Source organism: Balaenoptera acutorostrata, chromosome 1 (genome assembly GCF_949987535.1).
Source record: "Balaenoptera acutorostrata chromosome 1, mBalAcu1.1, whole genome shotgun sequence".
Taxonomy (NCBI): Eukaryota; Metazoa; Chordata; class Mammalia; order Artiodactyla; family Balaenopteridae; genus Balaenoptera; species Balaenoptera acutorostrata.
In genome coordinates this window covers 166235635-166374323 of record NC_080064.1, presented here as the reverse complement: position 1 = coordinate 166374323, position 138689 = coordinate 166235635, and the positions used below count along the sequence as shown (strand labels likewise).

General features: G+C 51.4%; 5 protein-coding genes, 2 long non-coding RNA genes and 2 pseudogenes across 16 annotated transcripts; 6 read left to right on the top strand and 3 right to left on the bottom strand.

The window, feature by feature from the left end:
• Positions 1–2020: 2020 nt before the first annotated feature.
• LOC103005481 (deleted in azoospermia-like) lies at positions 2021–3972 on the top strand (annotated as a pseudogene).
• An 8752-nt stretch (positions 3973–12724) lies between these two features.
• On the top strand, positions 12725–15259 carry LOC103005758 (left-right determination factor 2). Of its 2 annotated transcripts, XM_057529177.1 has the most exons (5): positions 12725–12974; positions 13851–13879; positions 13982–14097; positions 14322–14564; positions 14896–15259. In XM_057529177.1, the coding sequence occupies exons 1-5, from the start codon at positions 12725–12727 to the stop codon at positions 15257–15259; spliced, it is 1002 nt and encodes a 333-aa protein (XP_057385160.1). The 2 variants fall into 2 exon arrangements, with proteins under 2 accessions (XP_057385160.1, XP_057385155.1); XM_057529172.1 differs by having other exon boundaries at positions 13851–14097.
• Positions 15260–21573: 6314 nt separating this feature from the next.
• Positions 21574–25616, top strand: PYCR2 (pyrroline-5-carboxylate reductase 2). Of its 2 annotated transcripts, none has more exons than XM_007167201.2 (7): positions 21574–21812; positions 22098–22168; positions 23182–23361; positions 23456–23677; positions 23887–23979; positions 24165–24328; positions 24882–25616. In XM_007167201.2, the coding sequence occupies exons 1-7, from the start codon at positions 21746–21748 to the stop codon at positions 25045–25047; spliced, it is 963 nt and encodes a 320-aa protein (XP_007167263.2). In that variant the 5' UTR covers positions 21574–21745; the 3' UTR covers positions 25048–25616. The 2 variants fall into 2 exon arrangements, with proteins under 2 accessions (XP_007167263.2, XP_057401996.1); XM_057546013.1 differs by having other exon boundaries at positions 21750–21812; positions 23249–23361.
• A 26298-nt stretch (positions 25617–51914) lies between these two features.
• LOC103002954 (uncharacterized) lies at positions 51915–56477 on the bottom strand. 2 transcript variants are annotated; one of them, XR_449757.2, is made up of 4 exons: positions 56381–56477; positions 55662–55934; positions 52789–52911; positions 51915–52120 (listed from the first exon to the last, which is right to left on the bottom strand). It is a non-coding gene; the product is annotated as an uncharacterized LOC103002954 (long non-coding RNA). The 2 variants fall into 2 exon arrangements; XR_449756.2 differs by having other exon boundaries at positions 55662–55917.
• LOC103002500 (left-right determination factor 2-like) lies at positions 54853–57804 on the top strand. Of its 2 annotated transcripts, XM_007167209.2 has the most exons (5): positions 54853–55102; positions 56398–56426; positions 56529–56644; positions 56867–57109; positions 57441–57804. In XM_007167209.2, the coding sequence occupies exons 1-5, from the start codon at positions 54853–54855 to the stop codon at positions 57802–57804; spliced, it is 1002 nt and encodes a 333-aa protein (XP_007167271.1). The 2 variants fall into 2 exon arrangements, with proteins under 2 accessions (XP_007167271.1, XP_007167270.1); XM_007167208.3 differs by having other exon boundaries at positions 56398–56644.
• On the bottom strand, positions 57030–61880 carry LOC103002328 (uncharacterized). 2 transcript variants are annotated; one of them, XR_449755.2, is made up of 3 exons: positions 61791–61880; positions 61433–61700; positions 57030–57116 (listed from the first exon to the last, which is right to left on the bottom strand). It is a non-coding gene; the product is annotated as an uncharacterized LOC103002328 (long non-coding RNA). The 2 variants fall into 2 exon arrangements; XR_003622021.1 differs by having other exon boundaries at positions 57033–57116; positions 61622–61700.
• On the top strand, positions 60700–92271 carry TMEM63A (transmembrane protein 63A). 4 transcript variants are annotated; one of them, XM_028162772.2, is made up of 24 exons: positions 60700–60836; positions 63988–64163; positions 65717–65916; positions 68696–68775; positions 70708–70771; positions 71724–71761; positions 75019–75161; positions 75904–75955; positions 76371–76479; positions 77262–77332; positions 79475–79555; positions 79799–79922; positions 80015–80148; positions 81448–81585; positions 83005–83158; positions 85083–85189; positions 85332–85418; positions 85884–85946; positions 86894–87056; positions 87946–88051; positions 88638–88805; positions 89531–89646; positions 89997–90059; positions 91313–92271. In XM_028162772.2, the coding sequence occupies exons 3-24, from the start codon at positions 65731–65733 to the stop codon at positions 91478–91480; spliced, it is 2415 nt and encodes an 804-aa protein (XP_028018573.2). In that variant the 5' UTR covers positions 60700–60836; positions 63988–64163; positions 65717–65730; the 3' UTR covers positions 91481–92271. The 4 variants fall into 4 exon arrangements, with proteins under 4 accessions (XP_028018573.2, XP_007167268.2, XP_028018576.2 ...); XM_007167206.2 differs by having other exon boundaries at positions 65561–65916; XM_028162775.2 differs by lacking the exon at positions 63988–64163 and having other exon boundaries at positions 60726–60836.
• Positions 92272–92794: 523 nt separating this feature from the next.
• Positions 92795–135205, bottom strand: EPHX1 (epoxide hydrolase 1). Of its 2 annotated transcripts, XM_057545992.1 has the most exons (9): positions 135098–135205; positions 113210–113397; positions 110700–110880; positions 102324–102551; positions 101612–101741; positions 100896–101101; positions 97939–98047; positions 93889–94005; positions 92795–93295 (listed from the first exon to the last, which is right to left on the bottom strand). In XM_057545992.1, the coding sequence occupies exons 2-9, from the start codon at positions 113390–113392 to the stop codon at positions 93094–93096; spliced, it is 1356 nt and encodes a 451-aa protein (XP_057401975.1). In that variant the 5' UTR covers positions 113393–113397; positions 135098–135205; the 3' UTR covers positions 92795–93093. The 2 variants fall into 2 exon arrangements, with proteins under 2 accessions (XP_057401975.1, XP_057401978.1); XM_057545995.1 differs by lacking the exons at positions 100896–101101; positions 101612–101741.
• LOC103003517 (40S ribosomal protein S19-like) lies at positions 126227–126664 on the top strand (annotated as a pseudogene).
• Positions 135206–138689: the final 3484 nt, after the last annotated feature.

Here is a 138689-nt window from a genome sequence, read left to right as displayed (position 1 = left end):
CCAGAGCGCAGGCTCAGTAATTGTGGCTCACGGGCTTAGTTGCTCCGCGGCATGTGGGATCTTCCCAGACCAGGGCTCGAACCCGTGTCCCCTGCATCGGCAGGCAGATTCTCAACCACTGCACCACCAGGGAAGCCCCTATAATTAGTATTCTCAGAATGATTTTTAATTGAATATATAGTTGATTTCCAATATTGTGGTAGTTTCAGGTGTACATCAAAGTGATTCAGTTATACATATATATATATTTTTCCAGTTCTTTTCCATTATAGGTGATTACAAGGTATTGAATAGAGTTCCCTGTGCTATACAGTAGGTCCTTGTTGTTTATCTATTTTGTATATACTGGTGCGTATCTGTTAATCCCATCCTCCTAATTTATCCCTCCCCCAGTCCTTAGGTTGCTTTTCGTTTTGTTTATGATTTCCTTTACTGTTCTAAGATAACATTTTTAGAGAATTTCCTGAAGGTCCAGTGGTTAGGACTCTGTGCTTTCACTGCTGAGGGCGCCGGTTCAATCCCTGGTCAGGGAACTAAAATCCTGCAAGCCATGCGGTATAACTAGAAAATAAATAAAATAAAATAAAATAAAATATTTATTTAAAATAAGAAACAGCAACAGAAAGCCTAGGCTACTAAAGTCATGAATATTTCAGAATGTGAAGCCACGGGCACTGACAATAAATATAAATAAACAAACAAATAAATGAATGAAATGAAATGAGAAATGTAGAGGTTCAGCCAGGTCTGGATATAGAGAACAAAGACCACAGAGTGGGGATGGACAGGGTTGGAGGATGAAATTTTATTAAAAGAAAAAAGAAGAGGAAGAGATTTCCTAAAGTTAACTTCAGATGAGAAGGGCTCACAGATCTTGGAGTAAAGAAGGCATTCCTTTTTTTTTTTTTTAATTGAAGTATAGTTGATTTAAAGTGTTGTGTTAGTTTCAGGTGTACAGCAAAGTGATTCAGTTATACATATATATATATATTCTTTTAATTAATTAATTAGTTTATTAATTAATTAATTAATTTATTTATGGCTGTATTGGGTCTCCGTTTCTGTGCGTGGGCTTTCTCTAGTTGCAGCAAGTGGGGGCCACCCTTCATCGCGGTGCGCGGGCCTCTCACTATCGCGGCCTCTCTTGTTGCGGAGCACAGGCTCCAGACGCGCAGGTTCAGTAATTGTGGCTCACGGGCCTAGTTGCTCCGCGGCATGTGGGATCTTCCCAGACCAGGGCTCGAACCCGCGTCCCCTGCATTGGCAGGCAGACTCTCAACCACTGTGCCAGCAGGGAAGCCCCCATATATATATTCTTTTCATATTCTTTTCTATTACAGTTTATCACAGGATATTGAATATAGTTCCCTGTGCTATACAGTAGGACCTTGTTGTTTATCCATTCTATATATAATATTTTGCATCTGCTAATCTTAAACTCCCAGTCTGACCCTCTCCCACACCCCCTCACCCTTGGCAACCACAAGTCTGTTCTCTATGTCTGTGAGTCTGTTTCTGTTTCATAGATAAGTTCATTTGTGTCATATTTTAGATTCCACACATAAGTGATATCATATGGTATTTGTCCTTCTCTTTCTGACTTACTTTGCTTAGAATGAGTGGCCCAGGGTTTATTTTGGACCCATAGCTTTTTTTTTTTTGGCTCTACGATAAAGAATATTTACATAATAATGGTAATATAAATGTCACTTACTTGTTTTCAGCAAAGGACTAAACAGAATGTTAAGGTTACTAATCTTGCCATTGCAAATGCCAAGGTGTAGCTAGTACAGAGTTGGGAGACCAGGGTGGGTGAGGAGGTGCAAGACATGGTCGCTTCATAGTCTAGTTTTATGTGATGCAAAAATAAGACACTGTCTCCAACTCAGGGAGCAAGAAATAGAGGTTTTCGTATATTGTTTAAATTTGCAAAAGTGATGAAAATAACTAAAATTACCAATGCATTTATTAAAAATTTGAGAGGAGGATGGAATCCAGAATGAGGGGGGAAAAGAGCTAAATGCTTGTTTTTCGTAGCAGGGAGTCAACAGATACCTCTAAGGTAAGAAATCAAGCATACTGTTTATGGTTTGGGAGGTAAACTGTCAGAAGTGATGTTTGAAGAGTGGGGAAGGATGGAGTGGGAGACTATTACTTTTCATTATAAATCTTTCTTTGCTATTTGATTTAGTACCATGGATACGTCTTTGAACACACACACACACACACACACACACACACGGCTCTTCAGAAAACTCATCAGCTCCCACCAGGAAATTCTCAGAGCTCCAAGAGCAAGCAGCAGGCCAAATGCTCAAAGGACAGCTTAGAGCTGCATTGCAGAGGAAGCAAAAAGTGTTTCCAGGAGGTGTCGGGGCTGCTTGGTGGCTGGAGTGTCACATTCCCTAATGAACATGCAGGAAGCGGGTAAAACACGCCAGTAGCTTCTCACCAGAGTGGATGGCAAAAGCTCGTTTCCTTTCCATGACAGTTGCAGTGCTGAGCTATTAACAAAATGCTGAAGTATCTGGGAAAAGGATCTGGCTCAGCAGGACAGAGCTAATCCTAGGGATTCCCAAATGACTCCACAGTCGTTATTATGTATTTTGTTTACTCAGGCCACCTTTCCAATTACCCGTCAGAAGGTGCAAATGCTTCCTCCCTGCTTTATCAAGTATGAGAGGTAGAGAATCAGGTAGAGAATAGGATAATGATATCAGTACCATAATAATGATTATGATAGCAAATATCAATTAATGATGTCAAATATCAATACCACCGCCCTCCATTAACACTCTCCCCTGGACTGGTTAGAACTCTGGCTCCACTAGGATGAACTTAGTACTGACAGCCTAGAAAATATGATCTGATCCAGGCCTTAAAGAATTTTCCATCTAGAACAGGTGATCCTAAGGAAAAGGCCAAGGGAGTCCGCCTGTGCCCCTCGGCCTCGCCACCCGTCTCTGACTGTCCTCGCTCGTCCGCCTCTGCCCAGTCAAGCCGGGCGGCGGGCCCGAGCAGGCCTAACAGCAGCCCCTGCCCCTCCTCAAGCCCCTCTGCGGGAACCCTGGCTGCCGCCATCCTGAGGCTGCAAATCCTGAGACTCCAAACTCAACCACCTCCAGAGAGGCCGGCACCCAGCCTTCATCAACTACGACCAGCCAAGGCTATGTTTTACCAGAAGGCAAAATCATGCCAAATACCTTTTTTTTTTTGGTGGTGGAATTGATGTTAGGATGGATGAAACCGAAATTACAAGTTTCTTTGCTAGATATGGTTCAGTAAGAGAAGTGAAGATAATCACGGACTGAACTGGTGTGTCCAAAGGCTATGGATTTGTTTCATTTTATAATGACATGGATGTGCAGAAGATAGTAGAATCACAGATAAATTTCCATGGTAAAAAGCTGAAACTGGGTCCTGCAATCAGGAAACAAAATTTAAGTGCTTATCACGTACAGCCACGTCCTTTGGTTTTTAATCCTCCTCCTCCACCAGAGTTTCCGTGTAATCCAAACACTGGAGTAATTCCAACACTGAAACTTACATGCAGCCTCCAACCACGATGAATCAGTGTGTTCAGGCTTATCCTCCTTATCCAGATTCACCAGTTCAGGTTATGACCGGATATCAGCTATGGGTTTATAATTATCAGATGCCACTTCAGTGGCCTACTGGGGAACAAAGGAGTTAACGTTATTCCTCTGGATTATACAGCTGTTAACTACCACTGTAATGAAGTTGATCCAGGAGCTGAAGTTTTGCCAAGTGAATGCTCAATTCATGAAGTTACTCCATCCTCTGGAAATGGCCCACAAAAGAAATCGGTGGGCTGAAGCATACAGACGGTGGAATCGTGTCTATTTAATCCAGAGAACAGACTGAGAAACTCCCTTGTTACTCAAGGTGACTACTTCAAGGATAAGAGTTCATCACTTTAGAAGAAGTTGGGCAGTGTTTAAGTCTGTTTGATCTTCTCTGCTGACTTTCTAGTCTCATAGGAAGTTGCAGGTTTTGAATAGTAAGAAGAGACGGAAAGTTTTTCAACTATTATAGAAATTTAATTCTGAATTTTGATAAATCACACTCAGACTTTTCTATACAAGTTATATTAGATTGCCTAGTTTTATTTTACATTGAAACTGTTTTTCATTAGACATTTACTTAGAAACTGATTCTGTGTTCAATATATAGTTAAAAGTAAAAAAATAATTGAGAATGAAAGGAATAACTTTAAGATTTATCTGTAAGGATTGTTTTTAATTGACATTTTAAGAGTTTAAAAGCAAATGCTGATTTTCAAAAAAAATTGTTTTAGAAAACCTATTTCGAAAGGTCAGAATTTTGATTGTTTAAATACAAGCACTTCACTTCTCCAACAAGTACCTGTGAACAGTACAATATCTACGATGTTGTGCTTTTATGATTTGTCCAGAAATTTACCACAAAAGCAGAGTTTTTAAAACTGCATTTTTTTTCACACTAGTGGCTTGCTTTTTTTTTTTTTTAATTATTTATTTATTTATTTATTTATTTTTGGCTGTGTTGGGTCTTCGTTTCTGTGCGAGGGCTTTCTTTAGTTGTGGCAAGTGGGGGCCACTCTTCATCGCGGTGCGCGGGCCTCTCATTATCGCGGCCTCTCTTGTTGCGGAGCACAGGCTCCATACGCGCAGGCTCAGTAGTTGTGGCTCACGGGCCCAGTTGCTCCGTGGCATGTGGGATCTTCCCGGACCAGGGCTCAAACCCGTGTCCCCTGCATCGGCAGGCGGATTCTCAACCACTGCGCCACCAGGGAAGCCCCTAAAACTGCATTTTTAATCAGTGGAACTCAGTATATAGTTAGCTTTATTGAAGTTTTCCTTATCTAAACTCAGTAAAACAGATTCCAAACAAACAGTCCAATCAGTGGGTTTACATTTATTAGTTCAAAATATTTTATCTTATCTAGAATCCACACATAGAGATATCCGATTGGGATGGTAATTAGGATAATTAAATTCTGGGCCTAATTCTTTTTAAACACTCCAAAACAAACTAAACTTTATTAAGTACATAAGCTTCTCGATAAGTTACCATTCTCCTTTTTTTCTTTTACTTTTTTTTCCCTTGAAATGCTAAACTCAATGGCTGTATCTTAAATTGTGCAAAATATTGGTATTAAAGAAGGCTGAAACTTTGTTTTTTTTTAAACTTATTTATTTTTGGCTGTGTTGGGTCTTCGTTGCTGTGCACGGGCTTTCTCTAGTTGAGGTGAGCAGAGGCTACTCTTCGTTGCGGTGCGCAGGCTTCGCATTGTGATGGCTTCTTCTTGTTGCGGAGCACGGGCTCTAGGCACACGGACTTCAGTAGCTGTGGCTCGCAGCCTCAGTAGTTGTGGCGCACTGGCTTAGCTGCTCCGCGGCATGTGGGATCTTCCCGGACCAGGGCTCGAACCCGTTTCTCCTGCATTGGCAGGCGGATTCTTAACCACTACATCACCAGGCAAGCCCTGAAACTTTTTTTCATGTTGCTTAAAAGTTACTCAGAGTACCTGAAAGGAATTGTTTTTATAAAAAAATTAAAATATTAGTTATTTGTTAAAGAACAGATAGATTTTTATTTTTGTTTTTTAGCCTATTATATTTCCTTTTTTAAAGTAAAATATGTCCAGGAGAGTCAAGGAAGTTTTGGCGTTTCTAAACCAAAAAAGTTGTTTAGCAATAAGCATATCCCAAAAATATACTAGATTTAGAGTTAACAGTCCATTTTTAGATCAGCTAGGTTCCTCGTTAGACAGTGTAAACCGTGACAAACAACTAGAGATCCAGAGCCCCTTTGCTGTATCCACAGTCTTGCTTTTCCAGTCTGTAGCACCATTCTTCCAGGAGGTTTGCTCCTAGAACAGGTGATGTGAAGAAGAGAAGTATCAGTATAAACAATTTGAGGGCTAAGCCTTGGAAAGGTAGCAATGGGATAATACCTTTCTAAGGGAAACACTTGTATCAGCATCATTTGACCTGCCATGGACATGAGTTTAAAGTGGCTTCCTGGGTTTTCTTTCATTGGCCAGCCCCTTCACTAAAACATGGAAACTCCATTTTTCCCTGACCTAATGAATCTTCCATGGGCCATATCATCAGTGCCCATTGTCTTACAATTCCTAATAATCTTCATTCTGAATCTGAAGGGAAGAGTCTTTTAACTTAAGGATCCCCAAGAGTGCTTTCTTATGCCTCAGAATTTGAAAGTGCCCTGAAATTTGTTCTTTTTCAAATTCCCTGTACTTTTTTGTGTGTGTGCTATAACATTCTTACATGTATTATTCTATGATGAAATCTCCAGTTTACTATAAATGATACCTAAATTCTAAAGAGCCAATTCTAATTATCCCAATATGACCTTAAGAAAAGTAAGGGAATAAATTTTTATTTGTGTGCTGTTTTGTTGGACTGAAGTATTTAAAAAGGTAGAAAGAAGAGACAAAATTCTGAACCTTTCAAAATGGAAAATTAAACTTAAAAGTGTGTTCCTATTACCTATGTTGATACTGTCTTTGCATAAATGAATAAATAGAAATAAAGAAAAATAATTTTTTTTCAAAAGCGTTTTGACCTACTTATTCATGTCATATTATCTAAAAAGATGGTGGGCATTTGGGTGGGGAGTATGTGACAAGATTTAGATGCTTGAAGTTCAGAAGTGTAAGTATTGTTCAGTTTCTTAATCTGGCCAAGTTAGTTTATAAAAGCAAATCTTGACACACTGAAAAAAAATAAAGAAAAGGCCAAGGGAATCATGTGAGATCAGGAGAACCAGGACCCAGCTCTGGCCCTGATGACTCCTGGCTGTGTCTCCAAGGGCACGGAGGCAGTGGAGGATGTGTTGTCAGGTGAAAACAGAACATGTTACCACACGGATGTTATCGCACACCTGGGCTTGTGCAGGTCCAGACGTTCTGGAAGCTCATACAAGATTTAGTATTGCTTTGGGGAAGCAGAGCAGAGGTTAGAAGTGAGCACAGGAGACGCTTCTCATTGTCTGTCCATCTGCCAAGTTTGTCAACTTTAAAGTTGTATGTGTTGGTTATTAGTCTCCTGAGTCAATAGTGGCCTCAATCTGGACTAAGATCTCATGTGTCTAATTTCCATCCAGATACTCTTCTCTTTTTCCCCTGCTGCCCACCCCTTGCCTCTCTCTTTTTTCAGCAAGTGCAGTTCGAGCACAAACTATCTGCCGGGCACCATGTTAGGCATGATTACACCTAGAGGGTGTCCGTCCCTTGCTGAGCAGGTGCTCTATCGGGAGAGCTGCACCCCAGCATCTCTTTCCAGAATGTCACAGGGAGTGTCATCCCCCTGTTTTCACGAGGGACCAAGGGCATCCAGAGAACATAGCGATGAACTGGGCAGGGAGAGATGGGGGTGCTCAGAACATTAGGAAGGGTTTTCATAAAGGAAGTGAAATTTATGCTGAGATTTGCCAGATGAGAACATTTCAAAGATAAAAGAGAGATGAAGAATGAGCCACTAGATGACCCTCCAGGGGGTGTTCTGTGAGAGGCCTGAATGCTGAGTGGAGGGCGGCTGTGAGGGGCAGGACGTGGGGGTGGGAAAGCGGGCTGGGCCTCGGGGGAGGAACCTCTGTCTGTGCTCCGTGTGGCCATGAGAGTGACAAGTTAGGCGTCACCTGGGCAGAGAGGCACGGTTCAGAATCAGCACCCTGGGCTCCTGGGTCCTACGTCACGGTCCTTGAATGTGAAAATATTCAGAAGTACTGAAGCTGTGGGGAAAGACACAAAAGGGCTTTTTACCAGAGGGAGAAAAAAAAAACCTTTCTGTTTGCCTGCTCTTACTCTCACATGTTCAGTGAAAGCCCACAAAAGACCTCAGGGAAAAAACTCTTTTCTCTTTTTTTTCTGGTCACTTTATTTCCTCTCATCACAGGCAATCAGGAAGCTGAGGAACCCTCTGGAAAGGGCTGGGTTACGGTTCTCCTTAATGGTAGGATGGGATGCTTTTCTCCCACAGGACTGCTATCGCACTGCCACCCAACCCTGCTCTCCTCCACCCTCGTGTGCACGCGCAGAAGCTCTAACATTCAGATTTCTGGCCCCGGGCCCCCATCCAAGACCTTTAAGGAGGTCTGGGCTGGGGTCCAGGAATCCGTAGTTACACCAGCTCCGCAGATGATTTGCCCCCAAGAGCCTCCTGTGGAAAAACACCCAGACCTGGCGGAAGGTGGGAGGTGCCCGAACAGGGGTTGTAGAGAAGCTGTCTGGGGCTGAGGGGAGGGGAGGCATGGGGGGGCCCACCCCTGCCACTCAGGGGCTGCGGGCTTTGTGGATCCATGATGGCCAAGCTGTGCTGGATGGCTGGGCCGGGTGACTCCAGGTCAGGGAAAGCGGCTGCAGGAGCTGTGGACTGGTCTGGGGAAGACAGAGCAAGGCTGCCAGTCTGGGTTATCTAAAGGCCACCGGGGGCAGGGAGGAGACTGGTCGTAAATGTCCCCAGTCCTAACGCATGTGCATGCCAACAACATGCCAACCAAACAGACAGGAGGCGGAGTAATTGCATGCTTGTACAGAATTCACACGATTACACTTAGAGCATTCACAACATACTATCTCTGGGGAAAAAAAGTCTTCACAAACTTTTCAAACCCCTAACAACACACGTTCGTAAACAGTATGCACTCCTTCTACCTTAGAAAGGTCTGATTCAGACAGTTTTGTAAGTAGTCTCCCCTCCCAGAAGGTCAGTGGAGGCTATTTTACAATTTTTCCACTTTTCAAGCCCAACCTGACCCCACAGACTGCCTGACCAGACTCTCCCCCAAGATCCACAGTCGGAGGGGAGGCCTGGTTCCCAACTCTGCATGACAAAGGGCAGCTGCCCTTCCTCCCTGCAACTAATAGGTCCCTTGAAAAAAGTCTCCCAATCCACATTCACCACTAGCTAATTGCTCAATTATTTTATTTCCCCAACAAAACTCTTCAGTCCGCCTGGAATCCACATTCAGGACTAGGAGCCTGTGTCCAGAAAGCCTCAGGAGTCTGGGGGACTTGCCCTCTGTCTGTCTGCCTCCCCTGCATCCCCTGCCCAGCCCAGACTCGACCCTGGATTGACTGAGTCCTCAGCTTGCCTGGGGCTTATTGATGCTCCCAGCCAGCTTCAGGGGGTCCTGCAGTTCCATGTGCTGGAAACAGTTTGAAGGTGTGGAAAGATATGGGGCTGGTAATCGGAAGACCTGACTTTATGCAGGCATCCATCATAACCTGTGTGAGCTTGGAGATGCTGTCACCTCTCTGGGCCTCAGTTTTCTTAGCTCTAAAAACCAGAGGGCAGGAGAATGGATGGGATGGTCCACTTCAGCCTTAAGCCCTCTGATTCTACAAAGTAGCCAGGAAAAGGCCGGGGATGGGGCACCTTGCTGGACAAATCCTCTGAGGGTGACAAATGCTCCCAGGCTCTCGCGCCTTAAGGGAGATTGGGAAGGATTTTCAGTTTCCAAACCATGGACCATCTGCCCAGGCACCAGTGGCCCTAGGAGCTCCCTGACCACCGGACCCCAGAAGCCCATCCACGAAGACAGGACTGGTCCCGGTCAGTTCCAGTTCCCATGAAGGACTCAGCTCTAGAGTCGGCTCCGTGCTGGGAGGCCAGCCCAGGAGCCCAGTGAGACACCTGGGAAAGGCAGAGAATCCGGCAGAGGAGGGTGCTTCCACTTTACTTTCTTATCTGAAAAACTAAGTTTCAGTTTAACTGGTCAGTTACCCCAGGTGCAGAAGCGGCTTCTGGGCAGAGAGGCATGGTTCAGAATCAGCACCCTGGGCTCCTGTGTCCTATGTAACGGTCCTTGAATGTGAAAATATTCAGAAGTACTAAAGCTGGGGCTGGGGGACTTGCCCTCTGTCTGTCTGCCTCCCCTGCATCCCCTGCCCAGCCCAGACGCGACCCTGGATTGACTGAGAGGTCCTCAGCCCTGAGGCATCTCCTCGGCGCAGTGGCTTGTCAGGGAGCTGCAGCACAGGGGCCCCGCAAGGCCTCATCGTGAGCTTCCAGCCCCGGGGAACTCCGGGGGGTCTAGATGTTGGGAGCCTGGAGAGGGGGCCTCGGCTTGCAAGGGCAGCCTGGGTGTCATATCCTTGGCACCACCCTGGCCAGTGATAAGCCACATCTCTTCCTCTCACCCGGCAGCGAGCGTGGTGGGCTACTGCATATTTATGGAACAACTTCCAGGGACTGAGGGCCACAAGTCCTGGGTCTCCTGTAAATGTGACACTTCTGCACCTTTTGGCCTGACTTAAGGCCCAAATGTTTGCATCAAGTAAGTCCTTTCCTTGCTAATCACTTGCAAAGAAAGGCAACAGCTCTCCTTTTGAAGAAGGCTACACTTTTCACAGGGAGAGCAGGAGGGCCCCCTCAGGCCGGACCCAGAGGTGGCGCCTTATATTTCAGGGGGTGTCGGGACAACGTGATATATGAACTCCAAGATGGGATTTGAATTCTGCCTTGTGAATTACACAAATGCTGAGGAAACAGAGGTGCAAGAGAAGGAAAGGGGAGCAGAGAAGCAGTAAAGGTCATGATTGTGTTGCCCCCTGAGAGGCTCCCAGCTCTTCCCCATCCATTACCCCTCCCACCCTGTTCAACTGTCAGGATTTCTGTATTTCCTCTTACCTTGTCCTGTGAGCGCGTTTGACAGAATCCTTGTTTCCTTCCCTTCAAATAACCCGAGCTCTGCCACTTACTAGCTGTATGACCTTGGGCAAGTCAGGTACCCAGTTTTATACCTCAGTTTCTTCATCTATAAAATGGGAACAATAATGGCAAATTGTGAGGATAAAGAGTTAATGTATATAAAGCACTCAGAACAGTGTGCAGCCCATAAACAATATTAGCCATTATGATTATTATCAGCATTATTATTTCTCCCCTTCCTCGAATTCAAAGCCCCCCCCACCTTACTACTAAAACCCAAGCAAATGCACACGCGCAGGTATATGCATACATCTATCTATCTATCTATCTATCTATATATGTACGGACATAGGCGTATGGTGGCAATTTGTGCTCTCATCCGGGGGAATTCCGCCCTCGAGCATCAGAAGGTTCTCTCTTCCTCTGCCTGGGACATGTGAGGAGCACAGAGGCAGGGGGATGGCATGAGAGACCTGTCAGTGACACAGCATACCCACAGAGGAGGCCAGACTGCCCCCTGCTGGGAAAGGGCTCAGGGTTGCTCCCTGTGCGCTGGGCCCCTCGGCCCCCAACCACCGTCCTTGTCCTCTTCCACCGTCATTGCTCACCTCCCACGTGACAGGACAGGGGGAGGTAAGGCTGTCTCGTTTTGGGAAAGGCTTCCTCCTGCGCGTACTCAAATCCCCTGTGCCAGGAGGGGCATCGGGGACTTGCTGAGCGAGCGCAGGCAGGTTCCTTCGCCGCGCGTGTTCCGACTTCGCATCTGGAAGATCTGCGGATGCTGGCACCTGCCTCCTAGGGCTGTTGTGAATACACGTTCAGGGCCCAGAACACTGCCTGGCACAGAGCGACACTCAGGAAATGACTGCTCTTCTTGTCATCGTAATTTTTAGAAAGGTGCCCCCGAGACTGCAAGAGCAGGCAGATGGTAACCAGAGCAAACCCTCTAGGGTGCTCACGACACCGGGTGCTGCACCCAGCGTCTTATGCGTGTAATCCGTTCAATCTTCACACTATCCTGTGAAGTAGACCTGTCATCGCCCCCTCCTTCAGAGGAGAAATTGAGACACTGAGAAGTTAGGGGACTTGTTAGCAGGTCAAATAGCCAGCGAGCAGCAGGCCCCTTACTTGAGCCCAGCCAGCCTCAAATGTGTGTTCGAGGAGGCACTGGGGGCTCCCACCCACGTGACTCTGGGCAGCTCTGTTGTTCTGAATCCGGGCATGACCTGGGCTCAGACTGCGCTGGTGCTGTGAGCCCGCGGCAGGCTCACTGTGCAGAGGGCTCTCCGGAAGGATGCTGCACTCGGGGGCTCCCTCACTGCAGTCCTGTGGTTGCAAAGACATTTGCAGAAATCGCTTCTCCTGGGACTGGCAGAGAGCCGAGCTGCCAGCTTTCCTGTCTTGATAGCGTCTAGCTTCCTTCTGTCACAGGGAGGACAGGGTCACCTGAGGGACTGTGGAGATGAGCGGGAGGGGGCTTGCAGGGACTGGAGAATGAAGGGAAGCGACTCAAGGGGCTTCTGTGAAAGTGCCCCGAATGGGTCCTGGACCGGAACAGGCAGGAATGCAGAACACATTCCCTCCTTCCTCTCAGTGAGCAAACCTAGACCCAGACTGGCCTGCAGGAAAGAGATTTAAACAGCCGGCTAATGGGACACTTGTTTTCACAGAAGCGGGTCACTTTTTCATAGACTAGGACTGGGGTGGGGTCAGGGAAATTCAATAGGCACTAAAATTATTATTGAGCTGCCAGACAGCAGCGGTCAGAGGCCCCAGGCCCGTGTGGCATCCAGACAGCCCTTTGTGCCCTTTCTAGACAGCCCCCTCCTCGGGGCTCAGGGACCTGTCTGGCCGCTGAACTCCCAGGAGGTCCGAGGGGTGTGACCTCCCTCCCTCCCGGGCTCCCTCCCTCCCACCCCCCAGGCCCAGCCCAGGCCTGGCTATAAAGCTGGCCCAGCCTGGCCCTCAGCACACCCAGCTGGGACCCTCCCGGAGCCTCCTCCGGGGACCCGTCCTCTCTGCCCCTCCCTCTCCCGAGCAGCACCATGCGGCCCCTCTGGCTCTGCTGGGCGCTCTGGGCGCTGCCCCTGGCCGGCCCCGGGGCGGCCCTGACCGAGGAGCGGGTCCTGGGCCGCCTGCTGCGGCAGCTGCGCCTCAGCGAGGCTCCCGTCCTGGACGAGGCCGATGTGGAGAGGCTGGTCATCCCTGCCCACGTGAGGGCCCAGTACGTGGCCCTGCTGCAGCGCAGTCACGGGGCCCGCTCCCGGGGGAAGAGGTTCAGCCAGAACTTCCGAGGTGAGGCCCTCCCTCCCTGCTGCAGCCTGGTCCTCGCGGGGGGGGGGGGGTGGAGGGCCTGCTCTGGGGAGGCGGTCTGGGGGCGCAGGGTCCACAGGGTCATGGGGAGGGACCACGGACTGTGAGGAAGGCTGGGCCCGGGCCCCTGGTCTCTGTCTGCACTGAGGGCCCCACCCCTCGGGGCCAGGAGGAGCTGGACCAAAGCTAAGGCATCAGAGAAGATGAGGATGGAGAAGAGAAAGCAGAGCCAATGGGAGCGTGTGGGTGTGGCCGAGAGCCCTGGCGCAAGTCTCAGGGAGCGGCGTAGAGTCAGGGCTTCCGGGGTACCATTTTCACATTGCCACTAGTAGCCTGACCTTGAGCAAATGGTTTTAGAATCATCTTTTTGCTTCTCTGTTTGTTCCTCCGGAGCACTGGTGTGACTGTAGCTGACCCATCTCCCAACGCTGTGAATATTAAAGTGCGTTATTGTGGATGAAAAGGTGTAGGGACAACACTGTAGCGTAACGCTGAGCTATTCAGCTGTCAGGGATGCAGCCATCCTGAATCCTATTCAGCCTGTTATCTCCCTGGGCCTGGACTCACCTCCTCAGTGCCCAGAGCTAGACCCAAGGCCAGGTGTCCCCAGGTGAGGATTCTGATCTTCAGCATCTCAGCTGAGGTAGCCCTGTCGGCACTGCCAGCCTTCCCGCTGGGCGGAGATTGTTACAGACAATGCCCAGACCTATAGGGGGATTTTCAGGTAACTGGGCTTGGCCCAGGGTGACAGAACAGAGGCTGGTCTCTCCCCGCCTGGCCACCGCCTCAGTGGCCCTGCTACCCTCAGAGCTCCCCTGGTGCCCGGAGGGGCCCCGCTGACCCCGCTCGTGTCCCCAGAGGTGGCCGGCAGGTTCCTGGTGTCCGAGGTCTCCTCGCACCTGCTGGTGTTCCACATGGAGCAGCGGCTGCCGCCCCACAGCGAGCTGGTGCAGGCCGTGCTGCGCCTCTTCCAGGAGCCGGTCCCCAAGGCCGCGCTCCGCAGCCACGAGCGGCTCTTCCCGCGCAGCGACCGCGCCCGGGTCACCGTCCAGTGGCTGCACGTCCGCGACGACGGTTCCAACCGCACCTCCCTCATCGACTCCAGGTGGGGAGGTGGCGGCTGGGGTGCGGGGCGGGGGATGAGGAGGGGGGCTGGGCCCGGCGCGGGAGGAGGGGTGGCCTGGGGGAGGAGGGGCGGCGCGGTCCCGGCCGGGCCCGGAGGTGGGGGAGGGGGAGGGGGAGGGGGAGAGGGCCCCCGCCCCCGGGGCCACCCCAGCCGTCCCAGTCCCACCCCTCAGCGCGGGCCTGTGTCTCCGTGTGGTGTCCTAGGCTGGTGTCCGTCCACGAGAGCGGCTGGAAGGCCTTGGACGTGACGGATGCCGTGAACTTCTGGCAGCAGCTGCGCCGGCCCCGGCAGCCGCTGCTGCTGCAGGTGTCGGTGCAGCGGGAGCACCTGGGCCCGCTGGCCTCCAGTGCCCACAGGCTGGTCCGCTTCGCCTCGCAGGGGCCGTCGGGCGCCGGGCAGCGGGAGCCCCAGCTGGAGCTGCACACCCTGGACCTCAGGGATTACGGGTAGGTGCTGTGGGTCAGATAGGTGAACCCGAATAATGAGGCAAATGGCGGAATTAAACTTATTTTGAAATGGGCAACTTTACAGGGTGCTATGGGAATGGATGAATATATAAAATTTCTCCTAACGCTCTTAGGAATAATATCAAGTCTAATTATTTATTTGGGGGTTATTTCTAGTTATCCATCCTTATCACAGATATCCAGCATTTTGAACATAACAAGAGATGGACCATAAATCTCCCTCCAGATGCCCCACTAAGCCCCGCCCTGGGCCCCCTGACCTCTGCCCTCCCAGCTGACCTCTGACTCTGCCTCTCCTTGCCCCCCACAGAGCTCAGGGAAACTGTGATCCTAAGGCACCAGTGACTGAGGGCACCCGCTGCTGCCGCCGGGAGGTGTACATTGACCTGCAGGGGATGAAGTGGGCTGAGAACTGGGTCCTGGAGCCCCCAGGCTTCCTGGCCTATGAGTGTGTGGGCACCTGCCAGCAGCCCCCAGAGCCCCTGACCTTCAAGTGGCCATTTTTGGGGCCGAGACAGTGCATCGCCTCAGAGACGACCTCGCTGCCCATGATTGTCAGCATCCCGGAGGGAGGCAAGCCCAGGACCCAGGTGGTCAGCTTGCCCAACATGAGGGTGCAGAAGTGCAGCTGTGCCTCGGATGGGGCGCCTGTACCAAGGAAGCTGAAGCCGTAGGTGTGGGGTGCAGCCATGGAGGCCTCTGACTAGACACGTGCACAAAGCAGGTCTTAACATAGGTCTTAATTTTCTACTTAGCAAGTTACCCCTGCCCCAATTGAGTGCCCCTATTTTACCTTTCTCGTGTGTTCTTCCATTTCTTGCTCTCCTGTCCGTCACCCACCCTAAGCACTTACATGAGTAATTAATGCAACCCGATTGCAGAGCTGTAGAAGGAAATCCCAGCCTACTTGTTAAAGGATATAGCTGAGCATGGACAGATTGTCAGCTAGGAGCTTCTGTTCTCTAGCAGATTCTCAACCGAGTATGGGACAACAGACCCTACAATGAGAAGTAGGAAAATAGACTGATTTACTCTATTATGTGATGAATTAAAACAAAACAAAAAATCCCTCTGTTTCCCCTAGGTGGGGAGGAGGTCTAAAAAGAACCCCCATTCACCAAAATGTTGATCCACTCTGGGCTTTTGTACATATACTTGGGTCCCCAGTCCCCTGAGAGAGTGCTAGAAGGGAGGATGAAGGGCTTTAGGCTAGGGGCAGTGGACAGGGTATCAGGACACCTGGTTTCTGGATCTAATAGGGCCATAAACTGTGACCTCAAACAAATGCAGAAGCCTTTGGGCCACCATTTCCTTTTAAAAAGGAGGATTTGGGATTCAGCTCTAGGACTTCATTGCCCTGGGGATCAGACAGCCCTAACCTCACCCACTCCTCTGCTCCTCCAGAGACAGAGCATTGCCTGTGCATATTTAGGTTATTTCCCCCACCGTTTTAGAGAACTTATCACCAGAACCCACATGTATTTACGTGTTTGTTTTTTTTAACTTAGCAAAAAGAAAACAATCGAATGTAGATAATCTGCTGAAATAAAAGTGATGTTTCACTCTGTGTCTCTGTATTTAATTTCTAGTGTCCTTTACGTAGGAGAGAGGGAACAATAATGGGGAATGAGAGCGACATAAAGATCTGAAGAATCGGCGTGACCAAGGTCCCCCAACCCTAGGTGGTGCTGAAGACTGTAATAACGGTTTAGATTCTGCTTTCATTTGTAATATTTATATCCCTCCAACTCTCATTCCAAAAATAGTATTGTAAACAATCACTCACATATGCCATCTCCTTAGAAAGCACTTCAACCTTTGCAATAGTGGTTCTGGGGACAGGGCAGGCAAGTGAATGTTTACTGAGCATTCACTCTGAACCTGGGAGCTATGCTAGGCAACCTCATATACATTATATGACTTAATTCTTGCAACTACTCCTTGAGGTAGGTATTATTATTCCCATTTTTCAGATGAAGAAATCAAGGCTGAGGCAATGCAAATCTATGGGGTAGAGATCAGCATGCCCCATGCTCTGCTGATGACACAGGCATTAGTTAACATGTCATTTGGAAGCTGCCACATCTGGCAACTCCCCTACATTTACCTTTCCCGCTCAGCGGGGTTTCCTTATGCCTGAATTATTGAAGTTCATGGATTTTTATTTTGGCGTACAAAGCTAATTAATAGCAACTGAATAGCAAAGGGGAAAAGGAGCTAGTCTATGGACAGCCAGGACTTGAGGACTTGGCAAGAATATTGTTGGAGATGGGGAGAGAAGATTTGTCTCTGACTTTTAAATGGCTATTTTACCTCTCTAAGACATCAAAATGAAGAACTGCCACTTGGCATGTTGTGAGTACCAGCGCATACAGTCGCTTTCTCTACAAGAAGGATATCAAAATCATCTAAAGAATTCTACCAGCTTCTCAGTGATGTATCTGTGGCTCTAAAAGGTCTGTGGACTCCCAACCAGTCCCATGCAATCAGTGGCAAGGATGGGCCTGCTCACATCATCCTATGCGAGCTAAAAATATCTAGGAGATCGGCTTCGTTTCAAAATGTAAGGATGTGCTCATCCGCACAGGGAGACAATGTGGTAGACAAAATGTTCTCCCCAAATACGTCCATGCCCCCCAATCCTTAGAAACTGTGACTATGTTCTGTTACATGGCAAAGGGACTTCGCAAATGTAATTAAGTTTACAGACCTTAAAATAGGGAGATTGGTTTGGATTATGCAGGTGCACCCGATCTAATCACATGAAAGCAGAGAACTCTCTCCAGCTGGAGGCAGGAGAGATGAGGCAGAAGGGGAGGTCAAAGAGATTCAAAGCTTGAGAAGGACTCAATCTGCCATTGCCGGTTTGAAGATGAAAAGGACCATGAGCCAGGGAACGTGAGTAACTTCTAGAAGGTGAGAATGACTCCCAGCTGACAGCCAGCAAGGAAAAGGGACCTCAGTCCTACAGCCTCATGGAACCAAATTCTTCCAACAACCTGAACGAGACTGGATGCTGATTTCCCCCCAGAACCTCCAGGTAAGAACCCAGATCAGCTGACACCTTGATTTGGTACACAGAAGCCATTTGGGTCCACTCAGATTTCTGACCCACAGAATGTGAGATAACAAATCCGTTTTGTTTTAAGCTGCTAACTTTGTGGTGAATTCTTATGGCAGCAGCAGAAAACTAATACGGACAGTGAACCAAATCCCATTAGAAGTGAGCTGTAATTACAATTTTTTTCCACTGAATAGATAAAGTAACAACATTAAAGATAATTTTGAATGAATTGAAAACCACCCATAATCCCACCATCCTAAAACAAAATTGTTTTGGTTTTTGAATCTCCTGTTCATACACAACCTGACCTGTTTACATACAACATGAGTACGTACCTGTCTTCAAAAATCAAGGTTAAGGGAATTCCCTGGCGGTCCAGTGGTCAGGACTCAGTGCTCTCACTGCCAAGGGCCCCAGGTTCAATCCCTGGTGGGGGAAAAAGCCCGATCCCGCAAGCCGCGTGGCATGGCCAAAAAAAAAAAAAAAAAAAAAATCAAGGTTAAGGTGTGCCTTACCGCATATGAAAAAGAGGTGTAGAGTCATATTCCAAAAGAGTCACATTGATTCTCTTTAGGTGGTGGGATTAAAGGCAGTGTTCATTTTTCCATTTGATCTAATTTCTAATTGTTCTACAATATAAACATGGATTATTGGTATAAGAGCAACAACAACAAGGCAAAAATGCATGCAAAGTGTGACTCCCTGGAGATTCCTATATCAGGAAGGACTAGGAGTCCAGGGGACCTGCCCTTTGACTGGCTGGGAGCAGCTCAGGATTCGCCCTCCTTCCCTGGAACATCTCCATTCTTAGGAAGATAAGCCTGCTATCCGGAGACAGACCAGGAAGGATGCCCTGAAGCCTTGAGAGTGAAGACCCTGGACAAGTGAAGGCAGAAATGAAGCACTGTCCACTTTGTTGGGACAGCTGGAGGTGAAGAGGGGCAGGACCGTGGGGTGAGGGGTGAGAAGGGAGGAAGGGCAGGAACGGCCGAACCCATCTGACTGGTGGATGAGAGGATCAGAGGAGAGGAGTGAGGTGGTCAGTACTGGAAGCTTAGTGAACTCCCCATTTTCTTTCTGGACTTCTCTGTCTGTTCAGATGGAGTAAAGTGATAGAGTAGGCACCCAAGAAGACAGGTGCCAGAGAAGGAGAGTATATGTCCATGGCAGGATGGCAGCACCAGGCTTCCTGAGGGTATATCCTAAGTGGCTGGGTGGGGAGGACGGGTCTTCTCGTCTCATCTCGTCTCGTCTCATCTCATCTCATCTCATCCATCCAACACTTGTACCCAAAGGAAATTCACGGGCATCAAACATAATGGCGATGGGAGCCACGGCAGGGGCCGCTGCACAGACGAAATGAGCCTTTAGAGTCAGCAAGGTCATTACAAGAAAATGAAACGGGATTGCCTACAATTAAAAAATATATTTAAAACTTTGTACACATAAACTTTAAACTTTGGAGATGAAAAAAAGATCACGAAGTACCACAAAAAATAGCCAGTTTCTGGTCAGGAGTTCACATGTTCAAGCTTAGTCAGGAGGACCAAGTGCTTTGGCTGCTCCCTGTCTTACGTGGCCTGCCCTGGCTGGGAATCAAGCCAGCACTGGGGGCCACCAACTCGGCCTCCTTTCCCAGGCTCTCCAGTCCTCCTCATATTTCACCTCCACTCCTGGAAGCTGAGGCAGGAGTTACCAAGGCAACCAGGTAAGGGATGGATGTGTGTAAGGGGACTGACAGGTGTGAGATACTGGTGTCTCCTACACCTCACCCCACTCCAACACACACACACACACTCACGCACACACTCGGCGCACAACCTTTTGTACTGCAGGCCAGAGCCAGACAGCCAGGGGGCCCTGCAGCCTCCCAGTGGACCATGGGGAAGCCGAGCATCCCTCAGAAGCACAGGCACCGTTAGGGAGTTCTGGTTCCCGTCCCCAAGGTCCTCATGGTGTAGGTGCTCCTTCTGTTAGTGTGCTGCTCGGCACCTTTCCTAAGGGCTGTGTCAGAAGTCCCCCTCTTCCTTCAGCTAGTTTGAGCTGTAGGGTTTCTGGTGTCAGAGCCCATGCTGGTGACAACTAGGCTGGGCTGCAACATGGCCACTATGGGAAGCATTTAAGGCTTCTACACACTGAACCACAAGATCGCACTTTTAGGGATCCAGGCTAAGGAAATAGTCAAAGAGTTAGGCAAAGACATTCTCACAGTAGTATGAACAATAATTTTAAAAATTGATATAGGTTTTATGAAGATAAGGACTTTTGTCTGTTTTGTTTGTGGCTGGATCCCCAGAAACTGGCTCAATAAATATATATTGAATGAATTAATAAACCTAATGCTGATCTTTGAGAGCATGGCTAAATTAGTACAGTACATCCATTTAATGGAACGCTAAGTAGTCACTAAAATCTTGTTTTGAATAACTTTTCAGTGACATTGGAAAATATTTATTGTATATCTAGTATAGAAATTTCAAAACCACATGTATATCATTTATTTCCAACGATGGAAAAGGTATGTATGCATACAAAATAATGTGTAAGGAAACACACCAAAAAATGTCTGCAGAAAATGATCCTTAGGAAGTATGGCTATGGGTGATTTTGACTTTTACTTTTTTGTATTTTCTAAATTTTTTCTCAATATACATGTATTACTTTCCTAATCAGAGAAAGTTATAGAAATGTAATTTTGCTTCATAGTAAATATTTGGTCCTCACTTTTTAAAAATTAATTAATTTTTGGCTGCGTTGGGTCTTCCTTGCTGCCAAAGGAAGCGGGGGGGGGCTACTCTTCATTGCGGTGCACTGGCTTCTCATTGCTGTGGCTTCAGTAGTTGTGGCACGTGGGCTCAGTAGTCGTGGCCCGCGGGCTCTAGGTGCACGGCTTCAATAGTTGTGGCGCACCGGCTTAGCTGCTCCACGGCATGTGGACATGTGGGATCTTCCCAGACCAGGGATCCAAACGGTGTCCCCTGCATTGTCAGGCGGATTCTTAACCACTGCAACACCAGGGAAGTCCCTGGTCCTCACTTTTAAGGGTCCAGAAACTCAAGAACCAGGGACTTGTCCTCCTGGACGTGATCAACTAGAGGAACATTGCAGAAAGCAGCCCACTGCTGGGGGTGGGGTGTGGATTATACGGAAAGGCCTGTAGAAAGACTGAGAGAGGCGGTGGGGAACCAACGGTCTCTCCTGCTGTTCTGAGACGCCTTCCTCTTGAGACGCCATCTCCTTCCTCTGTCACCTGTTCCCCGTAGTACTTATATTTACTACTGATGAAAAAGTAAACATCACATTTGTGGAGGGTTTTAAAGCAAGTGGCGGTGGTCGGGGTTACTTTAGTCAGGCTCTAAGGAGCCCATCATTTCCTAAACAGAGGAACTGACCCTATTCGCAATCTAGTTAATAAGACCAATCGCGTGAACCACGGAAGTTCAAGTGAGTAACCGCGGCTCCCCCGCCGCCTCCCTGCGCGGGCCGGGAGGGAGCGGGCGGCAGCCGGGGGCCTCCCAGCTCCAACCCGGATAATCCCCGGGCGCACCGAGGCGCCTGGCTCGGAGCCCACAGGTCCCCAAGCTCCTGTCTGAGGCCCCGCCAAGAGCGTCGTCACATTCGTCCCCTCAAATCAGCAACCTGGAGAGCTCCTCTTGCCCTCGAGGTGCGGCTCATGGCCAGCACCAGGAATAACATTAGCCAGACCTCTACCCGGCCTCAGCCCTGAGCCCCAGGCGGCTTCCAATGGCTGAGCTCCCGGACCCGCAGGGCTGGTGCCCACACGAGGCGGAAATCCCGGCTTCGCGCGCCGCGTCCCAGATTCCACCCGCCAATCCCGTGTGCAGGAGGCGGGCACGCGGCCTCGTCCCGGCCGCGGATTGGTCTCCCTGGAGGGGCGGGGACACTTGGGCTCCTGCGGCGCAGTTGGTGAGTGTGAGTGAGGAGGGGTGGCGGGATCCGGCCCGGAAGCTGCGGGCAGCTCCCGGGATTCGGCTCTGGGGCTCTGCGCCCGCTGGGCCCTCCGTTCTCCACTCTTCTTTTAGGGCACCTGTGAGCCGACTTCTGCGGCGGCCCGGCAGACGCAGAGCCTGGAACCATGAGCGTGGGCTTCATCGGCGCTGGCCAGCTGGCCTGTGCCCTGGCGCGGGGCTTCACGGCCGCAGGTAAGTGCCTGGAGGCGGATGTGCGGACGGTCCCTAGCCCACCCTGTGAACCGCCCTCCACCCCACGAACGTGAATGAATGAAGAAAGGGGAATTTGTGTCTGCTGGGGGAGAGGAAACTCGCAGCAAGAGAGTCATGCCCACATAAGGGATTGAGCGGGGAGAAGGACATTAGCAGCCCTCTCCACAACGGTCAGAACGTCGTGGGTTTGACTCTGCTTTCCCAGGGAAAGCATGGGAACCGGGTGGGCCATGATTCCCAGTTGAAAAGCCCTGTCTTCTGCAGGCATCCTGTCGGCTCACAAGATAATAGCCAGCTCCCCGGACATGGACCTGCCCACAGTGTCCGCGCTCAGGGTAGGTGGGGCAGGGGGGTAACTGGGGAAGAGGGTGAAGGCCCAGGAGAGGGATGGCCTGATGAGCTGAGCCCCTGTGCTGGTCCATGGTCGGCGCTGACCTACCCACCAGGAGCATCATAATCTTCCACCTTCCATGGCGCAGCTCAGGGTGGTGGGAGCACCCAGGCAGACAGACTTGGGTTCCAATCCAGGTACTGGGGTGGTTAGAAGGTTAGTTGAGGTTTTATGTATGGAAAGCACCTGGCACATAGTAGGTATCCAATAAAATACTCACTTTTCTTCATCGACTGGCTAAGTGGCCTTACGGTACTCGGCTACTCTGAGACTCAGTTTCCTCATTCATAAAATGGAGACCACAATAGCCACTTAGCTGAATTATTCTGAGGCATAAAAGAGCGTGTTGGGAAGGAACCTGGCAGGTTAGTTGTTCCTCTGTCTAAAAAAAGAATATCCCAAGTCTTCACCCCAAACCTGAGCAGTGTGGGAGAGGATGTCTAATGAGGCGGGCGACAGGCGGTGTCTGTGCCGGGGACGGCTGATGTTACCAGCACTGGAGGGCCCTGCTTCTGTGTGGAGTCTTAGAGAGATGGGTGTCCTCCAGCCCACCCCTGGACCACACAGAGGCCGCACGCTGATGAACAAGTGTCTGGATTTGGGATAGGGCCTCGCTTCCGACCATTGGGCACTACTAGCATTTCACCTTTCCCTTTGCCACTTTCCAGCCATGGAGACTTCTTACCTGGCAGAGGGGTGCCTTGGGTGCCAGAGAAGTGGTGGGGATGGGGGACAGCTATTTCCTGGTTGCCATGGGGAAGCTTGTCCGCGTCCAGCACCTATGCTCACTTGCCCGGTAGCAACATTGGAAAACTTTGTTCCAGTGGCGGTAGGGGCAGACCCTGAGGGGCTGGGGCAGGGAATTCCAGGCTTGTCGGGGGGTTCAGCTGCTCCTTGGGAGGCCCTGGGCCTAGTGAGGCTGCTGCACACCGTGAGCCCAGTGGTCTCCTCCCGCAGAAGATGGGTGTGAACCTGACCCGGAGTAATAAGGAGACAGTGAGGCACAGTGATGTCCTGTTCCTAGCCGTGAAGCCACACATCATCCCCTTCATCCTGGACAAGATCGGGGCCGACGTTCAGGCCAGGCACATTGTGGTGTCCTGCGCGGCAGGTGTCACCATCAGCTCTGTCGAGAAGGTGCCCATCTCAGCCCTGGCAGTCCTGTGTGAGGGGAGGAGGGGTAGGTGCTAGTGGGACTGGCAACTCACTCGGCCCTCTACCTTAACCCCAGAAGCTGATGGCATTCCAGCCGGCCCCCAAGGTGATCCGCTGCATGACCAACACGCCCGTGTTGGTGCGAGAGGGCGCGACAGTGTATGCCACGGGCACCCACGCCCTGGTGGAGGATGGGCAGCTCCTGGAGCAGCTCATGAGCAGCGTGGGCTTCTGCACTGAGGTGGAGGAGGACCTGATTGACGCCGTCACGGGGCTCAGCGGCAGCGGGCCTGCCTATGTGAGGCCCTCATATACTTACGCAACCTTCCGGGGACCCAGGGGCGCAAGATGGGCTGGCAGGCAGGCCTGGGCTTGGGGGGGTCTTGGGCAAGGCAGGCTGGTGGAGGAGGTCAACCCTTGGAGCTACTTCCAGTCATCAGGAGAAGTAGACCCTAGGGCGTGCCCCTGAGTGCCTGCTGCCCCAGGGCTCAGTGAGTGTCTCCACAGGCGTTCATGGCCCTGGACGCGTTGGCCGACGGTGGGGTGAAGATGGGCCTGCCGAGGCGCCTGGCTGTCCGACTGGGGGCCCAGGCCTTGCTGGTCAGTATCTTCCGCCTGCGTGTTCTGGACCACAGTGTGGGGATGGGGTTCTTAGGGGTCACTGGGCCGGGGCAGGGCTTGGTGGGGAAGCTGGGATAAGGATTGGGGAGGAGTGGTGGGTGTGGAGAAGCTCATCTCAACGGGCGCCAGCAGTTTTCTGCTCTAATGCTTCCTTCCTGCCCTAGGGGGCTGCCAAGATGCTGCTGGACTCAGAGCAGCATCCGGGCCAGCTCAAGGACAATGTCTGCTCCCCTGGGGGGGCCACCATCCACGCCCTGCACGTCCTAGAGAGTGGGGGCTTCCGCTCCCTGCTCATCAACGCAGTTGAGGCCTCCTGCATCCAGACACGGTGGGTCTCTCTCCTTCTCTGCCCAGGCCCTCTACTCCCAGCCAGCCCCAGTATGGGCTGCACACCATCTTGCAGAATCTGCCATCTTTGGTCCCATTACCAGTGCTGGAGTCTGTGCTCTGTTAATGACCACAATTTATTAGACTTTGTTAGCTAAGGGTTTGTAGGCCTTCATTTAATTCTCACACAGTTCTGATAGCTGGGGTTAGCTTGATTCACAGATGAGGAAGTCGAGGCTTAGAGATACAGCTTTCCCAAGGTCAGACAGCTAGTAAGTGATGGAGGCAGGATTCGACCTCAAGTCTTTGACCTCCAGTCCTGTGATTTTTGCACACTCTCTCTCCCCATCTGATCACAGATAACACTTAAAGCTCTACATCTATGTAGTAACCTCTACTCAGTTAAATAGCACTTCTAGGAAGCTTAGGGGAGTTTTTGGTTTGGAGTTCTAAGTTTGGCTGGTACCAAGTCAGCAAGGGTTGGGGGTTAAGTGGATGGGGAAGCCTCGTGCAGCTCTGGCTCCTCTTTCAACCTCTTGGGGCTTTGTCTGCAGAGAGCTGCAGTCCATGGCCGACCAAGAAAAGGTCTCCCCAGCTGCCCTCAAGAAGACCCTCCTGGACAGAGTGAAGCTGGACTCCCGCACAGTGACCTCACTGACCCCCTCCAGCTCAGGGAAGCTCCTCACAAGAAGCCCAGTCCCAGGAGGCAAGAAGGACTAAGGCAGCCTTGGTCTGCCCTTCTCTCTGTGACCGGAGCCCTCGGATGAGGGGCGCTGTGCAGTGCAGGGGTGGGCTCAGTCAGTCTTCGGGTCCTTGTGATAAAACCTCCTTAAGTCTGTTCAGACCAAGCAGCACTAGTTTCCCCTCCTGTCTCGGGTTAGAAGGTGCTCTGAAGGGGTGGTTGACACTGGAAACCAGATGCAGCCCTGCACACCTCACACGGTTACAGGAGAGAGAGGCTGGGACTCCAGTCAGAGCCCCAGCTCCATACGGAGGTCTGGAGACCTTCAGCTGATGACCCCTTCAACTGGGGTCCTCCAGCTGGAGCCCAAGGCAGGGTCAGTTTGTTGCCAAGTCAAGGAGGTGAGAGGTACAAAACATGACAAGAGCTTTTCTCTTTGAATTGGTAAATGGAAAAGAAGTGAGTGACTTAGAATTATCACAGTTAATCAGAAATGCACATATTAGACTGTGTTATATTTAACTCTTGCTTCAGAGGTATACCATTGAAAGTGTGTTATTCAGTGCTGCTAAGCTTAGCTGCTTTAATAAAGCTTTATTTTTTATTACCCTGCTTTTCTTATGCTTTATCTTAAGTCATCATTCTAGAGAACTCGAGGCCCTCTCCAGGTGCTCCAGCTTCGGGAGAGTACTGCCTAAAGGCAAGAAGTAGGGATGAGAGGAAATAAGGGACCAGACCCTGAGAGCTGTAATGACACCCTGCTCCAGCCCGGCCCCTAGGGTCAGGGTCAGGGTCAGGGTCAGGAGATTGTGTTCTAGGATGAGCCAAAGCTCAGGGCAAAGAAGAGCCAAGTGGCCTTGGTTGGGGGCTGGCCGCAGCCCAGACACAAAGGAGGAAGCTGCCTGCTTGTAGTGGGCCAGGCACTACATCGGATCCAGACAGGTGCCCTCTGAGGGAGGAACTATTCTTTTTCTCACTTTATAGAAGATGCTGAGACCTGAAGGGGATAAGCGGCTTACTCCAGTTGAGTTGTTCATCAGTCGTGGGGCCGTCTACACAGCTGGACTGAGCCCGCAGTCTCCCCGTGCAGGCCGTGTGCCTGGCGCTTGTCCCCACCAGCTCCTGCCTGTGGCATTGGCTTTAGCGTTAGCTCTGAGTTCACATCTTAGTTCCCACCACTTTCAACTAGGCGATCTTGGAGAAGATACTGAATATCTTGGACCTCAAGGTTTCATCCCTAGAAATATGGAGGTCATGCTTCATCAAAAGGTTCTGGTGGGTATGAAATGAGATCGTGTGGGATTGCTCAGCAGAACATCTAGAACATGTGGACCCTTGTGCCAGTGGAGCTCATCCTTCACCCTTCCCTGAGGAGGGAGGGCAGCTGGGCCCCAGCTCCAGCTTATTCCTAGGGGGCCAAAGTAACAACGAGTACGACAATACTAAAAGCTGTCATCTTTAAGCCCTCATTATATGGCAGCCCCTTTGCAAACCCTCTACATAAAGTCTCATGGCCTTAGGAGCTGGGTATAATTAAGAGTAAGAGGTTAAGTAAGTGGCCCAAAAAGATGATAGACATTTCACCAAAGAAGATTTACAAATGGCAAATGAGATGCTCGACATCATTAGTTATAAGGGAAATGCAAGCCAAAACCCAGTGAGATACCACTTCACACCCACTAGTGTGACTTCTAGTTAATAAAAAGGATAATAACGAATGTTGGAAAGGATGTGGAGAAGTGAGAACCCTTGTGCATTGCTGGTAAGGATGTGCAGCAACTCTGGAAAACAGTCTGGTAGTTCCTCAAAAGGTTAGACAGAGTTGCCATGTGACCAGGCAATTCTACTTGTAGATGCCTACCCGCGAGAAATAAGAACAGATGTCCACACAAAAACTTGCTCGGGTTGTTTGTGGCAGCATTACTCAACATAGCCAAGAAGTGAAAACAACCCAAATGTTGAAAAACTGGTGAAGGGATAAAATGTGTTATACCCACACGATGGATATTATTCAGTAATAATAACATACAACATACAAACCCCAAAAACATCATGTTAAGTGAAGGAAGTTGCTTGCAGAAGGCCACAGATTATATGATTTCATTTACATGAAATGTCCAGAAAATGCAACTATAGAGATAGACTGGTTGCCTAGGGCTGGGGTGGGAATGGGACGAGGACAGGGTTTCTTTTGGAGTGATGAAGTGATTTAAAATCAGATTATGGCGATGGTTGCACAACTCTGTACATAGTTATTGAATTGTAAACTTAAAAAGTGCATGAATTTTATGGTATGTAAGTTACACTTCATAAAACTTTAAAAAAAGGAAATAAGCAGTTCCCTTGTGGCATAGTGGTTAGGATTCTGGGCTTTCACTGCTGTGGCCTGAGTTCAATCCCTGGTTTAATTAGCTAGGAAGTGGTACCAGGACTCAAATCCAAGTCTGATACCAAATTCTGTCCTTTCTGCACCAAGCCTGCTGGCAAGCTGTCTTAGGTGACAGGAGACTGCCCTTCATCTCCTCTCCTCCGCCCCCCTGCAAGGCCACCTCCTTCCCAGGCCTAAATCCACCAACATACATTTACTGAGGACCTACTAACTGCCAGGCCCCGGCTCATGCTTTGGTGTGTAGGGTCCACCTGGCTCCGGTGAGTCCTCACCTGCTCAGGACCCCCTGCCCTTTGCTTCTGAGCTTCGACCAGGTGTGGTCAGGACTAGATTTCACCCAAGGTGGCTGCGGCCCCAGTCCTCCAGGGCGTAGGCGAAGAGGGCCATCCCTTGGAAATCAGTTCCGGTCACCTTTCTGCGGGGCCTCAGGCCTGCCTCTCTCAGCTGCCCGCCTCCTCACAGGGCTGACGGGCGCGGGGGCTGGAGCTGCGGAGGACACCCTGGACAGAGGGTCTAGAGGCTGGGGCCCGAGACACCAGGAAAGCCCGTGAATGCCTCCTGACGCCTTTTAGGAGTAAAAGCTGGTGTGAGAGGCTAGGGCAGCCTTCCCAAGAAGCACGTGCGCAGCACTCCCGCTGTGCCAAGCGCCCTGTGAGGCCTGGGCGTGCCGCAGTCAGGAAGACTTGGTCCTTGTTCTGAGTTGCACAAGGGCCGAGGAAAGATGTGGACACAGGGAGGAGAAGCGGAAAACACGGGAAGGCAGAGGGAAAGGCAGCACGGAGATGGGTAAGAGTGAGGAAGGGCGCCAACTAACCCCCTGCCTGCCCTCCCCCATTCACTGCTCCCACGTGGACTCTGGGGGCACCTGGGCCTAGAGCAGGCACAGCCCTCGTTTCATAACTGGCTTCTCTCAGGACCCCCCAAACACTCCCTCATCTATTGCCTCAGTTTTGCTCTCCTGTGAAATGGGGGCACAGACCTCCGGCCGAAATGTTAGCAATAGTTACTTTGGGGAAGTGGGATTGAGGTTGACTTCTCACTTGATTTCTTTCTCTGTTTATTTTGCTTTAGATTGTTGCTTGCAATAAGCAGGCATGATCTCCATAGTTAAAAGATTTTAAAACGTTTCCACTGATCCCCACCAGCAGGCCGCGTGGGGCGCAAACACACCCTTCTTCATCCTTGTCCGCACGTGACCATTACTAAGCAACGCTCTGGGGAGGGACACCAGAGAGCCTCACTGTGCTTCTTCCCTCACCGTTTGAGATGGTGTAGACAGGCCTTTCTGCATATCTAATCAAATACTTAAAGCCTTGACCTGTGCTCTGCTTTTACCAATAAACCAGAACGTAGGCAGAATGGATATCGTGTCTACGTGAAATCAGTAGCGTTTTGAAAATGAAATGCACCTCTTTTCAAGGTCCAAGCCAGTGTGGATAGCTTGCTACCTTTATGTAAGAAAAGGAAATACGGAATTGGATGCAGAAACTCTAGAAGGATACACAACACACCAAGAAGGGGTACTTGTGGGGGGACAGAGGGAAGGAGGCTGACGGGAACAGGGGCAGGAGTAACACCTCACTATAAACCTTTTTGTAGTGTACTGATTTAGGAATCATACGAGGGTGTTACCTAGTCACCAAATACGTTCTGTAGACCTTCAGGGGGCTGTCAGGCTGCGCTGGCTGTGCAGTGCTCTAGCAGGACGCATTGCCCCAAGGCGGTCAGTCAGGGCTGGAGCGACCCGAGTGCCCTACTCTGGTCTTGCGCTGCATCCAGGAACACTCTGGGCATGAGTGTGTCCTCCTTGGCAAAGGTGGACAGATGGGTGCTCTGGGCCCAGCCTCTTCCTTCCACCTGAGCCCACCTTCTGTGTCACTGTGGGCAGGAGCCCAGCTCTGGGCTCCTGTGGAACCTGGGACTCCTCCCCAGTGACACTGACCACGTCGTGTGGTAATCATCTGTTTTCCTGTCTGTTTCCACCAACAACTTGGGTGCTTCCAGGTGTGGGGAACAGGCCATCCCTCCTGGTCCTAATGCTTGACACCCAGTAAACACAGCTGAATGAATGCATACAGTCATGAATGAATGAATGACAACTCTTCTGCTTAAATGTCTGTTTGGGCTGTTACTTGCTGTGCCTCGAGAAGCTTCTGGTTTACTGGGGTGAAAGCCCTGTGCAGCTCCCAGCCTGACCCTCAGCTGTTGAGTTCCGACTCTTTTATTCAATCAGCAAGTGTTTGCTGAGCACTTCTGAGATGCTGTGCTCGTGCTAGATTGGCTGGGATGTGGGGAACTCTTCGTGAGTTTCTATCCTGGCCGCTCTGTCTCGGGGGCACCTCTATTAGTGCACCCTGGCCCTCCCTCAGGGCTGCCTGGGAGCTTTTCCAGCATGTGGACACCTCAAAGCCATCTGTAACTTCATACAACTCCGGGGTTCCTTAGGTAAGAAGGAAGCACCTCAGGAATGTTTAGGTAAAATGGGGTTGGGATGGAAATCAATTTCATAACAGTTTTCAATTTTAGGAGGGGTTACATAGATAAGTGTTCTCCCTTCCTTGAAGATAAAAACAACCAGGAATGCACTCGGTGGGCTGGAGCAGCAATATCTTTGGTTAGACGTCAGAGACTTTTCGTGTCAATCAAGATACGTCAATAGTGGTGACCTGGAGAAGCTGAGAAACCCCAGCACCTGTCAGTTACTGGTCACCCTGAATTGTAAGACCTGAATATTGAACTGGAATTTCATTTGTAGTATGTTTTCAATTACATCACAGTAAAGATTGTTTTCCTTCTGCCAGCTTGGTTAATGCATTTCTGGTGCATTCAGAAAGAGCAAAGGTCTGGGTTCTAATCTTCACTGGCCAGGTGACCTCGTGCAAGTCATTCATCTGCTTTGGTTTCAATTTATTATTATTACATTAAAATGGAAAAATAATAATAATTGCATGTGCTTCTCCCAGGGCGGTCTTTGCTTTGGGTAAAACCTTAGTGAAGGCTGAGTCACCACGCAGCCTGGTGGCACCTCGGCAGATGACAGTGTTGCCCGGACACAGTGGTGTGTCTCCTGCCCCTCCCCCCTCCCCTCCCCCCTGCCCCCCACCCCCCCCCCCCCCCCCCCCCGGTCTCCCTCTCATTCCCCGCCCCCTGCCCCTTTCTGCAATCCCACACCGCAAGGTTTCCTCTTTCCTGAGATGGGAAGCCTGGCTGACATTCCTTGTCAAGCAGCTTCTCATTTATAACCTAAAACATAGAAACTTCCTTAATAAACTAACATGTATTTTCTTCCTAAGTGCCAGGCACAATATTATATATACAACATACATGATCTCATTGAATCTTTAATTGAGTAATTATGATGTAGTTATTATTTCCCCATTTTACTGATGGGAACACTGAGGTTTGGAGATGTTAGGAACAAAGCCAATGAAGGGAAAAGCCTGGGTGCTAGAAACCAAGACTCTTTTTCTGAAGCACTGAACGTCCTGCCTCAGGCGGGCACGGCCGCCCTCCTCACTGCTCTAACTGAGGGGCCCTCCTGCCAGAACACAAGGAACGACCGGAAAACTAGGCTGAGGGGGGATACAAGCGGGGGATAATGTGCAGGGGTCCCTGGCGGGTGCCCAGGAAAAGGACCCAGAACACAGGCGGGGTCAGGACTGGCCTCATTACAGCCTTCAGCGGGGGTAGGGACCTTTTTTTGAGGGTAGCAAGCCACGGGAAAGCCACCCAGAGAAGTAGATATTTTAATTTTTTCGTTTTAGTATGGAAGCAAATATAACCATCATTTTGAATGAAGAGAAAGGAATGAGAAATGAGTATTTACGCATCTCCTTTTCCAACGCCATTGTCCACATCTCCCCCAAAATGCTCCCCTTGCCCTACACACATGGGCCTGTCTCTGCTGAGCCCCGTGCCCCCCACCGTCTTGCTCACTCCATCCCTCTACTGCCTCCCCTCTCCTCAGCTCTCTGCCCCAGCCCTTCACTGGTCCTTAGCATCCTGGACCTCACTCTGTTGGTAATTTTCTTATGAACGCAGTAATTTGCTCGTTAGTGGTGCTATTGAGCTGGCAAGGTGCTGTCACCCATCACATCCCATAGGATTCTCACAAGATCTTGGGAAGCAGGTGGGGAGGGTACGAGCATCCCCATCTCACACAGGAAGAGCTAAAGCAACCGGGGGCCTTAGGTCCCAGCTTTCGGATTCCAAGTCCTCTTTCCGGTTTCCCCCACTCATTTCACAGATGGGTTCTCAAGGACAGTAGGTGGCTCCTAAAAATACCCTTTACACAGTAGGCCCTGAGGAAAGTTTGTCCTGGCTGCCCGGGCCCGTCAGGTCCCCACGGCTCAGCTGCAGAGGAAAGGCTCCCTCGCGCCACTAGAGGGCGCCAGGCGCCAGCCGCTGAGCGCCCAGGCCGCCCGATTCCGGTTGCAAAACGCGGAACGCCTGTGCCCTGGGGAGAAACTCGGTCAGAAACACGGATCCAGCTCGGTGCCCCGCGTGCCAGCTGCAGCAGGTGATTTCATGCATTCACATAACAAAGCAGCTTAGTGTTGGTTACAGAGGGAAGCGCTTGAATCATCTTCCTCTGAGCAGCCTTTGCCCTCTTCCCTCCGCAGCAGCATCCCTGGTGGGAGAAGCGGGACACCTGACTGCCCACACCTGGGTCCCTCCCCCGGGCATCCCGGGCTGAGGGAGAGGAGCCTTCTCGAGGGCCCCTGTGTCCAGGCTTCTCATAGGTCATCTCAGTCAATACACACCAGCCTTGCTCAAGAAGAAGCCTTGAATAAATAAGTACTAGGGATATAATGCACAACACGGTAAAGGTAACACTGCTGTACGTTATAAATGAAAGTTAAGAGAGTCCTAAGAGTTATCGTCACAAGGAAAAAATTTTTTCCTATTTCTCTAATATATTTAATATTTATATGAGATGATGGATGGTCACTAAGCCTATTGTAGTAATCGTTTCATGATGTATGTAAGTCAAATCATTACACTGTACACCTTAAACTTGCACAGTGCTATATGTCAATTGTATCTCAATAAAACTGGGGAGAAAAACAAGCGGCCTTGAGAGTGAGATCATTTAGCGGTCCTGTGACCCTGGGCAAGTTACTTATCCTCCAGGTACTTATCTGCTGCATAAGGATGATAACAGTCCCCACCTTGAAGGGTTGAGATGAGGATTAAATGAGATAAAGGGCTGGGCTTGGTGTCTGGCAGGAGGTGAGTGCTAAGGACTGGAGGTGCTGTTGTTTTTACTATAATTGTTCAGGAACCTGAAGCTCAGAGAAGTTAAGCAGGAGGACAGGTCCAAGAGCCAAGGCCTGTTAGAGCCAGAGTCAGGCTCAGGTCTGGGTGTGCTCGTGGCCCCTGTTCCCTGGGCACCACTGACTCCAGACCTGGTTCTCAAACCAGTTGGTCACCTGCCTTTTTAACTAAGGGAAATGTAGAGGAAACTAACATCTTTTAATTTCCATTTCCAATTTTATTACTCTTGACTCTCCAAAATCTGGACCCCAGACTTACCCTTACCCATATGCCCTCCACGGCTTTTGCGCATCCCCTTTCCTGCACTGGAAATGCCTTCTCCCTCTCTTTTCTCTTCTCTAAATGTGGCAGATCTTCATCTCCCACTAAAACATCAGAATCAGAGATTCCAAGCCTCAGCCAGTGTGGGAACCACTGCCCAGCACTTGACAAATGGTTGTTGAATTGAGCTGATTGTGGCCACAGCCAACGTTCCCGGGTATCCATGGAGATAGACCAGAAAAAAGATGACGACCAGAGAAGAATAGCTGCATGATCACCAGTCAACACGTATTCACTTAGAGCTTATTACGGGCACATGAAATGCACATTATTCAGGTACCAGGACTCTCCATGGTTTGGTGTCAGTATCCTGAGCCATTCAGGGCAGAGAGGGAAGCTGGCTCTCCTGTAACCTTGTACTTCCTCAGCTGTGTGGGGATTAAATGGGAGGAGATGTAAGAAGCATCTGGCTCAGTCTGACTCGCCTGACTTTGTCAGTCATTTATTCACTCTGCACATGTGGAGCGCCCCTGTGTGGCGGGCACTGGAGCAGCAAATGTGACCAGACCTGATCTCTTCCTCCCCTGATGGGGTTCCTGATCTAGTGGAGAAAACAGATATGAAAGAAATCGCTGCAAGCTCCACACTACAAGGTGATAAATGCTGTGATGGAGACAGTAAAGCCTTGGGAGCCGAGAGGAGGTGTTTGGGAAGATCTGGTGAAGGAAGTGATGTTGGAGCTGGTTCTTGAAAGATAAGGGGAGTTTTTCAGATAGAAAGAGGTGGCTAAGAGCAAAGGTGTGCTAAGGAGTGACACCCAGGTGATGGGCACTGCCTGTGCCCAGGTCTAGAGGTGGACAGAGGCCAGTGTCTCTCACCTGGCAAGAGTGAAGGATGTGGGACTTCCCTGGTGGTACAGTGGTTAAGACTCCGCGCTCCCAATGCAGGGGACCCGGGTTCCCTCCCTGGCCAGATCCCACATCCATGACACAACTAAGAGTTTGCATGCCACAACTAAGGAGCCCACGAGCTGCAGCTAAGACCCAGCACAACCAAATAAATAAATAAATATTTTTAAAAAAGAAAAAAGAGTGAAGGATGTGCTGGAGGAGATAGGCGGGAAGACAGGTGAGCCTGCACCATGTAGAGGAGGGCCCACTGAAGGCAGGTGCAGCCAGGGAGGATTTTAAGCAGAGAAGGATCGGGTCTATTTTTGCTTAAGAAAGGAAATTCTGGAAGCCTCTGGGAACAGTAACTTGAGTCTTGCAGCCATCTGGGTAAAAGATGAGCCAGCCGAAGAAGGTGATCCACTGGCTTAAGGACCCCTCCCCCTCTTCCCCCAGCACACCCCCCTCCATAGTAATTGATTGTTTAAAACTCAATTTGTTAATTAATGTGCAGATAAGCTGAAGCTCCTCCCTGCCCACAGGCTTCATTCAGGCCCCGGTGCTCAGCAGAGCACAATGGCTGTTGTTTAGTAGGTGCTGGATGAGGATTGTTGAGTTAATGAAGCAAACACAGGTCAGATCCAGGAGGCGGGGGCAGGTAGGGGGGTGCAGGTGTGGAGGCCCCGCTGAGGCTCCCAGCTTGGTGGTTCCAGGAGCTGACCTGGGAAATACTGGGTCAGGTTTGAGAGAAATAATAAAAATAACAGCTGCCATTCGTTGAGTCCCAAGTAAGGGGCAGACCCAGGGCTGGGCCTTTGTACAATCTTCCCAAATCCTTGCAAGCAACCCTGCTGAGTGGGTGTTTTGATCCCCACTTTTACGAAGAGGAAATTGAGGCTCACCCATTTGCCCTGGGGCTGTGGCGGGCAGCAGTGGAGGCCAGAGCCTGTGCTCACCCCACTCTGCTGTCAGGGGTTCCACTTGGGGTGAAGTGAGGGTTAGGTAGAGACCCCTGAGGTGCAGCCTCAGAAGAAGCTTTTAGAGCCAGGTGTGGATTTGCGACCCAGCACCATGCTTTAGAGCTGAGCAGAGTTGGAGCTTTGCGGGCATCTGTGTGGGAAAAGCAGAATAGTAGTTTGCTAGGGCCGCTCTAACTAAACACTGCAGATTGGGCGGCTTAAGAAACAGACATTTATTGTCCCATAATTTTGGAGGCTGGAAGCCCCAGATCCAGGTGTCTGCGGGGTGGGTTTCTTCCTAGGCTGGTAGACGGCTGCCTCCTCACTGTGTCTTCACAGGGTCTTCCCTGTGTCTGTGTTCTACTTTCCCTCCTTATAAGGACACCAGTCAGATTGGATTAGGGCTTATGCTAATGCCCCCATTTTACCTTAATTCGCTGTTTAAAGGCCCTGTCTCAGCACTTCCCTGGTGGCCCAGCGGTTAAGACTCTGCACCCCCAATGCAGGGTGCCTGGGTTCGATCCCTGGTCAGGGAACTAGATCCCGCATGCTGCAACTGAAAGATCCCACACGCAGCAACTAAAGATCCTGCATGTGGCAGCGAAGATCCCGCGTGCTGCAACTAAGACCCGGTGCAGCCAAATAAATAAATAAATATTTTTAAAATAATAATAAATAAATAAAAGCCCTGTCTCCAAACACAGTCACATTCTGAGGCACTGGGGGTTAGGGCTTCAACATGTGAATTTGGGGATACAATTCAGCCCATAGCAAGCACAGTCTGGGGATCATGAAGGTTCAAGGGCTGAGGGAAGAAGGACCAGAGAGAGCCTGGGAGGCAGGAGAGGACGTCCTGGGAGTGTAGTGGCAGCTCGTAGGACGGGGCGGAACAGAAGCCCTGAGGCTGGCAAATGACGGAGGCCCCGGGTGATCCAGGGAGAGGGGACCAGGGTGACCGGGGCTGTGTTCCTGAACCCAGAACTTTGAGAATTGGGTGGATGTTCAGGAGGAGGAGGATGTGGCTGGAGTGGCCACCTCCAGCTAAAGCATCAGTCAGACCTGCTTCAGACAAAGGTCAACGCAGTTGTGGTGGCATCTCTGGTCAATTGCCATCGGGGACTGTGGTGTCTTCATCAGTGGAGGTGAAGGACACTCCCCAGAGCTGGGGGCCGGGGGCTCCTGCTGCACTGACCACGCCCCTGCTGGCGTGACCAGCTGCAAATCCAGGCCACAGGGAAGCAGGCTCTCTCCAGGTGTGTCCACTCCCATCAGCGCGTAGTCTGCTTCAAGTACAGCCCAAGCCTGGGACAAAGGTGGTCCGAGCATCACTGAGCCACTGAGCTACTGACTACAGGACCCAGAACGCCAGCCCAACTCAGGTGTGTGAACCGTTTCCAAAGGGGCCAGTTTGGTTCCTTTTCTTTCCCCATCCTATCCATGTCTACAGTCTACCTGTAGCCGCTCCCATGTGGAGACAAAGGGACCCTGGTCTTGTTATTAGACACATTCTGGGGGCCTCAGGAGTACCTGCCAGGAGCACCTGGCCTTCCCACTAAAACACAAACAAAACATTTCCTAGGACCACCATGAGCTCCTCTGTGGTCATCGTGCAGTTACAGAGCCCGAGGTCCTGCCCTTGGTCAGCTTGTAGTCAGGGAGGGGTTTGCACACCCATGCACACACACACACTCTCACACACACACTCACACACACGTTCACACCCAGAGGATGCTTCTGTTTTACCCTATTGCTGCTGACGCCGAACTAACACATCTCAGGATCTTCTTATGAAAAACAGCAACAGTAAAAATGGAGTGGAAATAAAACAGAGAAACATCTTGGATGATTTCTAACTAGAGGAGACCGCCATGGTCAAGAACCAGTCTCTGGAGGGATGTGAAGATTATGCAGGTCAAATCCCTCTTTGTCCAGAGAGGGTCCTGGGCTGCCCAAGATCACACAGCTCGAAGGCTTGTCCTGCGTCCACTCCCTCTTTCAGGCCCTCTTGGTTTGAGTTCAAGCCACGAAGGCCAGCCCCAAGTCTACCCTTGTCAATGCTGACCCACAAACGGATGCTGGGGTGCTCCCACCCGGTGCTTTGATTCGAGGTGGGGACTCTGGCCTCCCACACAGCCTCCATCCTCTTTCGGGAGGCCCCGGGAGGGAGTTTCCCATGCAGGAAATGAGAGGCTGGTCCCCTGGCAGCCCTGGGGACTGGCTCCCTCCTCACTTCACATGTTCTTTCATTTTTAATTACAGAGCCGAGGCAGCAAAGCCTCCCAGGCTGAGCCAGAAATAGTCAACTTTTTAATTCAATTTTTGTTCTCCTGATGGAAAGCCTTGCAGGCCCACTGCATGGAACACGGAGTGAGGGGCTCAGTGCAGCCTGGAGCTTGGAGATGCGGGGGATTCTGTGACCTAGACGTTGGACTCCAGCCTGGCTCCGCCTTGGCAGGCCTCAGTTTCCCCGTCTGTGAAGTAAGGCATTGGGTCAAAGCTTCCCCTCAGGTCCCTTCCGGCACTAAAACTCTGTGAATCCTGAACGGGCCTTCACTCTGCACATGTACAGCTTTGCAGGGCCTCTGACCTGTCTTCCATTTCTGGGCTTTCCTCTTTCCTGGAAATGGTCAAAGTGTTCTCCTTCCTTCCCTCCCCACACCTCCAGCACCAGCCTGGGGCTCTCTGGAGTGGGGTGGGGTAGCGGATGTCTCCTGTTTCTCTAACAGCTCCTTTTGTCCCATCTGGCTTCCTCCCTCTCCTCCACCCCCAGCAGCTAGTTATTTCCCAGAGTTTGCCCTTGGCCCCTGCGCTCAGCCCGGCCCTTGTCCTTCTGCGCAGGTGCCTGACCATCTCTCCTGCTCTTACCTCCTGCTGCCAAGGGCCCACGCCTGACCTCCAGCAGCTTCCTGGGTGTGGCCTCTGGACTTACCCCTGGCTTCTCAGACTGCCTGTGTCCCTTCTCTGCCCTCCCATATGCCCCACCTGCATGTCCCTGTTCCTTCCCTGCCTCAGTTAATGGATCCACCCCCTTCCTGGTCTGTGCCCTGGGGCCCAGGCGAGTGCAGGAGGATGGGGCCTTGCCGCAGGGTGGGAAGGACCCTCCTCCCCGCTCTCCCCTTAGGAGCTTGACCCTCCTCCTTTCTCTGTGCCCGGTGCAGCTTTCTTGCTCCAAAAGATGGGAACAGATACTTATTTTTGAAATTCCAGGATGTCTATCCCTCAGGCCCAGAGTGCAGAAGTGTCTTCATTATGAGCTGGTGAAGAGTCAGGTCAAAGCCAGGTCTCCAGACTCCTGCTCCTGGGGTGTCCAGGGCTGCTCTGCATGCCATGTCATGCCCTGTCCCCAGCCCCTCACCACCTCAGGCCCCGGGAGCCCTCTGTGGCCGTAGCACAGACTGATTTCAGGAGGACCTGCCACCCTGGGGCTGAGGGAGGCCAGGCCCCTGATGCTGTCTCCCTCACCAAGCGAGGCCTCCACAAAAGGCACAGGGTGCCCTCCTGTCAGGAGACGCCTCGGTGGAGGGTGACTCTGGGAGGTCCTGGGTGGCCAGAATCCTTCCTGGACCCAGGGAGACCGACCACTTAAATGAAGAGCTTATTTTCCTGAGGAGATGAAGTTGAGCCCGCCTCCTCACCAGACACACCCTGCAGGCTCTGGGTCAGCCTTACAGCACAGAACCAACTGGGGCCACTGTGTGGGGCTGGCACCCCATCCCTTGCTGGAGCTGAGCCCCGGGCAGGTGCAGAAACTTCCCCGTCAGCAGCGGGGCTCGCTGCTCAAGGAAGAGTCCTGCCCGCGGGCACGGGCCTGGCACTCAGAGGGCTGCCGGGTAGGAAGCCCACAGCTGGGAAATGCTCAGCCCTTCCTGGTCCTGGGGAGACCAGCCTTGGCAGGAGTCTGGCAGCATCTTACACTGGTGGCTGTTTGTCCAGGAAGATGCCCAATCCACCCTTCTTCTCTCTTCCAGTGCTGTGGAGCTGTAAGGAAAATCTAGTTTATCTCCCTCATTTTACAAAGAAATTGAGATCCAGAGACGTTCAGAAAGCTTGCACAGGGACTTCCCTGGTGGCGCAGTGGTTAAGAATCTGCCTGCCAATGCAGGGGACACGGGTTCCAGCCCTGGTCCGGGAAGATCCCACATGCCGCGGAGCAACTAAGCCCGTGCGCCACAACTACTGAGCCTGCGCTCTAGAGCCCGCGAGCCACAACTACTGAGCTCACACGCCACAACTACTGAGCTCACACGCCACAAGCACTGAGCTCACGTGCCTAGAGCCCGTGCTCCGCAACAAGAGAAGCCACCACAATGAGAAGCCCGCACACCACAACGAAGAGTAGCCCCTGCTCGCTGCAACTAGAGAAAGCCTGTGCGCAGCACAGAAGACTCAACGTAGTCAAAAATAAAATAAATAAATAAATTTATTAAAAAACAATAACGACAACAAACAAAAAACAAAGCTTGCACAGCTAAAACTCCCACTTTTTAATTAACTCATTCATCCAACAAGTATTGGAGTACCCACCACAAGGGCTGGACATTGTTCTCGGCACAGGGACACAGCAGTAAACAGGTAGACCAAGTCACTGAGCTCCTGGAATCTACATTCTAAAGTGGAAGCAGTCAATAAACAGTTAAACAAATGGATGAAGAAAGTAACTGTAGATAGTACTAAGTGCCATGAAGAAAATAAACCAGGGTGATAGGAGATATAGTGACTGGAAGAGACGGGAAGGGTTGCACAGGTATCCATGAGTGGGAAAGAGAGGGCTTTCCGAGGAGGTGACATTTGCTCTAAGTCCTGAATGATAAGAGCTAGGTAACCCTGCAAAGGTCTGCATGCAGAGCCTTGCAGGCAGAGGGAACAGCTAGTGCAAAGGCCCTGAGGTAGGACCAGCATGGCATGTTTGGGGACAGTAAGAAGGCCGGTGTGGTTGGCTCTTGGGGAGCACGTGAGGAGTGGTGGGACCTGAGGTGGGAAGATGAACCCGGCCCAGGGCAGCCTGGGCTTTGGTGACATGGTAAGAAATTTGAATTTTATGCAAAGGGTAGTAAGAACTCATTGGAGGTTTTTTATTTGCTTACTTGTTTTTTGAAATAGACTTTATTTTAGAGCAAAATTGAGTGGAAAACACAATAGAATTCCCTTATAATCCCCTCCCCCTGCCCCAACATGCACAGCTTCCCCTTTTATCAACATCCCCCACCAGAGTGGTACATTTGTTACAACTGATGAACCTAAACTGATACATCATAATCACCTCAAGCCCATGGTTTGCATTAGGGTTCGCTGTTGGTGTTGTATATTCAGTGGGTTTAGACAAATGAGGAATGACATGTATCCACCATTATAGTATCATACAAAGTAGTTTCACTGCCCTAGAAATCCTCTGTGCTCCCCCATTCATCCCCCCACCAACCCCTGGCAACCTCTGATCTTTATATTATCTCCATAGTTTTGCCTTTTCCAGAATGTCATATAGTGGAATCGTACAGCATGTAGCCTTTTCAGATTGGCTTCTTTTATTTGGTAATATGCATTTAAGTTTCCTTCATGTCTTTTCATGACTTGATAGCTCATTTCTTTTGAGCGCTGAATAATATTCCATTGTCTGGAGGCACCACAGTTTATTTATTCATTCACCTATTGAAGGACATCTTGGTTGCTTCCCAATTTTGGTGATTATGAATAAGGCTGCTGTAAACATCCGTGTGCAAGTTTTGTGTGGACGTAAGTTTTCACCTCCTTCGGGTAAATACCAAGGAGCATAATTGCTGGATCATGCAGCAAGAGAGTATGTTTAGTTTTGAAAGAAACTGCCAAAGAGTCTTCCAAAGTGGCTGTACCGTTTTGCATTCCCACCAGCAATGAAGGTGGGAATTGTTCCGCATCCTCACCAGCATTTGGTGCTCAAGATTTTGGGCCTTCTAATAGGTGAGTAGTGGTATTTTATTGTTGTTTAATTTACATTTCCCTGATGACATACTGTGTTGAGCATCTTTTCATATACTTATTTGCCATCTGCATATCTTCTTTGGTGAGATGTCTGTTTGGATCTTCCACCTATTTTTTAATTAAGTGGTTCATTTTCTTATTGAGTTTTAAGGGATTTTTGTATAGTTTGAATAATAGTGTTTTTTTAAAATTAATTAATTAATTTATTTTTGGCTGCGTTGGGTCTTTGTTGCTGCACGCGGGCTTTCTCTAGTTGCGGCGAGCGGGGGCTACTCTTCGTGGCGGTGCTCGGGCTTCTCGCTGTGGTGGCTTCTCTTGTTGTGGAGCACGGGCTCTAGGCGCGTGGGCGTCAGTAGTTGTGGCTCACAGGCTTAGTTGCTCTGCGGCATGTGGGACCTTCCCAGACCAGGGCTCGAACCTGTGTCCCCTGTACTGGCAGGTGGATTCTTAACCACTGCGCCACCAGGGAAGTCCCTGAATAATAGTCTTTAATTAGATGTGTCTTTGCAAATGTTTTCTCTTAGTCTGCGGCTTGTGTTGCTGTTCTTTCTCTCTCTTTTTTAAAAAAAATATTTATTTATTTATTTATTTTGGCTGCACCGGGTCTTAGTTGTAGCATGCAGACTCTTAGTTGCGGCATGCATGCCGGATCTAGTTCCCTGGCCAGGGATCGAACCCGGGCCCCCTCCATTGGGAGCATGGAGTCTTACCCATAGGACCACCAGGGAAGTCCCATGTTACTGTTCTCTTGACAGTGTCTTTTGCAGAGCCAAAGTTTTTAATTTTAATGAAGTCCAGCTTATCAATTCTTTCTTTTATGGATCTTGCCTTTGTTGTGTCCAAAACATCCTTGCCGAACCCAAGTTCATCTAGATTTTCTTTTATGTTATCCTCTAGTAGTTTTATAGTTTAGGGTTTTATATTTAGGCCTATGATGCATTTTGAGTTAATTTTTGGAGAATTTTAATGGATAGAGTTCATCTGGTTAAAGTTTGCCTAAGGTTACTATTGACTAGGGGGTGGGGAATGGGAGCAGGGAGATGGCAGTGACAGTTGCTCAGGTAAGTGATGGAAGGTCACAAACAAATACAAGATTTATTTTGCAGGTGAGACCAATGGGGCTTCCTGGGTATTGACTCTGAAGGATGTGGGATAGGAATCAAGAATGACCCCTAGGTCTGGAGGTCTAGCTGGGTGTAGGGTGGAGCCAGTTACTGAGATGGGAACAGGTCAGGGTGGAAAGGCAGCTGGATATGTGGTTCTGGTACCCAGTGAAGTGGTCAGGCTGAAGGTGTGAGCCTAGAGCCATCAGCGATTGTATGGCGAGGGAAGCCAGGAGACTGGACCACAGCACTGCGGAAGAAAGAGCAGCAGGTTCTTTCCATGACCTCAGGCTGAAGGTGTGAGCCTAGAGCCATCAGCGATTGTATGGCGAGGGAAGCCAGGAGACTGGACCACAGCACTGCGGAAGAAAGAGCAGCAGGTTCTTTCCATGACCTCAGGCTGTTTGTAATAGCAGGTCAGCCCCGGGGCCCTTCTGGCCTGAGGTCAGAGAGACGGTGAGACACCATTAATACAGGGGACTGACTGAGTGCAGACCAGGCAAGCGGATCAGTAGAAGCAGACAATGAGCAAATCCCCCAGACCTATTATCCCTCTGCAAACACAGGCCCCTTTCCTGAATGTGGATTCCACCTGGGTTCAAGAGTTTTGCTGGGGAAGTAAAATAATTGGGCAATCAGCCAGAAGAAGGCCGGTGTGGATTGGGAGGCTTCTTACAATGGACTGATTAGCCCTCTGGGGTAATCTTTGTCATGCAGAGGAAGGAGACTGGCTTCCGGCTGTGGGTCTGGGGGAGAGTCTGGCCCTCTGCAGACTGGCTTTGTCCTAAAAGGCCCAGAGGTGGTGAACTCATCCCAAAGCCAGATCTGCTGTCCCAGAGGACAGGAAGTGGGAGCGGAGTCGGGAGGAAGGGGGAAAGCTCACCACCCCTGACTGCAGGCCTGGCCGTGGGCCTGAGGTTGAGAACGCTGTGGGGAGATGGATGGTGGGAGCCATGACCACCCTCCTGCCCCTGGAGGCCAGGATTTGACTCCAACTAGAGTCCCGGCTGCCAGCTGAGGCCTCGTGAGAAAATATGAGGGTCAGAGGTCATCCCATGGGCTCCATCGGTGGGGATGAGCTGGACCTGGGCCTGGACTCAGAACCAAAGAGGACTCAGGTCAGTGAAGGCTGGAGCCCAGGAGCAGGTTCCCTTCTAGATTAGAGCCCAGCATCTGGGGGCTCCAGGGGGGTCCAGTTCCCTTTCCAGCCGGGGGCAGACACCACTCTGGGAACCCGAGACACCCCGAGGCCCAGCCCCAGGTGCCCTGTGCTGCCACAACCCTGCACCCTTCAGCCTCCCCGACCCCAGACATGGGGGCCCATGTGGCTTTTTGGGGTCTCCAGATACACCCCTGCCCACAGGGTGGGCAGTGGGCCCTCCCTGTCCTCCCAGAGCAGCTTGGTCTCAGCATCAGCAGGACCGGCCCTTCCCCGGGGCTCCCTGGGCTGAAGAGGATGGGGGGGTGGAGGAGGACCCGTGTTTCCCTTCATCCACACCTTCCCAGCGAGGCTGGGTCCTGGGTTCAGTCCTTGCTGGGTGGCTGTGTGGCCTCAGGAGGATCCTTGAGCCTCCCTCTGACAGCTGTCTGCTGGTCAGCTGGGTGAGGCAAGGAGAGGCCTGGCTTCTGGAAGGAGGGCCAGGAAGGACACCTTTGCATCCAGGTAACAATAGCTGGTCTGGATTGAGTGTTTACTCTGGGCCTGTACCTCATTGAACTCTCACCGTGAGCTCGTGGAATACATATTATTAGTGCTTCCACCTCACAGATAAGGAAAGAAAGGTGCAGGCAAGGTGATGAACTTGTCCAAGGTCACTGGCCAGGACTGGCTCCCCTCCATGCTCTCATTAACGATCTATGACCTTGGACCAGGGTCTTAACTGCTCTGAGCTTCCTTCCTGCAGTGTCAACAATGTCTTCCTCCCAAGGGTGTGAGGGGGAGTGAGGGAGAAGTGGGAGGTGAGTGAGGCAAAGGGAGAGCCCAGCCGGGGCAGGGGTGAGGCTGTGGAACCACCCAAAGCATGGCATTGAGGGTGCCCCTGGCGCCCGGCCTCCAGCCCCGCTGAACTCAAGCTTCCTCTTGTATCAGCTGCCCCTTTGTCTTCTCAGCTGCCCCCAGGTTACAGAGAAGAGGCAAAATCATCAATATACATTTGCTTAATTAACTGAAGAGAAAGAGGCAGGAAGAGGAGCGTATGGAGACATGGGGCTTCTAGAAGGTCCTTCCTCAGGGCAAGATTTGAAGATAGTCTATGTGGATGTTTTTCTTTTCGGATGTTCTTTATTTGGGGGGCAAATTAGAGACTAATACTGCTAATGACTCCCTCAGGGCAGGTTGGTGGAGGGGGGTGGGGAGAAAAGAAAAGAGGGAGAGGGAGAGGGGAAGGGAGGAAACAACCTGTATTACAATCACAATTGTGATTTTCTGAATCCGGGAACTTCTTGTCTTTAAAAACGGAGAGGCGTGTTTGCAGGTGAGAGATGAGGAGGAGTTGGAGCTGAATTTGTTGCTGTTGACAGAGGACGGCAGGCGACAGCCCCGCCATCAGTGGACTCACTTTTGTTCTGGGGACAAAGCCTGCGTGTGCGGCGTGGCCGACCACAGACACGGGAGATGGGAGGGAATCAAACGCTCACCCTCACCATGCACTTTCGAGGTGTTTTCTCCAACGGAAAAATGTTCATCGGCAGATGGAGCTTTAAGCCCTGAAAAGAAAAAACAAACCAACACACAAAACCAAACCAAGCCTGTAGGGATGTCTGTCTTGAGGCTCCTCTGTGTAGGTAAACATAACTCTTCTGCACGCATACCCGTTTCCGGTGCCTCCCAGGTCTTCTGTACTCTTGTTCCGTGTAGAGTGAGAGCTCTCCCAGAAACGCCCACAAGAAAGAAAGGAAAAGATGAACTCTTGAGAGACACGTTTTGTGCTGGGGAAAAACAACAAAAGTCTGGGACTTCCCTGGTAGCGCAGTGGTTGAGAATCTGCTTGCCAATGCAGGGGACACGGGTTCGAGCCCTGGTCTGGGAAGATCCCACATATCATGAAGCAACTAAGCCTGTGCGCCACAACTACTGCGCCTGCCCTCTAGAGCCCGTGCTCTGCAACAAGAGGCCGCGATAGTGAGAGGCCCGCGCACCGCGATGAAGAGTGGCCCCCGCTTGCCACAACTAGAGAAAGCCCTCGCACAGAAACGAAGACCCAACACAGCCATAAATAAATAAATAAATAATCAATCACAAGTGCTCCCTGCACGTGGGAGCAACAGCAGGCAGTGAAGGCGATGCCGTCGCTTTAATATGGGTCTGGACGTCTCCCTGTGACACAGTCACCCACCCCCTCCAGCTGCCCAGCCTGCCCAGCCCTACTGGAAGACCCGGCCCTGGAAAATGGGTGCCCGGATGCCCACACAACCGCGTCTCCATGGTGCCCCTGACCCGCTTAGTCTGACGTGGGTCCCGCCTTGCGGCTGGAGTGACCTTCCACCCACTGCCCTGTAGCCGTTGAGACTCCCAAGGTCAGGGCACAGCATCTCACTCGGCGAGGGCCTGGGTCCTGTTGTCCGGATGCTCTCCCTCCAGGCCTCCGTGGCTGCCTTCTGGTGAGAGGGCTGCGGAAAGGGGGTCGCCAGGCCACGGCTACAAGGCCACAGAGGGGCTTCATTCTGGGCCTGTGGCTGGGGCAGTGTTCCACCGGGTGGACTCCCACGCCGCTGGCCTCGGCCTGCACTGGAAGCTGCAGGAGAGCCTCTTCCAGCCGGGTCCCTCCAGCGCCCTCTCTCAGTAAGCTGAGTATCATGCTCACTTTCAAGGAAATGCTTAACGAAATTCCTTTGTTCATCACAGAGCGTCTGTTGCACCCAGAGCTGAGGCGATACACTGGTGACTCACACAGCCCACCCCTTGTAACTCAGCTTCCACGTGCTCCCTTCTACACATGGGAACTGCCTGACAACAGGAACACGACGGTATGTTTCCCCCTGACAGGATCCACCTGTCCTTCCTACCTGTGAAGCAATTCTCTCTCGGCTCCAAAATGAGAAGACCCACCATCCCAATAGTTATTGTATCCATCACGGGCTATATTAGTTCCTCCTCAAATTTGGTGGTGGTCTCACTAAATATTCTGTTTCCTACTAAATTGTAAAATTGACCTTCAATAACACATGTATAAAATTTTTTGAAAAGGGAAGCAGGAGAGAGGAGAATGATTACTTTTTACAGATCAGTACATGCACGAAACAAGCATAGAGAGGCAAAGCTACCACCACGCTCATTCCTGCAATAGTCACCAGGTCATAGTTGGTATCTGTGGTTTGCGTCTTCACCGACTCATGCCGTGTCTCCCTAGCCCTCAGCCAGAACTTCAGCTGCTTTGGGTTCTGGAGTGACCCAAACCTTCATTCCCCAAAGGTCTGAGTCCTCAGTTATCCTGCCTTTTTGGGGTTGCTGTAGTTTTCAACTCACCTCTACTGTTGGGGAAGCAAGTACCAAGTGGGTCCCCAGAGAATTCCCTGGATCTCAGACATAGTCTTCTTTTTTTTTTTAAATGTCACATTTCTTTTTTTAAAATTTTTATTTATTTTATTTTATTTATTTATTTATTTATGGCTGTGTTGGGTCTTCGTTTCTGTGCGAGGGCTTTCCCTAGTTGTGGCAAGCGGGGGCCACTCTTCATCGCGGTGCGCGGGCCTCTCACTATCGCGGCCTCTCTTGTTGCGGAGCACAGGCTCCAGACGCGCAGGCTCAGTAGTTGTGGCTCATGGACCTAGTTGCTCCGCGGCATGTGGGATCTTCCCAGACCAGGGCTCGAACCCGTGTCCCCTGCATTGGCAAGCAGATTCTCAACCACTGCGCCACCAGGGAAGCCCTCTTTTTAAAAAAAAATTTTTATTTATTTATTTATTTTATTTTTGGCTGCGTTGGGTCTTCATTGCTGCGCACGGGCTTTCTCTAGTTGCGGCGAGCGGGGGCTACTCTTCGTTGCGGTGCGCGGGCTTCTCATTGCGGGGGCTGCTCTTGTTGCGGAGCATGGGCTGTAGGTGTGCAGGCTTCAGTAGTTGCAGCACGCAGGCTCAGTAGTTGTGGCTCGCGGGCTCTAGAGCACAGGCTCAGTAGTTGTGGCGCACGGGCTTAGTTGCTCCGAGGCATGTGGGATCTTCCCGGACCAGGGCTCGAACCCGTGTCCCCTGCATTGGCAGGCGGATTCTTAACCACTGTGCCACCAGGGAAGCCCTCAGACAGAGTCTTCTTTGCCATCACTGTGTGACAGTCCCCTATTCCCCTTGGTAGTTGGGATCAGTCATGCCAGCCAGGGGAGTAGCTCCTTTTTTGATCTGGTGGTTCAGTGATAAGGAGCCTAAAATGGCCAGGTAGATGTCACATCTGAGGATTCAGTGGAACCATTGATGTGTCCCCTGGTAGAAGCATGTCCTGCTCCATGCAGGACAGTGAGATTTCAGTTGGAAGATGTACAGTTTTTAAATTGCAGGCCCAGATGACTCACACAGTCCATGGTAGCATGACTCACAGAGAATGGTAGCAAATGTTTGCAGGCAGGAGAGGGCAGGACATGTTTTCACTCACTATTGATGGAGCCCCTGCTGCTGCCTGCCACCATGCTAGGTCCTGGGGATCTAACAGCGAACAATTCAAGGTTGTTCCTTCAAGAGCTTGCTTTCCATGGGGAATTGCGGGAGCATATTGGAGAAGTGGAGCGAAGAGGGAGGGCGGCCTGGGGTTTTCAGAAGGTCTTGGGTGCCATGTGAAGGGCGCTCACCACCCCTCTTCCCAAGTGCCAGGGTAAAACCCTCTGTGTCTGGGGGCTCAGAGGGAGAGCTTAGGATAAAGCCTCTCCACCAGGGCAGAACCAGTGTCACTCACCGTCCAGGAGCCAGGCCTGCCCTCAGCCGGGCCCCAGGAGGACAGTGGTGTACGAGGAATGGGGCCCCACCACAACTGCTGACAGCTTGGCTCTTAGTAGACCATGGACAGAAGATGGGTATGGGGTTCAGGGCTTTCATAGGGCTGACTCCCCTCTTCTCTTCAGGCCACTGGTGGGTAGAGGGTAAGAGAACAGTGGTACAGTATGTGTATCATAGAATTATAGTATAAAGTATGAAGAAGGAAATTGATAAGTCAAAATCACTGCTAGCCTGAAGGTATTTCCTAAGAAGTTTGTACACAATGACTGCAAATACTCGAGTGACTGTAGAGAGAAATCAGAGGTAAATATTAGAAACAAGGAGCAAAATTATCATTATTAGCAAATAACTATTTTTCTCTTTCCTAAGAAAGCAAAGGAATACATCTCTAAACACTACGGTATTGCCTGGTTTGAATTTAAATAAATGGTATCATATGTCTTTTGGGTCTGGTGTCTTCTGCTCAGTTTTCTGTTTGTGATCATCATCAATATCGTATATAGTTTGGTTCATTTTCTTTGCTGCAGGATATTCCATTGCAGGACTATACTACATTTTATTTATCCATTACACTGTTGATGGATATTTTTGGTGGGTTGCTTCAGTTTGGGCTCTTATAAGCAATGCTGTTATAATCATCCATACACATGCATTTCTGTCCAACTGAGTGGAATTTCTAGGTCTTTGGGTAATGTGGTATCTTGAACTGTAGTAAATACTGGGAAAGAATTCTCCAGTGTGGTTGTAGAACTTTACACTCTCACCAGCAACATAGGAGAGTTCTTGCTTCTCCAGATCTTCACCAATCTTCCGCAAGATCCATTCTTGATTTTTAAAAACTCCTACTATGGATACTTCCTTAATATGATAAAATGTGTTTATCTCAACTGTAAAGCTCATACTTAATGGGGAAATAGTAAAGTAGTCCTGTTAAAACAAGGGACAAGACAATGATATTTATTATCATCAATTTTATTTAGCATTGTTCTGAAGATACTAGCTAATGAAATAACACGATAAAAAGAAACCAGAGGAATACATTTTTTTAACAGCTTTATTGGAGTATAATTGCTTTACAGTGTTGTGTTAGTTTCTGCCGTATAACAAACTGAATCAGCTATATGCATACGTATATCCCCATATCTCCTCCCTCTTGTGTCTCCCTCCCACTGTCCTTATCCCACCCCTCTAGGTGGTAGCAAAGCACCGAGCTGATCTCCCTGTGCCATGCAGCTGCTTCCCACTAGCTATCTATTTTACATTTGGTAGTGTATATATGTCAATGCTACTCTCTTACTTCCTCCCAGCTTACCCTTCCCCCTCCCCGTGTCCTCAAGTCCATTCTCTACATCTGCGTCTTTATTCCTGTCCTGCCCCTAGTTTCATCAGAACCATTTTTTTTCTAGATTCCATATATATGTGTTAGCATACAGTATTTGTTTTTCTCTTTCTGACTTACTTCACTCTGTATGACAGACTCTAGGTCCATCCACCTCACTACAAATAACTCAGTTTCATTTCTTTTTATGGCTGAGTAATATTCCATTGTATATATGTGCCACATCTTCTTTATCCATTCATCTGTCGATGGACGCTTAGGTTGCTTCCATGTCCTGGCTATTGTAAATAGAGCTGCAGTGAACATTGTGGTATATGACTCTTTCTGAATTATGGTTTTCTCAGGGTATATGCCCAGTAGTGGGATTGCTGGGTCATATGGTAGTTCTATTTTTAGTTTTTTAAGTTACCTCCATGCTGTTCTCCATAGTGGCTGTATCAATTTACATTCCCACCAGCAGTGCAAGAGGGTTCCCTTTTCTCCACACCCACTCCAGCATCTATTATTTGTAGATTTTTTTGATGATGGCCATTCTGACTGGTGTGAGGTGATACCTCATTGTAGTTTTGATTTGCATTTATCAAAGGAATACATTTTTAAAAAGAAGAATTCAATTATCATTATGAGCAAACATTGAGATTTTGTACCTAGGGACTTTCCTGGCGGTCCAGTGGTTAAGACTCTGAGCTTCCAATGCAGGGATTGTGGGTTGGATCCCTGGTTGGAGAACTAAGCTCCCACATGCTGTGGGCAGCATGGACAAAAAAAATTGTACTAGAACATATATACAATGGAATATTACTCACCCATAAAAAGGAATGAAATAGTGCCATTTGCAGAAACGTGGATGGACCTAGAGATGGTCACACAGAGTGAAGTAAGTCAGAAAGAGGAAAACAAATATCGAATAATACTGCTTATGTGTGGAATCTAGAAAAATGGTACAGATGAACTTATTTGCAAAGCAGAAATAGAGTCACAGATGCAGAGAACAAACTTATGGTTACCAAGGGGGGTGGGGTGGGATGAATTGGGAAATTGGGATTGACATGTATACACCACTATGTATAAAACAGATAACTAATAAGAACCTACTGTATAGCACAGGGAATTCCACTCAATGCTCTGTGGTGACCTAAATGGGAAGGAAATCTAAAAGAGTGGAGATGTATATATATATATATATATGTGTATAACTGATTCACTTTGCTGCACAGCAGAAACTAACACAACATTGTAAAGCAACTATGCTCCGATAAAAATTAATTAAAAAAAAAGATTTTGTACGTAGACAATGCAAGAGAATCAACTAAGAACTACTACAAATGATAAGACTATTCAGTATGCAGGCTGGGTTCAAAATTGGTACACAGAAATCAATATTCTTCAATGATACAAACAATAATTGGCAGTGCTGTGGAATAAAAGATCCCATTTTCAAAAAAAAATATAAACTACTACTATAAACTACTATACAAAATATAAACTATCAGTAACTGATTTAACTATCAAAATGAAAACTACACATACACTGTAACCCAGTGTATCAACTTGTAGACATTTATCCAAAAGATACATTCTTATATGTATAAAGTGTCATTTATACTAGGCGATTTATTGCAACATTATTTGTAATAGCAAAGGATTGAAATGGAATTTGAATATTCACTCAAAAGATTCTGGTTATATAAATTATGGTACATCTATATAAAAAATTTATGTAACAGTAAAATAAAATAAAAGAATGTGGCAGTACTATATAGAAGATTCTACAAGGCATATTGTTAAGTGAAAGAAGAAAACTGTAGGAAATATGTGTAGTATGCTAATCTTTGAGTTAAAAAAGGAAAGAAAGAAATGTATCTGCATATATTTGCATAGAATATCTCTGAAGGATACCTAAGAAATTATGGTATTTCCTCAAACCTAAGAGCTTTTGATGCTGGAGCTTCCTTCATCTGACCAGGGCTGAACTGTGTCACAAATTCATATGTTGAAGTCCTAACTCCCAGTACCTCAGAGTGTGACTGTAGTTGGAGATGGTGGTGCAGGGGGCTTTAAGGGGTGATTAAATTAAATGAGGCCCTTAGGGTGGGCTCTAAACCAATCTGACTGGTGTCCTAAGAAGAGGAAATTTAGACACTTGGAGAGACACCAGGGATGTGTGTGCACAGAGGAAAGACCATGTGAGGATACAGCAAGAAGGTGGCAGTCTGCAAGCCAAGGAGAGAGGCCTTAGAAGAAACCAAATTTGCTGGCACCTTGATCTTGGACTTCCAGCCTCCACACTGTGAGGAAATAAATTTCTGCTGTTTAAGACCGCCTCCCTCCCCTCTCCCCACTAACATTTTGTTATGGCCGCCAGAGCAGTCTGAGACACCAAATGTCATCAGAAGGTTGTTGCACAACAGTGTCCCAACTGCCACCTGGCTGTCAGTGATTATGAGACAAATTCTGATTTCAAAGAGGCAACATGTCAGAGAGAACAATAAACCCCTTTGAATCAATTGAACTAACAACACTGGTGCCTCTGGGGTCGTGGGGGGGTGGGGGTGGATAGAGAGACTGGGGCCAGGGATGGGAGAGACTTTTTACTGTACCATTTACAGCATAAAATTATAATTTTGAAAAGGGGGTAGTAAGATTCGTATGGTGGGAAAAATATCTGAGTTTCTTTGTAAGCACACTGTCTCTGGGGAGGAGAAGTGGGAGATGAGCAGCAAAGGCAGGGAGGCTGACTTTTTTTAAAAAAATATTTATTTATTTATTTAGGCTGCACCAGGTCTTAGTTGCGGCATGTGGGATCTTTTAGTTACAGCATGTGGACTTCTTAGTCGTGGCATGGTAACTCTTAGTTGTGGCATGCATGCGGGATCTAGTTCCCGGACCGGGGCTCAAACCTGGGCCCTCTGCATTGGGAGCGTGGAATCTTACCCACTGGACCACCAGGGAACTCCCGAGGCTGACATTTTTCATGAACACCTTTTGCACCTTTTGACTCTTGTACTATGTGTATTAACTAGAAAATAATTAAGAAACATTGTTAACTTAAAAATTTAAAAAGTTAAACATGGTAAGTTAGTATCAGTTGAAAGACCCCTACCATTTATTGAGCACCTATTGTGTGTGTGTGTGTGGGGGGGGTGGTTTGTGAGAGGCACTTTGCTGACATCCCCACTAATACTGGCAAGTTCTTTGCAAAAAAAAGTACATTATCCCCATTTTGTAGGAGGACACTTACATTGAAGGGGATAGAAAACCCATCTAAGGCCACACAGCCGATTAGTGGCACAGCAAGGACTGAACCCAGGGCTCATCCTTGCTGGAAAGGTGTGGGTAAACGGAAACATGGGTCCTTAGTCCTCTCCTGTTCCCCACCCTTCTCAGCCCAGGGAGCCCCAGGGAAGGGTTGGCCCTGCTAACGCGGAGGCCAAGTTGCTGTGGGAGGACAGGGAGGGCCCAGTGCCCACCCAGAGGCGTGTCTGGAGACCCCAAGGAGCCACATGGGCCCCCAGGTCTGGGGTCGGGGAGGATAATGGGTGCAGGGCTGGGCCTCTGGGAATTTCGGGAGCACCACAGCAGTGCCTGCCCTGATCAGGAAAGGGACAGGAGCCTCTATCCCCCCAAAGACCCCCAGATGCTCTAATCCAGAGGTGAACTGGCTCCTGGCCTCCAGTCTTCACCAACCTCACAGCTCACTTTGGTTCCAAGCCCAGGCTCTGGTCCAGTTTGTCCCCATCCGCAGAGTCCGCAGGATGACCTCTGACCTCACATTTTCCCATGGCCCTCAGCTGGCAGTCTGGACTCTGGCTGGGGTAAAATCCCAGCCTATTAGTGGCAGGAGGGTGGTAGTGGGCACCTGGCCCCGCTCCTCACCTGCCCTCCTGCCTCAGTCCCTATGATCCATCTCTCCTGGACCCTCTGGGGGCCAGGTCTGCTGCCCACACCCCAAGACGGCCGGCCCACTGCCCTCCGGGGTACCCTCGGCTGTGGGCCAGGTCCAGATTGGCCCGTATCAGGGGTAGTGACGCCCTGTTCCCTTGGCTTCTCTCCTCCCTTCAAGATGGAAGATCTGGCTCAGGGGCCACTTAACCATCTCCAGCCGACCTGACCTGGCAGGGTGTTAGGCCAGACACAGGTTGAGGAGGAAGTGGGGGAGGCCTGGCTCCTTCTTCTGCATGACAAAGGATGGGGGCTGCCCTCCCGCCCGCCCGCTGATCAGCCCATTGTCAAAAGTCTCCCAATCCACATTCGATTTCTTCTTTTGGCCTCTGGCTAAGGTTGCCAGACTTAGCTACTAAAAATATAGAACTCCCGATGAAAGGTGAAATTTCAGTTTCAGATAAACAACAAATAATTTGTTAAAGTACATCCCAAATTGTGTTGGGTATTTCACCTGGCAGCCTGATCCCTGGCTGATTGCCCAACTGTTTTATTTCCCCAGTGAAACTCTTCAACCAGGCAAATCCACGTTCACGTGGGGAAGTCTCAGGAAATTGGGGGACATGCCCCCTGCCCCTGCCCAGCCCTGATCACCTGGATTGGGTCCACTTGGCTAGCTTCAGGGGGTTGAGCAGGACTCTGGCTGGAAATAGCTGAGGCTGTGGAAAGAACTCTGGGCTGGGAATCAGAAGACCTGACTTTACGCAGGTGTCCATCATGAACGGTTGTGAGGCTGGGGATGTTTTGCCTCTCTGAGCTTTGGTTTTCTTGGCTCAAAAACTGGAGGAGGGGGGGCTTCCCTGGTGGTGCAGTGGTTGAGGATCTGCCTGCCAGTGCAGGAGACACGGGTTCGAGCCCTGGTCTGGGAAGATCCCGCGTGCCGCGGAGCGGCTGGGCCCGTGAGCCGCAATTACTGAGCCTGCGCGTCTGGAGCCTGTGCTCCGCAACAAGAGAGGCCGCGACAGTGAGAGGCCCGCGCACCGCGATGAAGAGTGGCCCCCACTTGCCACAACTGGAGAAAGCCCTCGCACAGAAGCGAAGACCCAACACAGCCAAAATAAATAAATAAATTTAAAAAAAAAAAATATTAAAAACTGGAGGAGGGGATGGCCTGGATGGTCTTTTCGAATCTGACCTCTGAATCCATGAACAGCCAGGAAGAGGGAGAGGATGGGGTTCCTTATTGGACAAAACCCCATTGGAACTAAATTATCTCAGGCTCCCTTGCCTAGGAAGACCCCCCAGAACACCGGGGAAAATAATGGGTTTTCCAACCGTGGACAGCCCAGGAGCTCAACAGCTCCCAGGAGCCCTCGGAGCCCCAGGCTCAGACGCTCATTCCGGCAGGCAGGATCGGTCCTTAGGCAGAGAGCCCTGGTGTTGAATTGGCAGTTTAGCTGCAGCAAGGAACAGGACTCTATGTCCACACTCCAGGGACGGGAGTTTGTTCTTTGACTTGGGGGACAGGGGATCTAGCACAGAATGAGATCCCTGCCTCTTCTTCAGGAAACAAGCTTTTAAATTTAACTGGTCAGGGACCCCAAGCCAAGGTAAAGGCTTCTGACCCACAACAATAGCCATCTGTCCACAGTCCAGACAGCCCCCTCCTCGGGGCTCAGGGACCTGTCTGGCCGCTGAACTCCCAGGAGGTCCGAGGGGTGTGACCTCCCTCCCTCCCACCCCCCAGGCCCAGCCCAGGCCTGGCTATAAAGCTGGCCCAGCCTGGCCCTCAGCACACCCAGCTGGGACCCTCCCGGAGCCTCCTCCGGGGACCCGTCCTCTCTGCCCCTCCCTCTCCCGAGCAGCACCATGCGGCCCCTCTGGCTCTGCTGGGCGCTCTGGGCGCTGCCCCTGGCCGGCCCCGGGGCGGCCCTGACCGAGGAGCGGGTCCTGGGCCGCCTGCTGCGGCAGCTGCGCCTCAGCGAGGCTCCCGTCCTGGACGAGGCCGATGTGGAGAGGCTGGTCATCCCTGCCCACGTGAGGGCCCAGTACGTGGCCCTGCTGCAGCGCAGTCACGGGGCCCGCTCCCGGGGGAAGAGGTTCAGCCAGAACTTCCGAGGTGAGGCCCTCCCTCCCTGCTGCAGCCTGGTCCTCGTGGTGGGGGGGGAGGGCCTGCTCTGGGGAGGCGGTCCGGGGGCGCAGGGTCCACAGGGCGATGGGGAGGGACCATGGACTGTGAGGAAGGCTGGGCCTGGGCCCCTGGTCTCTGTCTGCACTGAGGGCCCCACCCTTTGGGGCCAGGAGGAGCTGGGCCAGGCTGGACCCGCTGCCAAGGCCAAGGCAAGAACAGATATCATGGGGTAGGGAAACAAAGTGGAAAGAGGGGAGAATAGAGAAGAGAAGACAGGCTGTCAAGGGGACTTTGTGCTGGTGGACAAAAAGGCTGGCCTCAGCAGAGACTGTTGCCTCAGAGAGAAAGGACCTCTGAGTTCAGTTCTCAGTTCTGATATTTGTTTTACTTTGGACAAGTCACCAAACAACTCTAGCCTATTTGTGTTTCTGGAAATGAGATTAAAGTAGCTCTGACTACTTCCCAGAGTTGTGGGCGTTATATGAGATGGGAGGTACCAGGTCTGAATCCTGTTGCAGCCTGTCACCTCCCTGGGGCTGGGGCTCACCTCCTCAGTGCCCAGACATAGACGAGGCCAGGTGTCTGGGGAGATGAGGAGACCGGTCCTGGACACCTCAGCAGGGGTGGCTGCTTGTGGCCACGTGGCTGGCTGGGCCGGTGATCATGCTGCCCACCCGGAGCCTCAGGTGTTGGGGACATGTCGCTGGTGCCTCTGAAGAGGGCGCTGTACCCATCCTCACCATTTCTCTCAGGGCTCAGTAGTCCCACAAAAGTTGTTTACAGGCCCCTGGCTCCTCTTCCTCCTTTGGGGGACATTTCACTGGGCATGAGCAGGGAAATGAAAGTAAATTCAGGGCTCTTCCTCTGGCTCTTAGGAAAAGCCAGTTTCAGCTGGTGACCATAGATTTTCACTAGCTGGGTCTTCTGCCTCCCGCCCTCCATTCCCCCTCCTGCCCCTTTGCCTAAAGAAGGCTGTGGGTTTGTAGCCCTCACTGGAAGCCCCAGTCCTTGCAGAGCGTCTCAAAGCTGCCCCTACCAGGTGAGGGCAGACGCCACTAGTAAACGAGCCCCAGCCTCAGATGATGGGGGAGAGCCTTCTTGGCCCTAGCAGTTTTTCTAGGAGTGGAGGTGCTCTCTTTCTGGCCTGGCCCATCAGTTTCCCAGCCTCCAATCTCTCCCTAGGGATTACTGGGGAAAACCCTGTTCGCTGGCCCTGGGCCCTGCCGCCCTCAGAGCTCCCCTGGTGCCCGGAGGGGCCCCACTGACCCCGCTCGTGTCCCCAGAGGTGGCCGGCAGGTTCCTGGTGTCCGAGGTCTCCTCGCACCTGCTGGTGTTCCACATGGAGCAGCGGCTGCCGCCCCACAGCGAGCTGGTGCAGGCCGTGCTGCGCCTCTTCCAGGAGCCGGTCCCCAAGGCCGCGTTCCGCAGCCACGAGCGGCTCTTCCCGCGCAGCGACCGCGCCCGGGTCACCGTCCAGTGGCTGCACGTCCGCGACGACGGTTCCAACCGCACCTCCCTCATCGACTCCAGGTGGGGAGGTGGCGGCTGGGGTGCGGGGCGGGGGATGAGGAGGGGGGCTGGGCCCGGCGCGGGAGGAGGGGTGGCCTGGGGGAGGAGGGGCGGCGCGGTCCCGGCCGGGCCGGGAGGGGGGGGGGAGGGGGGAGGGGGGAGAGGGCCCCCGCCCCCGGGGCCACCCCAGCCGTCCCAGTCCCACCCCTCAGCGCGGGCCTGTGTCTCCGTGTGGTGTCGCAGGCTGGTGTCCGTCCACGAGAGCGGCTGGAAGGCCTTGGACGTGACGGATGCCGTGAACTTCTGGCAGCAGCTGCGCCGGCCCCGGCAGCCGCTGCTGCTGCAGGTGTCGGTGCAGCGGGAGCACCTGGGCCCGCTGGCCTCCAGTGCCCACAGGCTGGTCCGCTTCGCCTCGCAGGGGCCGTCGGGCACCGGGCAGCGGGAGCCCCAGCTAGAGCTGCACACCCTGGACCTCAGGGATTACGGGTAGGTGCTGTGGGTCAGATGGGTGAACCCGAATAATGAGGCAAATGGCGGAATTAAACTTATTTTGAAATGGGCAACTTTACGGGGTGCTATGGGAATGGATGAATATATAAAATTTCTCCTAACGCTCTTAGGAGTAATATCAAGTCTAATTATTTATTTGGGGGTTATTTCTAGTTACCCATCCTTATCACAGATATCCAGCATTTTGAACATAACAAGAGATGGACCATAAATTTCCCTCCAGATGCCCCACTAAGCCCCGCCCTGGGCCCCCTGACCTCTGCCCTCCCAGCTGACCTCTGACTCTGCCTCTCCTTGCCCCCCACAGAGCTCAGGGAAACTGTGATCCTAAGGCACCAGTGACCGAGGGCACCCGCTGCTGCCGCCGGGAGGTGTACATTGACCTGCAGGGGATGAAGTGGGCTGAGAACTGGGTCCTGGAGCCCCCAGGCTTCCTGGTCTATGAGTGTGTGGGCACCTGCCAGCAGCCCCCAGAGCCCCTGACCTTCAAGTGGCCATTTTTGGGGCCTCGACAGTGCATCGCCTCAGAGACGACCTCGCTGCCCATGATTGTCAGCATCCCGGAGGGAGGCAAGCCCAGGACCCAGGTGGTCAGCTTGCCCAACATGAGGGTGCAGAAGTGCAGCTGTGCCTGGGACGGGGTGCCTGTACCAAGGAAGCTGGAGCCGTAGGCACAGGGTGTAGCCATCGAGGGACTTGGCTTGTGTGTGTGTCAGAAGTGTTCCAGGGCACCAGGAGAGATGGGGATTACTGAACCGTGGATGGCACGTGCTCTGTGCTCTCTCCTGAGTTCTTCTGACCAGTCAGCTCACCTTCTGATTTTTGTTTCCCAGGAACAAGACTCCCTGGCCACTGGGTAACCCCTGCCCAGTCTACTCTTTTCTTGACATTATTCACTGCACTGTATCCTAAGCACTTATCTGTGTAGATTTTGTAACCTAAGAGGAGAAACCCCAATTTGTCATTGTTTCCTTGTCCTGTCACTGGATCTGGGCTGAGCTCTGTGGTATGGGTGGGAGATGCAGCTGCCACTCTGGGCTTAAACCCTAGGGTCAAGTATGGGTTGTGCATTCCCAACTCAGATAATAAGGGCATTCTGCAAGAAACAAATAAAACAGATTTTATTCTGTATTGCTATGTTTTACCCAGAATCCTGCAAATTGTGAGGGAACAGAAAGTTCTATAGGGATTAGGTCAACCAGATTAGAAGACTAAGGGAAAAGCTTAAAAAGACTTGTTCAAGGTCTCAGTTAAGTGATACAGGGTGCTAGGATCAAAATGCATTGATTCTAAGGCGCCTGTCCTCTTAGGATTAAGGCAGAATTTTTTTTGATCATTGTTGTTGACATTTTTACTTTTCTGGGCACAGGGAGTGGGCTTTATTTCAATTCTACTTGATACAAAATTTTTAAAAATCTATGATCAAAATAATCATCAATATTACAAGAATGTGGGTCACTCCTTTAGATTTGGGGGCAGATAAAGGGAGCAAATGATAAAATGGTGAACATAAGATTTTCGAATGCCAAGATTACACTGGCTTTTAAACTGAGTTTGATGTAGGATCTGGGGCTGGGGTGTGGATGTCTTGGATTCCTTGCCAGCCAGGCTGCACAGCTCTTATTAGCTATAAATTCTATATCCTCTAAATTTTCATTTTCTTCTCTATCAGATAGGAACAATCCCTGACTCCTGTACTTTTACTGGAGATTTAAGGAAATAGTGTTTTGTTTTGTCTGTTTTTTTAATATTTATTTATTTGGTTGTGCCAGGTCTCAGTTGCAGCAGGTGGGCTCCTTAGTTGTGGCGTGCTTGTGGGATCTAGTTCCCTGACCAGGGATCGAACCCGGGCCTCCTACATTGGGAGCACAGAGTCTTAACCACTGCGCCGCCAGGGAAGTCCCAGAAATAGTGTTTTTACAAGCACTCTACATACTGCCTGACACATAATGGGGGCTATGGTTATCTCAACTCACATTTTGATCTATCTTGGCCTTCTCTTGATTTTGAAATAACCTACGGAAAGTCAAGTTTAGAAATCCCTTCCCTCTCTGAAATCAAGGATCCTAACTTTTCTCTTTGTCAGTGGCTCCACCAGGGTAGGGGTTAGAACTTTGCACTCCCCTGGGGCCCAGGGCACAGACCAGGCAGGGGGTGGATCCATTAACTGAGGCAGGGGAGGAACAGGGACACACAGGTGGGGCGTATGGGGGGGCAGAGAGTGGACAGAGGCAGTCTGAGAAGCCAGGGGCAAGTCCGGCGGCCACACCCAGGAACCTGCTGGAGGTCAGGCGTGGGCCCTTGGCAGCGGGAGGTAAGAGCAGGAGAGATGGTCAGGCACCTGCGCAGAAGGACAAGGGCCAGGCTGAGCGCAGGGGCCAAGGGCAAACTCCGGGAAATAACTAGCGGCTGTGTGTGGAGGAGAGGGAGGAAGCCAGATGGGACAAAAGGAGCTGTTAGAGAAGCAGGAGACATCCGCTACCCCACCCCACTCCAGAGAGCCCCAGGCTGGTGCTGGAGGTGTGGGGAGGGAGGGAAGGAGAACACTTTGACCATTTCCAGGAAAGAGGAAAGCCCAGAAATGGAAGACAGGTCAGAGGCCCTGCAAAGCTGTACACGTGCGGAGTGAAGGCCTGTTCAGGATTTACTAATTTCTAGTGCGGGAAGGGACCTGAGGGGAAGCTTTGGTCCCACCCCCTCGTGTTGCAGACTCAGACGGAAACCGAGGCCTGCGGAAGAGGACAGTTTGGTGCCGCAGGCAGGCGGTGGTCTTCGGTTTCACAGGGGGCGCAGTCCTCACTGAACCCCGTCCTGCGTGTGGCCCAGCGCACAGCCCGGCGCCCCCCGGGGAGCTTACAGTCCAGTTGCGGAGGCTGCTGGCTCATAGGAAACACCCTGGGACCCAGCCCGGGGAAACAAGCCACGCTTAGGGAGCTGAGCTAGATGGGTGCCCCCGGCGGCCTGGTCCTGGCAGTACCCGCTTTGGCTCCAGGGGACCGCTGAAAATACTGCGACCTCCGTTTGGGGCCAAACGTAGGACGCACCCACCCACCCTCCACAGGGTGTTCCCTGTCCGGCTGCCCAGAGCGGTAGGGGAGCCGCGGCCTTTCACACTGGGAGCCGGGTGACCGCGTACTGCGTGGAGCCGAGGTGCGGGCTGAGCCCAGCCGAGCTCCCCATCCTCCCACTCCCCCGGGCGGGCCTAAGAGCCGGTCGCGGAAATTCAGTGCAATACAGGACAATCAAGAACGTTTGCCGATGCTCTCCCCGCGCATCCCCCGGACGCGACCACCCTGTGCTAGGCCCGGGGCTCCCCGAGGTGCCGGGGGTAGGGGGACGCGCCGGGGGCTGGGGAGAGGAATTAGCCGTGGCGGCGCCCTCTGTCTCAGGACGCGAGCCGGCCCGGCCGGGGCCTGCAGAACTTTAGGAGGAGCTGCGCGGGCTGAGCAGCCGCCCCGGGGCCTGGCCAGGGCGGAGGATCGCCGAGGGGCGCACGGTCCAGGGCGCGGGAGCCGGCGGCAGCGCGGACGCCTGCCCCGCCGAAGCTGCGAATTGAGCAAGCAGTGGAAGCGGGTCTGCGCATGTGCACGAGCGCCGGAGTTTCACTTTGTAACTTTTAAGTAGTCCGGACACCGCCCCGCCCGGCCAGGTGGAACCAGACAACCTCCCCGGGCCGCGCCGGGCTGCAGCGACGCCGCCGCAGGTAAAGGGGAAGAAGCGTTGGGAGGGGGGAATGTTGCCCTCCGCCTTTCCCGGGGCGTGCAGGATCTGGGGTCTACGTCAGGGTGCCATGTCTAGTGTCCGGTTCCGGGGTGCGGCCCTCCGGCCTCCGCATCCCCGACTCCGGAGCAGGGGTGACCGGGTGGGTGGGAGGAGAAGGTCCGTCCCTGGGCCGCGCACACCCCGCGCCTCTCTTCCAGCGCCGCGCCTCTCCAGCTTTCCTAGCGGCTTTTCGGGACTTCCCCCTCCAAGGCTCCAGTTTTTCGCTTTTATGGCTGATCCCTTTCTCTTCCCACCCCTCTCTTTGGGGATTTGTCAGCTGGAGTCGACCTCCCAGCCTAACCCAGAGCGCAGCCTGGGGGCCCTTCCTTCTCCGACTCTGCGAGGTGGGCCTGGGAAGGGGCCAGGCATCTGAGTCACCTGCTGCTGGGAAGGTAGAAACCACCTTGGGGCTGCTCCTCAGTGACCACTCCCTGCAGCCCTGCTGGAGTCCTGAGGAGGGAAGCTGGGGCTTTGGGGAGGGGTGGGGAGGGTGAGGAGAGCTCTGCTAGGAAACCCAAAACGCAGAGGTGCCAGTACCTGATAAGCCCGGCCACCTGAGACTCGGGGGTGAGCTCTGTCTTTCAGCTCAGGCGGTGTCCTGAAGGGCAGGAGGCCACCGCGGTACACAGAATGACCCGCCGGCTTCCCTCCACGCTGAAGTCGCGTGGCTGTGGCCCAGCCCCACAGCATGCAGGGTGTGAGGTTAAGCCGGTGGGTTGTGCTCACCAGTCCAGGCCCAGTGCGTACAAGGCGGCATCCTGGGGTCTTTCTCAGTCCCTGGCTCCTGCAGGGCTGTGGACAGTCGCTGGGGAGAAGGAAAGACTCCAGGTCACCGCTTATTGGAGAAACGACTCATATTTCCCTTCTCCCTTCTGCATGCCCATTGTGTTTTTACCTTCTCCCCTCCTCTGACACCTGTCAGGTAGTCCTGAGTCTGCTTCTGCATTGAGGTGGATGTGTACAGAAGCAGAGGCCTCCTTTTGCCTTCGTACGCCTCTTGTTTGTTGAGTTTGGGGGCAAAGGTCTCCCTTGGCTGTTCACTGGGCTGTAACAGGAAAAATATCAGATGGGGTCCTGCTATGCCTAATATTGTCTTTCCCATTGTCTGGAGAGGTGACAAAATGAGAGCAGATTTTGAGTGCCCACGAGGGCTCAGTGCTTTATGGGCATTGCCTCCCACCAGCCCTGCAGGAGAGATGTCATTGTGCCCATTTTATGGAGAAGGAAGTCAAAGCACCGAGTGGTTAAACCACATGTCTAAAGGCATGTGGTGCTGAGACCCTAACTCCAGAGCCTGCTCAGGTGACTGCCGGCTGCCCCGCCTCCCACTGCAGCCAGACTCTGTGCCGTTTCCTTGGCGCTCCAGGGCTTGTGTCTGTGGAGGTAAATGGTTGTCCAGGTTCCTGGGCCCTGTTTGGTGGGGCTTTAAGGAGAAGTTTGCAACCTGCCATCTACAACATCAGAGTCACCTCCTGTGGCAGAAGGCCTGGAGCTGTTGTCGTCCTAACAAAGTCAGAAAATTTGGTGATGATAAAAATACCCTGAATTTGCAAGAGCTGACGACGCTCACACACTTCCTGCAGCGTTCTGTTGCCACTCCTGGCAGGGGAGGCATAGAGATCTTCAGGTGTGCTGTGGGGGCCAGCAGCGACCAGCTCAGGTGGGCAGGGGGTTAGCATTGGTGGCTGACTTCTTTGGCAATTTTGGGACCAGCCATGGCATTGAGCTCTCAGTCTCACTGGCCACAACCAGGCTGTAGGGTGTATGTGGGCTGAGCTTTGCGTTGGGGCCTGAGTCACCTGCTGCTCACCTGGCACCTGGGCCTCAGCAGTATATCTTGCCTTTCCTGAATGAGACGATGAGCAGAGAGCTCTCTGGAAGGCATGGATAAGAGTAGGCATTCACACATGCATATCTGACAAATATGGGATGAGTGGACATTGCCAGGCAGGGCGCCTTTGGCCACAGGGCCTACTTGCTGGTTTGGCCCCTGCCCAGCACTACCAGTCTTTTGCCCACTGAGCCAGCTCTCTCCCGGTCACCACCAGCTGAGTTCCCTTCTCTCCCCCTCCTGTTCCTTCTGAGCCTGGCGGGGCCACCCTGTGGTGCATGTGTTTCCAGCTGCCCTCTCAGAGTGTGCCCGTTTGGGAAGGTGCAGGGGACTGGCCCTGGAGGGACCGTGATGGTTCAGCAGAATCTGGACTTCCCATGTGTAACAGACTACAACTAAGCAGAAAGTTCTGAGAGCGAATGCGGGCCCCCAAAGCTGTGCCCTCACCTGGAGGGGGCAGACAAGACAGGCCACCTCTGGGGAGCCCTGAGGTTCCGTCCCAGGCTGGTGGGATTTGATGGCTGATCTCACTGAGTCCTTCTTATCAAACCTTATAAAACCACCCAGGGGAGCCTGTTTGACTTAGAGGCGTGACTGGGGCTGAAGGGGGAAGAGGAGCGTAGGTACCTGCTTCCCACGGGGCCTCTGCTCTCCCAAAGCTCAGCACAAAGCAGCATTGGTGAGGCTCATCCTGCCCCAGCACCACTGCACCAGCCGCCCCTTTCCAGGGACAATGCTCCCTCTGTGACCATTTTATGGGGTTGTTTTTTTCTTTCCACTTCACTTTTCAAGCCTTCCTTGTTTGTTCTGCTGCATTCCTTTTTCCTGATTCTAGTCTTTGGGGGCCCTGGGGAAGCCTCTTGGGGCCCGCATGAGGTCCTGGACTCAGTCTTCCTGGAGCCTACAGCTGCCAGCGCTTCTGTGGGGGGAGGTCCACTGCCCTGGCTTCAGTAGGGCCTTGAGCCGTTGGACAAGAGGGGAGAGGCTGGACCCTCAGGTGATGCTGGGGAAGAGAGAGGAGAGAGGAGCAGGGCAGCACAGAGGAGTGTGGACCCTCCGTAGTGCTAGGAGTCTGGGGAGAGAGAGCCAGGGCAGGAGGGAGTGCACTGGGAAGAACCACAGGCTCTGTATGAGCGTTTGAGTTCCGACACATTGGGGCACGCGTGAGTGCAGGGGAAGTGTGCTGCAGGGTTTCAGGCCAGAAGCTCTGAACTGGAAGAGGGCAGCTCCCATGTGACTCTGACTGTCTGTGTTCCTTCAGGGAGGTCTGTAAAGGCTGGTGCCCCATGACCCCAGTCAGGAAAGCCCTGCAGGAAATGAGTGGCGGACCTGAGGCAGCTTGGGAGGTGGCCAGGGCTGCCACTGCCTTTGCTAGAGCCTGCATCAACTGAGGTCCTCTCCAAGGCATTCACCCACACTTCCTTCCCCTGGCATCTGGTAAGTGCGGGGACAGGAAGGAGGGGCAGGCCTTTGCCAATCAGTGTCAGGCTGGGCGTTCCGTTGGGGCGGTGCCAGGGGGTGGGGTTTAAAGGAGGGAAGCTAAGACCATCTGTCTGCCAGAGGCAGCTTTTGTGGCTCTGCCATCACACCCTCCGGCCATTGCCCAGTCTCTTATAGGGATGAGAGAGTGACTTGGCCTTCTGGAGAGTCCTCCCATGCCCTTGACCTGCCACCTCCCCCCACCCACCCTGCACTTCCTGTCATGTGTGTGTGAGACTGTCCCCAACCCAGCCGTCCCAGGGGCCAGAGTTGGGAATCACTTTCCCCCAGCACACATCCTGCCAGTATTACCAGGTAGTCCAAATATCTGTCTGTTCTCTGTACCTCCTCTTCTTGTCCCCAAGATTTTTGTCCCTCTAACAGGTAGAAAGACCAGACTTAGCCGAAGTCCCCTGGGAATCTAGGTTAACCAGATTTAAGGAGGTGGGACCTTGAGAGAAGGTGTTGCTGAGCATTTCTCCAGGCTCTTCAGCCACAGACAGTGTGAAAAGCAGGCCAGAACTTGGCCACTAACACTGGGGCCTTTGGTGTTTGGAGATTTCCATTAGTTTCACCTGGGTTACCAGGAGCCTCAAAGGAAAAGTCAACAACCAGCCTGGAGCGATATTTGCTTTGGAAATGCTGGACCTTCCAGTAAGGCTAGGGGTGTAGGAATGAGAGGGCCCAGCCTGGGGAGTGCTCCAGCGCTGCACGGTGGGTGACTCAGGGGTCCCTGAGGAGGCCTGGGACCCCATCCTCCTCACCCTAGACCACCCCCTTTTGCCTTCTCTGTCTCCTCTCCGCTGCCCCTTTCCTGGCTTTTACTCTCTCACTAAACTAACACATGTGTGTAGCCGGCTGCAGAGGGAGTGTGGCGTAGTAGAAAGAGAGCTGGCATCTGGGACCCGGGAGGCTGGGTCTGAGACCCAGTTCTGCCCCGACCAGCTCCTTAATCTTAATGGAAATCTCAAGCCTCTGAGCCTCGGTTTCCAAGTGTATGGAGTGGGCCTGTCTCTGAGGCCCCGGCCTGACATCCCATGAACTCTCGTCTGTGGCTCAGATGATCAAGAGCTGTTGCACTTGGACGCTCTTCCTCCTCCTCTGTTGATTCCTGTGCCCTGCCTGCCCTCCGGACCTCCCAGGGTCCGCCTGCAGGAATGACTTCCCGGCAGGAGTCTCTCCTGAGGCTGGAGGAACTTGGCACCCCTTAGGCAGGCACCACAGCAGCTCCTGTCCTTCCCTGTCCTCCTGTTCACCCCCCCGCTGGGGAGGCGGCCAGCTGTGTCCTGGGTGAGCCATCCGCCCGGTCCATCTGACCCTCCGGGCTGTTCCCACAATGGAGCTATTCTCTGTAGACTCTGCCGAGCACGCGGGGCCAGTGTCCGCCTCTCCCCGATCCCTGTGCTCCACCCGCCCCTGGAGGAGACACCCGCCCTTGGCTCTGCCAGCGCTGGCTGGGGAAACCACGGGAGACTTGGAGCCCTGACCCTCCGCCGGGCCCCATTCTCCAGGGAGGACCAGCACGATGACCGACTCCCCACTCCTGGAGCTGTGGCAGTCCAGGGCGGTGGCCATCCGCGAGCGGCTGGGCATCGGGGACCAGCCCAATGACTCCTACTGCTACAACTCGGCCAAAAACAGCACCGTGCTCCAGGGGGTCACCTTCGGTGGCATCCCCACTGTCCTGTTCATAGACGTCACCTGCTTCCTGGTGAGACTCCTTGGGAATCGTGTCAGTTATTTGTTTGTTTAACCTCCACTCCCCCCCACCCCAGGGCTTTCTGGGAAGCTCAGGTGAGGAGCCAGCAGACATCCCTGGGTTTAAGTCCTAGCTCTGCTACTTTGCAGCTCTGTAACCTTGGGCGTGTTACATAGCTTGGTTAGGCCTCAGGTTTTTGCTCTGTTAATGGAGGTAATCATTTTTACCTCGAAGATTCTGGGACAAGATTAAATAAGGCGATGTATGTGAAGAATACACATTACGATTCTTTTGATTATTACCATTGTTACCGAGGTATCAGCACGTCATGTGTCTAAGGCCCTTGGGAAGGGTCAGTCCACAGGGATGAGAGATGTGAATGAGAATTAGAGCAGCTGCAATTCCCAATTTATAAATATCACCCCCTTGTTCCCCACTGGGGTCCCTGGGCCTTTAGAGGATCAGACGAGAGAAGGAGAAAACTGGGGAAAGGCGAGTATACCTTATCAGTGCTGACCCTCACAGGTGGCCTTTCTTTAGTTCAGACCTCCTTGTTCCCACAGACCGCCCCCCCAACCCAATTTGAAATATGCCGTAGTCTCCCCTAGACTGACTCAGACTTGCTAGGTGAGATTTACTGGGGCTCAGGGGCACCTTCTTTCGACAAGTGCCCATGGGATGGTTGGTCCCTCTTGTCACCTTCTCCTCCCATGTAGGGGAGACCATCTGATTAAACAGGGTAAGAGTGAGCAGAGGGAGTAGACCCCTTGGACTGCTTTGTACCAGAGGTTAGGTGGGGGCCTGGGGGAGGGGGGTTAGGGCCCCTGTCCCTGAAGGAGGCGGGTATCCAACCCAAGTTTGCTTGCGGGGAAAATGTTCATAGGAAGAGGGAAAGGGAGTCCTAACTCCTCTTTGCGTTTTCCTCCCTAGGATTAAAGTCTAAATTGTTGCCTTAGACTTTTGCTACATTGTTGGTCCTCTAGGGGCAGATGTGGGAACCAGCGTGCTACTCATGTTGCTTTTACGAAAAAGGGCTCTTTAAGTGCCGAATAACCCACGTCTTGGAGCCAAAACCCATTTGTAGGTTGAGAACAGTCATATCTACCAGCCTTGGTTGGGAGGAGGGAGTAGGCAGGAGCGTGGTGACGGATTTGAGGGTTGGTGGGATTCATGGAGGAGGGTGGCCCTAGAGCTGTGATCCAGCGTCTCCAGGGAGGGGAGGGTCTGGGCCAAGGAGAGAAGTCCTGAGAGGCAGGCTGGGGTGGGTATGTCTTGGTTGAGAAGAGAGAGTAGCTCTCCAGTGGAGTGTGCTGGTGGGGGTGGATTTGTATTGCGGGAAGTTACGGGGATTGGGGGTGGGGTGGAGGAAGGGGCCCACCGAAGAGCCAGAGGGGCCTGGAGGAGAGAGATGCACGGGAAATGTCTACACCGCTCGGGCCAAGGGGGCAGCGGCCAGGGCAGAGCGCAGGCACTTGCCCAGCCGCCTTCACGTTTATCCGACAGCAGGACTCACCTGCCTTTGAAAATATATCACCAACTTCCAGATTCACCTTGAGAAAATTCTGCTGGAACTCAGCCCCTCTGGGGTCCAGAACCCACATTTAAAACCACAGTTCCTGACGAGGGCAGGCAGGGATATACTGATTAAGACGCTGAGCCCTGAAGGGAGGGAGCCTGTCCAGGGAGGCGAGACAGGAGCAAGGCAGAGGACCTGCAAAGGTGGGCACCGAGGGAGTGAGGAGACAGCCTAGAATCGACAGACTTTTAGAGCGGGAAGGGGGTTAGACTTGAGTGCAGCCCCTCGCGTTGCGCGCAGGGGCCTGCCGCCCGCCCGAGCGCCCCTGCTTGTGGAGGCGGAGCCCCACGGAGCCCCAGGCCCTCAGTGGGCGCTGCCCCTGCGTGCTCCGCGCCAGGCATCCGTCCCCAGGGCTTGCCTCCAGGAGAACCAAACTCAAGATAAAGGTCTGACCACCTCTGGCTCAGCTTCTGGGAGCTCTGCTACCTCTGTTCTATAATTAAAAATGCAGGGCTTCCCTGGTGGCGCAGTGGTTGAGAATCTGCCTGCTGATGCAGGGGACACGGGTTCGAGCCCTGGTCTGGGAAGATCCCGCATGCCGCGGAGCGGCTGGGCCCGTGAGCCACAATTGCTGAGCCTGCGCGTCTGGAGCCTGTGCCCCGCGACGGGAGGGGCCGCGGTGGAGAGAGGCCCGCGCACCGCGATGAAGAGCGGTCCCCGCACCGCGATGAAGAGTGGCCCCCGCTTGCCGCAACTGGAGAAAGCCCTCGCACGAACCGAAGACCCAACACAGCCAAAAATAAATAAATAAATAAATAAATAAGAAAATCCTTTAAAAAAAAAAAAAAAATGCAGCTCTATGTAAAGCGAAGGAGGGAGCTGGTCCCCAGGGCTGCTGTGAGGGCCCTTCCTGCTCAGGAGACCCTGCAGGCTCACCAGGGCCGAGGACGGCCGTGGCTGTCAGGGCTGCCTTGGGAGTGAAGAGCAGGGCTTGCGTGCTTGACTCGGGGGCTGCCAGGGCAAGCTCCGTGTCAGCGTTGACAGCCTTTGTGGCTTGGGCACAGGGGACAGGAGCTGGTGAAGGGGGTGAGCACAGCGTTGAGCCCTTGAGCTGTGTGACCTTGGGCAGCTCCGTGCCTTCTCTGGCCCTTTTAGCCCTCCTGAGTCTGGGGGGTGGGGGTTGGGGAGGGGTGGGCTTTGCCCCTAAGACAATTGCCCCTAATTAGAAGCCATCCAATATGCTTTTACAAGACTTGATTTCTTTTCTACTTTTAGTTTTTAATAGTGGTATTTTCCATCATAAGAAGAAAATTCTGGGATTATGGCCGCATTGCCCTGGTGTCAGAAGCAGACAGGTAAAAAAGACTCATTACGTCAAGTGTGTGTGTGTGTGTGTGTGTGTGTGTGAGAGAGAGAGAGAGAGAGAGACAGAGACAGAGGCTGGGATGGGGCTGGGGGCTTGTGAAGCCCACCAGGCACAGCCCACACATGATGCTCATATTAGATTGTGTTCATTAGTGTATCTGCCAGGCCTGTACCAGAAACTGTTCCCTTTACTCTTCACCACAGACCTGTGAGATTAGCCTTGGTGCCTTCCTTGTGGTGGTAAGAAAACCATTGCCCACACACCCAGCTTTCCCCTGGGGCTTGGAGCTGGCGCGACTGTGAACCAGCTGCTTCAGGCTACGGAAGAAATCTAGTTGCCTTAGATACTTAAGGCTTTCATCATCAGCTGAGGAGGATGCCAGCTTTCTTTCTCGCCTTGGACATTTTCAAGTGTATCTTCTTTGAGATTAATTAGTTCGGGGCTGGGGATGAGGCGAGCTGGATTGAGAAGGGCAGCAGGGCCGTAGGTGAGCTGCTCCTTTCCTCTGGGTCAGGGTCAGCCAGTGGCCCTAATCCGCCAGCTTCGGACGCTCTGTCACAGAGCACAGACTGCCTTGACCAGGACTCACGTCCTTCTACCTCCACCCTGGGCTCTCTACGCATGTCACCTGAAGGGGGAGAATGAGTTCCACATCTGCACAACTGGAATTTCCAGCTCCAGCTAGCTGTCCCTCACCCCAGGATCTTGTGTCAGATGCAGCAATAAGAAGCGATTGGGGAAACAGAGACTGGCCCGGGCTGCCCCACCCAAGCCTCCCCGGGGGTTCCGCAGGCAGACCCCCACTCTTGCTCCACAGGGGGCTCCCGTGTTGAAATGCGGTCTGTGCGGGAGGGGCGATGGGGGTGTCTGTAAATGCACCTTCTTTCCCCACAGTCTCCATCCTGGCGTTTGCGGAAGCCCAAGGGTATTAACCTTGGGGTAAGGTGCTGGGGCCTCTGCTTCAGCTGTGTGTCAGCCTTGGACTGTTTGGGGGGAAACTTTTGAAACACCTGGTGCATTTTTGGCACATTCACTCCTAGGAGGGCTGAGTACTACAACAGACTAGAGCACCTGGAAATCAGGAGCCTCCACACTTCCATGGCTGTGTCATCTTGGTCAGGACCCTGAGCTCGTTGGGTTGTTTCCTCTGGCCTTTTCTTGCCTGTAGGGTTACCATGAAGGTCAAATGAGGCAGTTCTCTGGAAAGGCTTTGAAACTTGAGCTTCACCAGGCCTTACGCCATTAGAAGTGGGGTGGTGAAGCCAGGAGTAGGAAAACAGAGAGAAAAGCAAAACTTAGCATACTGCAAACACCTCAAATTCACAGCGCACAGGGTGTTTTTATGGGTTACTCAGAAGAAAGGATCTGCCCAAATTAGCAATGTAAAATGCCCCAGCTCATCAAGTCTAAAATGCGCATTTTTGGCATTTTCTCATCTATGAAATTGGGTGCAACTTATTATCAATGGTGATCATAGTTAATTGACAGCATCCTTTACTTCTTAGTGGTTCAAAAAATAATTGTGCCCTTTACAACCAGTGGTGTCTTAGATTTGATAAAATACAGTATTCCAAGTTTTATTTGCTATATTGGGAAATATATTGTAAACAGGCAACACTTTGAAGTCACTTTATGTAGACCAGTCACAGGGCTGAGGTTCAAGGGTGTGGAGCACAGGATGGTGCACTGATGCCCTGACCCCCTGTTATTCATCCCACGTAACATAGAGTTTGATGTCTCACCAAACCTTGGAATGGTCGATGCCCTTGCCTATATTTTTCACAGGGTGATTTACATTTTGTCCCAGCCACTGAGCGCTAGTAGCTTTGGTCCTGAGCTCTAAGAGGCAGCGAGATACTAGACATAAGTTTTTAGACCTTTTAAAAGAATTATCTGCCATTTTTCCCTTTTGTGTTTCTAGTGAGTCCAGATTCCAGAGACTGTCATCTTCCTCCTCAGGGCAGCAGGACTTTGAAAGCGAGCTGGTTGGTATTTAAGGGGCAGGTATGGTTGTGGCTGCGGGATGGGGGCTTGCAAGGATGGGCAGTAATGAATTGGCAGGGAGAGGGCAGTTGTACTCCTGCTGAGCCGCTAACTCAATACCCTTGACCTTGAGTGGCACATGCTGGTGAGAGCTCTTCTCTGCTTTGACAAAGACACCTGAACTTGGGAAATACCACAGCAAAGATGGCAGCTGGGTGATCCAGGATTGTGAGACTTGATTAATTCTCAGGCACCTGGCTACAGCTCTTGTCTGTGTTATCATACTTAGCGGCTTTGTGTGACAGTTAATTATTGACTTGCTTGCTAGCTTATGAGCCAGCTGTGGGCAGGAACCAAATCTTATCCAGCCCTGTTCCCCACCTCCTGACACCCAGTAGGTGCTAAGTAACTGTCAAATGAATGACGAGCAAATATTTGTCTTTCCCAGCTGGGTGAGAGTCCAGCTTTAAGGGGTATCGAGTTTAAGAGATACGATGGACACTAAAACCCATGAAACCCTTTCCCTCTCTAAACCCCGCCCCAGGGAACTGTCCAGTTGAGTGGGCTTGGTTCCTTGCTTTTGTCTTGCATCTCATTCAGTCATCTTGAAACAAACAGAAGCCCCCATCAGCTTCTCCAGAGCAGCCTTGAACTTTCATCAACTCTCCATTCAAGTTGCACCATTTGACCCAGGAGCCTGTATTAATTCCACAAATTGTCAAAACTTGAGAGGCTTTCACAAGATTTCCAGGCACAGGATGCATGTTACAAAGGACTGGGGGCACACTGACTCTGTCGTGTTTGGACAAGAGGGTTGCTTGCTGAATTTGGGACAAAAGCACTGCTTTTTATAAAACAGGAGGTTAGATGGTTGTTTAAAGTCAAAGATGATGATTATATCTGCCTCCGAAAAACAGAGATTGTTGGAAGCTAATCCCTGTTCTCCGTTTCCAGGGATGCTGCCCCTGGCTGACTGCAATCTTCCGCCTGCAGTGAGTACAGCGCGGGTGGCTGGAGGTGTCTTTGTTTGGGTGGGTTTGTTTGGGTGTTCGGCCAATCAGGAGGAGAGAGCCAAGATGCCTGATCCTGAGCTGGAGTCTCTCAGATACTTTTCAGTTCAGACCCAAAGCTGTACTTGGGGGCTGAGAATAAAGGTGGCCCAGGGAGCCCCTGTGCAAGCTAATTAAAGCTAATTTTTTGCTTTAGGCAGGAATTATATCTACGTACTGTGTAACATGGATATATTTGGATGGAAGCTCTTCTAGGCAGTGTCATGTCTTTGAATTAGTGAAAAGTGGAGACATAATGATTGCTTAATATATTCAGCTCATTTGGTTAAAAGTTTTCTTTTTTTTCTTAAAACTTGGGCCCTTTGGAGAGAAATCCTGAAAGAGGTGCTTGGTGATTATAAGCCAGTTATTCCCCTTGCACGTGGTGGCAGAGCTAAGCTGCGAGTCTCAGCTCTGCTGCCTGCGGCCGTATTGCATCCTATCTGAGAAACCACCGTTGTAAGACGCACAGCACCGAGAATGAGAAAATACTTCCTATTATGCTGTGATTGGCTATGATCCCAGGGTGCCCCCCCAATTTCAGAGGTGTTGAAATATGAAAATGACATCTTAGAAGTGATGAAATGTGATAGTTCTAGGACATTGGGTAAGTCCCTCTCTCTGGGCCTCAGTTTCCCCAACTATAAAAGCAGGCTGAGAATAGCACCTGCTCTGTCTAGTTCAAATGCATTCACACGTGTGAGCGTGTTATAAACAGTCCAGGCTGGTGAGAGTTGTTCCCAGAGGAACTGGCAGGAGGCAGTTCGTGCAGAAGAAACCAGTGAACTCTGGTTTGGAGCAGGAGGGGAGGTTTCTGGGAGGGAGGAGGGGACAGAGGTGGGAGAGGTGGATTTGCCAGCCTCGCCCTTCCCTGCCCACTCCAAAATCATGTCAGCGTTTCCTCCGGGTGTTGGAAGTCATGCATATTCTGTGCAAAAATCCATCACATACAGAACAGAATTAATAGGAAGAAATTTTAAGTCACCCTTACCCCTACCTCTGAAAGATGCCCTTGGCGTGTTTTCCTCTGCTCAGCCACTCCCCATGACACCGCGGGTTGGGACTCGGGCCATTCCCCTACCCTGGGCTGTGCCCCCCACTCTCTCCCTGGATCGGGTGGGGCAAAGCCAGAAACTTTGACTCATCATCGTCATGTTAACTAGCAAAGGCTGCTGACCGTTTGCACTGCAGTCAATACCCACTGTTTCTATCACTCCATGTCCCCTTCCTGCCCTCTCCGCGTGGACCTCACTTCTCATTGAGTGAGGCCATACCCATACAGCTGCGTATTCTGCTTTGTCATTTTAATGCCGTATCAGACATATTTTTCCATTTCAACTCCCACTGTTTTTTCTCTTCTGTTCCTGCCACAGAAAGGACTACCCTTTGATTATTTTTAAGGTTGCAATTAAATTTTAACAGCTGCTCACGCCCAGCGTTACAACTGACATTTAAAGAGGCCTCTCAGTTTCCATCCAAATTGCCTTTCCCAGCAAGATACGGAAATTAGAGGTGTATCTCAAGAAAAAATTGTTGATGAAAATTGCTCACTTATTTGTTTTATTTTTAAAAAATATTTATTTATTTATTTCGGCTGCACCGGGTCTTAGTTGCGGCATGCGGGCTCTTCGTTGCGGCATGCGGGATCTTTTTAGTTGCGGCGTGCACGTGGGATCTAGTTCCCCGACCAGGGATCGAACCCGGGCCCCCTGCATTGGGAGTGTGGAGTCTTACCCACTGGCCCACCAGGGAAGTCCCACTTATTGGTTTTAATCTTCACCAGTGTTTGTTTAGTAAGCACGTATTGTGGCAAAGTATATGCATTTTGGTAGTTTATTTAGAAGTGAAAACAGTGTGGTCAGCGGCAGAGCTTTGTCCTCCAGGTAAGCAGTAAAAAGGAGTAACATTAGCAAGCGTACTGCGAGCGTCCACCCGGCACCCGGCACGGCGTTGGGCCCAGATCCTCATTGCCTCCTGTGCGCCTGCTGAGTGACCAGCTAGCTAGCGGGTAGTAGCCTCCCTGCTTTAGGTCCCAGCCTCAGGTGGGAGCTGTGACCCTCTCTGGAGGCGGCTGAGCTGGATTCCGCTGTGGTCTGTCTGTCTGGCTGCAGAGCCCACACGCCACACCTTTCACACCTGCCTTTTTATGCTGTGGCCCTTGCTTCCCTGAGCTCTTTCTTCCCAGTGCAGGGCTTCCCCTGCCTTCTGGAAGCAGGATCCTCAGGGTAGCTCCCTGTCAGGAGAGTGGGAAAGCAGGAGACACCCCCCTCCCTTTATCCCTCTGCAGCACGGAAGTCTGGCTGTCAGAACCCAGAATTTTCTGGGTCGCCAAATGACCTGGAGCCTCCAAATACAGCACTGAGGGTGGGAAAGGGTGGAGCAGGTCGCCCCCCACCTCTGGGGCGACAGCAGGGACACAGGGAAGAGGCAGGGCCAGCAGGATGGACTGAGCCTTAGAATGTTTAAAGCAGTAGCTCCAGGGACTTCCCTGGTGGCCCAGTGGTTAAAACTCTGTGCTCCCAGTGCAGGGGGCCCAGTTTCAATCCCTGGTCAGGGAACTAGATCCCGCGTGCCACAACTAAAAGATCCCACACGCGGCAACTAAAGATCCCGCGTGCAGCAATGAAGATCCGCACGCGGTAACGAAGATCCCGCACGCCTCAACTAAGACCAGCACAGCCAAATAAATAAATAAATATTAAAAGATAAATAAAATAAAGCAGTGGCTCCACCTCTGTCTCCCGGTTTCCCTGAGGAGGAGATGGGAGAAAGGGTGGGAACCATGAGCCTGGACGCACACAGCTTCGCTCAGGAGATTCTCAGCAGCCCTCTTGTCAGTGGCTTTGCTTGTCCATAGATGCAGGAAAGGGCCGAGGGATAATTGTATTTACACACAAACGTGGGCACAAATGTTTCTAGAGACCTAAAGTGGAGCAGTGGCAGGTTCCTTCGTCCAGGAGTATGGGGCGAGGGATGAGAGGCAGGCTCTGGAGATCATAGCTCTGCCATTACAGGCTGGATGATTGTAAAAGTTAATGTGCTTTTTCTGTACCTGTTTCCTCATATTTAAAAAAAATGGAGATCAAATTGGGACCTACCTCACGGACGGTCACGAGGGTTAAATGAGATCATCCATGCAAGGCCCAAAGGGCCCAGCCTGTTACCACTGCTCATTAGGATTCCATGTGTGTCTTGCGCAGAGACGACCAGATCATGGAGTGGTGTGGGGAGGACGCCATCCACTACCTGTCGTTCCAGAGACACATCATCTTCCTGCTGGTGGTGGTCAGCTTCTTGTCTCTGTGTGTCATCCTGCCCGTCAACCTCTCGGGGAGCTTGCTGGGTAAGGACTCCTCATCTTGCCTGAGTTGGGCCCAGGTAGAGCAGCAGCCCTGGGGAAAGGGCCTCATTGTGGTGGATCAGAACCCCAGGATTCATGCTCAAATTCAGATGTGAGAAGGTCTCAGGGTGACTTTCTGAACTTTTCCATTTGCTTGAAGATCTGGAGAAGAATCCACCCCAAACCTGGGCCAAGAGCTGGGGCCCCTAATATCTAAGTAGGAGGAAGACCCCAAGACTGATAAGATTAGGGGCTTTCAGAGTGTGTTTTATAGTTTCCTGCCCCCACCCAAATCAGGAGGCCACAAGTAGTGGATCCAGAAGATGTTTGTGATGCTCTACGTGAAAATCGGAGTGTGGAATTCTATTTCCAAACACCCACGGGAATCCAGCGTCACCATCACGAATCCACTTCTTATGCCCAGTGATTCCCAGCCTTGGTTTTGGGAACAGCTTGGGGTGTTTCTAGATTCCTCAAGGAATGCCACAAGAATCTCAAAGCAAGATGAATTCAGATTTTGACTTTACCCACATGGTAGGTTGAGAAGAAGTTGTCAGGAGCGTCTTGGAGTAAAGCAGAGGCCTTGGTTGGTGTAGCTCTGAAAAGTGGACGGTCGTCACAGTCCTCTGGCTTCTCGGACATCTTAATGCTCCTCCTCCTTAGAGCTCCACAAACCAAGGCTGTGTTGCCCCCCTCCCACTTCCCTAGTGTGACCCTGCAACTGAGTATCTGTGCTTCTCTGCAGACAAAGACCCTTACAGCTTTGGGAGGACGACAGTCGCAAACCTACAGACTGAGTGAGTTCGAGGTGGGAGGGCATGAGGGTGCTGATGGGTGAGACCAAGGAGAGGGCAGATTCTGGAGCCCGGGATAGGCCAGAGGTCGTCCAGAGTGAGCGAGTTAATGTCTGAAAGCCTCTTTGCCGCTAGTGCCTGCTGCTGGGCTATGGGCATGGACACGCCCCAGGCCGCTGTTGTTCTGCAGTGGGTTTTAGGAAACACAGAGGGCCCCGTGGAGCTGGGGTTCATTTGTCAGGACAGTGCCTTCTCTAAAGGGCACTGGCCACTCAACCTCTGTTGGAGGATCTGTTGTGAGGAAGCCTTTGGCCCTCAGCTCAGTGCCAGGAGGGTAACCAAGCCCAGCCCTGCACCCTCACTCCCTGCCTGGGAGCCCAGCCCTGATGGCAGGTGGTGTCCCTCCCCTCCCCCCCAGCAACAACCTGCTTTGGCTACACACCGTCTTCTCTATCCTTTACCTCATCCTCACTGTGGGCTTCATGCGGCACCACACCCAGTCCATCAAGTACAAAGAGGAGAACCTGGTGAGTGAGGGGCGGTGGGGGGCTGGGCGTGTACTGGGGAGGGGCTCAGGTGGGAGCTGGGGAGGAGTGGCACGAGGCTGATTCCCCAGCACCACGATGGCAGTGAGTGTAAGGAGGGGCCTCAGGCTTGCAAATGTGTGCTCAGAATCGGCATTAAACATTTTTTTCTGGTAGATTGTTTTAGGATTTGGCTATTTCCCCCCATTTTGCCAACTAGCCTTTAGATTTGTGGGGTTTGGGCTTGTAGTTACTGATTCTAAGTAACTTCCAAGAAGTTTGAATTGAGAGCAGCTCCCTCTCTCATTGCAACCCATAACTTGATGGAGGGAGAGGGAGTTTCTATTACTTGGTTCCAAGCCTGGGTCCTCCTCTGATCTGCTGTGTGACCTCATTTGAGTCACTTCCCCTTTCTGAGTTCTTTCTCAGTCTCTTGTCATGCAAAGGAGGCTCATCGAAATTGCTCTGGAAATGTATTTTTTTTTGGCCATGCTGCGTGGCATGTGGGATCTTAGTTCCCTGACCAGGGATCGAACCCATGCCCCCTGCAGTGGAAGCGCAGAGCCCTAACCACTGGACCGCCAGGGAATTCCCTGGAAACGTATTCTTGACTGCCTAGAAGAAGATGCTATGTAAAGAAGAGACTTCAAGGCTCTGTCAGGCCAGGAAGGCAAGCACCTGAGCCTCTGAGTCCATCGTTTTCCTTGGAGAGGCTTGAACAGGGTGTCCCCCTGGCCGACTGGCTTGCCCTGGTGACTTTTCTCCCTGGTGTGTTTCTCCGGCAGGTGAGGCGGACCCTGTTCATCACAGGACTCCCCAGAGACACGAAGAAGGAGACTGTGGAGAGCCACTTCCGGTGAGCAGGCCCGCTTCCGCTGGGAGGGAAGGGGAGCGAGTCCCCTCCGGGTGGGACAGGCACCTTAGAGGAGCGCTCTGTCTTCCGCTTGGGCACCCGCAGAGACCCTAGGAGGACCTGGCCCAGCCACCGAGCCGCGGATGCTGCTCTGGGCAGGCTCTGCTGGGGCTGTGAGGGCCTGGGCTGGGGCGGCACGTCCTCTGCCAGCAGCCACGGCTGCCCACGTGACCGCAGTAGCCAGAATACAGGCCAGGGTGTGGGGCAGATAAACATCTTGAGAGCTCAGGGGCAGAGAAAAAGATTCATAGAAACAACACGCCCACACACTCCCCTCAAAAAAAAAAAAAAAGAAAAGGATTCACCCTGGGCTTCTCAGCGTCAGCTTTGCAGAGTAAGAGATACCCGAGAGACAGCAGTCTTGGAGGCGGGGAGGGACCTGGGCCCCGCTTTGCATTTCGTGGTTCATTCTTCTGCTCAGCACGTGTCTCTTGAGTGAGCACTCCGGGTCCGGGGCCCTGTCCTCACAGAGCTCACTCACGGCTCTCCCAGCAGAACCTCCTTTCCAGCAGCCTCCTCTGAGCACCTGCACCAGGGATACCTGCAGGTGGGGGCTAGAGGAAGGGCTTTTCCTGTGAGAAGGAAGTTGTGTGTACGGTGCGATGAATGCAGGGCATCTCATGGAGCTTCAGGAAAGGGGATGGTCGGGGAAGAGCAGGCCGGGAAGGCTCCCAGGACCCTGGGCTGGAGGGCTTGAACCTGGGCTAGGGAGCTGAGGTTTCAGTCTGTATTCATTCCTCATCAACAGTCATTAATTTGTAGTATGGATTAGGGGTTGGCTATGGCTTGGCTTTGCACTATTTATGAAGAACACTTGCTAAGCAAATTATTAGTATAAACAGAATTGTAAAATGAATGTTTAAAATTTATCGACTAACCTCTCTTTTAGAAACTCTAAGTATTTTAGAAATATTTTTCTATATGTAAACACTGGGTACTAGAATCATTTTTCTCTATTCCTTGAAACAGCTCCCCAAAGTTGCCTTTTAGGCAACATTTGGAAACAGTAGCTCCACTTAATATATTACCTTAAAGAGAAAAAAAAGTCCTCTCATTCCCATTACAAACACTGAATCACACTTTCTCCTATTTCAGGAAGCCCTTTTAGTGAACACTGCTGCAATCCATGGGGACTGATGTGTGAATTTGCCTTGTAGCAGGGACGCTTACACCATTGTTCTCTTCCGCAGAGCTCGTAATGGGACCTGAAATTGTCTACCTGACATGTCTATGGGCTGTGTCTCTCTCTCTCACTAAAATGTAAACTTATCCAGGCTCCATCCCAGTGCCCAGCAAGTAGTAGGTGGGGATTTACACGGTTCAGGAATGCCCAGGAGTTGTACATAGGATTTTGCGTATATGGTGAGGGAGGATCATACGCTGGGTACAGGCATGGGCCCTGGAGCTGGGCCACCTGGATTTACTTCCTGGCTCAGACACTCACTAGCTGTGTGATCTTGGGCACCCGTCATTTTACCTCTCCGACGCTTATTTTCCTCATCTGTAAAATGGGGACAAAACCCTCACAGGTTATGGTGAGGATCAAATAAGTTAATGCTCTAACAGTACCTGGCCAAGAATTAGTATACATACAGCATACTTACAGTATTTTACTATGATTGTTAATGCATGTGTAGACATTTACTGGGCTAAGGGTCCTTTGCTTTCATGAGACCGAAAAGGTCTGTGATCTTCAAAAGGGTCACAAACTGAATAGGATTTCAGTGATGGTCCAGAGTAGAAATGACCTAGAGCAAACAATAAATTTACTCCTTTGCATGGGTAGAGGAGGTAATGAATAGTGTTATTTTTTTTCTTCAGGAGAAGTACTGACTGATTTAAAGCCAAGTGGGTATAAACTTGTCAGTTTCAGGCAGTTACTTTCATGCTATTTAAAAGGACCTCTTTGTATTACATTTCAAAATTTCCCCCTTTGGTAAAAGACAAAGAGGAAAGAGGTCTCCCCTGGCACAGAAATGAGCAGTGTAATTACTCTGCCACCCCTGTAGTCTTGGGGGTCTCTCCTGCCTGGGGGGTTCTCTTTTCCAATGGCTATCTTTTGCTTTTGATCTGCCCTGGGCACAGGGACGCGTATCCCACGTGTGAAGTGGTGGAGGTCCAGCTGTGCTACAACGTGGCCAAGCTGATTTACCTGTGCAGGGAGAGGTAAGGGAGGGCTGGCAGGGCGGGTGGGCGTGGGCTGAGATGGCTTGCATCTTTCTGACTCCTTCCCTCTGAGATGCCATCCTCATTCCTTGCTGGCCTCGGATCCCCTAGCAGGAAAGGAGAGGAGTGGCTCTGCCGCTTTCTTGTTTAGAAAGCTGGTGTGACCAGTGGTTGATGATGGGTGTGGGGACCGTGAGTCACACCACAGGACTGCGAGTCTGAAGTTTGTCCCTCCCACTGCAGAAAAAAGACAGAGAAGAGCCTGACCTATTACACAAACCTGCAGGTGAAGACAGGCCAGCGGACCCTCATCAACCCCAGGCCCTGCGGCCAGTTCTGCTGCTGTGAAGTGCAGGGGTGTGAGTGGGTGAGGGCCCACACCCCCCGGGAACGTGGGCGCTGGGTCCCCCGAGACCTGCACAGGACCACGTCATCACAAGGGGATGTGTCCTCTGGTAGGAGGACGCCATCTCCTACTACACGCGCATGAAGGACAGGCTGATGGAGAGGATCACAGAGGAGGAATGCAGGGTCCAGGACCAGTCCCTGGGAATGGCCTTCGTCACCTTCCAGGAAAAGTCCATGGCCACGTAGTGAGTGTGGGCATGTTCCTTGTCTGCCTCCAGATAACTTGCTGTCCCTCTTGGATAGAGATGGTACTGCTGAACCGCCATTGCTGGGATTTGTTTGTAGCATTTCCATCTCCTTCTGCGGGTGTGGCTGGGATTGGGGGCAGACATCCACACCCACTCCCTTGGTGAGCCCGGCTGATGTTTGTGTGACAGCTGAGCATGGGTGATTCCAGCTGAGCCCCTCTCGGGTTGATATGGCCTTACCCCACTGCCGGGCTCTCACCAGCTGCCCCAGGGGTCCCATTGCCTCTATGACCCGGCATTTCGCCAGGTGGGGTGGATGCCACCCTCTTTCACATACCCACTCTGGAACCACAGATCTTCCTTCTGTGTGTGGCCTTCCCATCTCCCTACAAATGCACTGCCGTGGGGGAATACCACCGGGCACTCCAGGATGCTCACTGCTGCTGAGAGCCTGGCCCAAGGGAGTGGGTTTTCATAGTGCACCTTGGCGTGAGCTCTAGCTCCTAAAACGCTCTCATGCCTGGGATCTCCATGTCGTCTCGCCTTGGGAGCAGCAGGGGATGGGGTCAGTAGAGGGAGGCGGAAAGGAGGTGGCCCAGCAAATGCTCCTTCCCCTGCCTTCCCTGCTTCGGGCATCGTGAACCCTGGGAACAGACTCCTGGCTGTGACTTGCAGACTCTCAAGTGAGGCTGGGGTGGGGACGAGGCCAGTGGAAAGAGGAAGAGTGTTCTGAGACAGGAGTAGGGGGGCTGGTGGGTTCTTTGTGGGAGACTAAAGGGGGAAGGAGTGGAGAGGGTGGGGGTGGGAGTCCTAGGGAGGGGCATCTTGGAGTCATAGGTGATGCAGTCTAATGCTGCTATGGGGCCTGGGAAGAGGCGAGGGAGTGGAAAAGTGAGGCCCCGGGCCTGGCAGCGGGATGTCCGGCTTCATGGGCAGGGCAGAGGGGGGCCGCAAGGAGGAGCCCTATGTTAGGGCAATGCCAACAACATGGGAGCTGGGGTCAGACAGACAGGGTACAAAACCTAACTCTGAGAGCCTCAGTTTCCTCATCTGTAAAATAGGAATGGTAATCCCCGGCTTAGAGGGTTGTCCTGAGGATTAAGCAAAATTCTGCACATAATGTGCTAAGAATGGCATCTCTTTCATAGCACTAATTATAGCATAAGTATAATATACTAATAATAAAGCAAAGGTCCTGTGCCATGGGGCTCCCACTCTCACACGGTCCTGTTTGCTGTGTGGGTACATGGTACCCCGAGGGGTCTGGACCCTGGCCATTTCTACATTTCCTGGCAGCATCCTGAAGGACTTCAACGCCTGCAAGTGTCAGGGCCTTCAGTGCAAAAGTGACCCGCAGCCATCCTCCCACAGCAGAGAGCTCTGCGTCTCCAAGTGGACGGTCAGCTTCGCCGCTTACCCCGAAGACATCTGCTGGTGAGCCCCCAGGCCGGCAAGGGGCGGGAATGGGGCCTCGGAGCCCTGCAGGGCTGCCCAAGTCACCTGGAAGCACAGGTCTGACCTGGCACTCAGAGAAACACTCATACTCTCCTGCACCCCTCTGGGCCGGGGGCGGGAGGCGTGATGGGGGTGGGTGGTGTGTCCACACCCAGGACTTCACTCCAGTGTCTCTCCCCGGCATCAGCAGTGTCTGGTAGGATTATAATGGGAGCAACGTATGCAATTTTAAGTTTCCTTTTAACCACATTAAAAAAAGTAAAAGAAACTGGGGAGTTCCCTGGTGGCCTAGTGGTTAGGATTTCAGGCTTTCACGGCCATGGCCCAGGTTCAGTCCCTGGTCAGGGAACTGAGATCCTGCAAGCTGCACGGCGAGGCCAAAAAACACCAAAAAAACCACAACAAAAAAAAACAGGTCTTAAAAAAAAAGAAAAGAAGTAAAAGAAACTGTTAAAATTAATTTTAATCAGAGTTCTCCCTCTATATCTAAAATATTATCATTTCAACACGTAATCAATTTTTTAAAATTGAGATGTTTTGCAGTCTCCTTTTCATACGTAGTGTCGTTGAGATCCAGCGTGTGTGTGCCACTTCTGGCCCATCTCTGTTTGGACCAGCCACATTTCAACACACAGTAGCCTGCTATGGCTCGAGGCTACTGTACCAGACAATGTGGCCCTGGGTTAGGTGCCAGCCGCCTCTCTAGCCTGGGGCACAAGCTGGTGAGCTGAGCTGTGTCCCCAGGAGCCTTAAGCACAATGCCGAGGGTGAGGACAGCCCGGCAGAGGCCCCAGCATGGCTCGCCATCCAGCCTGGCCTCAGTTCCTGGTCCAGAGCAGGGTTTGGGCGCTCATCTCCACTGGGCTGTATTTCAGCCCCTGGCAGTTCTGCTCTTTGGTTCACTGAGCTTTCTAAACTTGGGGCTGGTTTGCCGGTCTGCTCTGGGTGGGGTGAGAAGCCAGGGCGGGTTCCAGCTGGGCCTTTTGCTTTTGTCCCCCACCCCCCTCCAACTCACACCCCAGCTCACGGCCCCGTGGGGAGTCACGTGTCTTTAGCGTGTCTGAAAAATGCCATGTTGGAGCCTTGTTTGGCCTGCTGGGGGGCTCATGGCATCTCTTCGAGTAGGGTCTGGCTCCCAGACTCTAGCTGCAAATAACCTGTTTTCCTTCTGAGCTCATAGGGACCCCAAATTCGACCTTCCTGTAGCTGAAGGTCAGTGCAGGACACTTGCCTGTGCTCCCAAGGTCAAGATGGGCCCTCAGCCAGAGCCCTCAGTCTAGTCTCTTGCCTTGCCTAAATTTGACCTTCTGACTCACCCAAGCCGTGGGCACTGTAGGTGTCATAGGTGGCCAGAGCCTGAGAGATAAACCTCCAGGGCCTGTGTCCTCCCCTCTGCAGGAAGAACCTCTCTATCCAGGGCCTCCGCTGGTGGTTCCAATGGCTGGGCATCAACTTCACTCTCTCCTTGGGGCTGTTTTTCCTGACCACGCCCTCCATCATCCTGTCCACCATGGACAAGTTCAACGTCACCAAACCCATCCATGCACTAAATGTGAGTGACCATCCTGCAGGGCCTCTCCCAAGAGGGCATGGAGGGTGGGGGAGGAATGAGACCAAGAGCCGTGGGGGCCACTGAACCAGGAGGCCGTGTCACTCGGCTCATGTGCTTTTAAGCCCTGAGCAGGCATGGCCACATTTATTACAATGTCTTTATAGTAACGTTATGTAGATAAACATATGTGTCTATATTTTATGTATACATGTATGTGTATGTATATGTGTGTGTATATGTGTTACTATAGAGACATAGATACAGTGGAATCTATCTAAATGTTCAACAGTAGGGGTAATTTGAGTTGAATGAGGTATATTCGGTCTGACAGACTGTTAAGCATCCATTAAAAAACTGTATAGACTTTGTGGCAGACATGGGGTTTTACGATAAAAGCAGAATATAAAATTCTCTCTCGGCAGTGGTTACAGTGAGGTACCAGTGATGTGTGTGCAGGATGGCTGCTACGGGGAGTGGGTAGCAAAGAATGCAAAGCGCTTCTCTGATGGGGGTGGCGGGATCATGAATGAATTTTTCTTTTTATATTTCAGTTTCTGATAATCCTGTTGTAAAGTTACTTATTCTAGATAGGTAATGAATGATTTTTAAGGATCTTAGATGAATTGGTAACAGCTGAACACTCCCTAAAATGGCATCTACTTGGTTTCCCATAATTGGCTTTGCTGAAATGTCACTCCACATCCTTTTTTTTTTTTCAGTTCCACTTGGCATTCGGTTAATCACACTCTGGGAAAGCACAGGGGGCTGGAGGCCCTGAGGGCCTGGTTCTTGCTCAGCCATTCCCTAGCTGATGAATTCTGAGCCTTGGTTTTTCCTCTAAAAACTGGCTTTGTCCTCTATAACACTCTGCTATGTTATACTCATGGGGCCGTTGTGATGATCAAATGACTCAATAGATAATAAAAAATACGTAAGTTTTGTTTAGATTTAAAGCATCTAAATGTGTATTCCTTTGCCAGTCTTTTGATGTATGGTCAAGGCCTGTTTTGAGGAAGGATCTGCTGATTAGATTTCTCCTTTGTGTATTTTATATAAAACACACGCTTATTTCATTGTTTGTGATTCTAGTTTTGGTTTCTTACAGTCAAGCAAGAACTTAGAGATACTTGCAAAGCCATTCAAAGTATAGAACCCTCCTAGATTTCATTTCCCTTAGTCTTTTACAGTTAATTCACTCTCATCTAATTCAGCAGCATTTTTGAGAAATTGGCCTTTATCAAGTCTTTCCAATGTATCCAACTTAGTTTTCAAAGAAATCTCTCTATTGCTATGCTCATTTTATCAGAGAAGGTAATAAGCTAATCGAACCATGTAATTGCAGTAACAGGTACAACAGGCATAGATGAGATTGGGAACAAACACGAAGCAGTTCTGGGAAGCTACGACTGGGCCAGTGGGAGCTGAGTGGGCAGGCAACTGGAGAAGGGCCCTGGCTGTCTGTGCTCTGTCTTCCTTTGGTGTCCGTCGTTGGCTTTCTATAGGGAATGGAAGAGGTTATCTCTCTGGTCAGTAAGACAAGTGGAGTTCAGTTGTATGTGAAGTTGCATTCTTCGCTCTGAAGAGCTATACAGGGACTTCCCTGGCGGTCCAGTGGTTAAGACTCTGTGCTTCCACTGCAGGGGGCACAGGTTCGATCCCTGGTCGGGGAACTAAGATCCCACACGTCACGTAGCGTGGCCAAAAAATTTTTTAAAATAAAAATAAGAAAAATAAAGCACTGTACAAATGTCAGGTGCTGTTATTGTCTGTTCAGCCAACATTATCTACCCTGTACCAGGTACAACGTTGGTTCTAGGGGACAAAAATGACCAAAATCCCAGAGGTCACTGAGTCACCATGCCAACAAGTCATGGCACAAGGCCCCCAGGGCTCACAGCTCTCTCTGCTATGGACTGTTTTCTAGGACCCCATCATCAGCCAGTTCTTCCCAACCCTCCTCCTGTGGTCCTTCTCAGCCCTGCTGCCCACCGTCGTTTACTACTCTACGCTGCTGGAGCGTCACTGGACCAAGTGAGTTCCCTGGGGCTCGCCCCTGAGGTGGGTGTCTCTGATGCCCCCTCCCCGCCAGCACGATGGGCATACAGCAGGGCCCTTACTGGGGACGCCCGGTGCATCTGAGGGACTGTGAGGGCTCACCTCTGACTTCCTGCAGGTCAGGCGAAAACCGAATCATGATGACCAAGGTCTACATATTCTTGATCTTCATGGTGCTGATTCTGCCCTCCCTGGGCCTCACCAGGTACATATTACCACCTCCTGCTCTAAATTCAGAACCAGGGTCACGACAGAGAACACTGTCCGCAAGAAAATGCAGATGGTTTGGGAGTCGTTGCAAATTCCTGACAACATTTAAACCTGTCACACTCACTTGGCATGCAATTATGCTGGCCCACTGATTCTTCCAGAGATATGATCTTTCTGCCTTAAAAAAAAAAAAAAGCTTGAAAATGAAACTTACCATGGACCTTCCACTTAGGGAGAGGGTCTGATCATGGCTTTGGTTATTTTGAGGAAGGAAGTTTCTGTTAAAGCAGGCCCTGATGAGCTATGGTATAATAAGTAGCATCTTAGAGAACCAGGGTAGATCTTGAGATTTGGCCTTTTTTAAAAAAAAAAAAGCAGAAAGTAGAAAAAAATGAAAACATATGCAGTGATCACATGGACTGTTGGAAATGCGTTCTTACGGGATTCATTTTTCTTTCAGTTTGGATTTTTTCTTCCGGTGGCTCTTTGATAAAACTTCCTCGGAGGCCTCTATCAGGTTGGAGTAAGTATCAGCCACGCTGAGTTTCGGAGCCACGTCCCCCAGGGGCTGGGGCTGGGGCTGCAATGGGGGGAGGGTTGTCTGTCCTTCAGGGCCTGTGGACTCCCCGCACCACTACAGGTTCCTGGCGGGGCTGCACCGGGGGAACTGACCCACTTTGTGCTACAAGTGCAGAAATGTGGTTAATCTTTTAGGTTGAAACTCAATTAGTGGCAATCTCATTCATTCTTTGAAACTTACTGAGAACAGAACCGCCTGGGGAGAAGGAACTGCTGGGTCTCTGTGGTGCCGGGGAAGGGGGAAGGAGAATAATAATTAACACTGCAACCAGAATGACTGTCTGGTACAGGATTATTTTCGCTAGGAGAGAGGAGTTGAACGTATTTCTAATGTGTGTCCTTGTTAGTATTTTCAACTTGTACCGAACCCACTTAATAGTAATAGCTGTTATTTAAGAAGATGCTATGCTAAATGCTTGATTCTTTTTTTCATTTAATCTTTAAACAAGCTATGAGTCAGAAATTTGACTATTTCCATTTTACAGATAAGGAGACTGAGGCCCAGACATGCTGAAGAAAAAAAGGCTACCCAGCTAGTTAAGAGACAGAGCTGGGATTCATCCCCAGCCCCTACTGTACTATACTTTAAGTCCTAACGTAGGCCCGAATGTTCAAGATAGACTTTTCCAAAGGACTGTTCACAGGGAAGCCTGGCCGTGCCTATCTGAAAGGATAGAGTGAATTTTCTTAAATGGGTTCTTGCTGGGTAAACTGAGGACTTGGGAGCTGGCAGCCACAGACAGACACACCCATACCCAACCAGCTGGGGTCTAGGTTGACAGTGACTTCCAGATGGCCAAATCCGCGGTCAGTTCTGAGTCCCGTCTCTGCTCAGTCACGGGCCCCTCTCCCTCTCGGGACGCTCAGCTCGCACACCCGGTGGTTCCCCAGGTGCGTCTTCCTGCCCGACCAGGGTGCCTTCTTTGTGAACTATGTCATCGCCTCGGCCTTCATTGGCAACGGCATGGAGCTGCTGCGTCTGCCCGGCCTCATCCTCTACACCTTCCGCATGGTCATGGCCAAGACGGCAGCCGACCGCAGGAACATCAAGCAGGTACAGAGGGTGGGGGTGGGCGCCGCCTTCGTCCCAGAGCCTCCCCGCCGCCCGCGTTTACCCAGCCGCCTGCTGAGTGCCGGGCGCTCTGCGCAGGGCCTCTCACCTGGGCCCAGGGCTGTGGGGAGAGGAGGTATAAGGAGCCTGGGTGAGGGTCTGGCTACGTCATCCTCCACGCTGGCTCTCGGGCTGGAGGAGAGAGTGGGGATTTTTGCATTTTAACCGGGCTGATCACACACACACACACACATACACATACACTTCTTTCCCATGGACCTTCATTTGCATAAATTCTTAGATTACTACAGAGGTCAAAGCATTTTGGGCTGGTGGCATTTGTTCCATGACTCTCTAGATTGGGTGTGTGGTGTTCTCTTTTATTCTCCTTTGCCACTGTGGGAACCATAAGAGGAGAAGCCCTGCATCCTGTCATTTAATCCTCAGAGCCCGCTGTGAGATGGGCGCTCCTGGAGCTTGCTTTGCAGACGCACAGACTAAGCCGCCGGGAGGTCAAGTGCTTGGCCCAGGACACACGGCTAGAAGGGGCGGAGTGATGTTGGGTGTGACAGAGTCTGTGGAGGGTCATTCTACAGTCAGATATACCCACTCTGCCCTTTGGGGGCTCACAGGCCTGCTGTGTAGACAGGATTAGAACAAGAGAAACACTACGAAAACACGAGTCATTGTGCCTTTCGAGGTCTGGGTGTGAGCCAGGTGAAGCTGGAGGAGGCTTGTGGAGGGACAGAAGGGGCCTTGAGAGGTGAGGGGTGCGGTGAGGCTCCCACTTCCGAAGTCCTCCCGCACTGTGTTCTCCCCGACCGCTTGGAGTGCACGGAGGCGGGTTGGGGTGGACCAAACCCCTAAGCCCCTCACCACCTCCCGCTCCCAGAACCAGGCCTTCGAGTACGAGTTTGGAGCCATGTACGCGTGGATGCTGTGCGTCTTCACCGTCATCATGGCCTACAGCATCACCTGCCCCATCATCGTGCCGTTCGGTGAGTGGCCCTGGGGCCGGTCCCGGGGCAGGTGGGTGGCTGATTCGGCCGAGCACCCCAGGACAGCCATCAGCAGGGCGTCATGCAGCCCCACGAACAGAGGGCCTCTTGTAGCCACAGGAACTGTAAGCTGCCGAGGAGCCACGGGGGACACCAAATGTAATGTCACTTCTCATGGATGCCTTCCACGGGCCTTCCTTGAGGGATAAGGGGAGGGGGGCTCAGCGTGGGAGGAAGTGGAGGCCAGGCCTCTGGGTGTAAAATCGCCTCTTTCCCCCAAAATGGTCCTAGAATTTCAATGTTCCGTGGGGACAGCAGCACGGACGCCTCTACTCCCTGGGTCAGAAAGAGGCTGGGAGGGAGGAAGGGGAGGTGGGGAGAGGAGAGAGGGGGAGAGGTGGACAGGGAGGCGGGGGGAGAGAAGGAGAAGGAGGAAAAACAGTAGGAGCCAGGACATGCACGTGTGCACGTAGACCAGCCGCAGCCCCAGCCCAGCTCCCGGCACAAACAGCCACCTCCGGGAGGAAGGGGGTAGAGTGGCCCCTGCGGCCCAGCCGCTGTCCAGCTCACAGCCCTGGCTCTGTAGGCCTCATCTACATCCTGCTCAAGCACATGGTCGACCGGCACAACCTCTACTTCGCCTACCTCCCGGCAAAGCTGGAGAAGAGAATCCACTTCGCAGCCGTGAACCAGGCCTTGGCTGCTCCCATCCTGTGCCTCTTCTGGCTCTACTTCTTTTCCTTCCTGCGCCTGGGTGAGTGGCCTTTCTGACTAGGGCGGGGGTGGAGGGCAGGAGGCAACACCCAGCCTCCTATTCCCGCATCCACACCAGCCCGTCAAATCCCTTCCTGTTTTAAGAGCATCAACTCGGTGTCCAATCAGAAGGTGGTACCCCAAGGGTGAGGGCTGTTTGGGTACAGCACTGACAGCCCAGTTCCAAGCTATCCTGAGGTCAAGTGTAACCTGGGGAAGGCCAGGTCGATTGCCCCAGACAGCCTTGCAGAGAAGATGGTCCCTTTACCAGCTATGAAGGGGCTGAACCAGAGAGGGGGAAGCTAGTCCGCGATGCTCTTTGCGGGTGTGGATGGGCCCAGGTCCTCACGCTTCACAGTGTGGAGGCAGTGGGGACATGCCGGAGGGAAAACTGCCACTCTTGAGAAAAAGGAAGAGGCAGAAGAGATGTGTGACTCTGCCGAGGGCACTGGAGACTGGAGGGAACCGACCCAGCAAGGAGGCTGGCAACTTGCCTTTGACTCGGTGCCCCAGTACCTGAAATCTGACCAGGGATAATGCCAGCTGTTCAGTGGGTCACTCTCTGTGCTCCTGCCTGTGAAGATACCATCCCAGCTGCTGGAGATGGTGGGAGGCGGGGGGTGGGTGATGCCTTCTCTTCATTTCCGGCCTGAGAGAGAAGCCACACACAGTTCCTGCACCAGGGGTGACCTCCCCCCGCCAAGGCTGGCATCCCTTTGTCCCCAGGTCTGAAGGCTCCCCTCACCCTGTTCACCTTCCTGGCGCTTCTGCTCACCATCCTGGTCTGCCTGGCCTACACCTGCTTTGGATGCTTCAAGCACCTCAGCCCTCTGAACTACAAGGTAAAGGGCCCCTCCCCCACTGCTGCCCAGCCAGGGCCTGGGAGGAGAAGATGGTGGCTTCCGTCTCCATCCCTCCTCCACCTCTTCCCATATCAGCAGATCAACAGCCCTCTCCAGATTTTATTTATCCACGGGGAAGGCGTGGGTAGTTGGGTGTGATGTGTAGCTTCCCTCCCTGCCCCCTTCCCTGCTCCCTGCCCTGCCCACACCATCCTCTCTTGGGCTGCCGCTGGGAGCTTTGTGCCAGCTGGTACTATTATTCTGGGTGTTAATAGTCTGTTTGTTTAGAGGGTGTTAGTTCAGGAAGATCGGTTTTGTTTATCATCGCAAGTTTTTGCTGTTGTCTGCAGACGGAAGAATCGGCAAGTGACAAAGGAAGTGAGGCAGGGGCCCATGTGCCTTCACCGTTCAGAGTAAGTGCAGTTCTCAGCCAAGCATGAGCACCTGCAATGGCCCCGACCAGATGGGCCCTGGCAACCTGCTTTGATCCTCTCTTGTTAAGACAGAAGTCCCTTGATCACGTGCCAGGCGGGTTTCTGAATTAACGTCATTTGAGAAGGAATCCCTGGTCCCTCTGGATGTTTTCTCTTGCATGTGCGAAGCCACATCCGTCACCAGAAGATAATTAGTTTTGCCATGATGTATACCCACCTCCCTTGGTTTCAGTTGCCTGCTCACGTTCCTTCTCTGCATATTTAATGCTTGGTGAGCTTGGGCCTTTAGTGACGCCATATCGCAAGGCCCTGCGGTTTGATGAAGCTTTATCAGAGCATTTCGCCAGCACCTGCCTGTGTGAGGTCCTTTGCTAGGCACCAAGAGGGTGTCACACTAACTCCCCTCTGAATTCAACAAATGAACATTTTACCTGCTATGGAGCGGGGCACAGTGTTAGAAAGACACCAGGACTCCTTTCCTTCCTGGTTCTCCCTGCTTCCGGCCTCCAGGGTCCTGCTCCTAGGGTGGGGTTGGGAAAGGAAGGTGGAGCTACAGGCTCCCGGAGCTGTGACCGCCGGCGTGACAGACAGGGCCAGGACAGCGCCGATCTAGATCAGCAGCAGCATTCTTTCCAGTAGCTCCCTCTCAGGTTTCAGGCGCTCTTATCAGTGTCTGTCTTTGGACCAGCCCCAGAGAAGGTCTCAGGAAGATTCATTACCCAGAGGCACACCTGTGACTATGCCTGCCAGGCAGGGCAGGTGGATGACACAGATCCCTCATTCTCAGCCTTGTTCAGGGTCGGCAGCTGGCGTCTGGGATTGAGAGGAAACAGAACCTACACAGCGTCGGTCAGCTGCTCAGAAGTCCCACTGACAGCATTCTAAGCCTGCCCTGTGTAGACAGACCTGTTTCCTACATAAAATGAGAAATTCTTCTAGAATCCAGGGCCAGGAAAAGTTTTGCTTCCTCTGAGAAATTGGTGTGTGTGCTTTCTTCTCTATGACCACGAGAACTCTGTGACTGTGTGTTCTGATTTGCTCTGGCTGTTAGGAAAATTTACAGTTGGCGTATTTTAGGTCCTGACGTCCTAGGTTGATGTTATTTCTTTATGTGTCCGTCATGAGCATTCTGTGTGTCTTCCAGCTGGAGGGAGGCGGGGCGGTAGGAGAGGAACGGGATAGGGATTCTCATGCCCACCCCCCCAAGCACTAACACCCCCATTTGTTGGCAGTCCTACGTGCCCCGGATTCTGAACAGCTTGTCCTCGGAGAAAACAGCCCTGTCCCCGCAGCAGCAGCAGACCTACGGTGCCATCCACAACATCAGTGGGACCGTCCCAGGGCAGTGCCTGGATCAGAGCCCCGCGGACAGCGTGGCGGCCGCCTGCCAGGAGACCTGAGGGCCGGGGAGCTGCCGGGCTGGTCCAGACCCGGGGAGTTGGGAGGGGAAGAGACACAGGTGGAGAAGTGGCTTGACTCCAACCTCAACCAAGTCAGGACTTCTTTCCACCTGTTTTAAGCACAACAGCTCTAAAACGATGGGAGCAGAAAGGGGCTCTGGCCCTTGGCTGAGGCGGAAGTGCGGGACTGCCATCAGGTGGTGGTCTTCTCTAGTCCTAGCAGTGGTAAGGGGAGGATGTGCAGCTCTGGACTCTCCCTTGCTTGCCCGAGGCTCTGTTTATCTCCAAGTTCCCCTTCTGCATAAGTGCCCGGTTCTGTGGCCGGAATGACGCCCCTGATGATTTTCAGCAGGATCACGTGTTGGCACTGTGTTCCTCCAACCCGTTAGTGTGGTGACTGTATCAAGTAAGAGGGGGAGGTACCGTGTGGAAGACCTTCTCCCTCTGAGCATGCAGACACTGCCCCCCTCCTCCAGGCACACACGCAACTGATAACCAAAGAGTCTGCAGCAACCGCAGGCCTGAGATGGGTGCCAGATGATGGTCCGGGTCCATCCCAGCTTCCCCTTCTGGATATCAGGCCCTTCGCACCCCTGCCCCCGGCCCCCAGGAGTGAGCTGCAGGGAGCAGGACGGGAGCGGGCCAGTGCTGGGCCGCCCCAGCCTCCTCCACATCCCTGCCATGGTTCTGTGTTTTTCTGTCACGTTGCCAGTGACACCGTGGCTGGGTCAGGGTCACCTGCAGCTGGCAGGGACGATGAGGACCACTAATAAAATGCCCATTCAGCCAGACTGGTGAGATGCAGCCTCTTCGGGGCCCAGTGCGTGGGGCTCAGCCTCCAGCCCTTGATTCCGTCTGTCTGTTCCCTCCAAAGGGAGCAGTGCTCAGGGCCTCCTTGAAGCCAAGGGAGAACTATGGCCACAGAAGGAGGGGCGCAGCCTCTTGCTTTTTCTCTCCCCACGGGATCCCGCAGCTGGGACACACCTTTGGGCGCTTGTCGGAGAAGCTGCCTCCCTACTGCCAGAGGCACAAGCCGGCGTGATGGGTGCTGGTGGGCAGAGCTGGGAGGCTGCTTCCATCCCTGCTGAGGCAAGGCGGGCAGGTCCCCGGCAGTCACTCGGCCTCACTGCCTCTGCTCAGAGCTGCCTCGGGCGGGCACCTGGGAGGACAGAGTGGCCTCCCGCTGGCCCCAGCGGCCCCTCCTGCCTCTCCCAGCCGGGGTGGAGCAGGAGCCCCAGTGCAGACCTGGCAGCTCTGCTGGAAGGGGCACCCCATGTGGGGTTGGGGCTCGACATGCACTTGTTCCAGCCGCTCTTAGAAGGAAAATCATTTATAATCAAAGCCATGTTGCTTAACAAAGTGTGTGGGGAGTGCGTGTGGAGGGGTGAGCATGGGGTCCCAGCACGGGCAGGGGACGGAAGCAAGCACATTCTTGGGAAAAGGGGCAACTCCACCAACAGAGGACTGGGAGGGGGCCTCCCTGCCAGCCTCACTTCAACTGGGAGCTGGGCTGGGAAACTGGGGGCTTCCGGGGAAAAGGGCGGGTGTCAGAAGGAAGCCTGCCATGCCAGGGCAGGGGCTGCCTGCGAGGTGACAGCCGGTCCCCGCCGGGGTCACTGCCGCTCCAGCAGCCCCACGAACTTGTGGATGTCCTGGGCGAGCAGCTCTGGCTCCTCAAAGGCAGCGAAGTGGCCCCCACGGGGCATGTAGGAATAAGAGATGAGTTTCGGGTACTTGGACTTCACCCACTTTTCTGGGACGTGTACTAACTCACAAGGGAAGGCAGCAAAGCCCGTGGGCACGTGGACCTTTATCCTGGAAGAGACAGAGATCCCACTGAGGGGGAATCTGTGGCCTGGCCCCCCTCTCCCCCAAAGCAGGGGTTCAGCTCACTCACCCACGTGGAGCCATAGAAGGACAGACCCAGGGTTTTAACCACCCACCTCAATTCCAAACCTCTCTGGGGCCCTCTTTTCTGGAACGGCTGCCCCAGCTGGGCAGTGTCACCGAGGTGGGATGGGACAGCCTCTAACTCCCACCTTTGTTCCCCTTTCCCTTTGCTGCTGCCTGAGAGTCTCCCTGTGAGATCTGGAAAGGGCTCCAGGGAAGTCCCAGAGCCATCACTGCCACCCTAGGACAGCCTCCTGGCCCTGGGGGAGCCCCTCGGGATGTCTGGGGGCCAGGCCTGGTGTTCCCTCCGTGAGCTACTTCTAATGACAGGAATTTCTCCCAACACCCCTGACCTTTAAATTGTGTTCTCACCTTACGCTCCCGGCGCGCACCCAAGGCTAGGCTGTACTTTTCCGCATCAAACGTCCTCCCTTGAGTCCAAGGCCAGGACGTCCCCCTGCTCCCTGCCTCGGAGGCACCCTCCTCAGAAGCCCCGCCCCGGGCTCAGCCGGACTCACCCCTCATGCATATTGTCCAGTCTCAGGTTCTCTTTGTAGAAGCGCTGGGAGGAGGTGATGGTGCCTGTCGTCCAGTAGAGCATCGTGCCCGTCAGCAGATCGTCCAGGGAGAACTTCCTGGAAAAGCCGACCGGAAGGCCCCTCTCAGTGCCAGGGGCAGTTGTATGACAAATAAGAGCTGCCACTTTCAAGCTGTACGCCAGGCGCTATGCCCGCCTGGCTTCCTCCCTCCTCCGGCCTCACTGCCAGCTTGGTGATCTTATCCCCGTGCCACAGGCAGGCCTGGCCCAGGGTCACCAGAACCGTGACGACAGGCAATGCAGAGTGATGACCATGTACAAGGCAGGCTGTCATCTTGGGTGGTGTCAGCCAACCCCCTCCCTGACCTGTCTAACAGTTCAGGCCAGAAGGGATGAAGCAGGTGAGGTCAACTGAACCCAGAGGCTTTGGCTGGTCACTGCTGGGTAGCCAGGAGGTCTGAGGGTAGGGTGCTGCAAACCCTGCTCAGAGGTGGTGCCCACTCCTGGGACCTCAGTGCAGGCCACCTTCAGACCATCCTCAGGGGCGCCCACCCCTGCCAGGCCCTGAGCAAAACCTGATCTCCAGGCAGGCTTTAGAAGCCCTGATCCTGTCCTGACCGGGCACCAGGAGAAGCAGGGCAGGGTCAGCAGCTCCTGGGGCATTTTTATTCACTAGCCCCCAGCTTGCCTCCCGCCAAACCTGTGTCACCCCAGGAGGGAGCCATGGGGTCCTGCAGAGACCCGCCACACCCGCTCAGCATGGGACACCCCTTTTCTTCTCCAGCCTGGGAACTGCTGAGCAGGTGAACCCCACCCAGACTGCAGAGCCCCACACTCTGGAAGGAAATAGTCATTTGGTACCTAATGTTGGAGCACGTGGCCTGTGGACTCTGGAAAGCCCCACTTCCTCCTGGGCCCACCCGGCCCTTGGGCCCTCTCCGTCTCCTGCTGCTGGGCTCCCTCAGCCCGGCCTGCGTCCAGAGCCCCCGGAGCCCTCCATGGCCCCCCCTCTGCCCACTTCAGCTGCTGCTTTCCACTGGCTGTGCCTCCTGGGCCTCCATCTCCCCACTGCTCCCCAACTCATCTTCCACTCGCCAGCATCTGCCCTTCGGCCCTGGAATAACTGCCCACCACACCCCAGACCCTCTCGCTCCCCTGACATCCCTCGCCCCTTCCGTGCCCTCACTCTGGGGGCCTTCTGCCACCCTGAGCCCACCCGACAGTCCACAGGCGTGAGGGGACTCCAGCGCTACTGACGCCACGCGCTCCAACCTCAGCTGCCACCTCCTCAGAAGGTCCTGACGGCCGTGTGCTCACCCACAGCCTCCCGCCTGCCCTGCCTTCCTCTTTGAGGAAATCCAAGTTCACGGAGCAACAGCTCTCCACCCCCCCATACCCTTCCCTGCTTGATTCCAGATTTGGGGCTGAGGAGAGCTGTCGCCCCCTTGTCCTGGGCCCTAAATGCCTCCATCTGCCTCTTCAGGCCCAAACGTCAGTCACCCGCCCCCCCCAACCCCAAATGCCCTCAGGCCTTCCCCTCCCTCCATACCCCTGTCCCCTCTCCCCCGCCCCTGCATCTCTCCCATGCCTCCTCACCCTGCACGCCGGAACTGTCCCTGCTGCCCAGGCCTCGCGGGTAGGACCCTCTCACTAGGTCTGTCCTCCCAGACTCTCTCGCTTCTGGCCCTTCTGCAGCCAGTAAGGCTCCTCCCAGCATCCCCGGGTGCTGCCCGCTGCTCTCTGTCTGAGGAGATCGACCCAGTGTCACCAGCTACTAATTCGCCAAGAGAACAGTGGAAATAACTCCTTCCAGTCCGACCCCTCACCTGAGCTCCAGACCTGTGAGCCCAGTTACCAAGGGGACGCCTCCGCCCGGGCATCCTGCCAGCATCTCCCACTCGGCGTGTCTGTGACGAAAATGAGCTCAGCCTCTCTGTGTCCCCGCCAAGCCCTGCTGCCCTCACTCCTGCATTCCCACCCCAGCCTCGCTGCCGGGATTAAAGAACATTTGCTGCTCCGCCTGCCGGGCTCCTCAGCTGTATGCAATTAGCTTCGTTGATTCATCAGAAGCCAATTGGCCAAAAATGGTCAGTTTGCTTAATTTACTTGTTTGCTTCAGCTATTTAGATGCAGTTGGTCAATTATATTTTTATCCTTAGAACCACATTTTGCGCCACCAGGGAAGTCCTGAACATCTTTTTAAATGCAATTTTGATAACAAAATGAAAACCAGTCAATGGAAACTGAACAGTTAAAAGAAGCATTTAAACTTGTGAACCGGGACTTCCCTGGTGGCGCAGTGGTTAAGAATCCACCTGCCAATGCAGGGGACATGGGTTCGAGCCCTGCTCCGGGAAGGCCCCACATGCCTCGGAGCAACTAAGCCCGTGCGCCACAACTACTGAGCCTGCGCTCTAGAGCCCGCGTGCCACAACTACTGAGCCCACGCGCCACAACTACTGAAGCCCGCGCGCCTAGAGCCCGTGCTCTGCAACAAGAGAAGCCACCTCAATGAGAAGCCCGCCCTCCGCAATGAAGAGTAGCCCCCGCTCACCACAACTAGAGAAAGCCTGTGTGCAGCAACGAAGACCCAGCGCAGCCAAAAATAAATATATAAATTTAAATAAATAAATAAATAAACTGGTGAACTGGCTTTTGGCAAGTTGGCCAAGTGCTTCCATCTCCCCTACAGCTCTGACCACAGCTTGAAAACTACCACAGCAACCAGTTCCACCCTCCTGCAAAAAGATCTGTGTCCCTTATAGAACACAGATCTGATCACGTGTGTCCCCTTCTCAAAGCTTTGGTGCTCCTGGTATGCAGCCGAGCAGGAGCTGAAGGGGGAAGCCCGTGGGTGGTCTGGCCGGCCTCACATCTGGCTCCAGGTACTTGTGTGCAAGGAGCAGGGCCGGACCCCTCGCCAAGGTGCTCCCGGTGGCACTCCACTGACCTTTGGGTGCTGCCCAGTGTGGGGCGGGGGAGACAGATCCCAGGGTGAGGCTCTTGGAGGACCCGCCTATAGGAATGAGTTTGTGGTCTGGCTCCACTGTACCTGCTCCAGCCTCGGGACAACTTACCCCTTCCAAGTAAACCATGCATTTTAATCACTCCAACCTTTGCTTCTGCTCTTCTCTCTTTGCCTAAATTCCCTTCTTCTCCCTTTCCACCTGGCAAACTCCTACTCATCCTTTACGGCCCAGATCAAATAGATTCTCCCAGTCATTTCCCCTCCCTGTCCCTTAAACAAAGTGAATCCTCCTTTCTCTGTGCCCCACAGTCCTCGACATGTATCTTTAGAGCTCATTTCATCAGACAAATATTTATTGAGCACCAACTATATGCCCAGTGCTGTTCCAGGTGCTGGGGCTAGGGCATGGCTTAGACAAAGCCCCTACTTCCAGGGCCAGATCCATTCACTCTTTTCCACATCTCAGCACTGTATCTGGCACTCTCTGTGTCTCTGAAGGAATAACAAAAGGGATGGGCCCTGGAGAAGGTGGGTCAAGACCAACCTTGATGAAGCTTAAGTCAGACCAGGCACCCAGGAGTCTTGTGCTGTCGAGGCTGCAGCCTCCAAGGCTTCGGGAGACAGGACGGCCTCCCCACTCTTTCTGCAGCCACCCTGCAGGACCGGCTTCCACAGAGCATGCGTTCCTTCGGGCATGAGGCCCGGCTCTTCCGGGGTTCAGGGGGGAGGGGCCGTGGGCTGCTCCCACGTCTTGGCCAAAAAGAGGCTCTTGCCGCCCTCTGGACGCCCCGGTCCCAGGAGGCTGCTTAGCAAGCGGAACAGTCTTGAGCCCTGCATCCTATTCTTGACCCCTCCACTGTGAGGCTAGACCTTTCTGGGCCTCAGCTTCCTCCTCCAAAGATCAGGGTTAGGCTGGCCACAGGGTGAGGATTTGTGGGACGTCCAGCAGCAGATGGAACTTGCTGACCATCCCGCCCGGATAAAGCAAGCAGAGGTGAAGATGGCGAGGAGGGAGGTGGGTGAGGAAGGTGGTACCAGCAGCAGGGGTGGATGGGGTCTCACCTCTCCAGGCCTCCATCCTCCAGGTCTCGGAACTCTGGATTGGTCCAGGTAGAAAACTTCTCCAGAATATAGGCCGCCAGTCCCACGGGAGAGTCATTCAGAGCACAGCCTGACATGGGAAGAAGCAAGCGAGCGACTCAGGCCTGGGGCCAGGGAGCTGGCCAGCAGGACAGAGGCGTGGTGCTGGGCCCACAGAGCGGCACCGTGGTCAGGAAGCCCGCGTCAGAGCCCAGCTCTGCCCTAACTCTCGGGGTGCTCCTGCACCTCACTTCCTTGACCCTGGGCCTTGGAATCCTTAATGACAAAAGGGGTAACACCTCTCCCACTACCTCCTAGGGATCCATACGCTACATGGGCAGCTTCCTTCAAACTGAAGAGGCTACGACTCTGGGTTTTGTAGGATCCAAATGAGAAATACATATGAATGCTGTTTTTTAAAAGTGGGGTTTTTTTGGTTTCTATTCTATGATTAGTGAAGAATTAGAAACAACCTACAAGTCCAAAATAGGGAATCAGTTACAGATAGTATTGATCCACTCATAAGCTCAAAGACTGAGCAAGCATTAAAAATGGCATGGGCTTCCCTGGTGACGCAGTGGTTGAGAATCTGCCTGCCAATGCAGGGGACACGGGTTCGAGCCCTGGTCTGGGAAGATCCCACATGCCACGGAGCGACTGGGCCCGTGAGCCACAATTGCTGAGCCTGCGCGTCTGGAGCCTGTGCTCCGCAACAAAAGAGGCCGCGATGGTGAGAGGCCCGCGCACCGCGATGAAGAGTGGCCCCCGCTTGCCACAACTAGAGAAAGCCCACGCAGAGAAACGAAGACACAACACAGCCATAAATAAATAAATTAAGTAATTAAAAAAAAAAAAAAGTAGATTTCTGTCCTTTCCCCATCCTTTCAAAATCAGAGCCTCAAAGGGTATTATCTGGGAATCTCTTAAAAAAAAAAAAAAAAATGGCATGGACGGATCTCACAAACAAAACATTCAGCAAAAGAAGCCAGACTCAAAAGAGCACCTATTTGAGGATTCCAATGCATATAAAGTATAAAAACAGGCAAAAGCAATCTATCTGTCAGAGTTCAGGAGGGTGGCTGCCCTGGGCGTGGTGGGTCGTGCCCAGAAGAGGGTACAGGTGGCTTCTGGGCTGGCGGGTCATGCTTTGTTTCTTGAGTGCATGCTGGTTATATGGACAGATACCATTTGCGAAAATTCATCAACCAAAATGTTAGCAAGTTCTTCTGCAGGTCTGGGAGAAGAGAGGTAGGGAAGGACGACAGGTTTCAGGTGATTGTCTTTTCTGTTTTGTGCTTTTTTGCATCTTTCAATTTTTTGACAATGAACATGGATTACTTTTATAATCAGAGGAAAAAAACTGGTTTTATTAAACACTGTTACTATTATCATGAGCTGCCTAACGTGTGTGAGCATGAGACTGTCATGGAAACTCTAAAAGACTTGGAAATGGGCAAAACAATTTCTGGGTGTCCTCTGAGTGGAATTCAGAGAGTTTCTAGTGGACCCTTCTGGGGTCATGTGATTGTCAAGGGGACCCCTCTTCCCTTGTCTTAGAGCTATTTTACAGCTCTGTAAATTGTTGAAAACTAATAGGAATGCAAATGATTCTTGTTCACGGAGAAGCAAAGTAGATCCTAAAGGTTCTCATCACATAGTAAAACACATTTTTTTCTCTTTTTTTTTGTATCTATGAGATGTTGGATGTTAACTAAACTTATCGTGCTAATCATTTTGCAACAGATGTAAGTCAAGTCATTATGCTGTACACCTTAAATGTATACAGTGCTGAATGTCAGTTATATCTCAAAAAAACTAAAAGAAAAATAAATTTGGGGCTTCCCTGGTGGCGCAGTGGTTGAGAATCTGCCTGCCAATGCAGGGGACACGGGTTCGAGCCCTGGTCTGGGAAGATCCCACGTGCCGCGGAGCAACTACGCCCGTGAGCCACAACTACTGAGCCTGTGCTCTAGAGCCCGTGCTCTGCAACAAGAGAGGCCGCGATGGTGAGAGGCCCATGCACCGCGATGAAGAGTGGCCCCCGCTTGCCGCAACTAGAGAAAGCCCTCGCACAGAAACGAAGACCCAACACAGCCATAAATAAATAAAAATAAATAAATTAAAAAAAAAAAACCTGTGGGTTGGTTGTTAAAAAAAAAAAAAATTTGTCCAGTGGAGATTTACTTGATTTTTACCCTGTGGATTTTGACAAGTTTTGCATTTATTAGCAAATTTACTTTAGTGTTCCCAATCGCCTTCGAACTGTTCTGTTTTACATTTTACTAGCTCCTTTATTAATTAATGAGTTAAATAAAATCTTTGACACGTGTTCATTTTTATTTGTATGGTTTTATCTTTTTAAATATTTTGGGGGTTTTTATTTACATTTGTAAATTACTTTATTGACAAAATATATGGTATACCCCCCCCCCCACACACAAAGTATAGCTGTGTGATTAATATCTTTAAAAAAATATTATTCCTTAACAGGGTCCTGATGGCAGAAACGGTTGCTGGGCCCTCCTCACTGTCTTGGGGACAGTCCCCCCAGGCCCTGGGGCACCCTCCTGCCCCCAAAGCCCCAGACCTGATGAGCCCTAGGCTTCGTCCTCCCCCCATCCCTGTCCATCCCTCTGCTTCTCACTGTAGAACTTGGGCTCAGGGGTGGAGGGACCAGGGGTCAAAGCCAACAGGAACACTGATGCCGCGCAGTGGAGTTGTTTGGGAATTTTATGACCACGCACCACTCACGTCTGTGGAGAAATGCCGGGTAAGGGTGGAAGGAGCTCTGAGTCTCTCACAAGAGGTTTTCACCCCGTGAACCGTGTTCCTGGGGTGGGTGAGGCTTCCCCCCGGTTGGGAGCCTCGCTGAATGGAATGGATGTAAGCCCACCCCACCCGAACCACTGAGCCAGGCTTTCTTCCGCCTGCTCACTCACCTACGGTGTCCGGCTTGGTGCTCTGGATGTGCATGTAGCCGGTCTCCCTCACTAAGTTGAAGAAAATCTTCTTCAAGGGGGACATCAGCTCCATATCCCTCTTGGTGTAGCCAAAAAGCCTCCCAAAACGCCATCCCAGGAGAAGGGTCAGGGTGTAGAAATTTCTTAAAATGAATGCCATGTTCAAGTGCAGGCCTTTCACGTGGCTGAGGGCAGAGAAGGGCCAGGGGAGGCTGGGTGGCATCAAGGATGGGGAAGCGACAGGGGCGGAGGTGGAGGAGGAAGAGGCCACAGGGCTGAGGAGCACAGGGCCAGCCCTCTTCGGCATCTGCCCCCTGGGGTGACCACATGAGGTGGAGAAGCAGGTCCCGGTCAGGCCTCTCCCAGGACTTGGTCCATCAGAAAGGTCTACTCCCTGACTTTCCCCTCCTCTAACTGGCCCTCTGCCTGGGAACCTGGCCCAGAGTCACCAATCCTGTGTGACACCAAGTGGAGGGAAGATCCACGTCGAAGTGCCCCAGGCAGAGCTGAATGACAAGCTCCCTTGTCTCCCCTGGGCCCACACATATCCTGCCTGTGTGGCCCCTGCTCCGAGGCTCAGACACTGCGTCCAGGCAGGGCCTGGCGTGCATAACCTGCCTCCCTGCACATCCACCTCACATGGGCTGTGCACACACACCTGCACACGTACACACACACCTGACAGCCCCCCTCACCTGGGCACCAGCTGGGCCATGTTGGTGCAGATCAGGGCTCCCCAGTCCCCGCCTTGAACATAGAATTGCTGGAAGCCCAGCCGCAGCATCAGCTTATAAAAGATCCTGGCAGTGGCCACTGAGTTGAAGCCTGGTTGTAAAGGGGAAAGAAGAACCATGCGGAGGTCACGCCTTAGGTCCTCCCAGGTCCTCTGAGGTTCCTCATCCCCCCTCGCCCCAGGCTGAGGGGAGAGCAGCTCACAGGGGGTGAGAAGGACTCCTGCAGCCAAAGGGTGGGGTGCCCAGTGCCCAGAAGGCAGTGCTCCTGGTGCTGGCCTTGGTGCAGGAGACACTGAGGGCGTGTGATGGGCTCAGACCGGTCCTGCTGAGCATCCGTGGGCCCACACTGTGTGTGGGGCTTAGTCGGCCTTGCTGGCCCAGAACAGTGCAGGGCCCAGACGTGGACCTGCCCTTAGTGGGCAGCTCTTGAGGACACGAGAGTCCAGGCCCTGAGCCAGCTCTGGACAGTCGTGACTCTGCCCGGTCCCCCGCCTGCCACGCCCCTCACATCTTGAGAAGATGCACTGGCCCTTTGGCAATAAAATCGCCCCCATTGCTTCTCTTCCCTCTGGTCTCAGACCCCTCCTTCCTCAGCCTCCTTAGGCTCTGAAGGAAGCTGTCCCAGCCGACTCCCCCGCCCTGGGGCAGTGACACAGCCTGCAGCAGCCCGTACCCTTCTTGGAGGATGCCTCTGAGAAGCCATAGCCAGGAATGGATGGACAGACGACTTCGAAAGCAAGCTCGTTGCTCAGGCCATGCTTCTCGGGGTCAGTCAGGAGCGGGATGATCTTATAAAACTCGTAGAAGGAGCCAGGCCAGCCATGCACCATCAGCAAGGGCTTTGGGGTCTGGCCGGAGGGCAGCTGGGGGGGCTTCACGTGGATGAAGTGGATGTCCAGCCCTAGGGAGACAGAACACAGGTAGGGTCAGGGGGAGAGGGCCCTGAGGCTGTGGAGGCCACAGTCCCAGCTCTCAGGGTAGCCAACCAGGCTCTGCACCGCCAGAGCAGGGCTGCCATCCTCGGCGCCCCCATGGTATTGACTACAGTCACCACCGCTAGTGCTGGCTGAGTGCTTACACGGAGCTCCAGATACCCGGGTAGCTCGCTCGGCCTCACGGCCGCCTGCAGCCACCTGCCTTTCACGTGAGAACGTGAGCTCTGGCTGTAAGGCCCGGGGCAAGGCTGCTCACGCACGGCTGGATTCCCAGAGGCCAGAATAGGTCCTGTCTCGTGGCAGCACTCAATGAATACTTGTTTAATAATTTACAAATTGCGGGGGGAAAAAGCCCTATACATCCAGCAGTAGAGAATGAAATAGATTATAGTTTAACAGTATACTGTAATATGACACAGTCATCTAAAATGACTTCCCTGGCGATCAGGACTCCCCGGGCGGTCCAGTGCTTAGGAGTCTGTGCTTCCATTGCAGGGGGCACAAGTTCAATCCCTGGCCGGGGAACTAAGATTCCACATGCCGGGCGGTGCAGCCAAAAAGTAAATAAATAAAATAAAATGACAGTGTCGACGTGTATTGAATATGGAAATCAGTTCCTTACACATTGTTAAGTGGTAAAAGCAAACTACCAAGCCATATCCATTGTATGACCCAATTTTTGTAAACAGTCATATGTATGCATATGTTTACACGGTGTGCATAGGAATTTTAAAGTCTGAAGAGATAAACTACAAGAATATAAGAAGTAGTCCTGGGCTTCCCTGGTGGTGCAGTGGTTAGTAATCCGCCTGCCAATGCAGGGGACATGGGTTCATGCCCTGGCCCGGGAAGATCCCACATGCCGCGGAGCAACAAAGCCCGTGCGCCACAACTACTGACCCTGAGCTCTAGAGCCTGCAAGCCACAACTACTGAGCCCATGTGCCACAACTACTGAAGCCTGCGCGCCTAGAGCCCGTGCACCGCAACAAAGAGTAGCCCCCGCTCACCGCAACTAGAGAAGGCCCGCGCACAGCAATGAAGACCTGACACAGCCAAAAATAAATAAATAAATAATTAATTAATTAATTTTTTTAAAAAAGCAGGTATTTCTTTAAAAAAAAAAAAAGAAGTAGTCCTCTCTGAGCAATAGAATTTCAAGTAAATTATTGTCTTTTTTGTGTTATATGAACTTCTAAATTTTTCTACAATGGACATATGCATAACTTTTTTTTTTTAAGTGGAGAAAATTTTTCTAAGGTAGAGTGCTGGGCACTGGGACACCATCCTGGCCAAGGGCAGGTGAATGGATTCCAGGCCCCACTAGAGTCCCTTTGATAGCAGCCCCTTCCCAGGCAAGTGGCCTGGATTGCGCCTGGGTGTTCACGGCAAACACAGCCAGGGCCGCTGGCACACCTGGAACCCTCCACCATGAGGGCTGGCACCGATAGCAAGGTCTGTTGTTTATTCATTATACAAATCACACATGTTTCCTACGGAAAACAGGAAACAAAGGTAAATCAAAAGAGGGGAAAACTCACATTGTAATCCCATGATCGGAAGAGAACATTGTGTCGTCTGTCCAACTTTTTGCAACAAATTTTTCTGGGGAACAATTTTATATTTATAGAAAAATAGTGAAGCTAGTACAGGAAGTTCCCATATACCACCACTCAGTTTCCCCTACTATTAACATCTCACGTTAGGATGGTACATTTGTTACAATGCCTGAACCAGTACTGATACATTAATAACTAAAGTCCATACTTTAAGTATTCAGATTTCCTTAGCTTTTTTTTTTTTTAAGTTTTAATTTTTTTAATTTTATGGTGGTAAGAACATCTAACATGAGACCTACTGTCTTCACAAAGTTTTAAGTGTACAGTACAGTATCGTTATCTACAGGTGCAATGTCCTTCGGCGCATCCTTAGAACTTACTCATCTCGTGTACCTGAAACTTTGTACCCAGTAATTAGCAACTCTCCAGTTCCCCCACCTCCCAGACCCTGGCAACCACCATTCTACTCTCTTTGACAATTTTAGATACCTCATATGAGTGGAATCATGCAGTATTTGTCCTTCGGTGATTGGCTTATAACACTTAGTATAATGTTCTCAAAGTTCATCCATGTTGTCACATATTGCAGGATTTCCTTCTTTTTAAAGGCTGAATAATATTGGTACATACAAACAGTGGAATATTACTCAGATTTCCTTAGTTTTTTACCCAATGTCCTTTTTCTATTCCAGGATCCCATCCAGGACACCACATTACATTTCTCTGTCATGTCTCATTAGGCTCCTCTTTGGTTGTGACAGTTCAGACTTTTTTTAAAAAGAGAGAACATAACTTTCTTTTAACAGAAATAGAACCCAGGGCTTCCCTGGTGGCGCAGTGGTTGAGAATCTGCCTGCTAATGCAGGGGACACGGGTTCGAGCCCTGGTCTGGGAAGATCCCACATGCCACGGAGCAGCTGGGCCCGTGAGCCACAATTGCTGAGCCTGCGCGTCTGGAGCCTGTGCCCCGCGACGGGAGGGGCCGCGATAGAGAAAGGCCCGCGCACCGCGATGAAGAGCGGTCCCCGCACCGCGATGAAGAGTGGCCCCCGCTTGCCGCAACTGGAGAAAGCCCTCGCACGAACCGAAGACCCAACACAGCCAAAAATAAATAAATAAATAAATAAGAAAATCCTTTAAAAAAAAAAAAAAAAAAAAAAAAAAAGAAAAGAAATAGAACCCTACATTCTATTTTGGAACCTCATTTTTTTCACTTAACAATATATCCTGGGTGTCCTTCTATGCTGCTAAATTTACTCCTAAAGTTTGTTTTAGTAGGTAATTTTATCTCCTTTGGAACACAGAGCATGATGTGAGATTATTTATTTTTGATTTGAATTCTATCACTCACGTTATCATTTGAGTTTAAAGTTAGAAAAAACACACATATACATCCATTCTTGTGTATGCATGGGCTATCCCTGGAAGCGTATGTTTTTGGTTTTTTTCTAATAAATTTATTTATTTATTCATTTTTTATTTATTTATTTTTGGCTGCGTTGGGTCTTCGTTGCTGCACGCAGGCTTTCTCTAGTCATGGTGAGCGGGGGCTACTCTTCATTGCGGTGCACGGGCTTTCATTGCAGTGGCTTCTCTTGTTGCAGAGCATGGGCTCTAGGCGTGTGGTATTCAGTAGTTGTGGCACGTGGGCTCTGTAGTTGCGGCTCACGGGCTTTAGAACGCAGGCTCAGTAGTTGTGGCGCCTGGGCTTAGTTGCTCCGCGGCATGTGGGATCTTCCCAGACCAGGGCTCGAACCCGTGTCCCCTGCATTGGCAGGCGGATGCTTAACCACTGCACCACCAGGGAAACCCCTGGAAGCGTATGTTTAACAGAAGCAGACACTGTCCCTGGGGAGGGACAAGAGGGAGACTTCCTTTTCGCTCTGTCTCCTTCTGTACTTTTTGAATTTTAAATACGTAAACTTTTAAAATTAAAAAAAATGTTAAAATATGCCCTATGGGCCCCCCTTCCCTTTGGGGAGGAAATGCTCTCTCGGTTGCCCTACATGGTACCGGTAGGTTCTCTGTGCCCAGGCTGCTGGGTCAGAATCGAGAAGCCAAACTGGGCTCAGAGGGCAGCACTGGGCCTGGCCATGGGGTGAGAGGAGGCGGTGGTCACAGCCTAGGGCCCGAGCTGAAACCGTGGCCACAGGTGAAGGAAGAACAGACAGGCTGGGAGGCTGGAGAGCTGGGTTCTGGCCCTGAACCTCCACTTCCCTGTGACTCGGGCAACTCCCCCCTCCCATCTGGAGGTGATGGGCTGCATTCCCCGGAGGCCGCTGAAGCCCCTGAATGTCTCAGACTCTCTGAGAACAGAGACTGATCTGTGGCAGGAGGCCCAGGACATGGGCTGGAGTCAGAAGCTCATCACAGAACAAGGAAGTGGCAGGAACAGGGAGGCCGAATAAGGAGGCTAGTGGGGATGAGGACAGAACATCGGGGAGGGGTCAGAGGTTGAGCCTTGAGCAGCCTGGAGCACAGGGGTCAGTGCAGAGACAGAAAGGACCCCAAAAAGGTCCAAAAGTGAGGGAGGAGGATGGCAGCAGAGAGAGTGATGAAGGAGCCTTCTTGGGCCAAGAAGGCTTTTCCTTGGGCTGGGGAGCCAGGAAAAGAGACACGCTAAAGGTGTGCTGGGCCCAGGGCTGGGAGGTGGCCAGCTCAGCACTGTGGCAGGGGGGCAGACGGCATGTGAAGCCGGGTCCAGCAGGAGGACCCACACTGCAGGGCCCAGGGCCAAGGCCAAGCTGCAGGCCTAGGGAAGTGACTGAACTGCACACGGGTTCAGTCACAGTGGGCTGCTTCCGTGATAAACTCCACGCAAGAAACTACCCCCTTTGGAACACGTGTACCCTGAGAAGGTTTTGTGCTATAAACACTTGATATCCTGTGATGTCGTGAGGAACCCTGAGACGGTCCAGTGGGGTAAGGCTTTCTCAAGCTTGCAAGCCTCCAGGAAGGAAACAGCCCTTTAGTGCCTCTTGCCTCTGGATTTTGGAACATGCTGTTCCCTCCTCTGGACAACCTTCCCCACACACCTGGCAAACTCCCATCCATCCTTTAAGTTTCAGCCTAGATGCCACCTCCTCCAGGAAGCCTTCCCTTATACTCCCAGGTGGCATGTGGGGTTCACAAAGTTCCCGGAGCCTCCTCCCTCATAGCACCCCTTACCACATGCTATAATCACCCCCAAGAGCCTGTGAGCTGGGAAGGCAGGGACCTTGTCTTCTCTGACTGTGTGTCACAAGCAGAATGCTTGGGTACAGGAGGTGCCCTGTCAATATCTGCCGGATGGACATTGAAGAGCTGGGGTAACCGAAGGAGCTGAGTCAAACCCAAGGGAGCCAGGCATCTGGCACCAGGGATCCAAAAGGCAACCTTTGTAAATTACATACAAGGACCTGTAGGTACTTTGGCTTAGATAAAATGGTTTAGATCCTCTTGTTAGGCTCATGACAGAAGGTATCAAAGTCCTCTAAAGTGCACAGCAACAACTGGTTTATATTTAGAATTATTCTCCTACTTATTGAAGTTACAGATTTAAAAATTATTCTTCAACTTACTGAAGTTACAAATTTCAAATTTAAAGCTCTTCATTAAGCATCTGAGTTCAACTTAAAAATATTATTCTATATAGTTCTTAATCTAGCAAATGTTGACAGTCATTCTCCAGGAACCTTTGATTAATGGGGCTGCATGTCTATACTTGCTTTATGACACTCCCTTAAACACTGTATAATTTCAATTTCCTTTATAAGAACTTTACTTGATTTGACTAACCAGTATATCTTCCACAAACTTTAAGTAACTCTTAGAATTTTAATAAATTAAATTTATAAATATGGTGAGGCTTAAATCTTCCAATATTGCATATAAACTCAGGAAGATTTTCATATAAAATCACAGGTCTAAATCCATGACTCAATTACCCACTTTAAATTAGTACTGAAAAGTCGCATCTGTTACTTGCAAAGGCCAAAATTCTCTTAAACATTACAAATATCTAAAATTCCAAACATGCACAATTTCTTCAACATGAAAAATTATTGGTAGAGCAACCCACAGAATGGGAGAAAATATTTTCAAATCACATTATCTCATAGGGGATTAATATCCAGAATATATAGAGAACTCCTAAAACTCAACAACAACAACAAAAAACAAACAACTCGATTCAAAAATGAACAAAGGACTTGAGTAGACACTTCTCCAAAGAAGAAATACAAATGGCCAACAAGCACATGAAAAAGTGCTCAACGTCATTAATCATTAGAGAAATGTAAATCAAAACCACAATGAGATACTACCACTTCACACCCATTAGGATGGCTATTACAAAAACAAAAACAGAAAATAACAAGTATTGGCAAGAATATGGAGAAACTGGGAATCTTGTACACTTCAAAAAATATTTACTCATTTTATTATTTTTCATCCCCAAATACATATAAATGAAAACCTACTCTTCAGATGCAGGGAGGCCCTTGCCTATAACGTAGTATTTATTACGTTTACATTACAAAACATTCTCATATGAAAATCAGTATGCAGCTCTTTCACACGCAGTTTTATATATACTCACACACAATATATGTAAGCAGTTAGCACTTTTCTACTTACATATTCCTCTGGTGGAAAATTAGGAAACTGGGCAATTCCCACACTTTTCAGCCTTGGGAAGGTAAATACAACCTCTCTGAACATTTTTTAAGAAGATGAATTTAAAATGGTGCAACTGCTAGGAAAAACAGTATTATAGTTCCCCCCAAAATTAAGCATAGAATTACTACTTGACTCAGCAATTTCACTTCTGGGTATATACCCAAAGAACAGAAAGCAGGAACATAAACAGATATTTGTACACTCATAATCATAGCAATATTTTTCACAGTAGCTAAGAGGCAGAAGCAACCCAAGTGTCCACTGACGGATGAATGGATAAGCAAAATGTACCATATCTATACCATGGGGTATTATTCAGCCTTAGAAAGGAAATTCTGACACATGTTACAACATGCATGAACCTTGAAGACATTATGCTAAGCGCAATAAGCCAGGCAAAAGGACAAATACTGTATGATTTCATTCATATGAGATACTTAGATTCAGAATCATATTTAAATTCATAGAGACAGAAAGCAGAATGGTGGTTTCCAGAGGCTAGGGAGAGGGAGGGAATGAGGAGTTATTGCTTAATGAGTACAGAGTTTCAGTTTATTTATTTATTTATTAATTTACTTTTGGCTGCGTTGGGCCTTCATTGCTGTGCTCGGGCTTTCTCTAGTTGCGGCGAGCGAGGGCTACTCTTCGTTGCGGTGCACGGGCTTCTCACTGCAGAGGCTTCTCTTGTCGTGGAGCACGGGCTCTAGGCACGTGGGCTTCAGTAGTTGTGGCATGCAGGCTCAGTAGTTGTGGCTCGTGGGCTCTAGAGTGCAGTAGTTGTGGCACGCGGGCTTCAGCATTTGTGGCGCACGGGCTTCAGTAGTTGTGGCACCCGGGCTTAGTTGCTCCGCGGCATGTGGGATCTTCCCGGACCAGGGCTCGAACCCGTGTCCCCTGAACTGGCAGGCAGATTCTTAACCACTGCGTCACCAGGGAAGTCCCCAGAGTTTCAGTTTTGCAAAATAAAAAAAGTTCTGAAGATAGATGGCTGTGCTGGCTGGGTAACAATATAAAAGTACTTAATCCACTGTGGCGTTACACGTAACAATGTACACTTAATGGTTTAAATGGTCAACTTTATGTTATGTGTATCTTACTATAATTAAAAACAGATAAATTTGTAAAAATTAACAGCATGAGTTTGATTTTCTTAAGCATTTCTATATTTGATTCTAAATCTTTCTGGGGCTAAAAAATTGCTTTTCCACTTAGGAAACTATTATCTCATCCCAAATGATCTTAGGTTACTTTCCCAAGAACATTTTGAGAGATATCTTCCCTTCCAGATGAAGTTGGGTGACAACCTGTGATACTGTTGGGACAGGAGGTCTAGAGCTGCAGAGACAGGACAGTTTTTATTCGGACCTTGACTGACAGGCTGAGCACCCTTGAACAGTCACAGCATCATGGACTCCAAAGCTTCAAGGAGGGGCTGATTGACCAAGGCCACGTCCAGATCTAAATCTTATCTCCATCCTCTCAGAGATTGTTCCATCACTGAAGTGGATTGTGCATTTCTTTGGTTTTTAATTTATTTATATGTTTTCCTGTTTAGCTCTAAAGACCATTGGATTTGTTGGGATTCTGCATTATTTTTGCATCCTCGTGGCGTTATACCTTCCAAATACATCTCAGTGACCAATAATTGAATTCTGGGTCTCCTGGCTTTATCTAAGTCATGTCCGGTATCTAAGGAAGGTTGTTTTTTTTTTTCTGCCGCACTGGGAGGCATGTGGGATCTTAGTTCCCTGACTACGGATCGAACCCATGCCCCTTCTGTGGAAGCGCAGAGTCTTAACCACTGGACCACCAGGGAAGTCCCTAAGTCACGTCCAGTACCTAAGAAGGTCGCTCCCGTGATATACATCCCCCTCCAGGTGGTGTTCTGGAAACATACCTTCAATCTTAGTCTTGAAGTGAGGGTATCTGTTGAGAATCTCCACCTGCTTCCTCCAGTCAAATTCATTCCGCCAGTAGGAGATGATTTTCTTCAGATAGTTGGAGTTGAAACCGTAGTGGAAGCGGCTGTCCTCCAAAGGTGGGGTTAAACGGACCTTGTCAATCCTCTGGTGTAAATCCTGGAGCAAAATGCAGGACCCCAAGTAGAGAAGGTGAATGAGGCAGAGCACAAGAGAAAGTTTGTTTCCAGAAGACAGTTCCAAACCCTGCAGCCACAAGACCCAAATATTATATATCTTATAACATTATTATATTACATAAAATGTATATTATATATTTTATATTATTATATCCTATATATTATATGTAATATACATTATATATTAATTATATATATTAGTATAGTTAATATATATGATAATATATGATATATAATATGTATTATATATTATAATTATATTAATATACATTATATATAATATGTATAGCAGAGGCAAAGCAAAGTTTCACCAGACAAGGTGAGGAGACTCCTGGTCTGCACACTCGCACTCTGGGTTGTTAGGTTTATCCCAGAAGAAACCTCCGGGCTTCCCACAGCGGTGGCTGTTCCCCAAACATATGTTCTTCACTTTCAACTTCAGGTTTACTTCTCATCTTTCAGTTTTTAAATGTATGAACAATACGGATCTTTAATTTATCGAGGCTTATATACAGCAAGGGTTGGCAAACTTTTTTGTAAAGGGCCAGATCATAAATATCTTAGGCTTTTTGAGCTGCAGCTACTCCACTCTGCCCTTGTAGTGTGGAAACAGCCGTGGATGGTACATGGACAAATGGGCATGGCTGTGTTCCAGAAAAACTTTATTTATGGACACTGAAATGTGATGTCATGTGATTTCCACATGTCGCAAAGTATTATTCTTCTTTTGATTTTTTTCCAACCATTTAAAGATGTAAAAACTATTCTTAGCATGGGAGCTGTACAAAAGCAGGTGGCAGACTACAGATAAAACAGATAATCAACAAGGACCTACTGTATAGCACAGGGAACTCTACTCAATATTCTGCAATAACCTATATGGGAAAAAAATCTGAAAAAAAAATGGATATATGTCTATGTATAACTCAATCACTTTGTTGTACACCTGAAACTAACACAACCTTGTAAATCAACTATACTCCGATATAAAATAAAAATTAAATTAAAAAAAAAAAACAGGTGGCAGGATGGATTTGCTGACTCTGATATGCAGCACTGAACGATACAGTATATCCTAACTCACTTAGGATAAAAATGACAGACCCGGAGAGAAGGTACAAGTCTCACGGGCAGGCGTGCATCAAGCTGAAAGAGCAGCCCCAGCTGGGGAAGTTCAAGTTGGTCCACGGAGCCTCTCAAGTGTTACCCTTCCCAGAGTGTCCTCCCAAGCACTGCAGTAACCTCCACACAGATTTTAGGAATGTCAGACGCTGAGCCTAGGAACCCACTAAAGGAGGTATCGACAGGGCTCAGCCTCTGTCCTCAATAGCGACACCTCGTCAAGTGCTACCAAGGGAGCCTCAGTCTGGTTTCTCTTGGGTACAGCTGTCTCTGCTCTTTTATCCCGTCCTCCTCAGCGCTCCCATGACTTTTTATGGGCACTTCTTACCGCATTTATCTCTATTAATCATTAACGTTTCTCTGTCCACATTTCTCAACTGCTGACAAGGAGCTCTTTGAGGGAAGGCTCTCCCTCTTCTTCCAAGCACCCAACACAGGGCCTGCACACAGTAGGTGCTCCCACACCCACAAAATGAAAAAAGGATGAGTAGGGACATCCCAGGTCCCACCCACCCTCCTGGCCCTGCTCAAGCCTCGCTCTCAGATCAGCCCACCCCATGATCATGTCCATCCATCCCGATTCCAGCCCCGTGCAGAGGACGGGCATAGGCTTTGGAGTTAGACAGATCTGGGTTTAAACCCTCTGCTTATTATCTCGGTCACCTTGGGTCAGTTGCTTTGCCTCTCTGAGCTTCAGTTTCTGCATGACCGCAGGGACTGCATGTGACTACAAGGGGGCTGACACACAGTAGGTGCCTGGCCACGGCTGGCCCTGTGCCAGGTTCTCTGTGCAGCAGCATTTATGTCACCACGGCCTTGCTTTTCACTCACGATCTCCACCCAGGCCCTGAGCCGACAAGCTCACTCCCAGGGTTTCAGGTGGGGCACCAAGGAGGCAAAAACAGCTGCTTTCTGTGACCCTTGGGTCCGGCTGGCACCCACTCGCCGGCCTGGGTACTGCTGGGCCTTGGGAAGGGGAAGGCGGAAACAGGGGAGGGAAGGAGCAGAAGGGATGGGTGGGCAGAGTGGGCGAGCCCAGTGGGAGAAGAGCAGGCGAAAAATACCCCCCCACCGAGAGGAACCACTTCCCAAGCCCCTCCGCATCCCAGCCCCAGCCTGAGGCCCAGCCCCAGAAGGGGCCTCCCCGCCCTCCCCTCTGCTCCCTCGCCTGGAAAGAGGTGCCTTACATTGATCTCCTCGTCTGACGTTTCCACCTTGAACGGGCGGATGCTCTCGTCCTCCCCAGCTGTGGGCCTCACCCCGGGCCCCCACCATCCATCTTCAAGTGGCAAAGTTTCCTCCTTGTCCTTGGAGACGAACCAGTAGATGACAAAGCCCAGCACTGAGGCGAGGAGTATTTCCAGCCACATGACTCCTGCAAGGGGGAAAGAATCCACCTTGACCTCTGGCCGGAAACACCAGATCCCCGACTTCTTTCCCACCCAACCCTCGACTTTAGGTACTTTTGATCTGAAAAAAATAATATAAGCATAGTATGGAAAAACTGGAAAACAACAGAAAAAGACACAAAAATCACCCATAATCCTACTGAGCTATGAAATTCATGAATCAAATTTGGAAAAGATGAAGCTGCGTTGGCTTCCGCACAGCCCTGGGTGGTGGGGCTGCATTTCTGAGGCCTCATGGTTCTCTGAGGGGCCTCTGGCTCCAGACGCTTCGGAGAAGCTTCTCTCCACTCTCGTGACACCCTCCCCAACGGGAGGTGCAGGGGCTTCTCTGAGTGGTGGGCTCAGGAGAGGAGTTGGAGCCATGCTTGCCCCTTGCTGGCTCTCTCTGAGGGGGGCCCGTCCTCAGGGTGTACATAAGGGGTAAGAGAGGAGGTCTGAAGAGCTGGGAGGCTAAGTTCATTCGGGGTGGGGGAGTGTTCAGTGGCCCAAACATGGCCACATATCTCAGCTGGCTGTCAACAGCTTTACTGAGATATAATTCATATACCATGTAATTCACTTGTTTAAGGTGTACAACCCGGTGGTTTTTAGTATATTCACAGATATGTGCAACCATGACCACAATTTTAGAACATTTTCATCACCACAAAGAGGAACCCTGTACCCTTTAGCTATCACCCCGCTTTGTCCCTCACACCACCCCAGGCCCCAAGCAACCACTAACCTACCTTCTGTCTCTACAGACTTGCCTATTACATTTCATATCAACTCAGCTCTTTTAACCCTCATTTGTCTGATTCCCCTGCTTTTTTCTCAGGAGGGCAAGAAAGAAGAACTTAGTTCCTAAAAACCAGTACCAGGCTGACACTGGCCCAGCATTATTATCTAGCTCCTCATCTTGCACATTCCCAGGGAAGTAACCCCCTGGAGGTTCACATTCAGAGAAATGTGCGTGAATACGGGCACCGTCCTCGGGCCTGAGCCAGCAGAGGGTCTGCTGGACGCAGGGCAGTCAGGACCCAACCGGAGGAGAAAGCATGGATCTCAGGTGAGGCCTCAGCAGACCCGCTTCCCAGGCCCATCCAGACTCTCCCTTGGAAAGCTGGGGCAGGAGGAGGACGCTGCTAGCAAACCCACCCTAGGGTGCCCTCTATCTGCCACAGGGCTCTGCTGGGGGCTTGCTGAGGCTCTGAGGTTTGCTCCTGCCAAGAAAAGAAAACATGCACAGGCTTCTCCCGCCTCCCACAGAGAGACGCTCTGTCCCTGCCAGGAAATCCTACCCCTTGAGAAGATGGAGAAAAGCCAGCTGCTAGTCTCTGTGGTATTGGAAGGCAGGACTAGGCTTAGGGATTGTGGGGCACTGGGGAGCACGTGGGAAAAGGCAGAAGGCAGAGAGCAGAGCTGCCCCCAGCAGCAGGAGCAGATGGACACAGTTCACCCGGTGGGAGGGTCACAACACAATAGTCTGGAGCTGGGAAGGCAAGGACTGTGTCTATCCTGATCCCTGCCCTGACCCCAGTGCCCAGTATAATGCCTGCCCAGAAAGGCACTTTGCCAATATTTGTGAAATCAGCATATGCGGTAGAAGCAAATAAGATAAATTGTGCAGGATGTTGTCAAGCACAGAGAGGCCAAGAGCACGGCTGTCACTTCCTGCTGGGATATAAATGACCAACTTTCCCTTTTCTGCATAGAATTATCCCAGTGCTTTCACTTGTCCACATGAGCTCTGAGTTCTCACCCTTTGATCAGCTCCTTGGGAAGCAGCCAGGGAAGCAGAGCGGTGGAGTTCTGCACCCAGACACATGCTAGGGGCGCTACAGGCGCCACCCTCACTCCCCACTGCCTTTTTTTGTTTGTTTGTTTGTTTTTTCGTTATTTATTTTTGTTTGCATTGGATCTTCGTTGCTGCGCACGGGCTTTATCTAGTTGCGGCGAGCGGGGGCTACACTTTGTTGCGGTGAGCGGGCTTCTCATTGAGGTGGCTTCTCTTGCTGCAGAGCACGGGCTCTAGGCACACGGGCTTCAGTAGTTGTGGCATGTGGGCTCAGTACTTGTGGTGCACAGGCTTAGTTGCTCCGCGGCATGTGGGATCTTCCCGGACCAGGGATCGAACCCGTGTTCCCTGCATTGGCAGGCGGATTCTTAACCACTGCGCCACCAGGGAAGCCCCCCCACTGCCTTTTAACAATTGCTGGGTTCTACCAACTTAGCAGATCCGATGTGTGTGCAGCGTAGTTATGTCCCCGGACTTGGACAGCAAACAGAACCACGAGAGAGAATGTTGAAATGATCAGTGTTCAAGCACTGCATCTAAACTCAGGGAACCAGGACAAGGGGCACCATGATGGGCCACGGCCCAGGGCAAAATAACAGATTCAAGGAGAAAGTTTAAAGTCCTTTCTCTTGCATCCTAATTAAGATAATAAGAATATTAGTCCTAGGTTCAAGGAGGGCGCTTTAGAGCCACTGATCTCAGATTACAAAGCAAGCTTTACTGCAGTGTGTTAATCTGCCACTTACTAACCGCCCTTTATTTAATAGCAGGTCCTAAATGCACACGAAGTAAGGCGCTCTAGGTTAGCCAGGTGTAACGGGCATTGACTGTCTGCAGGTGGGTTTTCCAGGGATATGATAAACCATGGCCCATACAAATCCACCCACTAAGGAGTCAAAATTCATTGAACTTGACTTTCCTTTTCACTTAAGGTAAGAATCAGAGCAGGCAAGGGACTTGCCCCAAATCGCATCTCACTTATGAGTATTAGAATTTGTAGTCAAAGCATTAATTCCCTGTCTGTCATTGGGCATGTTGCTCCTGCCAACCCCGCCCCCAGCCCATCTTGTCTCCCTTCAGCATGTTTTCAGCCTCAAGCCTTCATACCTGTTCTTTGGGACCCTCAGAGCACAGGCGAGCCACGACTGCACGCGGGCCGCGGCCGTCTACCCGAGTGGGTCTCTCAGGCCTGCACATTTTTTTTCCGAAAAATTAAATAATAATAAACAAGACCTTCCCCTTCCTGGTGCACAGGACCTGCAGGTCCGTGAGGAAGGAGGTCAGCGAGCTCCAAGAAGAGGCGGGGCCTCAGAGTCCGACCAATCAGAGTTCACGGGCGCCCCTGCGTCCTTAGGTTTAACTCCGCCCCCACGCTCCCTGGTAGGGAGGGAGAGCCGAGACGCCCACCCCCGGGGCTTGGAGAGTCTGGGCGTTCCGGGCGCCGGCGGGACGGCTACTAGGGTGCCGCGGCTGCCCTCAGGCCTCCGGCCCTCCCTGGCCAGGACTGCTGGTTTACTTAGAGTATGAGGAAAGTGGAAGTTTGAGGCTCAGGAGAGAAGGCGCCGCTCTGCCTGCCCAGCTCCCTGCACAGTGCAGGCGAGGGCGTGGAGCTAGCTGGTGACTCTCCTCCCCAGGGCGGGCTCCTTGGGGCTGGGCTCCCCATCTCCCCCAATGGGGAGAAGCGCTGTTCACCGGGAAACCCAAGGCCAACTGGACTCTGGCTGCCGCAGCCTGGGTTGGGAAGGCGGTAGCACTAGGCAGATGACACAGCCCTTACCTGCCTCCCCTCCCCCAAGGCCTCTCTAGGCCAGTTGGCACCTGAGACGAAGAGTAGGGCTGCATCAGCCCAACCTCCCTGGGTCAGCCAGTTGCTAGGTTGGAACCACTGAACCTCCAAGCTAAAGAGGAACTCAGCAACGTGAGTTCACCCCCCTCACTTCATAGCTGGGGAAACTGAGGCCGGGGGTGGCCGTGACTCCCCCCAGGTCATGTGGCCAGGGAGCAACACATCTGGAACAAAGGGAGAAAAGGACCACTGCCCTCGCTGCCCTCTATGGTAACTGCTCTAGGGCAGGGCTTCTCAACCTCAGCACAACTGACATTTTGGACCAGATAATTCTTTGTTATGAGGCCTGTCCTGTGCATTGTAGGGTGTTTAACAGCATCCCTGGCCTCTACCCAGTAATACCAGCTCCACCTCCTCCCCTACCCCCCCCCACCCCCGCCACCCCCGCCACCCCCCGTGTGACAACCAAACATATCTCCAGATATGGCCGAGTGTTCCCTGGGAGGGAAATTGCCCTCAGTGCAGAACCCATGCTGCAGATCAGCGGTTCCAACTTCAGGATGTGTTAGAATCACCTGAGAAGCTGTTAAACGATTCAAGGGATCTGGGGTAAGGCCGGAGAATCTAATTTCTAACTAGTTCCCAGGTAATGCTGCTGCTGGTGGTCCGGGGACCACACTTTGAGAACCCTTGCTCTAGACTGGATTATAAACTCTAAGAAGGCTGGCTATCTGTCTTGCTCCCCAAGGTATCCCAGTGAGCACTGAGCCCAGTTCTGGCAGATGCAGGAATCTCACCAACAGCTGTTTAATAAACACTTGGGCCTGACCGAGGTGGGAGGGACTGTGGCCCTTCTGTAGGATCAAGAAGCAAAGAGAAAATGCCATCTCCAAGGTAACAGGTGAGCAGACAATCCCAGAGCCTCTCTCCGCGCACAGACTGGTAAGTTGGTCCCGTGCAGAAAGCTGGATTCCCCAAGCTGCCCTCCCGGTTGTAACCCTCAGGGGGAAGGGTGGACCCATGACTCCGCATCCATGGTGTCCAAGATCCCAGTAGAAATTTGAAGAAAATGCTACAGTTCCAGGGGGCCTGCTGCCCCCCAGCCAGGCCTGTGAAAGTCTCAGCAGCCCAACTCTCACATTTTTCCAACTCTCTTTTCCTGGGGAGGAGAAATTCCATAATCTGTCCTTCGCACAGCCTGCAAGCTACAGGCTAAACTCCTAGTCAGCCCCAGGAGGCACCCCGACTCTGGAGCCTGAAGCCATACAAGGCAGTTTCTCTGTCCCCCACAAACAGACCTCCAAATCCTGGGACAACCCTCCATTTCCCCCATCAGAACCCTGCTCTTCCTTCCTCAGGAGTCAGCAAAATCTCTTGTCCGTGAGCCGCCCTTGCCCCCATGGCAGTGTGTATTTATGCTCGCCCCTGAACTCTCACCCCAGTGGGCTCAAGGTCTGAGGGTAACAGGCATCTTAGGGAGGGCTTCCTCGGACACTGCTGTGAGCACTTTGTATCATCTGACCCATTAATCCTCACAACAGTCCCACTTTACAGATGAGAAAACCAAGGTTGTGTAACTTGTCTGAGATCACAGCCAGTAAAGGGGGTGGGGTTGGAGGGGAAATGTGGCAGGATTCTAATGCAGACAGCCAGACCCACAACCCACCCTTCCCCAGACCACCTCTATTCCTTATGCTTTGTTACTTGGGGAGGATTTTTCTGTACGATGAAACTGTGTGCTTCTCAAAGGCAGGGATTCTGTCCTTTTCAGCCCCAAATCCCCACCATGCCTTGTTTGTAACAGGAGGCCGATAAACCACAGAACTGAATACTGTAATAGCCAAGCCCGTGGTGACAAAGAGAGCGGGGCGGAGGCTCAGGGAGACCACATGGCTCTGCTCAAGGTCACCGGGGGTTATGAGCTAGCTCAGGCCTGCTTGGGGCAGGGGGACTGCTGAGAGCTTGTAAGGAAGCTGGGAGACGCTGCTGTGCTGTCCAAGTCACCTTCCTTGCAGGTGTCTTTCCTATCTTCCCCTGACCCCTCCGCCCCCTCCAGCTAGAATGCGATCTTCTGTTTCTTCGGTCTTCCCCTTGGCTTCACGCACGGGGCTCTGCCCACAGAGGCGCTCAGTGTCAGCGCAGGCACACACTTGAAGCTGCAGGGCTGGGGTTTCAGGCCCACCTCTGGCTGGTGGGCCTCAGTCCTACCACTGGACTCAGGTAAGACGTTGACCTTTAAGATGGAAGGGTATGTGGAGGGTCCCCTCAAAATTGGAACTGAGGTAACAGTGCTAGAGAGAAACTAGGATGAATCAAAATGTAACCGGAGACTTTCATACAGTCACTCTGGAAGACTGTTTGGCAGAATCTACTAAAACTGGGCAGATACAAACGCAATGACTCAGCAATTCATTCCTAGGTATAGATCCAACGAAGATGTGTCCACGTGTTTACCAAAAGTCACAAACGAGAATGTCCGTAACAGCACGATCCAATCCGATCTGTAGAAGCCAAAAACTAGAAACAATCCAGATGTCCTTCCACCACAGATGATGGTCTCTTGACACAAGGGAACACCATACAATGAGAACAGACAATCTGTAACTACACACAGTGACAGGGATCAATCCCACAAACAGTGCTGGGCCAAAGATGCCAGACACAAAAGAGCACACACCGCATGACTCCACTTACATAAAGGACAAAGACAAGCAAAACGAATCTATAGTAAGAGACTTGAGAATAGCGCTTTCCTTTGGTATGGGGGCTGGAGCCCAAGCGCTATTTTTTTTTTTTTAATTTATTTTATTTTATTTATTTATTTATTCTTGGCTGTGTTGGGTCTTCGCTTCTGTGCGAGGGCTTCCTCTAGTTGTGGCAAGCGGGGGCCACTCTTCATCGCGGCGCGCAGGCCTCTCATTATCGCGGCCTCTCTTGTTGCGGAGAACAGGCTCCAGAGGCGCAGGCTCAGTAGCCGCGGCCCACGGGCCCAGTCGCTCCGCGGCATGTGGGATCCTCCCAGACCAGGGCTCGAACCCGTGTGCCCTGCATTGGCAGGCAGATTCTCAACCACTGCGCCACCAGGGAAGCCCCCAAGCGCTATTTTTTAAACTCCCCAGTGAATACAGTGCGCAGACAGGGGACAGGTCCGTATGTAGCCCAGAAAAGAGAGGCCTCACGAGCAAGACTTGGGCATGTGCCTCAACAATGCAGGGGTGCGCTGAGCAGTCACGAGTGTGGGGTGGCCACGGTCACAGGCCTCCCCATAAGCCTGTATGCTGCCCCTCAACTGTGGCCCCCCACCCGGGCTCTGGTTCTCTACTCAGTGAGAACTACTGACTCAGAAGTCAGCCGCAGGTAAGTCTGATTGCTGGAGGAGGGTGGGACATTAGAGGGCAGACCTAGTCACTGGGTCCCCGGGAACAAGGTGTCACCCCGTCCTGCCATACATCAAGGAAATGCAAACACCCTGTGAGTTTGGGGAAGCCTGGTGGCCCACTTGGGTGTTCCCATTTGAACAGCCAGCCTGGCTTTCCTGGAGAACCGCCATTCCATGAGACATCGCCCCACCAACAGCAACTTGGACTACCTTTGATTTTAAGAACCGGGAACGTTTTGGAGTTTACAGTAAAGGATCTTCTAGCTTGCTTCCCTGTTTGAGTAGTTCAAAGCCCAGCTCTGGGCTTCCCTGGTGGCGCAGTGGTTGAGAATCTGCCTGCTAATGCAGGGGACACAGGTTCGAGCCCTGGTCTGGGAAGATCCCACATGCCACAGACCAACTAGGCCCGTGAGCCACAACTACTGAGCCTGCGTGTCTGGAGCCTGTGCTCTGCAACAAGAGAGGCCGCGATAGTGAGAGGCCCGCGCACCGTGATGAAGAGTGGCCCCCACTTGCCACAACTAGAGAAAGCCCTCGCACAGAAACAAAGACCCAACACAGCCAAAAATAAATAATAGATAAATAAATTAAAAAAAAAAAAGAAACACATCTCTACATAGCCATGGATCAAAGAAAAAGTTATGATATGAGAAAATATTAAAAAAAAAAAAAAAAGCCCAGCTCTGCCATTTACCAGCTGAGGGGCTTTGGACAAGTTACCAAACTGCTCTGACCATCTGTGGCCTCCTCTGTAAAATGGGGATAACGCTGACCTCACAGGCTCAAAACAGGTACTCTACCAACGTGTGTTCCTTCCCCTTCCCCCAAAGCCCTTATTACTGTGCAGAATCTTCATGCAGGAAGAGACCCCAGAGGACCCCTATCCCTATTAGATGACTTAGGTATAAGCAGGCTGGGAGCAGGAAAGTGCATGGCGTGGGCATCTGCTGGCCTCCCCATGTGCCCTCACCAAGGACGGACTTGAAGGATAAGGAAAGCACAAGGCCACATACATCTTGGCTACCAGTGTTTTGCAGTACGTGTACCTGGGTAGTCCCCACTCTTCTGAGAAGTTACGTTCTCAGCGTTAGAGAGCAGAATTCTGTTTACTAAGCCTTCCCGTTTCCAAGGAAAGCTATATTTATCTCTTCTGTGTGGTCCGCTCCTGCTGGTGTAGAAAATATTCTATCTACGTCAAAACATCAATATTTAGGAGACACCATGAAAAAATCAGAAGTAATACAATGCAGAACGAGAGTGCCTGCTTTATTATGCTAGCACCTGAAACTGGAGGTTAATTCATCTACTCCAAAAGTTCAGAAAATATATTTTATCTGATTAAGTTGTTGTTTTGTTTTGTTTTGTTTGTAATGCACTTTTCCAGAATACTGGCAAAATACTTTGCTGAGGGAATTGGAGAGCGGGGAGTAGCCTTTCAGAATGAAAGCATTTTTTTCTTGGAGGCACAGTACCCTTCCTTAAAAAATGATTAGTTTGTCTAGTAAGGAAAATGCAGTTTTTGTTGTAAACTAGCCTAAGTTTTTTAAAGACACAGTAACTGGAGGACAGTGGTCATTTAGTTCTAAAATGTTGAGCTTAGAGGTAAATCTGAGCAGCAGTTGACTACTCTGATAAGAAATGGGATTATATGAAGTTTAAGTCAAGTCCCCACATTCTATATTGAAGCTTTGAGCATGCGCTTCTGAAACTTGGGAAAAAATTAGGAATTAGTTCAAGTTGAAGAAGTCAGTTGTGCAATATGGTGACCTTTACCCTTAAAAGATGCAAATAGAGCAATTTATTATTTTACTTTTCTTTTGTCTTTCTGGGTCTTACTCGCAAAGGACAATTTTAAATATAGGAGATCAAGTAAAAGGGGTGCTTAGTTCTCTAGGATTGCTAAAAGGAAACCCAGTCTAATAATTTCACTGAATGTATAGTATTTCTGTTATGCTTGGGGCAAAAACACAAGTTTTAAAGCATACAATTGGGACTTCCCTGGTGGCACAGTGGTTAAGAATCCACCTGCCAATGCAGGGGACATGGGTTCGAGCCCTGGTCCGAGCCTGTGCACCACAACTACTGAGCCTGTGCTGCAGAGCCCATGAGCCACAACTACCGAGCCCACATGCCACAACTACTGAAGCCCACACACCTAGAGCCCGTGCTCCACAACAAGAGAAGCCACCACAGTGAGAAGCCCGCGCACCGCAACGAAGAGTAGCCCCTGCTCGCCGCAATTAGAGAATGCCCGTGTGCAGCAACGAAGACCTAAGGCAGCCAAAAATAATAAATAAATAAATAAATAAATAAATAAATAAATAAATAAATAAAAATACCGATGGAACTAAAAAGAAAAACATACGATTCATTTCTATTTTTTTTCTTTAATTTATTTATCTTATTTTATTTTTGGCTGTGTTGGGTCTTTGTTGCTGTGCATGGGCTTTCTCTAGTTGCGGCGAGCAGGGGCTACTCTTCATTGCGGTGCACGGGCTTCTCACTGCGGTGGCTACTCTTGTTGCAGAGCACGGGTTCTAGGCGCACGGGCTCAATAGCTGTGGCACGTGGGCTCTAGAGCGGAGGCTCAGTAGTTGTGGCGCACGGGCTTAGCTGCTCCGCGGCATGTGGGATCTTCCTGGACCAGGGCTCGAACCTGTGTCCCCTGCATTGGCAGGCAGATTCTTAACCACTGCGCCACCAGGGAAACCCACGATTCACTTTTAGATTGATACTGAAAGTTCAAGTGAAAACTCTTTTCTTGTAATTTGAATATGTAAAGTATCAAGAAGTCATTTTGTTCTTTTAAAGTAAATAAGAGATTTATATTGGTGCTGGAAAAGTAAGTATAAACTTGCTTTTGGATCAAAGGGCAGTTTAGTAGACGCTACCCACGACTATGAGCTGGGGTCTTTGCAGGCACAAGGAAGAAGACACAGTCCTGTACCTGCTGAAGTTCATGCTCTAGTAGGACAGATAAACAGATGAACAAATAACACCTTTCTAATGATAGATACAATATATCTGCACAGATGGAAGAGAAGTGTGCAAAGTTAGAGTGGTAAGTCTGCCACAAAGGTTTCACAGAGGAGGGTGTCACTGAGTAGGGTTTTTAAGGATGAATAGGAGTTTACCAGGCAGAAAATAATGGTGGAATGGGGATAAATCTAGGGAGAAAAGAGAACATGTGCAAAGGCATGGAAGTAAGAAAGTGCATGGTGTAAGCAAAGAAACACAAGAATCTACATCCATGTTCAGTGTAGAGTTGATGATTACAAACTTTGGAGTGCAGTCATTTAATTTCTTTCTATATTAGCTGAAAGGAGTCCCTACCTTATCTCTTTTATGAATTGTTACTTCATCATGTTGAAGCTGACCCAGGAGTTTAACTTAGAAATTGTGTTTGCAATTCAGATAACCCTTCTGTAAATTAGATGCCAAGGAGAGTGAGGAAAGGAAATATACTTGGGAGGTGAGTATTTCATGGTTGCATGAGAAAAAGGTGGCCAGGGCAGGAGATTACTCAAAACCAACATTCCACCCCAGCTGCCCTTAGTGATTGGGCTGCTCTAGCAAATATGCCCTCAGATTGATAGTGTGGCAGACTGCCAGCCATGTTTTCCTCTTTGTTCTCAGCACTGGAATTTTTATTTTAGTTGGAGAAGCGCAGCTAAACACTACATTTCTTGGCCCTCTTTGCAACTCAGTATGACAGGGTGATTAGGTGCTGACAAAGAGCTGGAAGTGTATTTGAGGCAGAGCCATCTGTGACCCAGACAGAACCTTTGTGTGAATTAGGAAAAGGCATCCATTCCTCAAAATACCATCAGAAGATGAACCTAATATACTGCTTTGCCATATGCTAGAAAGCACTTGTAAATAAAATATAAATCCATGTTGATGATATGAATGGTATCCTTGTCCAGTGAACAACCTGCACAAGAGTACATGGGTCCTGCACGTGTGTGGAAGACTATGTAGAGAGCCCTGACTCAGGTGGGAAGCACACCCTTTTGCCCTTCCCCTTTCTTTTCATGCCTCCTGGGACATAGACATGATGGCTGGACTCTGGTAGTCATTTTGGACCATGAAGTGATCTTGAGGATGGAAATCAGAGATGATGGAAGGATCTTGCATTCACCACGAAGCCACCAGCCCAGGCCTGGACTGCTTACTCCCAAACTTCCTTTGTATGACAGGAAAATAAACTTCTATATTGCTTAATCCATTGTTATTTTGAGTTTTCTATTATATAAAGCCTAACATAATCCCAACTAATTGAGAAAGTCAGGGGGGAAAGGAAATATATCAAGTTCCCCCAGGGCACACACTCTTAAGAACAAATGCCCAGTCTTCAAAATTGTCAATGTTCTATTACTGTTCCGTCTCTGGAACATTTATATGATAAATAAACATTTTCCTGATGCCCCAATCACATAAAAGTATGTTCTCAAAAGACAGCAAAGAGGAAACAAACTTTCACTGAATATGTTTTTGCATGTTGAAAAAAAAAAATTTTTTTAACCAAATGCATGTAGTATCTACCCCAAAACAAAATAATTATACATTTTAAAAATATGGACAACCACAAGAGTGAGTCTTCCCTGTGATCCAGCTCCAACAGTGAGTCAGACACCTCGCAGCACCAGAACTGCACAAATGCACTCAGCAGCTGAGGTGTGACCTCCCAGTGGCCAAGAAGCCCTGGAGACAAAGGTGAATCCAGAAACTCAGAAACCCATGGGCATCTGAGGGCCGGGGGCCTGGCGAACATATGAAACAGGGTGAAGAAAGCTGGCTGGGCTGTGGGAGAAACACTGGCTGCCGAAGAACTGGCGTCCAAACGGGGCTGTCCTTTCTGTGCACATGGCTCCCGCTGCCACCTCTGGACAGATGACGGACGTGAGCATCTCTAACCCAGACCTCCTCTGAGCTCCAGACCCAGGCACCCACCTGCCAACTCGATAGTTCCTCAGTGTCTCAAAACCTCCTCCAGTGCATCTGAAGTTGCACTTGTCTCCCTAAACTTTGTCTTCTTCTGGGGTTCCCTCTCCCTGTAGCTGGCAGTAGCCACCTTCCATCTGCCAAGCCAAAAACCCAGGCGATGTCCTTGAAACCCCCCTCCTCCATTTCATCCACATCTAATCTCTCAGCAAGTTCCGGCAGCTCTACTTCCCAAATTATATCCCCAATCCTTCTCCAACACCACCACCACCCCGCCCAGGTGCCCAGGTGCCCGTCTCTCCCTGGACTACAGCCGGTCCGCTCACCCCTGCTCTGCCCCCTCCTATACACTCTGTAGCCACAGAGATCTTTTGGCAATGCAAATCTGGCCCTGTCGCCCCCCTGCTAAAACTCTTAAATAGCTTCCTGCTACTCTGGGGACAAAGCAACAATGGTTAAGGCGACCTTCAAGGCCTGTGTGGTCTGACCTGCCCACACCCCTCCCAGGCTTCAGCCCCGACCCCCTTGTCCTTTCAGGCCTGTGTGCTCACCTGCTCCCTCCTGCTGCAGGGCTTCGCGGAAATGCTGGTTCCCCTCTGTCTGCAATGCTCTTCCCGTCCCTTCTCAGCTCCTTAACTCGTGTTCATCCTACCGATTTCAGATCGTGTCCCTCCTCCAAGCCTATTTCAGCACCACGCACCTCTCCTTCCTACCCCTTGTCACTGTCACGTTTGTCCATGAGGCTGTGTGACTGGTAGGGGTCTCCACACCCCGGAAGGAAGCTCTTTGAGGGTAGACACTAGGGCTGCTTTGGCTCCCCGGGTCCCCAGTGCCTGGCACTTATTGGATGCTCGGTAAATATTTGTTGAAGGGCCTTTTCCCCCCGGCCGGCAGCTCGGAGGCCGCACAATGCTTGGAGTTACTGTAAAAGACGTGAACCAGCGGGAGTTCGTCAGAGCTCTGGCAGTCTTCCTCCAAAAGTCCAGGAATTTGAAAGTCCCTGAATGGGTGGACACTGTCAAGCCGGCCAAGCACAAAGAGCTCACTCCCTACGGTAAGAACTGGTTCTACACATGAGCTGCTTCCACAGCACGGCACCTGTACCTCCGGGGCAGCGCGGGGCGGGGCTCCATGACCAAAATCTATGGTGGGCGTCAGGGAAAGGGTGTCATGCCCAGCCACTTCGGCAGAGGCTCCAAGAGCATGGCCCGTCGGGTTCTCCAAGCCCTGGAGGGGCTGAAAAAGGTGGGAAAGGACCAAGATGGGGGCTACAAACTGACACCTCAGGGACAGAGAGATCTGGACAGAATCGCCGGACAGGTGGCAGCTGCCAACAAGAAGCATTAGAACAAAATAAAGTGCTGTTGGGCTTCCCTGGTGGCGCAGTGGTTGAGAATCTGCCTGCCAATGCAAGGGACATGGGTTCGAGCCCTGGTCTGGGAAGATCCCACATGCCGCGGAGCAACTAGGCCCGTGAGCCACAACTACTGAGCCTGCGCGTCTGGAGCCTGTGCTCCGCAACAAGAGAGGCCACGATAGTGAGAGGCCCGTGCACTGCGATGAAGAGTGGCCCCCGCTCGCCGCAACTAGAGAAAGCCCTCGCACAGAAATGAAGACCCAACACAGCCAAAAATAAATAAATAAATAAATAAATTTATATAAATAAATAAATAAAGTGCTGTTGACAACTTGTGATTAAAAAAAAAATTTGTTGTATGAATGAATTTAAAAGTTCTTTGAATGACAGCGTTGAACATTATCAGACCTTTTGAACAGAAAGATGGCTGAATTCTCCTTGAGGAATTATGGACGACCTACTGCTGAGCCTAGTTTGTAGAGATGGGCCGGTATCCCAGGCGCACTGTAAATGTCAGGGTTTGGGACCTAGAAAGATGACGATCAGCCTCAGGATCCTGCTGAACACAATGGGGGGAGGGGCGGGTCGGCCAGCCTGCCCTCGGAGAGTCTCCTCCCTCGGACCCAGGCAGGTGGTGAGGACCTCACAATCTGAAAATGCTCCCCAAGTCATAGAAAGCTACTAGCTAACTCTAACTCTTACCATGTACCTGGCCTTGGGCTGGATGCCCAAATGTCCTTCAAGAGAAGAGGCCGAGAGGGTGGACACAGACCTGAGCCTGAGGAGAAGGCCCAGCTGTGGCCTGCACGGGGGATTCCTCCCTCCACCCTGTTGTCTGACGTCTTCCTGACAGGGATTCAGACTCAGGAGCGTGATAACCTCGTGTTCCTTCTGGGGAAGTAGTCGGCCAGCGGTCCACAACCGCGGGGCAGAGGGGTACACTGTGTGCCCCCAGACTCCAGGCCAGAGAAAGGTGGGGCTGGGGGTCTGTGTGCTTCCTCAGCCTCGGCCCCTCGCCACCCTACCCAGCCTTGCTGCTCCTTCCTGGGGAGAGGCATATCCAGCAGAAAGGGGAAAACAGATGGCTTCCCTTCCGCTCCAGGTGGGCATGCCAAGGAAGGCCACCCAGACCAGGAACGTCCCTCCGGCAACGTGCACCGAAGGCCGGCAAAGCCTGGGGCTCCCAGGGGCTCCCCAACAGTGATGCCCGAAACTCCCAGGCAAGCTCACTGTAGCGGAGACCGCTCTGGCCCAGGATGGATGGGGGAAAACCCTGGGTGAAGGGCCTCCCCAACTCTGCACAGCCCAGCATGCAACCAGCCTCTCCACCCTCAGGCCTTTCCCGGAACCCCAGTGGCCAGCGGTGCTGGGGTGGACGAGGCCCATGGGCAAGGTCAGCTGGGCTGGACAGATTGGAATGTTCTGCACTTGGGACAAGGGCCATGTTTATCTCCCTGAACGATCTGGAGCCAAGCCCCGGGAGAGCAGCCTGGCAGGAAAAGAAACATGACGTTTGTAGGCAAAAACAAAGGGAGGTAAAAAAGTAAAAACAGTGTGGGGGGCAGCCTTCTTATGGGGAACCCTGTTCTGGGGCCTGAGTGAAGGCACATCACTGTGTGCCCTGGAGGGTCACCCCGCCCCCTGCCCGCATTCCCATGCCCCCAACGAGATAGATAGATAGATAGATAGATGCACACACACACATACACACACCTGTATAGACAGACAGAAAGAATACAATTAATGACTGCTGATCTGATCTGATGAAAATCTTCATGGACTCAGGAGCCAGTTTGGCTGGTGGTCAGGCCCTCAGGGCCTGCTTTGAATCCTGGCCCTATCCCTTACCAGCCATAGCCTAGGTAAACTTAGGCCAGTGCCTTCATTCCTCCAAGCCTCAGTCTCCACACCTGCAAAATGGGTGGAATAAAGTACATCCCTTACTGAATGAACACAGGGAAAGTGGCTGCACAGGGAACAGCTGTCACAGGCATTCACGTTTTGTTTTTAAATCCTGAGGACACTAAAGGTCAGGGAGAGAGACCCACCCTGAAGCTGAGGGAACCTTCCCTGAGGAAGTGTTACCTGAACCAAGAAGGGAAGTTAGGAGCATCCTTGAAAGAGGGAAGGGCAGAGGGTTCCAGGGCGGATAGGATGCCTGAAGGCCAGTGGGGCTGGAAGGCAGAAAGTGAGGGAAGCGCGGCCTAGGATAAGGAGGGGGTTCTGGGCTCTGGGGCCTGAGTGAAGGCAGCCTCAGCACCTGCCTGGAGGGTCTGGATGGGTGAAGGGGGGGAATCATATGGGTGGGCTGGCTGGCCCAGAGCACCTTCACAGAGGGGATGCTGACCTCCACAGATTTTAAATGCCCCTGAGCTGAGGGAGCAGGGGCCACCACAAACTCATTTACACAAGCTGCCATGCAGACTTTTAGTTAAACAACACAAGCGGGGAGCAGACTCTCTCCGCCCTGCAGGGTTCACACACTCATGCTCTGGGAGTTTCACTTGAATCCTTTCCATCTCGCATTCTGTCAAGTTGTCCACTGGTTCTAAATTACCAGAGAAAAAACCCAAGTGGAACACAGTTCACTGCCTATGAGGAAAAAAACATTACCTTCCTGGAATTTCAATACGTGGCATTCTCTATTTGAGGAGAGAAAGACTCCTATTTCAGGAGATAATAGGCGTGGGCCATATAATACACCTATTTGATTTCCTTTCCACCATTAACCACACTCTCTCTCCTCCCTCCCCTCCCCAAGCCTGCTTTTCCTCAGCGATGTGCTCCCGGTCTGGAAGCTTCCTCAATAGTGTGTAACAGGATAGCACTGCGAGCTGGGCCACAGCACCGTCACCTGAGCTGGCTTTATTGTCTGAAACGCACTGAAAGGGTCCCTGTGCTTCACGTACTGCAGCCCTAAGGACTAGGGTCTGAGTTCAGAGGAATATTCTGGGTTGCTGGTGTCTTGGTGGGGTCAGTTTGCTTGTGGAAATGTCTAGGTTGCAAAAAGAAATAAAAAGTCAAAAAAGGCTAAAAATACTTCTGAAGTTCAACCAAAGGTCCAGGGGGCAACTCTGAAATTAAGGTGTTCCATCTTGACAGTATCACTGTGACCCTGAGACCCACCTGTGGGAAGGGGGCACAGAACCGGCCGAGGGCAGGGGGCTGCCTTCCCCCACCCAGTGGCCAGCCTGCCGGCTCTGGCCTCCTCACAGCGACAACTTGGATCACAGGCAGAAAACCTGGAGAGCAGGAAAATACATCCATTTTCTCCCAAAGAGTTGGTAAGAGCGTCAGATTTCCCTGAGCCCTTGGCACTCAGGGGTTAATCACGGAGCTTGGTGCTGGAATCAGTGTTTCTCTTACTTTCCAAAAGGTCCAAGTCTCTCCAGTTCTAATGAGAAGGGTAGTACAATCGGAAAGTCCCACCCAGTATCGCAAAGGTCACTCATGCCACCTGGAAAGCCACGTCCCAGGCTCAGCCGCCGGGGGACACTCTGAGGTGGTGGTCCTCGGGGAAGGGTGTAGGCCCACGCCCAGCCACTGAGAAGCACCACGCGGGTCTCTGACGCGGAGGCACCTGGCCTCCCGCTCCTGGTCATTGGCTTCCTGCAGCCCTCACGGCTCACTGCAGGCCACAGCCTGGCTACAGCCCACCCGATAGGCCCACGGCGGGGCCGCTCAGAACCCTTCCAGAACATGAGGACGCGTCTGGGCAGCACCACCTCCTCTGAGGAAGCCCAAAGAAGCCCTGGACTGGGGCATGGTGGTGGGAAGACTCCATAAGCACATCATCTCCTGTGCTACGATAACCCTAAGAAGTAAGGCGGAGTTGTTTTCTGTTTTAAAGAGATTTAAAAATGAAGCTCCAGGGCTTCCCCGGTGGCGCAGTGGTTGAGAGTCTGCCTGCCAATGCAGGGGACACGGGTTCGAGCCCCGGTCTGGGAAGATCCCACATGCCACGGAGCAGCTGGGCCCGTGAGCCACAATTGCTGAGCCTGCGCGTCTGGAGCCTGTGCTCCGCAACGAGAGAGGCCGCGACAGTGAGAGGCCCGCGCACCGCGATGAAGAGTGGTCCCCACTCGCCGCAACTGGAGAAAGCCCTCGCACAGAAACGAAGACTCAACACAGTCATAAATAAATAAATAAAAGAACGTGAATTTCTTTTTTTTTTTTTTTTTTTTTTTGAAATTCACGGTCTTTTTTTTTTTTATTTATTTATTTATTTATCACTGTGTTGGGTCTTCGTTTCTGTGCGAGGGCTTTTCTCTAGTTGTGGCAAGTGGGGACCACTCTTCATCGCGGTGCGCGGGCCTCTCACCATCGCGGCCTCTCTTGTTGCGGAGCACAGGCTCCAGACGCGCAGGCTCAGTAACTGTGGCTCACGGGCCCAGTTGCTCCGTGGCATGTGGGATCTTCCCAGACCAGGGCTCGAACCCGTGTCCCCTGCATTGGCAGGCAGATTCTCAACCACTGCGCCACCAGGGAAGCCCGAACGTGAATTTCTTTAAAAAAAAAAAAAAAAAAAGAGAGGCCGCGATAGTGAGAGGCCCGTGCACCACGATGAAGGGTGGCCCCACTTGCCACAACTAGAGAAAGCCCTCGCACAGAAGCAAAGACCCAACACAGCCAAAAATAAAAAAATTTTAAAAAATGAAGCTCCAAGAGGCTAAACAGTTTGCCCAAGTTAACCCAGCTTGCAAGTGCCAAGAAGATATTTTAATTCAGTCTGTTTATCAATCTTCCCAAACGCTAAAGGTAGTAAAAACTCCTGCTCCTGACTCGGGACAAGACCCATGGTTCCCATTTGTGAGTTAGCTATAGATTCCTCCAGAAAGTCCTTGAAATCCCCAAATAGAAGAGCATTTTTTTTTTCCTAATGCAAACACTTTCAGTTGAGCCTAACAGGTGTGGCTTTGCAGTAATTGGACCGTGCACTCAAATGGCTCCTCATGAGAACAGCGCCCACTGCCTGACAGCAAAGCCAAGACAAACAATGGGGTCCAGTGGACAGGAAGACTCCACTCCAGGTCCTTGAGCCTGTCTAGAGGAACGTTCACAGGCTAGACTTTAGACAGTGAAAACAGCTGCTCTCTGGTGACAAAGGATGAACTATGACCTCCCTTAGGAAGTAAACATAGAGTCATTCCTCAGTATCCGTGGGGGATTGGTCCCAGCACCCTCCGGATACCAAAATCGGTGGATGCTCAGGTCCCTTATATAAAATGGCAGAGTGCAGTCTGCCCTCCGCATGGCTGGGTTCCACATCCACGGCCTCAAAGCCTAGGGATACGGAGGACCAACTGTAACCTGATGGCAGAAGAGGCTGTTTCAGTTTGAACCTGGTTTGCACAATGGTGCGTTCAGTTAGGCAACCAAGGGCAGGATAGTACCGTTCTCTCCTTGACAAGACAGCGTCCAGCACTCCCTCCTCAGGGAAGGGGGTGGGGGGGGGCTGGATCCTTGGCAAAGCTTTGGTTCCCTCTTGGGGGAACTGCTGGGGTGCCATCTCCCTGCTGCAACCTCCCCACCTGACCGTACAGCCCCTGGAGCCTCTGCTCCTAAACCACTGGGCTCAGGCCAAGAACCACCCACCAGCAGCCCACAGGTGACCCATGCGGCCAGCTGGCCTGGGCAGTGACACTTCTGCCTCAACCCTGGGCCCTCGACCTCTGCCTGGGGTTTTGCCCCCTACACCCTGGCCAGGCCCTTCACTCTATTTGACGCTGCCCACAGCGAACCCGGCGTAGGCTGCAGGACCACCCAGGCCCCATTAAAGCTGACAGCTCCCCACTAACCTCTTTCCTTTTCTAAAGATCCCTTTGGATTCTTAACCACAGAATCATCACATATTAGATCTGTAAGAAGCCTTGCAGATTATATAGCCCAACCTCATTTCATGGATGAGGTCCCCAGAGGGGAACTTACTGGCAGAGCTGGGACACCAGCCAGATATTCTTCCTATGCCAATTCTCTTTCCACATCACTGTATCACCTCTCACAGGAATGAATCACTATGATGGGATGTAGGGTCCTATCAGAGGTGGGTTTTGAGCGTGGGATCCTAGACACCCCTCAAGTCACCACAGGCCTGCTCTATCTGTGTCCACTCCAGCCTGAGTGGGTATGCTCTGGGCTCCTTCTTCGGCAGTAGTGAGCAGCTCACACTGAGCCCTGCCTTATTTTGTAAGCCCAGCTGGGTTCCATGTCTTTGAGTATCTCAGCTCAAGGATGGAGAACTGGAATCTGGGCAGCCCCTGCCTTTCCATGTCTGGGCTAGGCCAGGATGCTGGAAGGAAAGTCAAGGTGCAAGTCAGCAATGACTAAGCCTGGGTATGTTGGGTTATGTCGATAGGAGGGTCACCGTGTATTGATAACAGGGGGGCCCCCTGTGCCCTCCAGCTGGTGCTGGATTTAGACCTCAGACATGAACGAGGACACCACAGGAGGGGGCTGGGGGAGGCACTCCACTTCCTCCAGTGATCCGATGCCCTTTCTCTAAAGGTCCCTCTGTCCAAAGAGGCCCCATTCAGTCTCTTACCATGGACATCCCACTCCCATAAGTCTGTACCAGCCCATGCACTTAAGGGATAACCCGGAGGCAGGTGGGATCACACAGGGAGCATGTGGGTTGGAGCAGGTGGTGTTGAAGTTCACCCTGGCGGCCTTGCTGAGCAGTTATTTCCCATGGAAGACTTTCCTTTCCTGGAACTGGAGGTGGGGGGAGCCTCTTGTTCTCAGGCTGAGCCAGTTAAGTTTATCCAGTAGCTCACTCACACCAAAGCACCCTGGTGGCAGCTTGGCCCACACTCAGCGAACACAGATATAAAGTTCTTCCATGCCAGCCACATGCCTGCCATGGGGCCTTTGCACTTGCTTGACCTGTGCACCATCACTCCAGATAGCAGTCTGCCACCCCCTTACTCCTCAGTATTATTCAAATATCCCCTCTCAGGGGGGCCTTCTTTTACCCGCCCCCCCACTTCTCTTTTCAGTGCTGTATTTTGCTCCCACATCGCTTTCTAACATAGTTTATATTTTACAAATTTATTGTGCGTATCGTCCATCTTTCCCCCAGCAGAACGGTAGACTCCGTGAAGGCATGCTCCCTGCTGAGCCCCCGTGCCGGGGCAGAGCCTGCACACAGTGGTCAGACCGCTCGCACTGCCCACGCCTAGGTGTGGACATGTGGGAAGGAAAAACTGCTTTTTGCTAAATCAGACCTGCTGGGTGGGGCTAGTGAAAGGCTCCTACAACGTCCCCAAGCCCCCACTCCCTGAAGGAAGCAACCACCATACCAGAAGACAATGCTACGTCCCAGAGCGGTACCGCTTCTTGCCAAAGTTTATTTTTAATGCTGAATTCAGAGGAGTCTGCAGAGCGGCACTGAGACAGGCATAAATCCCAATGCTCTCAGCAATTTCCCGCAACAGCTCGTAAATCCGATGTACTGGGTGCTGAGGTGCCGAATGCAGAGGTTTCCCCCCCCCCCCCTCCGCCTACTCCACGGCGGAGCCGGCACCAAGCTGCAGCGCGGGGAGGGGGGCAGGGCAGAGAGAAGGCTGTCTGTGCATCCGGGCGCCAGGGGCCCACCCAGGCTTTGTGGAGCCTGAAGTTTATATAGTGGAGGAGAGTGAAGGGGGTGGGGGACGAAGCTTTAAAAGAAGTCAAAACTAGGATCACAACATCGCTAGAGTCTCTGACCGCGCCTCCACCCCGAAGGCGTCAGAAGGGCCGGGCAAGTGAGGGGCCGGAGGCTTAAGTTCCCCAGCTTCCTGCGGGGAGGGAGGCTAAAGGAATCTCGGGTCTCTGCTGCGCTTACACTGATCACATCCCTGGGCTCCTGCTACATGGTGAACTCTTAACCCCGGGCCCAGGTTTCCTCTCCTGTGCGCTGAGCTGAGCAGGTTGGCCTTCTCTCCCGAGAGAAGAGCAAGGGGAGGGAGAGAAAAACTGGGGCGGCGCACAGAGATGGCGAGAGAGCACGTCTCAGCTAAGAGACTTGAGATCGGTTTTAGTATACCGGTGTCAAACAAGTGCAGCTGCACTGCGTGAGCCAGACGCACCCTGGAAGCAGTACTCCCCAGGAGAGCCAGGCAACGGGGCCCCGCTGCTCTCCCCCGCTGGCCCGAGCCCGCTCGCAGGGCTCACGCGGGCCTCTCCCGCAGTCCGGAGCGCTTGCGGGCCAGAGGGGGCGGGGACCGAGCGGCGCGCTCAGAGCCTAGGTCTGGACGGAGCTGCGGGCTGCGGGGAAGCGGGCGGGAGCGGAGGCCTGTCTGGAAGTCTCCCTGGAGCCCTGGCCGGACGGCGCCGGCCGACAGTGTCCCCCAGCCCGCGGGATCGCGATCCGCCCCTGCACCCTGGGAGCGCGGTCACGGCCGCCCGGGCCCCGGAAACTGCGCACGACGCCCCCGGGCGCTTACGGTCGTCTTCTCCTGGCTCCCGGGCTCGGCGGCAGCAGGTACGCGGTCCCTCCGGCTCTGTATCCCCGGGTTCCCCGGCTCCCTATCCGCGAGTCCCCTGCCAACCCCGCGCTGACCCCGCCCCGGCTCCGCCTCCCAGAGGGGCGGGCCGGGGCCGGGCCCAGGGCGGCGGGGCGACCCGGGTTCAGTCGCGCTCCGCCCCTGTTACCTGAGCGACCCGGGCGAATCTCTGCACCTCCCTAAGCTCCGCCTCTGCTTTGGAAGAGGGCTCTCAAAGTGCTGTCCGCTGACCCGAGGACAGAAACGAAGCCGAAGTGTTTAGTAACTCAGGCAGTAACTTTGTCCACTGAATCAAAAAACAAACAAACCCCAAGGTTGCACGTTGTATGACTTGTTTCATATTTCTAGCCGTTCACTGCTATTGTATTTTACACGTGTATTGGTCCAGGACAGATTGGGAAATTTAAAAACAAACAAATCTGTCTTTCAACACAGAGAGTCTGAGAAGCATTAGTCTGGGTGAAAGTACGACCTATTCAAAGAGGTCTTCATCGCACTCGTAGAGAACGGACGTGAGGGCACGGATGGGGCGAAGGGGAAGCTGGGACGAAGTGAGAGAGTAGCACTGACGTATATACACTACCAAATGTAAAATAGATAGCTAGTGGGAAGGAGCCGCATAGCACAGGGAGATGAGCTCGGTGCTTTGTGAAAACCTAGAGGGTTGGGATAGGGAGGGTGGGCGGGAGGTTCAAGAGGGAGGGGATATGGGGATACATGTATACGTATAGCTGATTCACTTTGTTGTGCAGCAGAAACTAACACAACATTGTAAAGCAATTATACTCCAATAAAGATGTAAAAACAAAAACAAACAAACAAACAAAACCCAAAGAGGTCTTCATGGTGAGGATGAGGTCTACAGCGGGTAGTTCAACCCCTGGAGAGTAGCACTTAATCAATCCACTTCCGTTCAGCAGAAGCTGGGCGCTCAGGCCGGTGGATGCTTGGCTCTTGACTTCTGCAACAACCGTTAATCCCCAGACCTTCATCCTTAGAAAACCTACCCTGTCACCTCTGTCATCGCTCCTCGTCACCACCTCACAACGCCTCCGACACCGCTTTTATGTGCTCACAGATGCAGTTTCAACACCGGGGATCCTCAAGATCACAGCCGGCAGACCAGAACCAGGGCCTGTTACAGGGATATTAAGCTTCTGACTGTCACCCTGCATACAACTTCAGGATAAAGTTCACCCCCTTGGCCTCCAAACTTACTGCTCACCCTGGCCCAAGAACTCTCCATTTCAATGAAGAGAGGCTGTTCTTGGCTAACACACTCAATTCAATCACATCTCCAAACTTTGCTCGTGCAGCATGCCTGGAAAGGATGCTCTCCTGCGTCCAAACATGAAATCCTACTGTTCTTGAATTCCACACCCTCCTACAAAAGCCTTCTCTCATCCCTGCAGTCTCTGGCATCTCTGTGCTCCTTGAAAACGTGCAGCCTGTGAGATCCCTCCATCCCTCCCCCACATCTTTCAGACAGAAGCTGTTCTGCCTCTGGCCATTTTACCAAGGGACTCAAATTTGTTACTCTTCAAACTGCAGTGATGATGAAAACATTCTAAAATTAGATATTGAGGATGGTGTATCACCATAACTCTGTTAATATACTAAAAACTACTGAATTGTACACTTTATTTTTTTATATAAATTTTAAAATTTATTTTTGGCTGCGTTGGGTCTTCGTTGCTGCGCGCGGGCTTTTTCTAGTTGCGGAGAGCGGGGGCTACTCTTCCTTGCGGGGCGCGGGCTTCTCCTTGCGGTGGCTTCTCTTGTTGCGGAGCACGGGCTCTAGGTGGGCGGACTTCAGTAGTTGTGGCTCGCGGGCTCATGGGCTCATGGGCTTAGTTGCTCCGTGGCATGTGGGATCTTCCCGGGCTCGAACCCGTGTCCCCTGCATTGCCAGGCAGATTCTTAACCACAGCGCCACCGGGTAAGCCCTGAACTGTTCACTTTAAAAGGATGAATTTTATGGTATGTGAATTATATCTCAAGAAAACTGTTATTTTTATATTAAAAAACTGCACTGAGGTTGTAACCTCACTCCTCACTCCTGTATCCTAATATCCTCCTCCTTGGTTCGATATTCATCCAGTGTTAGACTATGAAATCCAGGACAGTGCAAGATATTTCAAAGTACAGTCTATATATACACAGTCAGTAAATAAATAAAACACTGAGTCCAACTCAGCAGGGCAAAATTTAGACAATCAGATTTCAGCTTTTGGTCAAAAGGTGTTGAAAGGTTTATGGAGTGAAAGAATGGGTATAAAGTGATCTCTAGAATAAACTATGTATTTTTAAAAAGTCAGAACAAAGGCTGTTCTTCTGTACAGACTTCTGGACAGTTTCCAGGTACATCAGGGAGAATGAAGAATAATGTGTTGGGGGGAACAATCTTGGCTAAAAATTGTAGATCAATTCCTGATTCACTGGAAGGAAACAACATCTTTTATGCCAAAAATGCATAATATGAATCTAATCATGAGGAAACATCAGGAAAAAAAAAAACCCAAAACCCAGATTAAGTAACATTCTACAAAATAACTGGCCTGTACTTTTCAAAGATGTCAATGTCAGAAAAGTCAATGTCATGAAAGGAAAGGAAAGGCAGATAAAAACGTTCATGATGAAAGGAGACTAAAGAGTCATAAAAACAAATCGCGACGCTCTATCCTAGACTGGATCCTGGACCAGAAACCATTTCTATGAAGAATATTATTGGGACTACTGGGGACATTTGAAGAAAGTCTATAAATTAAATAATAGTATTATATTAATGTTAAATATCTTGATTTTGAGAATGAATTCTTTCTAAGTGAATATCCTTGATCTCAGAAAATACACACTGAATTATTTGAGTCATGGCTGAAATGTCCTTCCATTTCATACACTATATATACTCTACACACACACACATATATATATATATATAGAGAGAGAGAGAGAGAGAAAGAGAGAGAGAGAGAGGGAGAGAATTACAAAGCAAATGCAACAAAACGTTAACAATTAGTAACTCTGGGTAAAGCATATATGGGAATTCCTTATACTATTCTTGCAACAACTTTGCTGTAAGTTTGAAATTATTTTGAAATTAAAAGTTTTTTAAAATGTGGGTTAAATAAACATGTACATTTATCTCAGTTCCCTACTGAAAACGCAGTGAAAATAACTACAGAGGGGTAGAAAAGCTATAAATTCCACCAGGAGAAAGTGATTGGGAGAAAAGATAACAGCAGAGGAGAAATGTCAACAGATTTTTGTAAGATGAAAAGTCAGATGATGATTGACTTAGCAGAACAGATAAAGCTAAAAACCTTTCTACAACCAGAAGCAAGCAGATTCTTGCCCTAGTCTTGCAGAGATCATTCAGCTATAGCCCATGGGCCACATTGGACCCACAACTTGTTTTTGTAAATTGTTTTTGTAAATAAAGTTTTACTGGAGTACAGTCATACTCATTTGTTTGCATATTGTCTATGGCTGATTTCATACAATAGCAGAGTTGAGTAGTTACCTGTAAAGC

Excerpts from the sequence above, each read along its gene's own strand:
- TMEM63A (XM_028162772.2), top strand. The coding sequence starts at position 65,731 with ATGACCGACTCCCCACTCCTGGAGCTGTGGCAGTCCAGGGCGGTGGCC. Across the intron at positions 65,917-68,695 it reads TAGACGTCACCTGCTTCCTG|TTTTTAATAGTGGTATTTTC; the intron begins GTGAGACTCCTT and ends TTCTACTTTTAG. Across the intron at positions 80,149-81,447 it reads GAAAAGTCCATGGCCACGTA|CATCCTGAAGGACTTCAACG; the intron begins GTGAGTGTGGGC and ends ATTTCCTGGCAG.
- LOC103005758 (XM_057529172.1), top strand. The coding sequence starts at position 12,725 with ATGCGGCCCCTCTGGCTCTGCTGGGCGCTCTGGGCGCTGCCCCTGGCC. Across the intron at positions 12,975-13,850 it reads GTTCAGCCAGAACTTCCGAG|AGGTGGCCGGCAGGTTCCTG; the intron begins GTGAGGCCCTCC and ends TCGTGTCCCCAG. Across the intron at positions 14,565-14,895 it reads CTGGACCTCAGGGATTACGG|AGCTCAGGGAAACTGTGATC; the intron begins GTAGGTGCTGTG and ends TGCCCCCCACAG.
- LOC103002500 (XM_007167208.3), top strand. The coding sequence starts at position 54,853 with ATGCGGCCCCTCTGGCTCTGCTGGGCGCTCTGGGCGCTGCCCCTGGCC. Across the intron at positions 56,645-56,866 it reads ACCTCCCTCATCGACTCCAG|GCTGGTGTCCGTCCACGAGA; the intron begins GTGGGGAGGTGG and ends GTGGTGTCGCAG. Across the intron at positions 57,110-57,440 it reads CTGGACCTCAGGGATTACGG|AGCTCAGGGAAACTGTGATC; the intron begins GTAGGTGCTGTG and ends TGCCCCCCACAG.
- PYCR2 (XM_007167201.2), top strand. The coding sequence starts at position 21,746 with ATGAGCGTGGGCTTCATCGGCGCTGGCCAGCTGGCCTGTGCCCTGGCG. Across the intron at positions 23,678-23,886 it reads GCGGCAGCGGGCCTGCCTAT|GCGTTCATGGCCCTGGACGC; the intron begins GTGAGGCCCTCA and ends GTGTCTCCACAG. Across the intron at positions 23,980-24,164 it reads TGGGGGCCCAGGCCTTGCTG|GGGGCTGCCAAGATGCTGCT; the intron begins GTCAGTATCTTC and ends TTCCTGCCCTAG.
- EPHX1 (XM_057545992.1), bottom strand. The coding sequence starts at position 113,392 with ATGTGGCTGGAAATACTCCTCGCCTCAGTGCTGGGCTTTGTCATCTAC. Across the intron at positions 102,552-110,699 it reads CTTCAAGACTAAGATTGAAG|GGCTGGACATCCACTTCATC; the intron begins GTATGTTTCCAG and ends CTGTCTCCCTAG. Across the intron at positions 98,048-100,895 it reads CACCAAGCCGGACACCGTAG|GCTGTGCTCTGAATGACTCT; the intron begins GTGAGTGAGCAG and ends TTCCCATGTCAG.